This window comes from Pinus tabuliformis, chromosome 1_2 (assembly GCF_031772625.1).
Source record: "Pinus tabuliformis cultivar Carrire ecotype Pingquan chromosome 1_2, CPIR1, whole genome shotgun sequence".
Lineage (NCBI taxonomy): Eukaryota > Viridiplantae > Streptophyta > Pinopsida > Pinales > Pinaceae > Pinus > Pinus tabuliformis.
The window spans coordinates 1,267,417,181-1,267,561,359 of NC_142298.1; the positions used below are offsets into that span (position 1 = coordinate 1,267,417,181).

A 144,179-nucleotide genomic window follows, 5' to 3' on the forward strand; every position below is an offset into this window, starting at 1 on the left:
TTTGTTGATGATGCTATCCAATGGTGTAATGTTTTTACACTTTCAATTTCATACTATATTTTAATTTATTTTTTTAACTTATAATTAAATCAGTAACATAAAAACTACATAACAAAAAATAAATGAAAAATATATAAGATTCTTGTGAAAGCTTCCTCTTCAAAAGGGTATTTTTTGATCTTTCAATTTATGTAAACAGTAGGAAAATAGTTGACATGAACACAAAGGTCTATAAAATGTGACTCAATGTGTGTGAATTAGGTTTAGCTCAAATAGTTGGGGGACATATTGTTATCATTGCCATCAGATTTCATTCTTTCATTTCTTCCATGTGACATATTAAACTATAATGAGTATTTTTTATAATGGCTTCCAGTCTTATTTTCTAAATAATCTCTTAAAAACCAAAACATATATAATTCCAGGAACATATATAGTCTTGTTTTCTTGTTTTCTAACTAGTAACTTGACGCCCATTATTAGGTGGGCTACCTTGCATCTACACATAATTTCCATCATCTATTACTAACCACACTTTCACCACACATGCTTCCTCTTTAAAATAGTATTGTTGGTTTTTCAATCTATGTATATTCAAGGAAAAATTTTGATACCAAAATGACGTGTATAAATGCCGTTGAAATATTAATAGTTTAGGTTCAAAAAAGTAATAAAAAAAAATCGAATGTACAATGTAGTAGGTAAATCATCATCGTACATTTTATTTTTGAAAATCGTACATTGAACACTATAAACAAACACAAGTGCAAATTTGACCCATTAAATAACACTGATAAATTATTGTTAAGAAAGTAAAAACAATTACTTATAAATTATCTTTAATTATATATCAAAACTCATAAAGTGTATTCTAAAAACTTCAAAAATATATAAAATATCAAATTTTAAAAACGTATTCCATATCTTCATAAATTAATTCCAATGCCTTAATTACTATTTATATAAATTATGTAATATTTTTTTTTATCCTTAATCTCTATCTACATGGATAATTTCAATATTAGATTTCAACCTCATCCATTTGTACCATAAACTTACTTCTCCTCAAAATGGTGATTTCAATGTTAGATTTCAACCTCATCCACTTGTACCATACTCTTACTTCTCCTCAGAATGGTGACATTATTTTATGACAGGTTCCAACTATATATAGATTTATTTTAATTACAATAATTAAAAAAAATTACACAACATAATAATGGAGAAAAGAGTAACACACTCACTGTAATAATGGAGAAAAGATTAATACTCACCAAAATAAATTTATTATTTATTGTAATTTTTTATGATTTTAATTTATTTAAATGTATTTATATACTCAAAATTCTAAATTTATCTAAAAATTTTGAAAACTTTTTATTGTTTATATATTCATTTGTACTTTCAAAAATATTCTCAAAATTCTAAATCAATTTTTCACATTTTAAATTTCTTTACCATGGATATATTTATTTGTGTATTCAAATTTCTTTATTATATAAAAAGTTTTCAAAAGTTTTTATTGTTTATATATTCATTTGTATTTCAAAAATATTCTCAAAATTCTAAATCAATTTTTCAAATTTTAAATTTTTTTACGATGGATATATTTATTTGTGTATTCAAATTTCTTTATGATTTTTTTTGGCATTAAAATATTTTATCATGGTCAACCTTAACATTTGGTGGTAGAACAACTGGTTAGAGGATATTGTCAAGCCTTTGTGTATTCCAGTTATTTGTAGTACAACATTATTTTTTCCTTTAATTATTTTATCTCTCTTTAAATTTAATATAAAATGATGTTATTTCACATGGATCTAGAAATATTTTATTTATAACTAAGAGTAATAGTAAAATAGTTTTGCCACATCCCTGCACACAAAACATGTTTATTCATTCTTTTAGCCCCATAAAATTCTTATTAAATCTATAGATAGTAATACAAAGCTAACCATGGGGCTTCCAAACTTTTTAGTCCAATTTTGGATGGTGAACTTAAGTGGAATCTAATTAACAAAATAATTGAAGAATGTGAGACATTTGTGATTATATACACGAATAGAAATATTCTTATGAATTTCATAAAATGAACATAACGTTAATAAATAATAAGGAATATGAAATATTTAGTGGATATTCTATAGAGATTAAATCAAAGATTTAATAAAATGAAAAATGAGAATGCTTTTAATTATGGAGATGTGAAATATATATAATACCAGGGTAGATCCATCTTAACTCATAATGTACCAATCTCTTAGAGGGATCAAACTCTCTTAACTCCTAATCTACCAAGATCCGAGGGATCAATCCCTTGAGGTGCAAACGTCTTTTGGAGTGAAAAGAGATTTGATCCCTTTAGGGGCTTGGTAAGATCGATTTAGGATGGTAATATATAAATTTAACATCTCTATATATAAAAGGATTCTCATTTTCATTTTATTAAAACCTTGATTTAATCTCTTTGGAATATCCACACAATATTTTTAGTGGTAGTGAGGGCAGAGGGTTTAGATATATCTCAAAAGTATAACATTTTTTTTTAGACTTAATTAAAAAAAAATGTAATTTTTTTTTGTAAACTTGGTAGAACTACATATTCATCATGTCAAAAAATGTAAATTTTTTTTTTATAAACTTGGTAGAACTACATATTCATCATGTCAAAAAATGTAAATTTTTTTTTTATAAACTTGGTAGAACTACATATTCATCATGTCTAACTTGACACCCAGATCCAAGGAGAGCACAAGATTTGAACCGTAGACTTCCTGTTAGGTGAGACTTCATTTCCATGGCCATTGCCAATTGAACTATCTAAACAAACAAGTAAAATGTTTTAAAATTAAATTAAAATAAAATATCTATAAAATATTTTGAATGTGAAATGAGTTATGGTTTTTGGGCATATGGTATTGATAAGCCATTATATTAGCTCATGGTATTGTAACAAAGCTAATTTACAAGTTAATAATATCGGTAAAGTGGGGGTGAATATCCATGGTTAAGAATCTTGTTATATTGTAAATTTATTGTAAATTTTAAGTTTTTGTGTGTTTAATTAACTTTAAATATGGTTACAAAATCATTATTAGTCCATGTGACTCTCGGAATCAATTTGCTCATTAACCATTATTAGTTTAGCATTGTCTAATGCATCTTATAATGTATAACTTAAAAAAATAAATGTTTTATTTTTCAATATTAAAAAAACTATTTTTCAAACATTTGATTGGACAAAAACTTGAAGGCCTTATTGCATTATTTTGATTTTTTAATTCAAATGTAAAATCCTTGAAAATAAGTTATATTCACGTAGATAATATATTTATCATGCATCAATTACTTCCCACCATAATTTAAGCAACTATTTATATAAAAAATAAATATAAATAACATAAAAAAATGTTAACATGTTATTTTTCTTATATTACATCTAATTCTTACACATCTCTTCTATATTTAAATGTAAAAATTCTCTACAGTTTCTTCACGACTTATTTTTATATTTTAAAAAACAATTATAATATATTTTTAAAATATTTTAACATTTTTTAATATTATGGTATTTTTATGAAATAGAAAAGTTATTGGGAAATCACATCAAAAAATTTATAAAATTTTGATTGATGTGATGAATTTGAAATAAATATATATATTTTTTAAATTTTGTATCAAAGTGTTTCAAATAAAAATTTATTAATGGTTAATTTTGCAATATTTCTTATTACAAATTAACGCATAATATAAATAATAAATATGAAAGAGAATTTTTTTCTTTTAATGGAAAAACAAATTTATATTATTAATAATATTGAAAGAAGTATAATAAACAACAATTTTCTTATTATAAAGTAACACATAATATAAATAATAAATATGAAAGAGAATATTTTTTCTTTTAATTGAGAAACAAATTTATATTATTAATAATATTGAAAGAAGTATAATAAACAAAAATTTTGACCAAGGATTAATTTCAACTCTAGATTCCATTTATAAATTACATACTTGTTATAAACACACAAATACCTTAGGAAAAATGGACATCAATCGAAGGCATACCATTCATAACAAGGTTGTGCATCTACGAAATCATAGGAAAACTTAATGTTTCAACTATCTTAATCAAACTTGTTGGAGCACATGAGAATAGAAAAATTATGGAGTCTCCAAAACCCTTGCGCATGCCGATTAGAGAGGAGAGAAGATTTGATTCTATAGTGAGAGAGAGTGTGTGTGTCAACAGTCTAAGGGATGAGTAAAATGATCTCTAAGCTCCCAAGTTAGGATGACCATAAAAATGGACACAATAGTCACAAATAAAGGATACTAGGTCACAAGTCTCCAAGGTGTCACTCAATTGGCGATCGTCCTGAAAATGAAATATTGTGGAAACAAGAGATTGAACGTTCAATTCCCTCAAACGTAACTCAATCTATGGAGAGGAGGACAAGTCGAAAGCCCCAGAGGTTACAGTGGTAGCGGCTAGTCGACCTCACGTCAAACATGAGTACAAGACTGACCCAGTTGTTGATTCCTTTGGTTACAAAAAAAAAGGATACCAAGTCACAAGTCAATGTGTCAGAGACACCACATTGAGGGCACATGTGCAAGAGACAATAAATATTTGAGTCTATGAATGGGCATGTAGGTAGGTGCATGAGAATGGTGAGAGTTTCTAGATTGAGGCCCACAAAATCTATGGCTCACAGGCAATCAAGAAGGGAAAGAATACACTTACTTTGATAGCAATAATAGAGCACATATAACTGCAAGAGAAATTTAGATAAGTGTGATTTACATTTCTTATTAATATGATACACATAAATACAATGTTCAATGACCCTTTGTTTCATCTTCCAAGAGGTCTCTCATACTCCTGATGACTCTTCATGTTCACTTATAACTTTTTACCTTCCAAACAATTGAATATGCCAAACTTATATTATCTCTAAAGACTATTTTTCCCACAAAAAGAAAACATTGAAAGAAACTAAAGTGTATTGCTAAGCGATACGATTATATGCATAATTGGCATTACTTTTCTAACTATGATACTCTTTATTCATATATGGCATAAGACTCTTCTACGAAGAAGGTGTTTATCCCTACATGACATGAGACTCTTCTACAAAGAAAAAGTGTTTAATTGTTATAATCACCTTATTTCATCTATATGAATTTCTTCAACATAACTAACCAACCTCTACTTATTAAGTATTACTTAAACCTTAACATTAACATTAGTGAAAAAAACAACCCAACATTAACATTAGTGAATAAAACAACACAATGATTAAGTTCAAACGTTTTAACTTGTTTTAACTTACTAAACATGTTGATTACCAATATAAATGGACTTCATCAGACCCAACATTATAACCTAAAATAACCTCTCAAGTAAATTATTCTAACTCATGAATCACTATTCTAACTCATGAATCACCATCCCTATGTAGTTTGTAATTATAATACCATGCCCAAGCGAATCCAAAAGTTCTTCACTTGCTTTCGAAGATACGAATCTAGAAGGGACACAATGTAAATGACAAGTGCTAAGGGTCATCCCTATCATGCTCATCGAGAAGTGTCATATTCTAAACACTATGTGCTAGGGGCATTTGGATCTTACTAATATAGAAAGGTGAGAATCTTATAGTTACATCCTTTAACTATGATGTAAGTCAAAGCATAGGTATACATGGTCCTAGTTGCCTTTAAGGAATAAGACTCAAATTTACCACCCTTTTAATATGCGTGGAAAGAAAGATAATTTGAGCTTATCCAATTCTGCTTTTTTAAAATAAAATATTCTACCCAATTGCTCTGCCCTACTCCTTACACATAATAAACTTAGAATATTCTAAGTTTGACATGCATAGAGCTTGGTGGCTTGTTCATATTATATATATGTTTATATGCCTATGTTCATAAATATTAGTGATGCTACATGTAAGCACGTAAGATTTATAATACAGGTTTGTGCTAAAAAAATATTTAAGTGTAAGACAAGACATCGTGTCTTCCATATTTCAAAGATGGGATTCCCACCTTTTATTGTACTGGCGTGATGTGCACGTTTGTGTACCTTTCAACATATTTTAAAATATTTACCCCCTTATTATACCCCATTAAAAGAATAAAAGCCTATATTACTTAAACCTTTATTACAATAAAATCAAAATCAAGATAAAGAATAAAAGCCTATATTACTTAAACCTTTATTACAATAAAATCAAAATCAAGATAAATTTGTGTACATTGTAAAGTCTCATCATTGTTACATGCTCATAGTAATGATGCTCAAGCTTACTTCCCATTTCTAGATTTGAAGCAACAATAATCATAAGCCATGATGACGCTCCTCGAAGCTTTGACATTTGCGCACATGAAGGAAGTGGCCCTACATAGATCCACTAAGGGGTCAAAATGATACATATCATAGATCCATTAAGGGTTCAAAATGATATTTATAGACATGATTAGTAAAGTTAATTAGTATAGGTTTATTTCAAATGTGTGAGGTAATGTGTGAGGTCTGTTAGGGTGCGTAGCACGCTCGACTAATAAGGACGCCATCGGTTCGATTGATAAGGAGAGAAGACGAACAACTCTCTTTTGGAGGAGGGTCCCCAAAAGAAAAGTCGTTAGGGTGCGTAGCATGCTCGACTAATAAGGTCGCCATTGGCTCGACTGATAAAGAGAGATACGTTAGTGACTCGACCAACGCCCCCACCCAATAAATAAAATATGAATTGGGAGACATTTAATTTTTGTACATATAATTTTTTTTAACGGATATTATTTAAATATTTTATATAATTATTTTTTATTTAAATTTATATAAATAAAATTTCAATTTTAATAATAAATTAATAAAATTAATTATTATACTAAATTATAAAATAAATTTCTCAACTCAATAACAATTTTTTAAAAATCAATAATTCCCATCCCCTCAGAATTAATAATATTTATGAAAATCTATAAATTATTACTTGGGATGAACATCTTTAATTAAAGTCAAAGAGTATGAAATAAGCAAAGCCTAAAAAGGAATGTGTGTTAGCAATAAATTAAAGCAATCAGATGCGTTGTGTATCCACGAATCGAGAAAGTCCCCCCCTTGAGATAAAGTTGAATAATGGTAATAAAAAGTGCCTTCAATTTTTTTAATGTAACCGGTTGAGTTGATGTGGATGGAGGTTTTTATAATATAAAATGCATTCATTTTATTCGATAGAGGGTTTCTAAGGTTTAAATTACATTATTTGTATCGCTATCGCAAATGAAGCGGGAGTGGCTTCGTTTAACGTGACTGAGTTTTTATATTTATATTGCACATTTCAAAGGGGGTGGCTGTAGCTTTTGTCCATATTATATATTTTGACATTATTTTTTTCAAGTCTCCAGTCCCGTTTGACATGATTGAATTTGTATTTATTTTGAACAGAGGCGTTGGAACCTTCGTCCCTGCACTAAATTTTATATTTTTTATTTTTTTTGGGTTGTGTGGTTGCGAAATCATTTGAATATTGAAAGTTCTTTTTATAATTTAATAATATTAGATGCATTGTATTGCTTATCATGTCTATATATCTTATAAAATATAAATGATTATATTTTTATATATAAATGAATTACGTAAATTTATTTTAATATGAGTTTTATAAGTAATTTTAAAAGATAATTTTCCTTTCCGTAAATTTTTTGTTTTTTTTTTTAAATATATTTCAATGATTTATAAATTTAAAATTAAAATAAATTTATATTAATAATTGAATATTTTTGGACTATGAAAAATATATTTTGGAGAATTGCTTGATTTCTAAGTTTAATGGGTTTTGATTGCAATTGGCCGATCTACATAAATGGATCTCTAAGACATAGAAACTCTTTTTGATGGACAAGCTGAAAATTTGCCATATGGTACGGGGTTTCTTCACTATAGTTTTTTAAAAGATTGAAGACAATAAGGCTATCTGTGAAGTTGGGCCGTGGATTTCGGGCAGCGTTGGCCTCTACATGCAGCGATGGTCTCCCACTTTTGATCCAGTAAAAGCATCAATTTCTTCAGCCCCATTTTGGGTAAGATTGTCGAATCTTCCCTTGCATTTCTGGAATCAAAGATTGCTTTCCTCCATTAGAAATGTATTAGGAAAATTCTATCGAAGTTGCTCTGAAACAATTTTTTTTCAAGACTACTTATGCTCTTATTTGTGTGGAAATGGACTTCAAGAAGGGTTTTCCCGTGGAGATTAATTTAATGGCTCCAAACTATGTTTGGGTCCAAAATCTTGACTATGAGAATATCTCATTTCGATGTAGAACATGTGATTAAACGAGACATGTAATTAAAAATTGCCCAAGCATCCTCAAAATCGAAAAGATTGGAAAAAAACCCCAAAGGCCCAAATGGTGGGAAGGTGCAGAAGGTGACTATTATACGGTATTCAAAGCAGAAGAGCTTCAGGCCAAGAAATAATCCGAAGACAAGAAGGAAGCAGATTCAGTCAAAGAAACCACAATCGTGGCAACATAAACTAATCAAAGAAATTCGCTTGCCAAAGTGGATCCTCTAGTTGCCAGTAAAGATCCCATGAATGCAGCGTTAGCAGAAAAGCAACAAACCCTCATGGAAAACGGATTATCTTCGGAAATCACAAGGACTCTCGTTGAAAAGGAAATTTCCTGGGTAGATTAGGCGGACATGGAAGATTTCAAGGAAAATATCGTGCAGTTGTCGAAGAATGATTTGCCATAATTTGCAGAAAATGCGGGTTGGATTCAAGTTGGGAAGAAAGGAAAAAAAAAATCCAAGAAAAACAAGAAGTCAAACTAAATCAAATTAAAAAAATGGAATGTAAATGTGTTTGTATTTTGAGGTTTTTTTTGGAAAATATTTAGTTGGAAATGGACTGAATTACTTGTGTCATGGGGAATTCATTTAAGTGTTTGGATTGAGCCTTTGTGCTCAATCTCAAACCCTCAAAGAAGATTAGAATAGGTAAATATTTTGGCCTTGCAATCCAGATTTTTTAATACAAATCTCTATGTATTTCGTTTAAAACAAATAAATTGAATATTTTCACATTACAATATATTTATTATTATTATTATTATTATTATTTTCCTCTGGAAAAATCGTAATTTTATTCATTATGAGTAAAATTACATGTTGTAGATGTTGAATAGCATATGTTGTAACAAAACTTGTCCTGCTAATCAGGAGCTAATAATCAATCAAATAGTCAATCTAGGCTTTCCTACTCTTCTTTTTTTCCACTTTCCGCCAACCTTCAATGTTGGGCGGAGCTGTTACAATAATCATTTTTGTTTCATTTGTGGCAGCCATGTTGTCCTTTTCAGAATCTGTGCTTGTTGGTGTGCATGCTCGTTTGCTGCCTCCTATTTCCTGCCTGGAGTTCTCATATTGCTGCTGAGGGTTATCTGCATTTGTGTCTATTGCTCCTTCAATCATATTTTCATTGTTCTGTAGGTAGCATGGATATTTTTCTTTGTTGATTTCTGGGTTATTCCTTCCTCCTTCATCTTCTTGTAGATTGTTGGTGGTTTCTGCATTCTTTTCCTCTTCTATATCCTCCGCCCATGTGGCTGAAAATTGCCATCCTTTCGGCTTTGGTGGTTGTCTCCTTTTCCTTTCTTTTTTGTTTTGTGGGCATGCATTCTGAAGATGACCTATTTGTCTACATATGCGACAGCGGAAGGCGGTGTTTTCATAATCCAGTGGTTGTGCCCATTGTTTTCCATTATGTATTAGGAGAATGTGCTCTAGTAGGCCTTGACTGAGGTCTACCTCCACGCATATCCTGGAAAATGTGTAGATATCCTTGGATAGGCGGTCATGATCTACTTTTAAAAAAGATCCCAGGGTATTGCCTATTCCTTCCAGTACTTTGTAGTGCCAGAAGTGTATAGGAAGGTTGAACAGTTTTACCCAAACTGGCATTTTGGTGACCATCATGCTATTTGGATCGAAATCCGGGAACCAAGGTTTCAAGAAAAGGCCACCGTTTCCCCAAAACCATGGTCCCTCGTTCAGAGCATATTCTTTGTCCTTTATGGTGTCAAATTTGACAATAAAGAATCCTTTTGAACAGAGGTGGATATCACAGTTTTCTGTCCATATGGAGTAGATCCATTGACGAAGGGCTTCCGGCTTGGGCCAAAATCCATTGAACTTGCATATCACTGCTTTAGTTGAGTAATCAGTTTGTATTTCATTCACCTCTGGTATGGAAATTGTTAATGCAGGGTTCTGTGTTGTCTGCTCAACAATGTATGCCCCTGGTGTTGTAGCTTGTTGTTCTGATTTCTTTTGTGGTTCCATCTTCCCTTGGACTGCATCTTTGAAGGAAACCGGTCCTTTTGAGCTTGTGCCGGGGCAACCTCCGCGCAATCTTGTGCTGAGACAGATGGTAGAGTCCTTTGCTATACCGTATTCCATTAGATTGAAACCCTCCTGAATTACCTTCCCTGCATAAAGGAGGAGTTGTTTGCATGGTGGGATTCCGGTCTTTTCATGTATCCTCTGTTTGAGGATTTCTGTTGTCTCCCATATCCCTATTTCGATGCATATTGTGTTCCCTCCCATAGATCTAATGAAGAGAGGGCTTTTTTTATCTTCCATCGTCTTTGACGGTGAGTGAATTTCTAGATCTGACTTGCATAGGGGTAGATCTGTTCTACAGAGGTCTAGATCTAAAAGCCTATGACCCGCTCTGTGTCCAAGTGTTGTAGATCGCAGAGGATATCGCTGTGGATCCAGCGCCAGGTTCTCGCCCCATGCTCGGTCATCAATCAAATTTGTTGAGAGCTGCCAGAAAGAGTCAGATCTGGCCCGCTGCTTTCTCCTGGGCATAACCCTCGCTGAGGGAGGCGCAGCTATCCGGCACTGATTGGGGTCCAGTTGATTTGTTACAGATGGTTGAAGGATGGGACCCAGATCCGTCCTGCATGATACATCCTGTACCAAGAAACCGAGATAGAATTCCAATCTCTGTTTGTATTGTTCCAGATCTTGAGGCTGCTTTCTGGTGGTAGATCCGGACCAAGCCCGAATGGAGAGGCCATACTCTGCGCATCCATTTGCCGGGCCCCCATCCATTTTTGCTCCGTGTTTTTTTATGAGGTTAACGGCGGCACAAACCAGATCTGCTACAACCCTGAGAAACGCCATCGCCGTCGCCTCCATTCGATATTGGTTGGGGTCCAGTTTATTTGATGCAAGCAACCGAGAACAGTGATAAAAAGCACCCAGATCCGTCATGTATGAAACAACCTAAGCCAAGAAGGGGTGGTTAAACTCCAGTTTTTGCTTGCTATGTTCTAGTCATTATTATTATTGTAATGCTAAGTCACTATCTGTATTGCTTTGTAACAAAAATACAACAAGCTCTTCTTATGGTTGTTGGTTTGTTACTAGGAAAACCATACCAATAGCATTACAGTGTTTCTTTTGGATATTTAAATAGTGTATAGGATATCACATAGTCAAATAAACTAAAAGGTAAATTAAAACTTAAAAAATTAGTATGCATTTGATTTATATCAGTGCCTTAGATAAAAAAAAAACTTGTTGCTTTTAATGAAGAACAAAATTTTAAAAAGTAACGATTTAACTAGATGGGGAAACTCGATGAATGGTGTCAAGTGCCCCTATGTCCTTCGAGTTAAAGAATTCCAAATATTCTCTCTTCTTTCATTGCTTGGATACTTTTGAATTCAGTTTCTTCAGTTGCAACTACACATCATCTATGTTAACCAAGATTTATTATTGAGCTTTTGACCGCTCCACAAACACATTTCTAGTGATAGTCTTATTTTTCCAATACATATCTACAATTTTCATATATCTGGTTTTCCTTGTGTGAGGGATCCACATGCCTACATTTTCTTGAACTTCCGCATCTAAAAGAAATGGTCTTTCTTCTTCCTATTCAACATTATTGATTTCTAGGTGGAGTGAACACAAATTCTTCTCGATGTTCCACTATGTTTTTTGATATGCTCGACATTTCGAACTTAGTAATGAGGCCCATCATCAGGAACTGGGGGGAGATATGGTGAAGATAAAGTGGATCAAAGGAAAATATAGGTTATGGGAGAGGAGGTAGGGAGTGAAAGGACACAAGAAGAGCTGACAATAGGAAAAAACCCTTAAGAAAATGAAGCGTTAGGGAGGAGTACATATGAGTTGAAGGGAAGGGGCCCAATTTTTGCTAATTTTCCAACCATCGCTAAGCTTGAGGTTGTTAGGGTACTTTTCTATTTCAATAGCCTCCATAATCTTTCTCTTAGAACACTAATTGGTGCAAGCTAAAAATTTCGTATCTTGCAAGTAAACTTAGTGTTTAGTCTCATCGACATGATTGACCAAAGATGAGGAGTGCGTTGTGTTATGTTTTAAGTATGCAATGTGTTCCTTAACCCTTGTATTTATAGAGCTTCCAATTTCACCCATATAGGCCTTTCCACATGAGCATGAGACTTTGTATACACCTTCTGTTTGCTTGGGACTAACAGGATCCTTAACAAACTTTAATGAATTCTTGATAGTTGTCAAGGGTTTGAAGGTGGTTTTAATATTTCTCTTCTAAACATCATAGCAATCTTGTTAGTAGTCCCATGAACATAAGGAAGGAAAGCCTCAGGTACCTCTTGGGACTCTTCCTTAATACGATGTTATTTGGAGGCTTTTCAAAATGCCTGAAGAATTTGTTGTTCTTTATAACCATTGTTTTTTTTAAACCTCAAGAAGACAGAGTTTTTCTTCCTCTAAGTGCTCATCATCTGAAATCCTAAGGGCCCTAATAATTAAGGTATTCATAACACCTAATTTTTGAGTTGGGTGATGATGAAAGCTAATATGCAAATATGGTTCAGTGTGAGTTAGTTTCCTGACAAATTTGTGTCCAAAGGAACCATCGGTCTTCTTCATTGTTAAGACATCAAGGAAGAGGAAATTGTCATCTTCTTCAATTTCTATGGTAAACTTAACATGTTTGCATTGGTTTTTAAGGTACTACAATAATTTTTATAGGTTTTCACTTCCATGAGGCTAGATGACAAAATTATCTTCTACAAATCTAACCCAACATTTAGGTCTAAGAGGAAACAAGATGATGGCTTTATTTTTAAATTGCTCCATGAATAGGTTTGTCTCTATAGGAGATCATGGAGAACCCATGGCCAACACACATGTATGCTCATAAATATAATCATGAAAATTGAAGAAGGTGCATTTAAGACAATCTCAACAAGCATTGTTGTGTTTCTAGTCTGTTAAATATCTGGTAAATTGCACTGCTTCATAAAAAGGACTTTTGGTATAAAGAGACACCTCATCAAAGCTAACCAAAAGTTCATCAAGTTTAATATTCATATCATCAATATGATTAACAAAGAAGGTAGAATCTTTGACGAAGGAGTCAATATTCCCAACATAAAGTTTGAGGTAGCTCGCTAAGCACTTGGCAAGTTTATACGTTGGTCATCCAATTTTGCTTATGATAGGGCTTACAAAAACATCTTTCTTATAGATTTTTGGAAGCCCATAAATCCTATGGGTTAAGGGTGACTTGCTGATTAACCTGTTCTTGAAACCATCATCCAAGTTAGACTTGTTAATGGCCCTGGAAACCTCCTTGGAAATATTGTTAAGAGGATTTTTATTAAGTATTTTATAGTTTCCATTGTTTTTTTTTTCTTCGTAAATACTAATTCTATAGAAAAAAGGTGAAAAAAGATATACAATGAGGTCAAGACCTCAGAGGAGGCCGAGGCCATTCCTCAACCAGAAACTCAGAGACATTACAGTTCAGGCCTTCTGCCAAATTTACAGTACAGACTTCAAAATTTTGACTTTGGGCTCTGACATACTGAAATATTTTACCAGGACTGAAATCGTCATGCCCTTCATTGACCAAAAAAGCAGAAAAGCAACTAGCATAGCCATATTTATAACAAAAAGTAGAACCTATATTGGCAGTTGCCACTACCTGTAGCAGGAGTATGAACCAGACACAGACATCTAACCTCAGAATCAAAGACACAAAACCAAAATTGCATAGCATATAGGCTAGAAGGCCACCCGGCAGAGAGGAGACATGTTTAATCTGCATGCTTTGGTGAAGCCGGCGTATCCTGGTCCACCTGGCTGGAAGAAGCTACCCAGGTCACGAAACCGTCTTCATCATATGCCGCTGCGCCACCATCAGGAGTAGTTACTAGATTTAAAATACCAACTGCCCTTTGAGACGGCCCGCAGGCCAGAATATCACTCTGAGTCGGATCCACTGGCTGCTGAGGCGCTTCCGAGACAGGGGCATCCTCTTGCATGTGATCCGCGTGGAACACCATCCCTGTCAAGTCCCCTTGAAGAACACTATCTTCCTGAGAGTGGGTGGAGATAGTTGGAGTCGAGCTGACCTGGTTGCTCTCCTCCTCCGTGACAATTATGGTAATACTTGCTGTCAAAACAGGCCTGTTGAGCCGACTTTGAAAAGTAAACCTGGAGGTCTGGAATGAATTGTTCGGGATAGGCCTAGCTTGATCCAGAGGCAGAGAAGAAGGGGAAGCTGAGGCGATAGGGACAACATTCTGTGGAACAGGGCGAGAAGGGCGGCCTCTATTCCCTGTATGGCTACCTCGACGTGGGATTCCTCGGCTGCGAGGCATAGTCAGAGAGGCAAATGTGCCGGGAGAGCGACTGAGGCAAAGCAGGCCAGAAACAGTAGGAGCGCGGAATGTTTCAGGGAGCTTCCAAATCCAGGCTAACAGCCAGATTCGAAAGACCAAGCAGGGGTGCTGAAGCGGCTCTGCTCCACAATAAAAAGAACCAGTAGCTGAGACAGGGGCATTGAGCAGATCCATGCCAATAAGCCGACTTGTTTGCAGATCAACCATGCTCGCATTAATGCCAGACATCATTCGAGACTGCTCGATATTAATTTCATCTGCCCTTAACTTAATTTGCCATCCTACGACGCGTATCCTACGGACCATCCGCCTGCCATCCGCCAGGCCAGATGTCTGAATTGTGCGGTTTGTCATTGATAACTGTTAATGCCACCCGCATCCGGGTTTATAGTTTCCATTGTTATTAAGGTGATCAAACATTAATTTCTCCATGTAATCCCTAGAGTTCATAATAACTATGGCTCCAACTTTATCTGCCTTAAGAATGACAATATTCTTATCATCCATTAGTTCTTTTAGAGTTTTACATTCCTTCTTGGGGTTTTTGCACATTTGAGAATTATGGAGAAGTCTTGCCTAATTTCTTCCTTTATGCCATCAAAAAATCCTTTAATTCCATCTTCAATCCCACAAATTATGCCTTCAATTGGTATTCTTCTGGGAGCAATGGAGAAATTTTGACCTTTCTCCAAAATTCAAATGGTGTCAGGGTTAATAGGGTAATATGAGAGGATCCTTTAAGGCATTAGATCCATTTTGCAAGAGGTTGGGATGAATGTGAACACAAAAGAAATTAAAGTAGTGATAGACTTATTAAAATAAGAACAAACTACAAATCAACTTTTGAGGTTAGTTAATAAAGATAACCCAAAACAATAAAAATTTAGGACTAGAGTTTCAATGAGAAGTTCATATGAGATGCATGCTTGAGAAAATCATTGCAAGGAAGGTGGAAAGTATTATTTTTATTGAGAAATAGGTATAGGGCAACGAAGGCTTGGGACTTGCAAATGTGTGCTTTCTCTTTTTAACAATCATAACCCAATGCCCATTTTTGGAAGTGAAGTATGGTGACTAAGTGCATTCAGAAGTAATTTGTACTAGATTGAGTGAGTAAAGAAACCCTAGATAAGAAGTTTCTAAACAATAAAAAGAATCATTCCTTACCATATGTGTTTAGGTGAAATATGAACTATATTTAAAAGACGTCAAGGCACCTAGAACACTAATTTTGTATAAATATAAAATCATTGCTCATGGATAACAACAAGAGTTTGATTAAAAACACTAATTTTGCATAAATATAAAATCATTGCTCACGGATAACAACAAGGGTTTGGTTAAAATCAACTAAGATGAGTTAAAAAGAAGGAAGAACACATGAAACCAATGATGTTGAAAAAAAAATTGATGAGACATATTGAAGAGAAAAGATGTTCAATTGGAAAAAATGGCTTAAGAAGTTATGTATAAAAATGCTACAAAAAGATAAAATGGAGAAAAGAAACCAAAGAAAATGATTCTACTCGATATAGAAAACTTCAACAAATAAGAGAAGATCAAAGTGAAAAAATACATGTTTAACATCCCATGACATGAAAAACATCTAATAATGCCACTAATTACTTGCTTGTAGAGGTTGAGATGTGAAGCATGTTGGAAAATGTAATTCCACTTGTCTCAGTTGTGATTTTCCATGTAAAGAGTCTGTTCCTATTCTATAGGAGTTGTTTCCCTAGTTTGGTGTGTGGTTGAGATATTATCTCAACCAACTGACTGCGTGACCAAGATAGTTTCCCTATCTTGGGACAACACTTCTTGTATATATGTAATATCATATTTGATTAATGTATGGAAAGATAGTTTTCACTATCAGTTTTTAATATGGTATCAGAGCCCCTGAGGGCCTAGCCCCTCCTGGGCTTGGCCATCCTGAGCCGAGGAAAATAAGAAAGTATATTTTTTTTAGCTTTTCCATCGAGAATTCTGAGAGTCGAGGGAGTGTAGTGATCATTTTTAAATTGGTGATTGTGGCATGTGGTGTACTACTTGTGCGTTGAGCTACTGGAGTGAGAGATTTAGCTTGTTGAGAAGGCCTCTACGTAGCACATAGTTGCATATAGAAGAGAATCAGAGGTTGTGGCGATCAACCCCTGAGATCTGTGATTAGATATTTGGCTATTCGGTGGATAGGTGGATTAGATTTGTGGCTCTATCGTTGTGTAAGTCGATCTTTAGGTGGATCATACTCTGTAGATGATCAACATGGGTTGTGTGAGCAGATTAGAGTGCGAGCAGCGGTGGTATCGATTCCTTCACAACAAACGAGTAAGGAATCCGTCGGTCGTTGTTTGCCTAAGCGTGGTATCTGTTGTCTTGAGCGATAGATTCTACAAAAAATCTTGAGGTCACAGTCGAGAGTCAACTAAGGAGTTTGCCTTGTGGTGTGACCTGCCTGGTGGTAAGCATTGGTGGCATTGAACCATCTAGCTGAGGAGATGGCATTATGCAATAGTTTCTGTGGATGATTGAGCGCTATGTGGTTGATTTATGGTAGAGCGAGTTCTCAGAGACAGTCTCCAGGTGGTGTTCCACACCTGTGAGTTGTCCAGGTTTATTTCAATAAAGTTGATTCTTTTGTTTTTAACATGGTATCAAAGCTCTGATACCATGTTAGTGGATCTCGGGCTGTTGTTAAAAGTTTGAATTTTTTTTATTTTAAAACAATATTGGATGTTGTCACAGCCTAACAATTACAATCGACCCAATCGGCCGAAGTATGATGGATCATTGTCAACAAAGTGTATTTTTGCATGTTGTTCATGCAAGCAATATGGATTTAGCTCCAACGCTTTGGAGAGAGACATTCCAACAGAAATATTTCAATGACGTTGGGGTTGTGTCAGGCCTTGGGAGAATCACAAATTTGACCCACGACTAGTTATTGCCAAGGTATGAATGATTTGTTACCTCCATTCATTGTTATTTTTTAGGATGCTGCAGATGCATTATGGTGCTTTTAGCGTCTTCTCCGAAGAATGCAACCACATTTCCAGATGGAACTCTGTTGGTGTGATGAAACAATTAGAAGCCATGAGAAGAATATTGTAGCTGACTGACATCCAATTATTCAAGCACTTGGTTTAGATTGGCGTAGAGAGTCCTCTCTTTGCATTTTGGATGTTGTTTGTCCTCTTTCGTCGAGAGTTGTCATTATATGTGCACTTTGTATGTGGGAGATGATGTGGAGCGGCCAAAAGTCTTCCAGCTTCCAGTGTTTGGGATGGGCCTAGTGGAAGGTTGATTGCGCAGCTATTCATTTTAGGTTTTAGGTTATTGAGCACACCCAAGAGTTCGTTGATGTGGTGCGTTTTTTTAAGATCGAGATCATCTTTGTTAGTGGGTGTGGTTCCATTATAGAGGGATTAGTTTTCATTGTGAACGGTCAAGAGATACAAGTTCTGTTAAAAGAGCCAGTGGATCGTCGATTGGTGTGGGGACCAGTGCTGAGATGGAGTTCTACAAAGCTGTGAACGGATCTGTGTGATTGTTTGTAGTATTGCTGAAGCAAAAGCGAAGATGTTAGAATGTGGGACCCCTTCCTTAGGTGGTAGTGGAGTACTTTTCTTTACTGCGAAAAACATTCCATTCTGCTAGAAGATTGCTTCAACTCGGCCATGATGGCAGCAAATTATACCTGCCTTTGGATAGTGAAGTAATTTCCTGTAGATTCCATGCTTTGACTGAAGAACTAGATCATATTCTAGATGGCATGCCATATGATTTATTAGAGATTTAAGATGAAATCAGAGACCAATCACATGGTGCCTTGACTCCAACCTCTATTTTGTCAAGATGCATGTATTTCACGTAAAAATGTCATTCATGTAAATCTAGTTAAAAGAATTGGATGTTGTATTGTTGTGACATTTAGTCTAGCCAACTATTGTCATGAGTTTGTGTCTTTGTTGGAATTGGCCATTCCAACAATAGACAAATTTAACTGCAGGAATGATTAACCATGAGATATAATGAAGACATGACAGTGAAGATGGCATTAGAGGAGCTACATCAGAAATTGGAGGATGATGGACAATCGAGTTTGTGTGAATTAGTGTGAGTTTGTGGAACAGATTCATGGTGTAGTATGAGTCACATATTGTAATTAGAAAAAATCTACATGTCATATACTCTTTTGTAATGGTTAGTTGTGGTCTTGAAATGTTTTATGTACCTGTTGTAAGACCCAGAGAGGCATGCATACCCTTTGTTATGTGTTCCCTCTGTAAGAGAGTTTTAACACCTTGGAAGAGTGTGTCATGTGGGATGGATACACTTGGGTGGGCCATATTGGTTTTAGACTCCATGAGGTGAAATTTTATAGCTAGGGGGAGTTCATCGAGAGGTTGGATGAACCATGTATGTGAAGGACTTCCTAGTAGACTGGTGGTTGCAGCGGTTGGGAACCCATGCATTCCGATAGATGGTTGTTCCTTTATATGGACATCGACAATTGCATGAACAAGGTACAAGGTGTAATTACGAGACTGGACCAGATGTAGATCTTGCAGATTGATATAGAGACAAGTAGTCATTAAGGGGGAGTGTTGGAAAATGTAATTCCACTTGTCTCAGTTGTGACAATTCCTATTTTATAGGAGTGGTTTCCGTAGTTTGGTGTGTGGTTGAAATATTCTCTCAACCCACTGATTATGTATCCAAGATAGTTTCTCTATCTTGAGACAACACTTTGTGTATATATGTAATATCATATTTGATTAATGTATGGAAAGATAGTTTGCACTATCAATTTTTAACAAAGCAACCCAAGAAGCCATGAGAAGGTAAAAGGTTATACCAAATATACACAAATATTTGTTGTTAAGTGCTCCTACATTATGCAACATGTTCACAAATTAGAGAAAGGTCAAATTTCATATAAAAATTTGTGAAACAGAAAAACAAAATTACATGAAAAAATTATATGAACCAGAAATAAGTGATTACAAGTCAATAACAATAACAATAAAACTAGCAACTTATACAAAGAAAAAAAAGAAAAAAAAAGAAGAGAGAGACTAATCCAATTCAATAAACCAAGTCCATAATTAAATCCTAGTCCATATTAAATTCTTTTATTAAATTACGACCTCTAAATTTATAATTTCTTTTAAAAAAAAATAACGCAAATAATATAATCTTTTAATTCCTTATAACGATTTATTTCATCTATATTACTAAAGTATAAGGTAAGATAAAGTTGACAACATACTTCTTTTCCAATTTGCGCCTATTAGAATTGCGGAGTCCTTACTGAAATTCATTAATAAATAACTTCAATTTCATCCCATATTTATATTTTTTAACTAAATTTCATAATTTTTAACCAATTTATGTCTAATTTTCGTAATTTTAACTAAATATAAGTTTTAACTACTTTGGCTATATATCCTTTTCAATTATATGCCAAAACAAGAGTGATAAGACATCAAGATTGGCAAGAAAATTAAGAGTCCCTGCCAACAAATCAGTTTTTTAACTTTACTGAGAATTCCAAGAAATGCCTGTTTTGAGATTTTTAACTTTTCCAGAAGGGGAAAGAGCTAAAGTCCCAGGTTGCCTGCGAAAGTTTGAGTTCCAGGCTGCCGCCTGCAGGCCGGTGGGAGCAGCGACTCGGTCATTCTACTGCCGCGGGCCCCAAACCTGGACGGTCAAGCAACTGCCGGTGAGGTTTCGAGGAAAATGTTAAAATATTAAATAATTTATTTTCCTTTGCAATTCTTTTTCTTTTTCTTTACAGGGGCGCAACTGAGGTTTACTCTTTCCCATGATCAATGTCTGGCACACTTTGAATTTTCTTCATTCTTTTATTTCTGTCTTAATATGACCGGACATACCTTGCAAGGCTCTGTTGCTTGTGGACGATTCTTCTGAGCTTCTCGCGAAGCATGGCAGCAACAGAACCAGCAGAAGCGGGATTTTGTCGCTTCGGGATGTTAAAATGAAGGTATTCCCGTTGCAAAATATGAAATCAAGCTGCATTCGAGGGAACCTGTGAGAAATTTAACGGCTTTGCCATTTTCTGCAGTCCAAATCACTTGCAAACAAGAAATAAATGTTTCTTTTATGAATTTGGCAGCTGGAGCATCTGAGTTTTCACCTTCACATCGAAGTTTGGATGGCGATTTTCTGCTCAAAGTTTTGGACTGGAGGTAAGCTTTAATCGTCGTTTGACATTTTGATGATAAGTTTTGGCCGTAGCTTTGGAAATTGTAGCCTTTATTTTGGAAATGATATACTGTACCATTTAGAATTTCGTAAATGTAGCGTTGGAGTTTGTAATTTTGCTTTAAACCGTAATTCGGAGTTCTTAGCTGAAATTTTGAAAATGGAGTTTGTGTCGTTGAAATCTTGCAAAGAGGATATTTGAAGTCGCAATCTTGAAAGTAAAATATTGTCATATGTTGAATTCTTGTCAATAGAAATAAAAACGGAGATTTGGCTAAAATTTGCAGAGGAAGCATTTGATGTTTTGCCGCGGAGATTTATCTGTTAAAATGTTTAGAATAAAGTGCATTTAAGGAAAACCCTAAACGTAGCGCTAGAGACAACTCAGGCGAAAGTCCTGAATCGATTGCCAGGAGTCTCCAGAATTACCGGCACCAGATGTCTCTGGACACTGGATCCTTTGGCCTTGCCGGGGGACGGGAGTCGCATATTTGAGAATATTTTCTCAAATTTCTGGGAAAAATTATTTCCTCAGACTTGTCTGCAGAGCTAACAACCGCTAAAATTTCTCAAAATATTGAGCGTTCAAATTTCTGAAAAATAATGTTTTAGCTGATAAATTTTACTTCACGCGTTAGAGCATTATTCTTGTCTTGATTGAAATCGACAAAATGAACTGGCCATTAATTCCGCCAGGAAAAAAGGCGACTAGGTTGGAATGTCCAATCCTTTGATCATTTCAACTCTTCGGAGACAAAGGCCTTTTTTTCTCAAAGAACCAATAAAAAGGCTTTTTAAATATTATCCTTCCTGTTTGCCCTATTTGTCAATATTATTAGTAACTCGTAGTCACAAATTTCGTGATTGGGTATGGTTTATGTATCACTTAGATGTAAATGGATAGTTTTTTAATTTTACACCTCACGTAGATGTAAATAAGCGCAAATAAGCGCTTTCTAAATTTTATACGAGAAAAAATTATTTATGATAGATAGATTTTAAAATCTATAAATGAATTTCAAACTTTCACATGTAGTTGTATTATCACGTGTAAACATAACTTCATCATGTGTATAGAGAATTTAATCACTTAAAATAATATGTTGTGGTTTTTAAAGGTACACAATTTATTTAGTCACTAATTTGTTCTTGGTTTTCGAGGAAAATGATCTCTTCCCGAACCAAAACAATTTTAGTTCATACTCTAAAACCAAAATATGGTTTCTACTCATCATTAATATCCAATACATATTCAATATTATATGTAGAACTATGTGTATTCGGAAAACACCCTGTCTTTAGCCTTATATATAAAGCCTCTTTACTAGAACCTTATTACACTGTATCCTTATTATACCTAAAACAAAATATGATAAAGTTATGACATATTTATACGCACAGTAAATTGTTTTAAATGATCGTTTACATCAACATAGTCATCTATAAAGATATCCACATGAGTTTGAAATGAATTTTACTATTGTGTAAAACAATGTGTACACTTTTCTGGGTAAGAAGTTTAATGTGCAACCATTAGTACTATATTGTCTTAATTAAAGTTAGATGTTGCTTTAAAACACATTACCTAAAAAAACACAAGTGAAAAAAAAAAAAAAAAAAAAAAAACATGAATGAAAGTCTATCCTTTACATAATACTGATAAATTTTTGTATAAAGATATCCACATGAGTTTGAAATGAATTTTACTATTGTGTAAAACAATATGTACACTTTTCTTGACAAGAAACTTAATGTGTGACTAATGGTATTATATTACCTTAATTAAAATTAGATGCTATTTTAAAACACATTACCTTAAAAAAAAACTAAAAAACATGAATAAAAATCTATCCTTTACATAATACTAATAAATTCTGATACATAATCAAAATATATTTACATATAATAAATATATCATAAACACAAAAATTTATTACTTTCATCACCAATAAATTATTATAAATAATCAAATTATATTCATATATAATAATAATATTATAAAATAAAATTTTAAAAACTATAATTACATGAGCAAATTATATTTACATATAATAATAATATTACAAACCAATTTTTTAAAAATTAATAATAATTATTATTATTAAAAATTAAATAAAATTATATTAACAAAAATTAAATTAATACTGTTAATTTTTATAAACTCTTTTTACTCTTAAAAAAATTACATGCATTCAAAAATTCATAATTACTTCTTTATACTCTTTAAACTCAACCACAAACTTAAGCTAAAAGTAACCACATTATAGGGCTCCCTCATATGTTATGAAGCATTACAATGTCTTGGTATAAGGTTTCTTTAATGCGATGTTGTCAACAACATTTCATTAAGTAAAATGAATCATGGGTTTAAGGAAATATTCTATGCTATTCGACTTATGTTATCAATAAAGGCAATTGTATTTAAAAAATAAATTATAATAATTATAAATTAGAATATTTATGATTTAATAATCAAGAAAAAGTTATATATATTTATTAAATGGAAAATATATGGTAATTTGTTAAGTTATTTGGTGATGCGAAAGTGATGCAAAGATGACTAGTTCAAAATTTTATGGACAAAAATTATTAAAATTAGGATTGCCAAATTTTTAAATAATTTTAACAATTTAAATATCTCTAAATTACAGTTTTTCAAATAAAAAAATTACATCAATTATCATCTCTACAAAAACACAAACTACTTGACAATTTAAAAATACATTAAAAATTTATATACATTATTTATTAAAATAATTAAGATAAATTTATATATATTATAGAGTTTAAAGATAAATTTATGTATATTATAGACTTTATTTATCTATATTATAGAGTTTCATTATCGTTACATGCTCATAGTAATGATGAGCATGCTTAGGTCACTCCAGGCTTTGACGTTTATGGATGTGGAGGGAGTGGCCCTACATAAATCGAATGAGTCAAAATCATATCTAAGAATGGAATATAGATCTAAAAAAGATTCTAATAAAGCCAATCCTAAAGTTCCACTCCCAAATATTATTATATATTATATGCCTATTAATAATGTTTTAATAGCATTATACTAGATCTAATGATTATTTCTACACACTTAAGTGATGCACATGTGACCGAAAGAGTTTGAGTTAAGTGACGCTATAGAATAAATAGCATAGCAATAAGCTAGAGCCTGACGTGCCGTTTGTGTATTTATTTTATGTCTATAATCAATGTAGCGCAATAGCCCCACTCGAGATAGAGCTGAGTCCTCATTTTGAATATTTTATGCCTTCAGTTTTAGGCCTTTGTGTTTTCCTTTCGTGAGGTTTCGATAATGTTAAATTGCGATAGCCCCACTTTTGATAAAGCTGAGTCGCAATATTGAACAATGTTACGATAATTGTATGACTCTGTTCTTTTTCTTTTAAAGGTATTTCTTTAAATCCAAGCCTCCGAAATGATGTGAATGGAGGTTGCAATAATGTCAAATGGCTTGTTTCTTTGAATTCCGTCAAAATATTAAGGTCTTCAAGTTTGAATTATAAGTTATTGACATCTCTATAACATAGGATTTTAGAGAATGATCTAGATAGTAGGAGTGGCTTCTTAACATTGATTGAATTTATATTCATATTGCATATTCTAGAGGGAAAAGTTAGAAGTGGGTTGAAATTTCATTTTTCAATAAATTTTTAAAAATTATTTTATTAGAAAACAATTTTATTTAAATTTATGGAAACATATATTTTGAAAATTTTTAGAACATATTTTTTTATGGATTAAAAATTTGATTTTGGAATTTCTTATTTATAATTCATATTATTATTTTAATTTATTTATTAAAATTTAAATAATAATATTATTATTATTTTGGTGAGGTTAAATTTTTTTAATGCATTATTTAAAGTGATATATTATAATTTTGATCTGTTTTGGTTTGTTATTACAGAAACTAGACCAATGGCAGAACATAAACTCTTAATTACTGAATTTTGATGTTTAAAATGAAAACCAAAATATACATGAGTTTTGGTCAAGAGACTCATATTATTTGATCATGTAACTAAAATGGACCAATAAGCAAAAAAAATTAGGAAAAACCCCAAGAAAAATAGTTGTAGCTCATTGGGACAAGGATGAGTTGGAAGGCTCCCCCTTAGTTAGCTTTTTGCCCTGCCACCAATAGCTTCTTACGTTTGGTAGAAGGTCCAAATGTTCTTCAATCCTCTACATGCAGTGATTTAGGGTCTTCATGTGGGCTAGAGTTAATCAAGCATTAACAAAATCTCCTCCTTCACCTTATTTCAATATAGTAAAACTTTGTCAAACAAGGTATTGATATGCCAATATAAATTTACTTTATGCATGTATTGATTGTGATGTCTCCTCATATGACTTGTGTTAGGTATCTAGGCGGAAACCTTCACTACAATACCAATGTTTAATAAAGAATTTCTTTCATTAGCTATGCCTCGCTTCACGTTGGTCAACTTGCCTTTAAATATCAATGTTGTTTGGTCACACTATTGCTTGGCTAAGGATTTATCGCATTGGTGAGCCTGCGCCCTCCCTTGGCCTCATGGTACATAATGTCATGCCTACAATGGGAACGCTGGTAAGGCATCCTCGTCACCTTAGATAGGAAAAAAAAAACTAAAATCTAGATAACTCTACAACAAAGGGAATAACAACACTAAATAATCAAGTCGAAGTGCAATAGCTGCAACAAGATTCTAGAGGATGAATGAAAAATTTCCAGGGATGAAAAGGAGTAGTGACTAGTCAAAGAAGGTTGACAAAATTAGATAATCATTGATCCATTGAGCATAATGAAGGTGAGAAGGGAAACAATTAGGAAAATCAATGAATTCTCTGGAGAACACCAACATATGCGCAAAGGAATCAAACCATGACAAATGTAGAAAAATTGGGAGCCAAGGATCCTAAAAGCCATGAAATTCATGATCATCATGACCTCGAGAGTGAACTAATTTCCATGACCTCCCAACACACGAAAATTGTTGGACAGTTGACTTTGTTTGTTTAGATGGCTGGTGTGGTATCAAGTGTGTTGGCATTGATGTCAACCTGATTAACATTGATGTTGGTGGCAGTAGGAGTACTAGAATTGATGTTAATCAGGTTAGCATTGATGTCTACTGGGGCTAGCATTAGTGTGCAAGGTGTGTCAAGCTCGGGGGGAGTCCCATGGTTGTTGCAGCCTTAGGTAGAGAACCGTCATAGTAGCAAGACATGAAAAAAGGCTATAAAGTCTTATAGCTATGATAGTTAGGGAGACTTAGGCTTTGGAGGAGATTCCTCCTTAACAGACTAGCTTAGATGCTTCTGTAATTGGCATAGCTGGATAATGCTCAAAAATAGCTTTCAAAAGGTCAATAACCAAGGCTCCACATCAACTTCATGTTTTGCAAGAAATTTCTTTGTTAGAGAAATTTAGAACTTAGTCATTTTTGGAGTAGGTTCGAGCTACGCAGCAAATTCACAAAGTCAAGACTTCGGCAAATTGGAACCAAGTCAGTGGTCGGGACACACATTAGAGTTTGACGAGAGATTAGAGCTTCGACCCCCGACCACCGACATGTCTGGGACTAGCTCTGAGTCGGACCCATGGACTAGTTGGGAGGTTGGTAAGTCGGGAGGTTGGCAAGTCAAAAGGTTTCTGCAGAATTCCAAAGGTTTGACCCCCAACCTCGATATGTGTGGGATGTGGTGTAGTTAGATGACGTCAGCTCAGGAAATATGGTAGTATGTTATTGGTCGAGGTGACATCAGCATGACATTGGTATAAGGGAACACATGGCAGACAGATTCGATATTTTTGAGTGGCCTAATGGGCCAAATCCGGTTGACACGTGTCACCACTCCAAACGCGCCATGTGGCACTGATGATGTCATCATGGCATCATCCTGCTAGCAGGGGCTCGAAAGGTTTTGGAGAGGGATGCAAAGGAACCGACAGGCTAACTCAATGTCTGGATGACAATGCAACTATTAGAGCCAACTCAGCCCGGTAGGCAGTTAATTGGTTGATGTGAGTGTTGGGTGGACCGCATCAGGACAATTCATCTCGTAAGGAAGACCCTGACAAATTACAAAGGGCACAGAGGAGAAGCGATGGGATGACTGGGCATCAAGATCTAGTGGCAATTGCATCAGAGAACTGGGCCAATGAAAAGGGCATCGAGCGATCCCATAGAACGCGCAAGCCCGTAAGGTTTACCCTGGAGGAAAATAAAGGCGTGTTGGGAATTTGGTTGAGATAACAAGTTGGGTGGGGAAGATTTCTTCGACAATTGACAGTTCCATCAAACGACGGAAGGCGTGTCTAGATCCTGGTTTTGTTGTGTTTTTATGTGTTAATGAGACCAGGTGCCTTCGGGCCAAATACAAAGATAAGGTGTTGGGACAGGAAGGTTGGGACTTAAAGTAAATCCTAGAAAGTTGTTTTTTGCATGATTGGTGACCATAGGTGCAGAAGGTTTATTGCATGGTGTTTAAGCCCTCAGGGCTATAGTTCAAAGAAGCACCCAGGTCTCAGTTTTGGAAAGGTTTCGTGTGTTTGCGACCATAGGCCTTCGGGCTAATGACAAAGAAAATGGCATTGCAAGGGATGGATGAGTCGACAACTCTTTGGAATCATGGGTCAAGCTTGATGCTTATGCCATATTTGGGGCCCGCTATAGATCGAAGGAAAAAACGTGAAACATGTCAACAACTTTGGAGATGAGTTCATCCATATTTGGCGGTTATGCGAAATTGACTATTTTCCATAGTTGGGTCAAGCAAGCATTCAAAGGATGTATGGGTCAGCAAACATCTAGCATAATGAATTATAATATGGAGTTATGCCATATCCAGATGATTGCCATAGTTGGAGAACTCTACTAAATCTAGTTGTTAGAGTCAATGGCTACTGCCAAGAAGCTCTGGACCAAGGCAACAAGGACCAAAATTTGCAGAACTTCTTAAAAATGGGTATGGTTCAAGCATAATTCTCCATACCTTATTGTCACTCACCCCAGGAAGAATTAAAATTGGAATGGGGAGTTTTTCCTCAGTATGGGTGCGCCATCCCTGATCATAATATATGTACAACATAACAAATTTGAGTTGTGGGATGCCATACCAAGGAATTTATGAACTCTGATGGCATGTTTTAATCTTCTTCTCTAGTCCTATGTGCCTTAAAGAGAAATGAAGGAGAGCCATGTTGTGTGTACATGCATAAATTAATGGAAGAGATCTTTGATTCTGCAGTTTAACTGAGATATAATTGTCAATACGGAGAAACACGCAGGTGCCCATTCTTATGTTTAATGCAGCTTTAGTGGCTAGGCAATTTTATGTAACAACAACATGTATAGTCATTGTTCAAGTATGCTTTCAAGTAGTGTGGATGACAACAATGATGACATTGTTCATTGTGTTGTAGAGGAATAAACCCCAGGATTGCAATGGAGAAAGTGGGGGAATTCAACATTGTTGAGAGAGCCGAGTGGAGAGTTTTGTGTATGAGAGTTGTTGAGGAGAGGCCAAGTGTGCCTAAGTTGCAAAGAGAGGCCTAGAGTGCCTATGTAGAGAAGAAAGGTTAAGAGTTCCTAAGGAAGTGTATAGAGTGTGTTGCAGAAATGTTGAAGATCGAGAGCTACTATGTGAGCCAAGATTTGTGATGATGAGTGTTGTTGCAGAATGCACAAAAGATAGAATGTTGCATGGGTTGAATGAATTGAAGGTTGCTAAGGAGAATAGGGTATAATATCAGGCAGAGTAAGTGCCAATTGAGAGGGCCAAGTTAATGAACACAAAGTTGAAATCAGGGCCAAGTGGGTGCCATAACAGAGTGCAGTGATTTCCTTATTGAGTGTGGGTTGGAGCCCGCAAACTCGGGAGTTGGTGCTTCCATCTAGTGGATATATGAGGAGAGATTGGAGGTCGGTGCCTCCTACAAGTGGGTGCTTGCATAATTTATAAGGTTGGTGCTTCATGGTAAGTTGTTCAGTCATCTCCAGAAGAAGGGACTTGGTGCTTCATGCTAGTGGGTGCTCACAAACAATCAAAGGGAGTTGGTGCTTCTTGTGAGTGGTGGCTCACAAACATTGATGTAATAGAGTAGGAGATCTTATCTACACCATAATACAAACAAGCTTTGGTGGGATTTCTCCCATAAAGGTTTCCATGTTAAACCTTGGTGTCCAATGTGTATGTTGCTCATGATGTGTGTTGATTGTTTACTTCATGTGTTACCATTATACTTTTTATTATTATCACATGATGGTTGCCAATTTTGGATAAAAAATATAAATTGGCACAAAAGTTTAAATTAGCCTTAACACTGATTCGCCCCCCTTCTCAGTATTAAACATTGTTTCCAACAACGATAGTCAGAATGGACTAGGGGCGACATAATTAAATAATGCTTGAGCATCGCTATAAACTGTAGAATAGGTGACTTAATTAAGATTGGGGTGGGGGGCGTAACTTGGCATGTCCCCTCACATCATTGTTGGGTGTGACAACTTGAATATCATTCCCCACTTCTCCCATCTGATATATATATATATATATATATATATATATATATATATGGGCTTGAACGTTGGACCCCTAGTCACCACAAGCCTTGTTTTCGTGTTGTTGTTTCCTATTTTTCATGGTTCATGGTACCGCCTCCAGTCATTGTGTTGATATGGCTCTCGTATGTGCATTGCCATTTGCCTTGCTTGTTGTTGCCGCTTTTGGTGTAGGTTTGTTTCGTTTCTACTATTGTTGTGTCTATCCATTGCCTTCGGTTTTGGTCGTTCGCTTTGTGGTATCTGCAGTTTTCACCCTGCGGCTTAGCCTCCTCTCCCCATGGCTTGTAATTTTTCTTAGCTTGCTCTCGATGTTTATGGTGTTGTTGTTGCTTTTGGGGCCTGGTCTATGGACCTGTTTTGAGGAGCCACCTGTCTGTTTACCACCACTGTGAGGTTTGTTGAACCATGGGTTAATGTATGTGGACCTTTGCAACTTGTATTATAATTTTTTGGATTTTTCTTGGTCCGTTATATTTAAGGGTTTTGACCTAGTTCCTTATGCTTAGCAAGGTTTTCTGCTCGGTGACCTAGGGTTTGTTTTCTTGTGTAGACCCTAGGGTTTAAATGTTAGTCTAAAATGTATAAATCCTTCCATCTAGTATGGTTTACATGCCGACCCTTTTGGGTTTCTTTATATAGTCAAAATATTTTCTCAGTTTGTATTTCTAGAATGCATTTACACATGAAAAATGTATTTTTTTCTTCTCAAATGAATAAAATTACTACAATGTTGTATATATATATATATATATATATATATATATATATATTATTATTGTTAAAATTAAAATTAATAATATAGTATAATATTGTTAAATTGATATTTTATTAAATTTGGGCAATGTATAATTTCAGTCTTTATTTGTTTATCGAAATTTGAATTTGAATAATCAATGAGCAGCGAGGAAATTTTCATAAAGATAATGTATGCAAACAACGAAGACCTTATGTGTGTTACAACATTGCTAAGAGGTCTTAAAATGCTTTTGCACGTAGGTGGGGATGAATGATGTTTTTCTTGCTAAAAAATACAAACAAATTGCGAAGGCGTAAATTATTTTTTTTGATGAAAAATAGATGTAGGACAATAAAGGTTTGGGGCTAGCATGTACTTTGATCTCTCTTTTAAATGCTTATAACCCCAATACTCATTTATGAATGCGGGGTAAGGGAACCAAGTATATCTAGAAGAAAATTAAACCATATCGAGGGAGTACAAATGCACTTTATAATAAATCGTTTAAGAATAAAAAAACAATAAGCCTTCGAAAATACTTCTAGTTGAAGCATGACTATATCCAATAAACTTAGAGGCATTAAGAACATTGATTTTATGCCTCTAAGAACACTGATTTTATACAAAAGGAAAATGATAAACATGGGCAATGACAAGACTCTAGTTGAAGCAAAACCAAAATGAATTAAAAATGAGGAAGAATATATGGACCAACAATGTAAAAAATAGTTTGAAGAGGGATATAGATGAAGTAAGATGCTCATACTTTGAAAAGTCATGTACAAGAATTTTACAACAAATAAAATTGAGAAAAATTGTGAAAGTACATCATTGAGGACAGCCTCAACAAATGTTGGTGGATCAAATTACGAAATTGTTTGTATTTAGCATCCCATTGCATGAAAAACAAGTAATGGTGCAACTAAAAACTAGTTGACTTCTGTTGAGATATAGAATATGGGCACAACCCAAGAAGCCATGGGAGGCTAAAAGGTTATATTGAGTATGTGCAAATGGGGAAGTAGACCTTAAGCAAAAATTTCTTCTATAGTGTCAATCACACATACATTTAATTACAGAAAAGTCAACTTTCATATAAGAGATTTAGAATCAACATTATAGGACAATCTAGTGAGAGGTTCAATAAAGTTAGCCAAAGAAATGAATGATCTGGGTAAAAGAAGCTTATTAAGCTATAATGAAGAGAGATCCAATACAATTCAGTACATCAAATCCATAATTTAGGTCTTACTGGCACACCACGACTCTAGTTACCAAAATTTCTTCCTTTATTTCAACCTTTAAACCATGAAGTAAGATAACACGTTAATTATTTTCCCTCAACAAAATTTGATAATTCAATTTTGTGGAAATTCACCATGAAAACTATTGAAATTGTAGATTATCGTAGGTATAAGTTGAACAACATCAAAAATAAATCGCAGATTATCACACATATATATTCAGCAATGTCTAAAACTCCTATTACATTGGTTATACAATTTTTTTTCCTTTGAAGTTGGCAAAACCTATCATAACTCAATTGTAATGAGGGCAACCATCATTAGGAGCTATCCATAAACATGGGCTAACTCATCATCCCTATTGAAGGAAAACCATGTTGCCTAAAATGACTTGCATTTTAACATTAAGCTCTTAACATATTCCTAACATTCGAATAAAATTAGATATAACTTTAAATTTTACTCTAAAAATAACATTTAACAAAAATGACATATAGAAGAAAATAACTAATTATACTTAAAGTAATAGCTATGGATCATGTAATTTTTTGTTTGTTTGTTAGGTAATGTGAGTCTTGAGATGACTAGCATGTCTAATCTATGGCTTGAGTAGCAACGACCCAAGAGCATCTAAGCCATCAAAATCACCTAGGATCGTACTCGGCCTAGGCCACACTAGCCCTTAGCATTACTAGATTACCACGAAATACCTTAACCAAACACCCTGTCATTGTATATTTTATACGCCATGAGGATAATGTAATTTTCAATAATATCTTAATTTAAATATTACACAATAGAGTATATATAATGTAATAAAATATTAATTTTAACACATTTTCTTTAAAAAGTTAACAATTTAACTTTACAATTATTTAAAATTAAAAAACCCAAACATAATAATTTAATTTTTTATTTAACCATTTATAACTTAGCAAAAGCCTAAATTCCACCAAAATGAAAAAACATACTCTTAAATCTTCCCATAAAAAATATTCCCATATAATCTAAAACCAAATTAAAAAAATAGTATCAACCACTCCATTATCCCATAAAAGAAGAATAACTTTTCACTACATTATAAAAAGAAACCTGCACTGTCCACAGCACCAATAAGGGGTGACCCACTTTCAGTGCTGGCCATGTTCGGTCGATATTATTGTTCAATTTTGTGTCGCGAAGGAGTTTAAAGCCACTGAGTAATGTTTAAGTTTTGCAATAAAGTTAAAAGAATAAATGCCACGAAATCAATTTTTTTTTAACTTTAACCAGAAATCCCCAGAAAAACATCATTTGATATTATAACCTTTTCCAGTCTGGGAAATTAAAAACAAAAGTTGTCGCAGGCTGGCCAGCAGGAACCGAATATCGGCCATTCTACCGCCGCCGCGTCGTCTCGGGTGAAATGCGGGAAAAAATGTTAAAATATTAAATGATTTTCTTTATTTTGCGATATCCTTTATCTTATTCTTTTACAGGGGCGCTTCCACGATTTTCCCATTTTCAAATTACTGTTTTCTTTTACACGGGTGCATCCACGATTTATTCTTTTCCATTTTAAATTTATGTTGCAGTTGGGTTTTTCTTATTTTCTCTATTTTTCTTTTAATATGATTGGACATACTTTGGAAGATTATACCAAACGACCGTTCCCGGTTTGTTGCTCAGCACGGCAGGAAGCGGGGTTTTGTCGCTTCCGGATGTTAAAATGCAAAGTATCCCCCTTGCAAAACAGTTTTGCAAATCAAGGTGCATTTGCTGAAATCTGTGAGAAATTTAATAATGCTTTTTCTGTGGGCGAAATCGCTTGCAAAACGAGAAAGATAAGTCTTATTTTTATTTTTAGCAACGTGAAACCCATGGTGCTTGATACAACGTGAGGTGAGTGTGAAACATGTTTATCTGATGATAACAATTTATGCGCACAATTCATGGGTATATGTTTTCCATTGAAATAAAACGTCATTTCTTTTACACGACAAACAACAATCCTTATGCTCAAAGATGACACATGTTGTATAAAGATGAGAACATGGACAACTCTTAAGATCAAGGAGGGGAGCTTGAGATCATCAGCGTACCAACAAGTGACCAAGGAGTAGGCTCCGAAATTTGCATGTGAGCCAAAATTTTAGAGGGTGATTGTAGCGGCTACAACAAAAGTGTAGTAGGAAATATAGTCTTTTTTGTACATCTCTGAGCACCAAAGATGAAAATTCAATTGCAAATGTGAAAGGTTGTAGCCTTGAATCTAGCCCCAAATTAATATAAAAATGACCATCTTGTTTTAAAAAAAAAAGAAAATCACTATGATTAATGAAATTTAAGATAATAAGTTAACAACCTAAGACTTAGAGACATTCTGAAAGTAAAAACCTGCTTTCAAGACCCACATTAATAAGATAATTCCAAATGACATAATTTTTTTAATAAAATAAATCACATTCCTAAATAACAATCAATAATAATTATTTGAAAAATAAATTATGAAAAATTTGTTATAATTAATAAAACTTAAAGTAATCAGTTAACCACCTAAAACTCTTAAAATCACAACCTAAAACTCAAGGGACATTCAGCCAGAGTAAAAGCCTACTCTTATGACATAGAGACTAATGAGATAATATTCCAAAAGACAGTTTTAGTAAATACATTTCCAGATAACAACTAATAACAATTATCTGAAAATAAATTTGTCCTAAAAGTGTTTTCTGAAATGTCGCTGTTTGATTTGAAAAATCACGTTATGCTTTGATTTGAGATTATAATAAATTTGCCACGAAAAGTAAGTGTACTTGGTAAGAATAATTATAAAGCAAAATGACTTTACTGGGGGCTTTTTTAGAGTCCAGTCCTTCAATAATTTAGGCTTTTTGAAAGAACGGCTAATTTGTTTTTAATAATTTTGGCTTTTTGAAAATAAAGCATATTTTGTTTTTAATCTTTTTCGCTAGCCCGATTTGTTCATTCCGACCATTCGGTAGGGGACCCGAATCAGTACGAGAAACGGTAGATTTTTGAAAATTTAACCACCAATTTAGACAGAAAGAAATTTAGTAGAAAAAATTAAGGTTAAATTTTGATTTGTACTATTTAAAATGGTTTTTTAACTGCATATTTGTATTCAGCACTTTGAAAAATCCCTAGGACGCTTTGATTGTGCAGAAATTACTTATCAACCTTGCGATTTCAATAAATTGCTGTCGGATTTTAGAGAAATTTGACCTGGAAAAACCTACCGAAAAAACTTCCAAAAAATCTCACTAAAAACAACTGCGAAAAAAATTCATACATACTACATTATTTTATTTTTATGGTAGATTTAATTAGGACCCACAAATGTGTATAGCTTTGAGAGATTTTAAAATATAACGTATTTTATTATACCCCGAATGTACACCACCACAAGGAAAAGAAAAAAGTATTCATAGTTCATTATTATTACCCATGGCATTATAATATCTCATTCTAAGATAGCGTAACATATTATATATTAAAGTATGATTACTAAGGGTGATGGTAGATTGATAATTACAATTCATTCAAATCAATGAGGACAAAATTCTGTAATTCCATATATCCATGAGAAAAGACAAAAAGAGAATCTAGCTAAAAGAGAAACTGCCCAACTTCTTCTAATCTAGCTAAAAGGAGAAACTCCACAACGACTTGGGAAGAAGGCATTCGTTGCAACATTTGAACAATAATGCACATGCTTACTTTTTATTTTTATTACTAAAGTTTTCCACATCGGTAGTTTTGTGGGTGCATGGTGTTACTCAAAGCTCTAACACCTCCATAGGTAGATGGAGTGGCCCCATATATATTGACAAGAAGTCAATATCATAATCAAAGTATTAATTAATGTTCCCGTATGGAATAAGGAGCTAACATGATAATTTAAAGTATTCATTAATGTACATATATTAAGGTCACCTAAGGTTTTAGTGAGTGTATGAGTGGGTGTTAAGGTCAATGTGGAATGCTTTTAATCTCTATAGTTGGACAGTACGATAGTTTAGTGGGTGCACGGTCTGCTGGAAGCTACGGAAACAGACACATGGTGTGGCCCCGTTTAGATTGAACAATGAGTCAAAAAACTTTGACGTTTATGACAACGGATAGGTGGGTTGGACTTATTTGTATGAGCAAGGAGACAAAATGATTATAAATAATAATGAGTATTAAATTTTCATAATTTATAAAATTAATGATATGAATGGTAATTATTTATTTTAAACCAAGTGTGAAAATTGTAATTATCTTACCATATTTTGTTTCAAAAAATCTAATCATAGGAGTGTTTAAATTGTATTCTGGTCATGGTAATGGATTCAAAATCATCAAAAACTCATGGGTACCCAAACCCAGATTTTCTAAAAGTTCTACTGGATTTTTGTCAAAATCTTGCCAAATTTTCCACTATTTTCTAACCAAAATTGTAGCTTAGTTAGACTATTCTTTAAAATAATGAATATCATAAAATTTATAATTTTTAAATTAATGGTATGAAAAGTAATTATCTATGTTAATCAAAGTAAAAATGATAATTAAAATAATGAATATTATATTTTTATAAATTTTAAAGTTAATTGTATTAAAGGTAATTTTTATGATTTATTATCAGAAAGATGCCTAATTTTTCATATTTAAAAATAAATAAATAAAATATTTCAATGTGTGTGTATCATATTGTTTTACAAATAAGGGGGTCTCCTATACCAATTTATGGGGGTCTTATACATCAATTTGGTGTCTAGTTTATTGGAGACCTTATACACCAATTTGTTGTCTAGTATTTATTGTACAGTTTGATTGGACCTAATGGTTATGGGGTCCAAATCTAGAAGGGGTAGAATATGTACACCTCCATAACCTCTAGCAATGGAATCCTTTTGTGGAGAGGAGTCTCTTGTCATGTAAACAAAGGTGCTTAATACACCAATTTGGTATTTGACTTGGTCATGACCTTAAAATTATATTATTATTATTAATAGTAAAAAACAAAATCTTACTTCACCTAAAGTTTCTTTCTACATCCTTGTGGCAAGGTTATATGTAATTCCTGGAGTGTAAATCAAATATATATATATATATATATATATATATATATATATATATATATATATATATATCATTCTTCTTATTTCCACTATGATATTGTTCTTATGACAAGGAGTCCCTCTGACCTTGGTAAATAACTAAGAATCCTCAAGGACTAGTATGGGTATGACTGTGAACACTAAAGAAACAAAGTTTATGATAATTAAATCCAAAATGTCCTCCCATGATATATTATTGTATAGTTTGATTGGACCTAATGGTTATGGGGTCCAAATCTAGAAGAGGTATAATATGTACACCTCCATAGACTCTAGCATTTGAATCCTTTTATGGAGAGGAGTCTCTTGTCATGTAAACAAAGGTGCCTAATACACCAATTTGGTATTTGGCTTGGTCATGACCTTAAAATTAGATTATTATTATCAATAGTAAAAAACAAAATCTTACTTCACCTAAAGTTGCTTTCTACATCCTTGTGGCAAGGATATATGTAATTCCTTGAGTGTAAATCAAATATTTCAAATATATATATATATATATATATATATATATATATATATATATATATATATATCATTCTTCTAGTTTCCACTATGATATTGTTCTTATGACAAGGAGTCCCTCTGACCTTGGTAAATAACTAAGAATCTTCAAGGACTAGTATGGGTATGACTGTGAACACTAAAGAAACAAAGTTTATGATAATTAAATCCAAAATGTCCTCCCGTGATATATTATTGTATAGTTTGATTGGACCTAATGGTTATGGGGTCCAAATCTAGAAGAGGTATAATATGTACACCTCCATAGACTCTAGCATTTGAATCCTTTTATGGAGAGGAGTCTCTTGTCATGTAAAAAAAGGTGCCTAATACACCAATTTGGTATTTGGCTTGGTCATGACCTTAAAATTAGATTATTATTATTAATAGTAAAAAACAAAATCTTACTTCACCTAAAGTTGCTTTCTACATCCTTGTGGCAAGGATATATGTAATTCCTTGAGTGTAAATCAAATATTTCTATATATATATATATATATATATATATCATTCTTCTAGTTTCCACTATGATATTGTTTTTATGACAAGGAATCCCTCTGACCTTGGTAAATAACTAAGAATCCTCAAGGACTAGTATGGGTATGACTGTGAACACTAAAGAAACAAAGGTTATGATAATTAAATCCAAAATGTCCTCCCATGATACTTTTGTTTATGGTATGATAGATAATTAAAGGATAAAATAAAATAAAGATATTATAAGGACGTGGTCAACTATAATCTAGAAGATCAAAAGTATCTCTCCGTTTTGACTAATGTAAAGAATAAAATGAACATTGCTAAAATAAGAACAAGATGTAATGAGTTGCATAGTGAAATTAGGCCTTGAACAGTTCCTAAAAGACCGTGGGATGGTGAATATGTCATCTTTGTGACACCAATAAGGTTGAAAATGAAAAACATTTTCTCTTGGATGTCTTATGCATACCCAAATTAGATCTTTTTAGATCCTCACATTTGTCATGGTGTTGTTGGTCTGCGGTATGGTGCTTTTGGTATGATGCTTGAGGCAAGGTGATTAATCAATATCAATATCAATGAGGTTAGTCATTCCCTGCATCGTAAGATAACAATTAGTGTACCAACTAGCAATGACAAGGATTAGATCATATAACTTTGCCATATCAACCACAAGTTCAACTCCAAGCAAGATAGAAAGTCTATATAAAAGTTAGTTAGTCCCTGGTCTCAATGCAAGCTTCGTATAATAAGAATTCGTGCTACAAAGATAGAGTGAAAAAGAAATTGATTGCACCATTAAATTTCATAACATTTATCACAATATTGACTTTCCTAATATTCTAACTCATAAAAACTATAGTGAACTTGGAAGGTGTCTCTTAATACTTTTTTGAATATAAAAATAAAAAAAATTCTAAGAACACAAATCTTTCGAAGAAAGATGTTGTCCATGTGAAGGACAATATTGTTTAGTGAAATCACATGATAGGTAGAGAAAGAAGGTTTCATTACACAATGAATATTAAAAGCTGACGTGATTCGAAGGGGGCTCCACTAAGATTCCATCCACCATCTTTAGTAATTGCCATTCATTCGCTCAAATGTGCAGTAAAGTTGTAGCCAACAAAGTTGAAAAACTAATAATTTTTTTTAATGGTAACATTCGTTTCGTGATTTCTATTAATAAAAGAAAAAAAAAAATGAAAAGTTATATCACCTACGTAATAGTATACAATACCATTGTCCAATTAAGGTGAATGCTAATCACAAATTTGTAACATCATTCTTTGACACTGAAATTAAGCCACCAAGTCGCATCATTCTTTCTCCAGAATTATTCTGCGTAATTTTAGATTGTCTTGAAAATCCCATGATCCAAATCTAGGTTTGTATATACCATGGATTTATTTTTTCACAAAATAAAAGAAAGAGTTGAAATGTCAATATTTGATTCACATTGTGAAAAGCAACCTTGGCGATTGTGGTCAAAGCATGGATTTGCTACATGGATCCGATGAAGCAATCACAATGATAGGAATAATGCATTGGCCCTCCTCATTTTTATTTTTATTTTATTTTCATAGCACTATGAACCTCGTATATTTTGAATAATCAAATAGATTTTTACAAATTTGTGTTCATATTCATGATATTTGAAGATTTGAAGACAAATTTAGTAGTAGAATTTAATTTCTTATTTTGAATAATCAAATAGATTTTTACAAATTTGTGTTCATATTCATGATATTTGAAGATTTGAAGACAAATTTATTAGGAGAATTTAATTTCTTGGTTTTTAGAGGTGGAAGATATTTGGGTTTATAAGTGTTTATTTATTTTTAGTGTTTACATTCCTATAACAATATTTGTTTTTGGATGTTAATCATGGAAATGTTATTAAAAAGATATTATGGGTTTAATTTTCATGTGGAAAGTAAGAATCCGATTGTAGTTAATGTACAAAATCTTATGGGAATAGTAAAGTGGATAGAGGGATAGATCCAAATGAATGGATAGATCCAAATGAATTATTATAATTGTAGAGAAAATATATAAAGCTAGAGCCAATATTGTCTATGCTCTCTCAGATTTAGAATTACATCACATAGATATGGAGAAACTTTCCAAAGAAAAATAGGGGATGCATTAAATGTATTGTTTGGAACATAGTGATAAATACAAAGTTTTCTCTAAAGCAACAACCTTTTGTTTTTAAGATGTTAGCTGAAGTCACTATGTCTAGCCACAAAAAAATGTAAGTTCTATTCTTAGACATATATAAGAAGTCATGTATGTGGTAGATGAAGAGGATGTCAATGCCATTATGTTGAATAATTTATCGTCTAAATACAACAATCCTATTTACATGATAAAATAATTACTTCTCAAACTCTGGATGATATGGTTAATGCACCCTTATCTGAAAAAATCAGAACCATTGAATGATATATAAAAAGTTATAATTAATCTAAGATGACATCAAGAAATAATTGTGACATATCAACTAAAGGCAAGAGAGAGATAGAATGTTATTGTTGCAAAAACTAGGGCATACAACAATTAATTCAAAACATGTGCCAATGGTCTCTTTAAAGGGAAGCTTAAAGAACCAACAAATATAACCCTTATTGAAGATTTATTGGAACAAAAAATGGGGAATATTCTATTGAAAAATCCACATTTAAAGAAGGTCCACACTTTGAAGATGAGTATAGATGTAGTGGAAGACATATAATTATTCAATAGACCAAGATGCTTGTGGATCGAAGAAACCATATCTCATTAGGGTTATGAGACATGCATGTGGGGATTGTTATCCAACAATTTAGGGGAGAAGTAGGACTTGTAAGGTTGATATCATACCTTCACAGAGGCTACAAGACATTTCAAGAGTTAACGATGTCCAACAATGATGAGAAACTTGGATCATAACTAGGGTGCTATACTTTTTGGTCGAATAGGGATCAACTTGAAGGAGCCTTTAGTAGTCCAAAAATTGTTTTAATATGGAAACTTTTGAAAAATATTTAACTCTAATTTTAATTGTGTTTTTTTCAAAAATAAAAGTAAAGCTTAAAAAAAAATATTAAATTATAAAATTTATATATATAATAATATTAAGTTGAAACTAGTTATTAAACATTATATTATTAATAAATATTGTTGAGTTATAATTGAAATAATCACTAACCACTTCCTCTATTGTATAAGAATTACTTAGATTTTATAAATATTTATAATATATATAAAATAAACAAACATTGTCATATAAATGAATACAAATTAATATTTGATATCTTTATTAAATTCATATAATTCTCCATAATTTTTAAAGTTTTTCATTTATATACCACAATTTATATTCTTATATAATATAATTTTTTTATTTATATAATAATAATAATAATCAATAAAGAGATCTTTTCTTTTCTTAAGAAGACTTAGATTTCCATGTTATTCCCATGAAAAGAGCTGCGACCCGTTGGAGCTGCGCACGCGCCTGATCATGCCCTAGGAGATCGACCCCAACCAGTAGCGCAGCGGCCTGGGCCTTGGCCCCTGCCATGGCCCTCCCGGATCCGCCTCAGGAGGATCACGATCCTCAAAAAGCCTTCTCAGATCTGGTAAAATCACTTCCTCCCCAGCGCCCCAGACCTGCAATTTCGAAATTTGTTAAGAAGCTAGATGTTCTTCAGGAAGTTCAGCTGCCTCCAACCCTTCCTCGCATGGCAGCGCTATCCCTTGCTGAGAAAGGACTCATAGGGCAATTTACAGGCCTTTGGCCATCGCCAAGAACAGTTCAAAGATGGGTCGAACGAAACTGGTCAGACAAGATCCCAGGAAAAATATCAATAAGATTCTGCGGAAAAGGGTATTACACATTCCACTTGAATCCAAAGCAGAAAATGATTTGAGCTTCAGGAACGGGCCGTACTTCATGGATTCCAAGGGTCTCTACCTCAATAAATGGACCCCAGATTTCGATCCGGAACTGGATATCCCCAGTGCCATTCCAGTTTGGGTCCGTCTCCCTCACCTACCTCTCCATTGCTGGGGAGATGAGTCGATTTGGGCCATAGGGAATGTTGTTGGCAAATACATTGACCGAAGCGAGCCCAAGGACAACATGCAAGCCCGCGCAAGGATTTGTGTCGAAGTGGATCTAGGTAGAGGACTACCTGAAGCAATAAAGCTAAAAGTGGACGACTGGAGCCATATACAGCAACTGGACTATGAGCAGATACCATTCAAATGTAAGGTATGTCACGAATATGGGCATTTTGCTAAAAGATGCACTAAAATTGTTAATGCAGAGAATGATGAGCAAGACGGTCACTGGGAACCTGTAAAAAAAAAGAAATCAGCCCCCCCCCCCCCAAGCCTTCCATGGATTCTGACAACCCTGGACCCTCTATCCAGCGCCCTTCCTCTTCCTCTCCCTTTCCATCTGGCCCCCTCCTTCCCGATCCGCCCCTCCCTTCCTCCTCCAACCCCTTTCTTATCCTTTCCACTGACGATTCCGTCCCTGAAAATCCCTCCATAGAGCCCCCAGACTCCCATCAACCTCAGATCATCTCTTCTCAACCCCCTCTCGAGCCCCTTTCATTAAAGATCATTAGAAGCTCTTCAAAAGAACATGAGCAACCAACGATACATACAAAAAATCGGGACCTGGCAGAAAATCCGCTAAGCAACATAGGGACGAGAACGCCCAGAAGGACATAGCAATGGGCACACAAACTCCAATAGAGTCCTTCATCCTTGGACACCAAGAGAAAGAGACAAGTGGTAAAGACCAGGAGAGGCGAGCACCTCTCCGCACGCCCAATGCATCATGATGAAAATCCTTTCATGGAACAGCAGGGGTTTAGGGCACCCCTCTAAAACAGTTGCCCTCGGAGATCTAATTCACAATGAGAAGCCATAAATTATGCTGATACAGGAGACAAAAAAAGATCAGCAAGAAATGAAAAAAATTATAGATTAGCAGAAACAATACTTAGGAAGTATTAGCGAATCTAGAGGAGCCTCGGGAGGCATTGTCACCAGTTGGGACAACATCAAATGGATCTGCACTGCAGCAAACCCCCACCAGAACTGGATCAGAACTACTCTTGACAGCAGAACAGGCAATCAAACAGTAATAATATATAATGTTTATGTACCCAACCATCACAGAGAAAAGGAAATTTGCTGGGATGATTTGAAGACAAGCATTGATGGGGAACGAAATACAAATATTATAGTCGCAGGTGACTTCAACCTGATCTTGCATGCCAATGAAAAAAGGGGAGGAACCTTCGCTTTAAATCCCTTCAGAGGCCACCTAGAGACCATCATTCAGGACCATGAATTAGTTGATATTATTCCTAAAAACCGGAGATACACCTAGAGCAATCGTAGGATTGGTAGTGGCAATACAATGGAAAGACTAGACAAATTTCTAGTCAATATCTCGTTCCTCTCATCCTTTTCTGTAGGATACACCAACATCCTCAATACCTCTGCCTCTGATCACTATCCCATCACACTAACTTTGGAAACCCACTGTCCTCTTGGCCCTATTCCATTTATATACAACCCTCTTTGGAATCGGATTCCTGCAGCCAGAGAAATTGTTAAGGAAACTTGGAGCTAGCATGTGGAAGGCTCACCATGTTTTATTTGGGAAACCAAATTAAAAAGAACCAAGAAGGCACTAAAATATTGGGCCAAAGAAAGTTATCAGGAGCTAGAGGAGACCAAAAATAAAGTCAAAAATGAATTAAAAGATGTGCAGGCAAGGATTGAAGAGCATGGACTATCGCAGCAAAGCAAAGAGCAAGAGAACGCATTATATGTACAGTTGAGCTACATTAATAGGGAGGAAGAAACCGAATGGCGCATAAAATCCATACAATTATGGCTCCAAGGGGGAGACAAAAATACAGCCTACTTCCACAAACAGGCCACTGCTCGAAAGCTCAGAAACGATGTAAATACAATCTTGGACAGCGAAGGAAATCGGCACAACACTCAAGAATCCATAAGGAATGTTGCTTCTAAGCACTACAGGGACCTCCTAATTGAAATCAAAGGGGCAGAAGACTACTCTGACTTGCTCCAGCATCTACCCAAAGGAGTCACTAAGGAGATGAATGACAATCTAAGCAAAGAAATTGAAGAAGAAGAAATTAAAAGAGCAATCTGGAGCCTGCATCCTGATAAGGCACCAGGGCCTGACGGATTCCCCATCTGCTACTACAGGGAGTTCTAGACTTTGATAAAAAAAGACCTGACAAAGATGATTCGGTGGGTGCAAATGAAAGGGAAACTTGGAGGATTCACCAACTCCACCTTTTTAGCCCTCATACCCAAGGAAAACCAGCTTTCCTCCTTCTCCAGATTCCGTCCCATTTCCCTTTGCAACTCTTCATACAAAATTCTAACCAAAATCTTAGCCACCAGACTCAAACCCCTCCTCCCCTCCTTGATATCTGAAAATCAAGGAGGTTTTTTGCCCAACAGACATATCATTGACTCCATTCTTCTTGTTCAAGAAGCCATCCATTCAAGTCTATCCAGGAATGAGAAAGGATTTGTCTTAAAGCTTGATCAGGCGAATGCCTTCGACAGAGTAAGGCACTCCTTCCTAATTGTTGTTCTAAATAAGATGGGCTTCAAAACTCCCTTCATTAATTTTATTGTTGCCTGTATATACAGGCCCTGGATCTCCCCCCTGATCAAAGGTAGACCAGGTGAAGCATTCCAATCATCCCGGGGTCTCAGACAGGGCTGCCCCCTTTCCCCCTATCTCTTCATACTCATGGCAGAATCCTTCAGTCAAGCTTTGGACCACAATAGAAGAGTGGGTCTTATAACTGGTATCAAATTTGGGAATGGAGTAAAAAATATTAATCACTCACAGTTTGCTGATGATACCTTATTAATTGGGGGAGCCTCCACTACAATTGCAAGACGATTCAAGAAACTGCTAGATCAATTTATGGGGTACTCTGGAGGCTTGGTAAATCAGCTCAAAAGCTGTATATACGGATGGAACACTTCAAACCATGTTACCCACAGCATTGCAAACATATTTGGTGTCACATGCAATCTGGAATGGACCCACTTTTCCTACTTGGGCATGCCAGTGAGTTTGGGCCCTCTGAAGGCTGAAACTTGGAACAGGATCATTGACAAAGTAAAGAGGAAAGTGCAGCAATGGGGAACACTGTGGCTCAACCCTGCAAACAGACTCATCCTCCTTAAATCAGGTATCACTTCCCTTCCCCTTTATCGCTTTTCTCTATATCAGGCTCCTGCCATTTTTCACCATAAATTGGAAGTTTCTCTTCGCCATTTCCCTTGGCAAGGGGGAAAGAATGACAAAAGCAAGTTTAATTTAGTCGGCTGGAAGCATGTTATCCAAACCCAAGATAGAGGAAGTCTTGGTATCAAATCACCAAAATTCTTAAATCTGGCCTTTGGTGCGAAAATTGTATGGAGGTTAATAACAGGACCCTCAACGTGGTGGAAAAAGGTGCTGGAGATCAAATATCTAAATTTCCCCAGGCAACATCTTCTTGACTCCAATATCCCCAACAGAGACTCCACTAAAATTTGGAGGTTATGCAAGAAATCACTTCCTATTATGATTCAAAATATTTCGAAAGTCCCAGGGGGGGAGCCAGCATCAACTTTGGAACTAACAAAATCCTGGGACAACAACCCTTGATTATGCATAAAGAGGCCACTCCAGTCATCAAATACCTCAACAATAGAGGTATCCATAATCTAGCTCAAATTTCCAGCTGGGACCCTCATTCCCATGTTTGGACTGGTTGGTCCTTCCCAGAAATTCCCAACGCTTTAGAACCTAGTCTCAGCGGCCTGAAGACGCTTCTCCACAGTAAGGCTCCTATCAAAGAAGATGAAACTGATGGCTTTCGTTGGGATTCAACAGGAACAAATTATACAGTCAGAGCAGGCCACCAACATCTATGCAACAACACCTTTTAGATGAGTTTGTGGAATCATTGGAAAATTGCTTGGTGAACAGAATCTCTCCCAAAAATTAATTTTTTTATATGGCTTTTGCTGAAAGGCAAAATCCTAACAGCAGAGAACCTAAAAAGAAGAGGCATCAATGGCCCACCCAGATGCCCCAACTGTTGCAAGGCTGAAGAGACAATGTATCATTTATTCATAGAATGCCCATTTGTTGTAGAATGCTGGAAAAATATGTCTTCCATTGGCAATCTAAACTGGGAACCTCAGCACACCATAACTGAGACAATCTACAAATGGAGAAAATGTTGTCCCTGGAAAGAAAAAAGAAGTAACTTGGTGAAGAGAGTATGGAACACTCTCCCTCACACCTTGCTGTGGCGAATCTGGCTAGCTAGAAATATTTTTTTTTTTCAAGATAAGAGCTCAAATACACGAACAACCTGCAGCAAAGCCAAAATCCTTGCTTTGGAAATTATTTCAATCAACACCACTGGAAAAATCAATGCAACACAATATAGTGTCGAGGAACGAGACTTAATAAGTTACATTTTGGACAGACAACATAAAGTACAGGAAGGTAACAGGAGTGAAGCACAGAACAAAGCAGAACCTAGATCATGGAAAGTCAGACTAAAAGAACAAGAATTTGCCAATTGGATAAAAAGAGCAACTGCTTTTCTTTGTTCTTCGATGGAGCATCCAAATCAAATCCTGGTATAGTTGGAGAAGGGGGGCTGATTATTAATGCCAATGGGGAGTGTATCCTTCAATATGAGTGGAGTCTAGGGAAGGTTTCGAATAACAGAGCTGAAGCTCTAGCTTTGTTTCAGGGCCTAACTCAGTTAGGTAAATTGGGAATAAAGAAAGCAATGGTATTTGGGGACTCCTCTGTTGTAATCCGCTTAATGGTCCATCAGCAGAACTCTCCCAACACTCTGCTTCAACAAATTAATAGACGTAATCAAATCCTCCACCAGGCAATGAAAGACATTCAATATTACCATATTCTTCGAAACCTTAATAAGAAGGCTGATGACAGCGCCAATAGTGCGTGTGGAAGACCAGTTGACACCTTAAGATGCACCTCCAGGGAAACGTTTCAACCTTTGCCATGACTCCAAACAAAATCATCAGCGCCAAGCTAAAAAACACTCACAGGATCGAAATGAATCATATTCCTTGGGTTGTCAATGGGATTGTTTTCTGCAACAAGATATTCCAAGGATACGAAATCCACAATACATACATCAAGTGTGACAAACTCATCATTCTCGCCGGCAGATCTCCCAACAGATCTGATTCAAGGACCCTTCAGGATTCTTTTCAGGTTCGCGAGCAGGATACCCCCCTTCATCCCGTGACTGAACGGCCCCTCTCTCGCCTCATCTCCCTTCAGCTCCCTCCTATATTACTCCCCCTTCCTTCATTCTCTAGCGCTAATTATTTCTCCCTTCGACGCTTGGCTCCCAAGCGCTCTTGTTCTCAAGTAGTTTCCTGCGGACAGTATTGTTTAGTGACGCATTGCCTCTGTTCCAGAGACAGTCTTTGCCCTCTAAGTATAGATTCGAACCTCTGGCCACGTCTCCCTTTATCTTCCCATCTGACTGTCTTTTGCGCCTACAGGCGGTTTCAGACCTTCATAAATTCCCCTGAGTGTTATGTTACCTCCACCCTCTCTGTCCCCTGCGTTGTGAGCTTTATCCTTACCTTTGTTTGCATCTGCTACTCATCCCAATCACCCTCAACAACAACTATGGCTCGCAACGAAGACTGTCTGCATTGTGCGGACTTGCAAGCCAAATTAGAGGAAGTCAGGGCCCAGTAGCACATCCTGGAGAATCACCAGAGGATCTGGGAGACGAGGCTTGAAGACCAGAACCCCATCCTGAACGAGAAATACCGAGTTGAAATAGATCTTTTCCTGCATAGGGTTGCCTCTCTTCATGATCAGTTTAGTCACTTATCAAATCGATGCAGCCATGCGGAAGAATCGATTTCAATCCTGCAATATATGATGGACAAGCGAAATAAAGCAGCCCCCAGTTCCTCAAGTGCCAAACAGGATGAAGTGGATCCAAAACCGGAGGAATCCACCGCAAGGCAAATTAGTCATATTGAAATAGATTAAAATGTTCTGCAAATGTCAATTTTGGTTGTCTCAATATGTAAGAACTTATAGTAGCTCAAGTAATTTTAGAAGTAGAACACACAGAAAAAGGATCAAGGAGAGATCTCTATTTTGTAACTCCCCTGATCCAAGCTGGCATCGATATCTAATGTATTTCAGGAGCTCTGACTCCTCTCCCTTTTTCAGCCACTAATATAGCAACCGACTTGGTTAAAAAAAAATAATAATAATAATCAATAAAGAAGACAGCGTAAGAAAGCCCAAAAAGGTAAATAGAGTGATGAATACCTTTAACATAGATTATAGTGCCTAATCCTTTTACCATTGTAATGCGAATATGGATTTAGTACATTCTCTTTGTTTTCATGAATCAACCTTTTAGATTTGAAAATTTAAATTTAAAAGAATGTTAATGTTTTCATTGTATTTAAAAAATAAAGAGGATTTTAATTAATAAGATGAATTTAAATTTATGAGAGGTAAATTGTTTGGTTATAGGTTCAAATTTTATTGGGAGAAGTTGAGGATGGAAGTTTTTTTTGGGAAATTAAATTTCTTAATGGGATCTAAACCTCTTATACTTATCATGATAACCATCCCATTATGGATGTATTAATCTTCTTCCATCCAATAAAAAGATTAACCACAACCTAAACTCAACCTATATATATATATATATATATATATATATAGTTATATTTTTATATTGTTATTTTTATGATTATAATTAAAATGACATATATATAATTATATAAAAAATCTAATAAATTATTTATTTGAAAATGTGAGAATATCCAATCAAAATTCTTACTTTAAGTAAATTGTAAAATTAACCAAAGTAGATTTATTGAAATACGGATCTATCAAACGCGAAAAGAGATCAAATCTCTCCATATGCAAACTTATTTTTTGTAAAAAAATAAATTGAGGAAAAACTCGCACCTAGAGAGATTTAATCATTGGTTGGGAGTTAAAATGAATTTATTTTGGTTTATTTACTATTTATTGTAATTATTATGATTTTAATTAATTTGTAGTAATTATTATGATTTTAATTGATTTGTACCTTCCAAAATATTTTGAGAATTCTAAATCTATTTCTATATTCAAAATCTAAAAATTGTTTACGAATATTAAAAATATTTTCAGATTTTTAAATTGGTTCATTGTTTAAATCTTGTATCTATTTAAATTTGTGTACTTTATAAAAAATACTTGAAATTATAAATTAATTTTTCAAATTTTAAATGTCTTTATGATTTATACATTTATTTGTATATTCAAATTTGTTTATGATTTTTTTAGGTATTGAAATATCTTATTATGGTTCACATTAACATTTTGCAAGATTTTCATTTTTTGTTGTTTAAAATATATTTTTCTACATATTAAACAACTTAAATTCAAGTTTTTAAAAATTTTGTCAGATTTGAATTAAAATTAACTAGAAAAATACTCTGAATTTTTTTATTAAAACTACACCTATAAATATTAGCACAGACACCTAGAATATAAAATAACTGGGTACTCTATTAAAACACTCATAAAAAAATTTAATAGTTCCAAATTTCTTTGGCAAAAAATAAATCATGTTAAAAATTAATATAACCTAAATCAAACTCTATATTAAAAGTGACTATCTGAGAAATCAGATCACCTAATAAACAATATTTATATAATTATTTTATCATTGAGTACATTTATTTATGTAAATAAGGGAATTTCATAATAAAATTCCCTCCCTCTTTCATAAATATTTATTTTAAAAAAAAGTATGTACTGAATGACAAAATATTATATCGTAAAGTTCAAACTATGTTGCAAAAACGAGCTTTCATTGGTCAATTTGAATATCGGCATGTATCTTGTATACGGCTAGTAATCTAAGCGGCCAAAAGATGGAATTTTAGCTCTCTAGCAAATATTTTATGGAGTTGTTTATAATGTGATTTTTTGGAAATTCGGCGGAAGAAATTGATGTTAAATCTTGATTTGTTGCAGTTAAAATGGTTTTTAACTGCAACAAATCAAGATATTCAGCACGCTGGAAAACCCTTGGGACGCTTTGATTGTGCAGAAACTAGCTATCAAACTTGCGATTCCAATAAATTGCTACTGGATTTTGACGAGAAAAACCCACCGGAAAAGCTTCCAAAAAGTCGCATTATAGACAACTACATATTTTATTATGAACCTCGTCCCTAAGGTACAAAATATTCCAACTGGGTGTGTTGCACTCACACGCCCCCACCATTCCTTGCCGCAAAGCTCTTAGCTCATACTTCGATGTCATAAGAAATTATTATTTTAACGTCTACGAGGTTAAAGATATCTTATGAAATTTTATGAAGTGATTCGGTTCTGTTTTTTTCTCCCAGGTTAAAAATATCTTATGAAGTGATTCAATTTTGTCTTTTTCTCTGACAACACATTGTGATTTAATTCATTTCAAAATAATATTTTATATATATTTTTAATGGAGTTGTTTACTGATATTATAAATTTGTCTAGACCGTAGATTTTTTTTATTATAAGAATTTGATAATTTTTTTTCCAAAAAATCAAAACGCTGCACCATCAAGAACCCCGAGAGCACCCAAAACCCTAAAGTTTGACAGGGGTAACCCAAAATCTCCCATATTTTTTTTACACAATTGGGAAAACCTATGATAACTCAAGAACCCCAAGAGCACCCAAAACCCTGAAGTTTGACAGGGGTAACCCAAAAACTCCCATATTTTTTTTTACACATTTGGGAAAACCTACGATAACTTAGTGGTCAAACGAGCAGTGAGGACATCCATCTCTAGCTGCTAACTGTGAATGCAAACTGACTCATCACAGTAAGTGAGGACATCCATCTCTAGCTGCTAACTACCAATGCAAATTGACTCATCACTGTCACCCAAAACCCTGCAGTTTGACAAGGGTAACCCAAAATCTCCCATATTTTTTTTTACACAATTGGGAAAACCTAAGATAACATCTCCCATATTTTTTTTTACACAATTGGGAAAACCTAAGATAACTCAGTGGTGAAACCAGCAGGACATCCATCTCTAGGTGCTAACAGGAATGCACATTGATTCATCACCGTTGTTCAAAGAAAACCATGCTAGTTGGAATAACTTACTGGTGGTCCATAAGGGGCAGGGTTCACTAAAGGTCTTGCAATGTTACCCTGTTTCCTTAGGTGCTAGGAAAAAGAGCTTTTAACCAAGCCAAAACCAGATTTTATCATAATCTTACTAGATTTCTTTCAAATCCGTTACCTAAATCTACCAGATTTTATCATAATCTTACTAAAATTTCTATTATTTTTCAAGCTCCTATATGAACACGAGTGAGATAGGCTAATATTCTATCAATAAAACAAATTCGAAAATAATATATATTTCAGGTCTATAATTAAGGCTAACTTTCTTCATTGTGATTTTTAATATGAATTTTCACTTGCAAAAATCATGATCTATTTTCGTTTACATTAAATGTTGTTAGTATCAAATGCCTGATTTGGTTGATTGTGATTTTTACATTATCACGTACGAAAATCATGAGATAATTTTATTATACGTAAAATGCTGTTAATATTATATGTTTCTCTTTTAAAGTAATTTAATTTTATATTATTATTCTTTTATGAATAAATGTTTTCAACTCCAAATAAATTTTTATAGCTATTTAAGATTTATAGATGAAAATTTAATACTTTTATATTTATAATAACAAATAAAAATAATATTTAATTTTTTGAATTTTATATTTGTTCATGATGATGATGATGATGGTGGTTAACGTCCACTGAGATCAAATAATGGTCTAAAATTATCTATTTTGATTTAAGATTTTATTCCTATGCTCAAAAAGCTTGGAGAGAAGCCTCCCGAGCTCACTATAATTTTGACATTGTAAAAGGCTAGGAAGGTCAGTATTGTAACAAAGATTGTGAAACTGAGATCTAATGTGGTTATAAGTGGGGCACTCTAAGAGGAAGTGGTTTTCATATATTGAAGTTTATATTGAAGTTCCTATATTGAAGTTTATCTTTTATATTTATATTAAAAAAAATAAAATTATTTTTTATTTAAATTATACATTTTATTAAGATTAAATGATATTATTTTTTCTTAAAAAATCATATATATATATATATATATATATATATATATAAATATAAAAGTATAGTTTAACTAAAATGATTTTTTTTGGTATTTTTATATATATATAAATATAAAAGTATAGTTTAACTAAAATATAAAATGATTTTTTTTTGGTATTTTTCATGTCAATTTTGTCATAAATTTAAGTTGTTTATTTGTATTTTTCATTAAAGTTTTTCAAAGCGTTGAAAATATTTATGTGTTTAAAAATTAATTTTAAAAAATAATAAATCACAACCTCGGCAAAATTATATAGTTTGATTAAAGAGAAAAAAATTAATTTTATATAGAAGTCAAACTACACCTATATCTTATATATAATTTTTATTTGTTTTTAATTAAATTATTTAAATTAAAATTTGGATAAACCACCCATATCTCTAGTTACTTCTTTGAATATTCTATTATACAGGTTAAATTTATTGGAGTGATTTTTACAATCTCCTCATTCTTTTAAATACATAATTCATATATAAATATATAATTTAAATCTATTTAAGATTGTAATGAGTTAACTTCTTTTTAATTAGAAATTTAATGGAGATTTTCCTCCTTCGAGCTGTGGAAAACGAAGTCACATCTCCTCACATTAAAGAGGGGAGAATGATGTGTCTATCCCACCCCATGCAGTTGCACATGCCAATAGACTTAACACTCCTGTGAAATAAGATAACAACCTTCACTTCCACCAAGGGCTCTTGCATCCCCTGTCACTACTCCCTATTTTTCTGCTAAATACGAAGTAATTCCCAGTCATAGGTTAGATATTTCCACCACGGGGCTACCTTTTCTGGCTTGTCGGTTTATTGAGGCCCATGCCCCCTGGCTTGGAACCCCACCATACCCATCTTGTGACAGAATTTTGAGTCTGGAGCCAGTGCAAGGTCAAAGGGATAGCTAACTTGGGAATTTGCAACATCTAGAGGAGCATGGTGTATGGTTTGCAACACTCCAAAGAATAGTGGGCTGTCAAAATAGGGGTAACTCCTCCTTTGTATGGTCTTAGCAAATTCTTCAGCTTGATTTTATTTGCATGGTGGAATTTCATTTATGATTTACAGGGTATCTCGGTGGCATTAACTAATTGGACTATTTTGGGTAATTTGGTTTGTTGCCCCCGCCTGGAGCTACCCTCTAAACTTGCCCCCTTCATCATTATTGCCTCACCTCGTCCCCTCATTAACTTGGACGTAGAGCATAAAATTCCTTACAACTTTGTCTTGGTTTAATTTGGTAGTTTGGTTCTCTGGTCTACGCCTCCTTTGGGGTTTCTCCGTCCTTATGCCCTTTTTTCTTCTGAACAATATGCGCCACCAGTGCATCATGCACTCTCACTAGGAGTATGGAGGTTGTGGCCCTTTAGGCAGACCTCGGGCTCATACTCAAGCCCAAGCAACCACCACTATCTTTCACTCTTCTACTCCACCTGAAATCTAGGTAGGAATCTAACATTTCGAAGCTTTAACCACTAATGATCGCAATGCATATTATGATTTTGAGATTCAAACTGAAGTGACTAGCTGGGTTTTGAACCTTGGCCACACTAGGTTACAATGCAACCAATACCTTATTCATCCATCACCCTCCATTGGCAAATGAAGGCACTCTTGGGTAGGGTGTTTAAAGAAAAGTATGAGGACCACAATGAAATCATTGCATGCCTCAATGAAATCTGAAGAGTCCAGTGCTCCTGTTTGGTCAACCTCGACGCTCACCGAACACATATAGAAGGTCAACTCATAGCCTCAAACCTCCAAAAGGCACAAGTGCTTAGGACCCGACCCTAGTAACATCTTTTGACGAATGATTCCCATCCAGTCTTCTTGGCTCATGTTTTGGTTTCAACAAATTACTTCCGGATGACATGACAAATGACATGTAGTAATTTCCATATTATTGTTAAATTGTTGCTTAGAAGTTAGATTAGTTAGATAGTTTTGATAGTTTCGAGTGCAACCCAATTGCCCTCATCGTCATTGGTTTGATTTCACTTGTGGTGAACCCCAATGGTAAATAAGCGAAATGGTGAACAATCAATTTTGTATGACAATAATTTTTGAGGCAACATAAGAACTTAATTAACAAAAAATTAAAAAAAAGACAAAAATTTAATAGGGATTTATTGTTATTATTTAAATATTTTTAGAGTTTTATCATATATATATATATGGTGGAGCAATATTCTTATAAATTTTATTTATTTTGAATCAACATAACTAATAAAAATTTCAATAACAAAATCAACTAAAATTTATCATCCCTTAAATTTAGATTAAAAAATTATTATTATTATTTTGATTTTTTTTATTATTATTAAATATTATTATTTTAAATTTAAATATAAATTTTTATTTCACATAAATGTGGCAAAATATACAAAATTACATGTTACAAAGCCCCCATTAAACCAAACCCCTCTTAGCTTTCAAAACAACTTTCCTTTATGGGAAATCAAGCTTTGCAATAAACAAGTATATATATATATATATATATATATTATAAATATATTTTTAACATCTAAAAAAAAATATTTTAAATTTTACTAGAGCTCAACTCTATCTCCTAAAACTTTGAGCTATAACATAAAAGAGGAAGGGTAATGCTTTAAGGAGTGCCTGAGGTTACCTCCTCTTTAACAAAACCTAGAATTCATGAATTGGGAATGCTTAGCAAATTAGATGAAGGTGTAAGAGAGTCTTATGTGATTAGAATGTGATTTTTCTAAGATATTTTAGAACCTTGTGATCCATCTCTATCTTATACATGTTCTCCACTTCCTCTTGGACATAGGATTAATATGTTGAGTCCAAAAACTCCTTTGACAAAAGCCTCAAACTTCCCTTCAAAAATTGAAAGTTTTTTCTTAAATTTTGCAATTTCAACCCTTTTCGAAGCTATGACTTGTGTGACCATGGCCTTTGTGGTCCAATACATTTATGTGAGTTTGAAGAATCTCGTTTCTTGGGTTCGAGTGTTATGAGGGTCATGCACCCAACTTTGTGTCTCTACTAAAAGCTACTCCAAGTCCATGTTTTCCTATAACCTTTGCATTGCCACATCAACCTCATCAATGACCACTTTACCTTCCATGGGACACTTGTAAAGACATTGGCTATGAGCTTGTTCCATAACCTGCTTTGCTTGCATTACATGCCTTGGCCTCGTTTCTTTATTTCATGTCACGCCCCTAGATTTAGCCACCAACTTCTTTCCCTTATTGTGCCTATGACGAGCCAGATTCATGGTTTCAAAGTGCTCTTCCCTTAGAAGTTGCTTAAACTAGTCTTTTTCCATCTGCAGGCTCCCTTTATGTTATTCACAACTTTTGTGAAAGTTGAGGCGGAGATGAATGAAGTTGAGTTCGTAAAACCCAATTACTAATGAATCTCTAATAGCCTCCCTCTAATGGAAATACCTTATCATTTAATGAAATGGGCAAAGTACCACCAAATCATTATGCTAGATTGTCATCGCCTTCCTCTGATATGATATTGCATTCATGGCAATTGTTCTTGGCATGATCCAAATTCAAGCTTCAATCTTGTGGGAGGTCCTATCAACATGCATTTGCCTAAGGTAACCACTCGATGAGCTACCACTTTGACTTGGCCGGTTAAAGGTCATCATCACCAATGGGAAGGAAGAGAAGAGTAAAGGAGCTTCTATATGGTATGCCCTCTTGTGTTATAACTAGTTTCCACTACACCCATCCACTTTGTCGTGAGTGGCTCAATCTTTGCCACTTCTCTCACCTTCCATGGCCATTTATTTAACTTAAAACTTTAAATGACTAAAATGCTTTGCCATCTATTCAACTTGAAACTTTAATGCAAAATAATAACATTTAAATTTTTAATGCAAAAATAATAACAGTAATTTTTTTAATATAAATAAATTATACAATATTAATATTTAATAATTTCTTAAAACAATTTAATTAACCATTACTGTATACCATGACATTCCAGATTCCAGGTTTAAATCCCCAAATTTACTCATGACAATATGGTGGTGGTAGCATGGCTTCGTTGTGACCGATTGGGCTAATCACCATCCAACAAAAAAAATAGTAAACCAATAAATCAAATTTTAATTTTTACCCGAAGTGATAAACTTAATTTAGTTTTCAACCTTTTTCAGTACGGAAAAGTTAAAAATGTTTGCCGGCCGGTGCGGCAGACGCACGGCGATTATATCGCTGGCAGTAGCGGACATCGGGGTTCCAATTACGGCCGGTCAGTTTTAAAAGGAGAATAAAATATTAATTATTAAAAAATAAAAAACCCATATCTTTCCTTCCGATATCTTTTTGGGTTTTATAGACGCGCAACTACCCTTTATTTTTCTTCTATTTTCCTCTGGTTCTTGGATTTTCTTCTGCATGCATCCTGAACCCCTCATAGTTTATTTTATTTAATTTTCCATTTCCCAACATTACCTTCGAAGCTGCACTACTTCCAGAGGATAATAAGGCTTTGTTCTCAAACTGTCCTTGGTACGGCAGAAACAGAAGCGGGAATCTTTCGTTCCCGTTCGCGTTGCAAAATATGAAATACAGCAGAAACCTGTGAGAAATATAACGGCCATACCTATTTTCGATGTTGAAATTGCCCGCAAAACGAGAACGAAATGTTTTCCTTCATAAATGTAGCGGCTCGAGCATCTGAGTTTTCGCCTTTTCCTTGATGTTTGGATGGCGATTTTCGGCTCAAAGTTTCGAAATGGAGGTAAAGTTTGCTGAATCCTTCCAAGTTTCAAGCTGTGGAAATGCTGCTCTGTTCATGTTAAACCTGGAAATGATATGTCGTACTCCTCGAAATTCGTAAAATGCATCATTACAAACTGTACAGCTTTGTTTGAAATCTTTACATTAAGGTTCTTTCTCGGTTGAAATCCTAATAATGGCGTCTGTCTCATTTTAAGTTTGCGTCTGTCTCATTTCAAGCTGTGGAAATGGTGCTCTGTTTCATGTTAAACCTGTAAATGATATGTCGTACCCCTAGAAATTCGTAAACGCATCATTACAAATTGTACAGTTTTGTTTGAAATCTTTCCATTAAAGTTCTTTCTGGTTTGAAATCCTAATAATGGCGTCTGTCTCATTGAAATCTTGGAAACAAAGGTTTTCGTAACCGTCAAAAGAGAAATATTTTCTGCTGAAATCTTGTCGGCAGATGCTTATTTTGTAATTTTGAAACCGACGGCAGATATTTCGCAAAAAAATGTGGTGAAGCGTCGCATCATGCATGTTTCGCTCCTGAGATTTATTTCTTAAAATGTTTAGAGAGGAACACATTTAAGAATATTCCTAAATGTAGCACGATAAACAGATTTTAATGTGAATATCGTCATTCTGGTATCTGGACAATGAAGTCCTCAGATTGGAATTTATATCAAACTTTTAAGCAACACGGGATTACTCGCCTTTACAAAACCAGATGCCCTAAACATTCATTCTGAAGAAAATTACGTGGTCCGGATACTTTGTAGGAGTTTGCTGGTTATAGTATAAATATTTTGAAAACAAAGGTTTGTCTTCTTTAAATCTTCCCAGAGGAGGAGCCCCATCTCTCAATATCTGCGGTATTTATTTGGTCAAAACTCCTCTTATGAACTTCCAAAGAAAATTATATTTGTCGATTTTTTTCAGAGAATAAACCCGTTTCAGTAATTATGGTGCTAGGTGCTTTAAGACATTTATTATGAAGAATGATCTTTGGTTTTACTTTTTTTTCTACACCATTTCTTTCAAGTTTTTCAAATTTTAAAATGCAATTCTTTGACCCCTTCTTTCTTTCGACCTTCAGAATGCAATTCTCTGATGTCATATTGGTATACGAAGCTTTTCACTGAATTCGACTAGTGAAAAAGTCACATTCTTTTAGACGCCATTTACCCTTCACATTTTCACTGAATTCGAATTGTGAAGAAGTCACATTCTTTTAGACGCCATTTAACCTTCACCCTTTCCATCTGTTTTTTTTCTTCCTGTGAAGAACCCTTACCTTCCTGTGAAGAACCCTTACCATAGCCCATAGGGCAAAATTAGCCGCAACATTATTCTATTGATTTCATTGCAGCACACCCCTTTAATAGCCAGAGCTTTTTATTTTGCAATTTCTTTCAATGTTATCTTTCAAGTAAGCTCTCATGGGCAATCTGTGTCTGATTTCATTTCTTATTGTGAACTTCAACTAATTGAGGGAGTGCTGCCTTCTGAAACAAGTGGAGAGATTCACACAAACCTTACTTAGAGGTGTTGTTACTCAAACATTTTCACTCACGCAACCAAAATCCTATCAACATCCAGAAAGACTTTCAAATTCATCATTTGACAGTAAAAATCACGCCTGTTTCAGGCAGAGGGTTACTTTTGTCTTTTGGGGCACCATATTGGATATTCTGCTCAGGATCATTGATGATGTTCAGGCTGGCGCACTAGGGTTCTCAGTCTCATAAATGACCAAGGTCAATCCTGGAAACTAATCCCACCACTATAGCTCCGCACCTTTTCTAGCAGGGAGCTCGGTGCTCATGGTGCCACGTGCACCAATAAAAATTGCCGACAACCAGCCATATTAATTTTTTATTTTTCTAAATTTATAGGGTAATTGCGATGTTAATAATCTAGGTTACATACATTGAACTCAACGAGTGAGACATATCTATTTTTTTTGAGCAGTTGTCTATAATGTGATTTTTTGGAAGCCTTTTGGGTGGGTTTTTCCGGTCAAAATCCGGCAGCAATTTATTAGAATCGCAAGTTTGATAGCTAGTTTCTGCACAATCAAAGCGTCCCAGGGGTTTTTCAGGGTGCTGAATCCAAATATGTAGTTAAAAAATCATTTTAACTGCAACAAATCAAGATTTAACCTCAATTTCTTCTGCCGGATTCCGTCACCGGAATCTCCAAAAAGTCGCATTATAAACAACTCCTTTTTCTGATGGATTTTAAAAGTTTAAAATATTATTATTACTTTGATTCCACAAATCTATCGAATTAAGCACATGCTTTTTGTCTCTTCATTCCATATTTCAGTTAGGGCACTTTCTTGAAGTCTTACTCCTTCCCTGAAGGCATAAGCTTCAAATATTTTTATACTTATAAACTCATTGCTTTCTCCCTAGAAAAACAACTGCATATTGCTTTCTCCCTAGAAAAACAACTGCATATTTACTTCACATATCATTCACACTAGTGATGATATATGTGAGCACATTAAACTCATGGCATAATGGAATCTTAAAATCTGTTAAATATTCTAATGTTTTGCACAGATTTGATTATTCACCTTCCTTTGCGTAGAGTAAGACAATTAGACAGGATGCAGGACATGCCTTCCCTATTACATCATATTTCCAAGATGAGACCTCCAGCTTTTTCTTTCATATGGCTTGCTGGCATATTTGTCTATAGCTTTTAAGAGATTAAAACAAGATTTTATATTATGCCCGAATGTTACCAAACACATGAAAAGCCTACACGCCATTAGAACGTCTTAAAAAAGGCATTCATAGTTCATGATATACATGCCTTTATAACGTCATGTTGGAAGGTTTTGTCGGCTTCTCATATTTTAAAGCATGATGACTAAGGGTGATGCTATCATGATAATTTCCAAAACCAAAACTTCAAAACCACTGCTTTGGATCAGCGCGTTTATTGGACAAATTTAGGTGCAGTACAAACTTACTTTCATAATTACCCCACGCTCACACGACTGATGATCACGCTTACTTGGCAAATTGTAATAAGAAGAACTTTATCCACGAGGTGATAGTTTTATGGGTGGATGGGGATAGGTACCAAAGGTGGCATTTTATGGAAGGCAGGCGTGACCGGGCCTACATGCCACCGCATAAGGAATCTAAATAGAGAGGAACACAAATCTAATGAAGATGGAAGGACAATCACATGCGCCGCATGTAATGAAAGTTCCACTCATAAAAGTTCCACTCATAAATGGTAATATGTTATTTATTTATTTTTTAATTTGTGAATTTTTTTCCTCCACATAATTCTGAATGTTCTTTTAATTTGTATATATATATTTTATATATACCATGTCAAATTTGAATAAAGGTTAATTTAAATAGATGCAATGTGATACGGTGAACTTTATAGTAAAATTAATTATTTAAATTAGTTTAATTAATTATAAAATTATATTTAATTTTTAATAGTTTAAGTGATGATATTATGTAAATAAAGTATTATGTGCGAGGAAGTTTGATGTTTAAATATTTTGATTCACTTTTGTATGTGGAAGAGGTATATATATATCTAGAGTTTATAGTGATAGCAGTTGGAATCAACCTCAGTTGCCAATTTCTCTAACCAACAAAAATTGTAAAATTATATTTCTTTTAGTTTTCAATATGACAATTTTATAAGATAAAATATTTATATTAATTTGGAAAAAATAATTAAATAGTAATAATATTGTTGAATACCAATAACAAAAATACAACCATTTTGTGCACTAAATTTGGTGGAAATTATAAATTTAAAAGTTTTTCGAGAAAGTATTAAGCTTAACAAGATGCCTTTTCAAAAACGAACTAAACTTAATAAGATGCCTAGAGAAAACTTAGTACTATATTAGATAATGGTAGCAATATTGCTACCTAGATTAAAAAAAAAAGTCAAAAGTTTTTGCATGTTAAATGCAAAAAGAGTTGGTAACTTCTTCACTATTGGAACTCAGAACGACAAAATTTAGCTTGTTTTTCTAGCTAATATGGATATCTTGTGATCAACTTGCTTGATTTGTAGTTGTCATACATCCATTGGAAGCAAAAGTTCCTAGTGAGCCTCATTTCTTTCAGCTAGAACTTTTCCCATGATAGTTTTTATTTTCCAATACAGTTCAGTATTTGCAGGTACTTGGTGTTCTTGCTTTGAGTGTTTCCAATGTTTGGAACCCAATTCTCGATATCATCCTTAATATTATCACCATGAATGCAACTATTTTCCACCCTACCCTCAACATCTGTCGTATTATTTTTTCTTCAAATGGTTGGGGGGGGTCTGTCCCTAGTACATTGTTGTAGAAGATTCAACACCCTGCTGAGCTCATGTAACTAAATGATAGTGTCGGTCCTTGTAGCCTTTGCATCTAAAACTAGGGCTTTCTATGCTTGAGGACCTCCAAAGGGAGAAAGCTAAAAAGCATAGGATTAAAGGAAGCACAAATTGCTCCCCAAACTTCAAAGGATGAAGAGGGTGCACATCGATGGGTTTAGAGTGGGAGACTACAAAGCAAGGGGGATAGAAATAAGGGACAAAGAACAAAGGTGTCAGCTCTTTGCAAAGAGGGATCCCACTCCTCTCAGGGACACACAAAACTAGTAACAACAGAATAAGCAAATGGAAAAATAGAAAAAGAAACTTGTAGTGAGGTCTTATTCAGTGAAACATCTCAAACTTGTTCTGCAAACAAAAAGCCACCATTCAATGAAAGCCCATTATGGCAATAAAGAGCCAATATGAACTTTTTGTTTCATAAATTTTACATGTTACGGATAAACTCATACACTACCATCTATTTCATTATTTTACATGTAGTTGAGGACCTATAACAATTTATTCACAATATCAGAAATAAAGTATTTCCTTTATCACTCAATTAAAAAATACAATATAAATTATTACTAAGTAAAATATCTACAAATTTTAATAATTAAAAAAAATCTTCAGATAACCAGACAAAATAAGAGATTATACCTTCTTGTGTACTAGCACAACCACATTAATATATTAATGTGGTTGATATAGCCGAAGGCCTCATTTATATCATTTATATCTACCATTGATAAATATATAACAATAAAAATAATAATACAAAAAAACTATTGCAATAAAAATATTATTATTATCATTATAATTAATAGAAATAATCATAATTATTTAATATTTAATATTATTTAATTTTAAATTGTGTAATATAAATTAATTATGTATGAGACTCCCTTGTTTATGGGACAAGGGACCCACCTTGGCACAACGATTTGACTACTATGTCTACGAAGGCATACATACTCTATCCCCTCTGGTTTTGAACCTATGACCTCTTAGGAGACACACACTCTTAATTGTTAGGCCCACTCAAGCTGTATAAACCCAAAGTATATTAAACCTAAGGGTTTAATAAGCCTAAGGGTTTAATATTATTCCTTAGGGTTTAATATTATTCCCCGGGGTTTATAATATAATAGGGTTTAATATTATTCCCTTGAGTTTATTAAATGAGATTATTACGTAAGATAAGTGTAACTTTTTGATCTTCAAGAAAAGCATTTTGGTTAAAAATCCTTTATATCACTTATAATAACTGTAACTTGCTCATTGTGAAGAAAAAAATTTCCATTAAAAATGTTAAAAAATATGATATAAATTATTTTAAAAATATCTTATTAAAATAAAGTATCACTGTTGCTTGATGATTTATATGTGGTTGCTTGTGGGTTAATAATATCGATTCCTTGGGTTTTTTCGTCTAAGGGTTTAATAATATTCCCTATGTTTTATAATTCCTTTGGTTTTTACTATTAAACCTAAGGGATTATAAACCGAAAGGAATAATATTAAACCCAAGGAATTAATATTATAAACCCAAGGTATATAAAGATGGTTGACCATGCTCAACCATTGTCGAACTTTGCATTGTGAATGAGATTGTCTCAAAATAAAAATAAACTATTATCAACCATGGTCATGCATGTTTATTTTAGGGATTTTAATATTTATGTTATGGTTTATATACCTTGGGTTAATCTGTTGGGTTTATATACCTTGGGTTAATCCCTTGGGTTTATAATTCCTTGGGTATTTAGTATTAATCCCTTGGGTTAATATTATTGCCTTGGGGTTTTATTATTAAACCCAAGGAATTGATATTATAAATGATAAGGCTCATCAATGGTTAAAATATATGGACCTTAATGCACCTCCAGCTTACTAAAATCAACACTTCTCATAATCCTTTACATGTTTTAATTATATTTTGCTTAATGAGATGAATAAAAGTAAGATGTCATGTCTAGTGGTCTAATGTGCATTGATTGTAGGTTTTAGAGAAAATTGTGACTAATTAGGGTGCAGGAACTTGAATGAGACAAGTAGGAGATATTATAGTAGATGAGATCTCCCTCCTTAACTCCTCACTGACTCAAAGATCCCTCAATCAAATCACACTAGCTCGGAGTTGCAAGCAACCGATTCATGAGGATCATTGATAGCCAAGCCAGTGACAGTTAAGAACCAATTGATCTCAAGATTGGGAGCCAAGCCTCCCTAGATTTAAGGAAGTTGTTGGCAACTTCAGTTATATGAATAAATAGGCCTAGAGCCTCATTAGGATTCAGATTTTTTGTTCAAGATAGTTAAACAGTTTTCGAGTTAGAGGATTGTAACCAAGCACTCTTATGTATTTCTGATTTCTTTAATGAAAATGAGCAGCATTCCCTTGATCCAGCATTGAGTTGACTCACAAGGTTGAAGCTCTTGGGTTAGGGTCCAAACCTAGCAGCAAAAGTTCCTCTTGTTGTATATGCATGTTTAGGCTTGTACTCATAGTTAGTTGCCACACTGATTTATGTGTTGTTAATTTGCAAGTATTGATATGTTATATTAGTTTGCTTCCATTTGTGGATAGTTCTAACAATAGCATTATAGAGATAAGAAAATATTCGAAAAAGGCTGACAATAAGTGGATCTTACCTCATTTCTCCCTTCCAGGGATCATGGCTTGAGGAACATTTCCCATTCAGCCCAAAAAGGTCAAAATTTTGGTTTCTTATGAAATTTAAGGTTTTTCTGCTAACTAGGTTATCATCTTTCAGTTTTAGAAGATAGGTTGCAATTGACATTTCTGATATCTTAGGTCTTGCATTGATTTCATGTTGCTTTCATAATGGTTTCAAGCATTCCCATGCATGAACTTAGCAAATAAATGATGAAAATTTTGTTTTCTTTTATTTAAGTAAATCCTTCTTGTTTGAGATGAATTTATGGATAAATGCCAACAATGATGTATATGTTGCAAGAGTTTCTACATTGTAGGAAGATCATATCATCAACCTCAGCCAAACCATATCCGCCCATGATCACCAAAAGCCACTAAGTTCTCAATTCGAATTATTGTTTTACAAGGAAAACTTGCCATGCTTATTGAGCAAATCCAACCATCGTAAAGCTTTGGTTTGAGTTCTGAGTGAGTGCCTACCACTCCCTTGCCTTATTCCCTCCTTACTCACCTTTTCCAAGCTCCATCCCACCTTTCAAACCACTCCCTATGTTTTCAGCCTGTTCCTATAGGAAAACAGGGGATCTTATAGGTGAACTAGGACATCTTGTAGACATCCTATAGGAAAATCTGTAGTGGCATGTTTTGAGGCTGAATTGTAAAAAAAAACCACTAAAGCTAGGAGTAGATCCCTCCTTTCCTTCCAAGCCATCTAGACCATTTCACTCATGTCCCTCCACACCTATCTCACCTGCCATGCAACCAAGAAGGATTAGCATTTACATTTTTCAAACAAAAAGATAAATAGAAAAAGTCTTTATATTTATTCATGCACACATCAGCTAAGTGCTTGTTTAGATCAGACTTCATGCTCAAACTAATTCATACCTCACATGTGTTAAATTAGAGTTCTTTTGCCAGCATGGTATGTTAACAAATAGCTAGATGAGTTATGTTGTTTTGTAGGCATTTCTTTCAGTCTTTCCTTACTGTAGTAAGTAACATTTCGATTCTCTTAATTAGGGTAAAATTCTCCTCTCTAAATTGGTAATAAGACTTCTTCTAATCAATAGAAGGCTAGTTTGAGAAACCCTAGTGGCCTATCGCCCCAGCTCAACAGTGACAAAGAGTGGACCCATTACATCTATTTGTGTATACAACACTATCACCTCCAAGTTTGTACGAACCCTGGGTTGATGAAGTAAAGTTGGTAGCCCTAGGAGTTACAACATCCTTGCTGCAATAATGGTGATCATTAATAAACCCAAGGGAATTAATCCATTGTATCAATATTATTCCCTTGGGTTTATAATTCTTTGGGTTTTATTATTAATCCCTTGGGTTAATGTTATTACCTTGGGTTTATAATTCCTTGTGGTTTTAGTATTAAACCAAGGGATTGATATTATAAACCCAAGGGAATATAGACCCAAGGGATTAATAGTAAACCTAAGTGGATTATAAATCGAAAGGAATAATATTAAAGCTAGGGAATTAATATTATAAACCCAAGGTATATAAAGATGGTTGACCATGCTCAAACGTTGTCAAACTTCGCATTGTGAATGGGATTGTCTCAAAATGAAAAGCAACCATTGTCAAGCATGGTCAAGCATGTTTATCTTAGGGTTTTTAATATTTATGTTATGATTTGTATATCTTGGGTTAATTTGTTGGGTTTATATCCCTTTGGTTAATCCCTTGGGTTTATAATTCACTGTGTTTTTAGTATTAATCCCTTGTGTTTATTATCCCTTGGGTTATAATGCATTGAAGTTTTACTATTAAACCCAAGGAATTGATATTATAAACCCAAGGGATTAATAGTGAAAACCTAAGGGATTATAAACTTCAAGGTTTTTAGTATTAACCCCTTGTATCAATATTATTCCCTTGGGTTTATAGTTCCTTGGGTTGTTAGTATTAATCCCTTGGATTAATGTTATTACATTGGATTTATAACCCCTTATGGTTTTAGTATTAAACCCAAGGGATTGATATTATAAACCCAAGGGATTATAAACCCCAGGGTTTTTGGTATTAATCCCTTTTATTTCTATTGTTATAAATTTACCATTGGTAGATACAATTGAAGCCTTTGGCTATATCAACCACATTAACCATTGTAAAGTGGTTGTGCTATTGCATTAATGTATGTTAATATACATTACTATACATCAATGTACTTTAGTTAATATACATTAGTGTGCATAACAATAATTACACTAATGTACATTATACACTAAAGTACATTAATGTACATTTAAATACATTAATATATTAATATGCACAATAATGTACATTTGATATATATAAATGGACAATATTGTATATGGAAGTTCATATAAATGTATATAAATATTAATGTGTATTGATGTGTATTTATAAATGTGGTTGATATATGCCTATCAATGTTTATCAACCACATTTATTAATGTGGTTGTGCTAGTTTTATATGTAGTTAGCGATTGAGCACACTAGCATCATTTTGATAGGGTTGAATTATGTTACATAATATCGTATGCATGTTTTATCTATTTGGTTAATAACATAATTCTTTAATTGAGCTAACTTGAATATATTAAGGGAAGGCTATTTCAGCCCCACACATCAAATTCATATGCGATGTACGATTTAATTTCTATTTAATATTTATTTGTGAAAATTTTCCTTTTTTATTTTGATTTTGTGTGCTTTTTTTTCTTAGGTGGGAAAACCTATCATAACTCAGTTGTCAAACCAACAAACCAACCCAAAACCTGGATTAACCTGATGGTGGTCTGTAAGGGGGCATGCTTTCACTCTTCCCAGATGCCTCTAGGTCTTGGGTTGTTACCTTGTTTCTTTATGGGGGCATGCTTTCACTCTTGCCAGATGCCTCTAGGTCTTGGGTCATTAACCTGTTTCCTTACGTCCGAGGAAAACGAGCTCTTAGCCAACTAGAAGAAAATTTAAGACATACTCTAGGCCCATATTTTGATTTTGTGTTAAGTAAAATATGCATTGTTTTTCATTTATAAAAATAGTTTTAAAAACTAAATTAATTCAATTTTATATAATAAATTTATGTTTTTTTTTTTATAATTAAAAAATTGTTTTTATTTAATTAAAATTTAAATATTTATTATTTTTTAAATACAATTTAAAATTAGTTTTATTTAATTAATAATTTGTTTTTCTATATTAAAAAGTAAAATTCAAGATCAAGCAATAGGGGGTAAGAATGTTATCTTGCTCTCTTATAAATTATTAATGTAGTAATACATTTCCTCTTTAATAATAATGATAAACTAATTAAAAGATTTAATTAAATCACGTTCATAAATAATAGTGAATAATAATTATCCTAACCATTACTTAATAACAAAATTATAATAAATCTCTCCACTATTTAAATAAAAATAAAAATCAAATCTTAACTAATAAAATCATGCTTTTAAGTGAATGACAATCATAAATGTAAATTATTTTATTTAAAATATGGGATCCATGCCCTCTCAGATCTGACTGCCGAGACCTTCCTGCATCAGCGCATTGAAGCTCGGTTTTTTCTTATATGTCAATGATTCTCTCAATATTATCCAAAGGCTGTAATATTTTGTTTCTCTGGATCCCTCTTTATTTTAGGCACACTCATTATCTTGGCGCAGTTTCAATCGCACAGTTGCTCTCTTTTTTGATATCCATGTCAACTCATGCGCACATATTCTATTTTTATGCTCCACATGCTGCTGTCTCCTTCTACGCAATCATATGCGCTCATCCGGATCCAATTATATATGTATTTTCTTCCCTCGTCTTTGTGACCGAGGACTTGATGCATTATATTCAGAACATTACACCAAGACTGCGGTCTTCAAATTGTATCCACGATCCATATATTACTCTCAATATATAACATGATGATTTTTTCTTACTGAAAAAAAATGTAAATTATTTTATTTGGTTAAACCTATTTTTCACTAAACCACTCTCTCATAAATGTATATTATTCTACTTTGCTTCCATTTCAATTTTTTTTAATAAGATAATTGTTCATATTAGAGATGAAGACATTGGTGTCTAATTCAATGTTATTGGAACGGGTGGAGTCGTCTGGTCTTGGTCTGAGGTTAAATGGTTTGGTTTGAGGTCTAGAATCGAAAATGGTTGGTTCGATATTGAAATGGCCTTTTTTTTCATTGAACCCGTTGATTTTTTTATTTTGTATTGAACGGGTCGATTTCGTATAATTTGACCAAAGATATTACAAATGCATAAAAAAAATAAATGGAGTGAGATAACCTAGTATTTAAGTTTATCACCATAGTATTGCTATATAATTTATGATGATGTTAAATTTTTAAAGTAAAATGATGAAATGAAAAATAACATTTTTTTACTTAAATTTTTAACATTATTATAAAATGACTAGGGATATTTGAGAGTGGTTTTGACATCATTGGATTTCATCTTAAGAAAGTAGAATTTTAGATCTCACTCAAAATCCGCTTCATTAGATTTCATATGAAGAAAATAGAATTTTAGATCTCATATAAAATTCAGCAGATATAACAATTTTTTACGATTTCTGGATTGGGGGAATTGCAATGTTTCCATTGGATTTTGGCATGTATGACAATAAGGAACTAGTATTTAATCGAGAGTATCAAGCTTTCTATGTACCTTGATGTTAGTGTCATTGGTTATCAAACTCCTCTATCACAACCTTACTAAAAATATACCCATCAATCAAACAAAATTTGACTTTACATACTAAACTTTTTCTATCTTATTTTAATATTTAAAAGTGATATTAATGACAAAAATCCTAAAATAAACCATGATTTTGATAATGTAACGTGATTTTTTTTAATGAATATTAGAAATTATTTATAAACTACTTGTTAATACTGATTATCTATAAGCTACTTGTTAATACTTGCATACTATACCAATGCGAATTTTTGCTTATTTGAATTTTTTCATGTTACATTGTATTCTTTTTCTGATACATATACGTGTCTTTATATCAAAGAGAAAAGGCCAGCTTTTTTTTCTTCTAAAAAAATAGTTCAGATTCATATTATAGACATATATTTAAAATTTAAATATTTTATTTTTTTGATTGACCAATTTTTTTACATACCATATTTTTTAATACGATTACAGTAACATTGATTTAGTTAAAAAAAATTATTAAATCTTTTGAACGACACGGTCTTTGAGGGGAGTACTTCAATTATGCTGTTATTTAGGGTGAGTCTTGTGTGAATCTCGTGTCCGAAGTAACAGTCAATATTCAAGGTAGAATGTTCAATATCCTTGTCATCTTCCTCTTGGTGGAGGGTGCACTCTGAAGTTTATTTCAGTTATTTTATAGTTTTGAATTTTTATTTTTAAATTATATTAATAATTATTTGAAAAAATAACTCTCTTTTTTCTTTGAATAGTTTTTTAATTAGATTTATTTGATTAGATAATAGAAAATGGTTAATAATTTTATGTTTTTTTTATTATAATAATATATAAATTTTATTAACATTTTTGTTACAATTTTAGTTTAAATTTTATTAACATTTTTGTTACAATTTTAGTTTTTTAATTATATTAATTAAAAGTTAAAAATAATATTTTTATTTTTATTATTTGTAATTTTTATTTTTAAAGTGTGTGGCTTTTTAATTAAAATGATAAAGAATATTAATAATTTTAAGTTTTAGATTATGGAAATATAAAAAATTTATTAACATACAATTTAGTTTCAAAATAAAATGATTTTAAAGAGTAATTATTAATAGAAAATATTTTTTTCAAGATTGTTTTATTAAAACAAAAGGTAAAATTAAGATACTCAATTTTGTAAATTAAGATAAATTAAGATTTGCAACTTTGTAAGTTATTATATATAGAACTAGTGTCTTTTTCCGGTGGGTGGTGATTGTTGAAAATTTTCTCGAGTGGCATGGAGAGACACTATAAATTGAAACATTTAGAGTTAAAAAGAGAATAAGTTTATGTATTAAATCTAGACGATACAACATGTCTAAAAGCAATTTGAGGAATATTACAAGCTATTTACATATAAATGAAAGAAAAAAAGAAAAATTAGGATTTTACATTTTTCAAATTCTACAACTAGTTAATTTATCTTTAGTATTACAGAATATGAAAGTTTCATTTCTAACATGTTTATTTATAAAAATGTTATTTTGAAAAATATGTAGTCAATCATCACTTTTAATGTTGTTGTATTGTTATATCTTTATAATGTGTCTTACCTTTAATATTATGGAATGTAAGGGTTCCTTTCTACCATGTTTGATTATGAATTTCATTATGAAAATGACAGTTTGAAAAATATGTAGTCAATCAATGCCTTTAGCGTTGTTGCATTCTTACAATTTTATAATGTACTTTACTTTTAAAATTACGAAATGTTTTAATTATGAAAATAACATTTTGAAAAATTGCAGTTTTAGTTTTGTTACGCTTATTTATATCTTTATAATATGCTTTATCTTTAACATTATGGGATGTAAGAGTTACATTTCCTTTGTGTTTGATTATGAAATGACATTTTGAGAAATTCATAGTAAATTTCCTCTTTTTGATTACTTAACTTTCAATGTTGATCATAAGGGGTCACCATTAATATTACCATCATATACAAAAAAGGGAATGGGGTTCTATCCATCGATCTATGCATATATGTCAATTGAGTCTACTTTAGTTTAAAAAAGGGAATGTTATCCTCCCACACGGTTCTTGCTTGTGACATGATTACCACTTTTGCATTGAGGATGGGATGGGATGGTTTCCATACACATAAGTTCCAAGGTTAACTCAATTAGTTCGACCATCTAAGCAAAGCACATTGTTGACGAGGAGGCCATATATTATGGGTCCAAATCCATTTGAGTGCCTTGTGGTTACTAGTTACTATTGTGGTTAGTAAAAAGTCGAATTTGTTCTTAACTCTTACTATAATGTATCAAAATCTTCTACACTCTTAAATCATCATTTGATATTTTCTTTTGTTGAAGAAAAACTTTGAAATAAATAATGAAATTTATAACTATATTTAATTTCACGTCACCTCTTTATTTTGAAAACTAATATAAAACAAGATAACTCCTTTGATATTCGAGAGAGGTTTAAGCATCATTTGATATTTTCTTTTGTTGAGTAAAATTTTTGTACAACTAAATAATAAAATTTACAACTATTCCCCGAGTGGGGTGTTAGTTAGAGATAACTATCATATGGTGAATGATAATAACCTCCATTCATCATGGACTACCATGTGTAATTTTGTTGATGTCTCAATATGTGATCTCATGTTGGAGGAGGTTATTGAGCAGCCAAAGCCTTCAAGGATAACACATCAACATTCAAAGGAGCTACTATGTAATGATTTTGGGAAAGTCAATGGCAATAATGACTAAGAGTAACGAAAATTACCACTAGGATGAGGTTTTTTTTTCCTTCACTTTCATCTTTCCATGTCAAGTGATTCAACATGTCATCTAGCTCATGAGAAGCATGCATGCTCCTCTTCACTCCAACCTTTGATTTTGTTTCATTTGGATTTCCTATCCTTGTTCTAGTCATGGCTCGACAAGCTTCTTAGAGGGGAAAGTCCCCACTCCATCGCACCAGGTAAGAAGCCTGCAACAACCTCATCCTTCCATTGGACCATGCCATCCAACATCTCACACTTTATTAAATTCATTAAGGAGGACGCCAATGTTTAGTAGATTTATTAAGAAGAAGTATACATGAACCAAGATTTCCTCTATGACTTTGACTCTAGTCGCACTCATGAAAATAAATTCTATGAACAATAAAACTCTAGTGGCACATGAAGGCTTTCGAGGCTCATGTTATGATGTTCAGGGAAATAAATTGGAAAGAAATTTGGCAACAATTGGAAGTGTTGCACAAGCATAACAAGCTCTTCATTACTCTTTATTCCTCTTTGGTGTGAAAGAATGGTGGTGTGCTCCTAGTCGAATTGTTGGGTCTTCAAAGGACACCCCAATTATGTCCATTTTACCTCTAATGTTCTTAATGGGCGCAGTCACAACTAACCACAAGTTTTCTTGCTATGGTTTTCTATTTTGATACTTGTTTTAGTTATCATTCCTATTTGGACTTAATATTAGACTCCTTAGTTATGGCATGCCTAGTTTCCTTATTGGTTATGTCCATTTTACATCTTCAAAGGACACCCCAATTATGTCCATTTTACCTCTAATGTTCTTAATGGCCGCAATCACAACTAACCACAAGTTTTCTTGCTATGGTTTTCTATTTTGATACTTGTTTTAGTTATCATTCCTATTTGGAGTTAATCTTAGACTCCTTAGTTATCGCATGCCTAGTTTCCTTATTGGTTATGTCCATTTTACCTCTTCAAAGGACACCCCAATTATGTTTATTTTACCTCTAATGTTCTTAATGGGCGCAATCACAACTAATGGTTTTCTATTTTGATACTTGTTTTAGTTATCATTCCGATTTGGACTTAATTTTAGACTCCTTAGTTATGGCATGCCCAGTTTCCTTATTGGTTATGTCCATTTTACCTCTAATGTTCTTAATGAGTGCAATCACAACTAACCACAAGTTTTCTTGCTGTGGTTTTCTATTTTGATAATTGTTTTAGTTATCATTCCTATTTAGACTTAATCTTAGACTCCTTAGTTATGGCATGTCTAGTTTTCTTTTTGGTGGGATCTATCAATATTGTTTTTGATATTAATTCTCTTAAAAGATTAGAATAACTTAGTTTCCTTCTAAACATGTCTGGGTGATATTTTGTCTTTTGTTAATCTATACTTTCTCAATACAAAAAATAATCTAAATTTATTACCTTAATTACTCATAAACGAACACAATAATCTTTATAAATTCATTGTATCTATATATATTCTATTTAACATTTTAATACTAATATATGACCAAATTATATATATAATATTTGTCACCTCTTCTGCGTGTATCATAACAATAATTAATAACCTAATAATATTCACAAATGAGTTGGGATCTAAATCATTTAGAACCTTGTCTTTTATTGCCATATTTTATTGTTCTAATCATTTTTATGCAATAATGCTTTAATTTTTCTTTATTAATAAAATATTTAATTTAAAAAGACCCAATTACCTAATTTATCCTCTCTCTAGTCTAAAACCACCATAATCTTTATGTTCACGTACTCTTCTGCCAATTATAAATTCTTGGAGGGCTTTGTTGACCATAAATTAGGTCGATCAACGTTGCAATTTCTGATGCTGATAGTTTTTTAAACTAAAATTTTTCTAAAGTTCGATCATTAAAAAGGTCACATCTTATCTCCCATGCATATGATTTCAATCGGATTTAATATTATTTTTAAAGGTTTTCCTAATGTTTTAATATTAATTATTAATGAATTATAATTTTGTTGATTAAATAATGTTTTAATTTTAATGATTAATAGAATTATATTTTATTTTAATTATTAATTAAAATTTAATAAATAAAATTTAAAATATTATAATAAATAAATTTAATGATTATATATATATATATATATTGAAACTCAAAAGAAATAAGGTATATGAAGAATTGTTTTCTTATAAACCAAAGATACTAAATTATAATTTTAAATTAAATTGAGTGATAAAATTAAATTGAGTGATTAGTATTAATATTATCTTCTTATTAATTATTTAATCATAATTAAATAAATAAAATTTGATTTTTAATTATTAATAAATTTTAAAATTAATTATTAATATGCCATATTTTATTTTAATGGCATTTTATAAATTATATTTGAAACTTGAATATTTATTAAGAAATTTAATCATCAAATCATATAAATACATATTTTTTTGAAAATTTACAAATAAGAATTGACTTATCACTACTTCACATTTTATAAATTATAATTGAAAATAAACTCAATCATTAAACCATAATTTATTTATTTTAAATGGGCAAAACTTACACATAAAAATGGACTCATTATTATTATTGAAAAAAAACTATTCACCTGCAATAATCTGTTAATAAAACCATTCACCTAAAATATTAATAGATTTTCATTTAAACCATATATTTTTGAATTGGGAAAATTAAACATTAACCATGCCTAGAAAATAATATAAAGACTTCTTAACCCATTAAAATAATTCTAAATTTTAGTGAAACAAAATTTCAATTCATCCCTTGTAATATTTTATTTTTAATGTAATCTTTTAAATTCAATCTAAAATAATTTATTCATTAAAATGTGACTATATATATCACTTTCATTTTTTCATAGAAATTTGAATATATCACATTTTATTATGTTACTTAAAAGTTGAATAGGCCACTTTTATAATCATTACGTTATATGGATTTTATTAAATTCAAAATTTGAATATATCTCGTTAAGATGGCAACACGATCGAATTGAGTGGAGTTATAAACTTTTGCAGAAACATTATGAAAAGAAACATGCGACGCCTGAAACCCAACCGTAGTGACCCACTTTATATCCCGACTGGTGTGCAACCATGTTACCTCATTCGTTGTTCGATTTGACGCTCCAACAACAGGTTTAACAGATACCAAGGTGATGTTTAAATATTGGAAGTAAAAAACAATGAATCGATGCCAAGAAATCAAGGTTTTTACTGGTGTGAAAACCCCCCAAAAAAGTGGTTTTCGCGTTTTTGAATGGCCTTTTTGAATTGTTTTAACCTTTTTCAGTACGGTAATGTTAAAAACAATGGTGGTTGCCCAGTGCCCGGCAGCGGAAGAAACTCGGCGATCATGACAACCCCGGGTCCCAAATTTCGAGAGTCAAAGTACGGTGGGCGTGTTTTGAATCAGGCTAAATTATCAATTATTAAAATATTAAATCATTTCTTTTCTTTGCAATATGTTTTTCTTTTACAGGCGCGCAACCACTGTTCAATCTTTTCCCCTATTTTTTTTTTCTCTGGCTTTTGAATTTTCTTCTGTATACAGAAGACCTCACGGTTTAGATTATTTTATTTCACCGTGACCGGACCTACCTCTGAATGCTGTGCTCCTTCCAGAGGATAATAAAGGTTTGTTCTCCAACAGTCGCTGTGCATGGCGGCGGCAGCAGGAGCGGAATAAAGGCTTTACCGTCGCAAGATGTGATTTCAAGGTGCATTGGCTGGGCGCTACAACCTGTGCAAAATTTAACCGATATTGTATTTTTGAGGTGGAAATTGAACGCAACACGAGAAAGGGATGTCTTCTTTAATGAATGTAGCGGTGAGTTTCCAGCTTCTCATTGAAGTTTGGATTGTGATTTTTGGCTTAAGACTATGAAATAGAGGTAAAGTTTGTTGAATCATTTGAACATCCTGGTATTGTATTTGTGGCCAGAAACGGTGGTCTTTTTCACGCAAGACCAGATGATGATACCGTCTACTTTTAGAATTTCGTAAATGCAGCATTGGAATTCGGAAGCTTTGTTTGAAACCTTACTCTTGAGTTCTTTCCCGTTTCAAATCATGGAGCTTTTGCGGTTGGAATCTTTCAAACTAAGGTTTTGAAGTCGCAAACGCGAAAGTGAAATATAACTGTTCAAATTTTGTCATAGAATGCTTATGTCGTAATTCCGAAAACGAAGGCAGATTTTCTGCAGAGAATTATGGATGAAGCATCTGATGTTTTGGAGCGGAGATTTATTTGCTAAAATGTTTAGAAAATGAGTGTATCTAGGTAAATACCTAAACACAAATGTCCTCAATGTAGTATTTGGAGTCGCACGAATGGCCTTAATCTAGTCTATGGGGACTGGAGTCTTCGGCTTGGCCTCAATATAGTATTCGGAGTCTTCAGAATGGAAATTATTTTTTCGAACGTTCAAAAATAAAGCTGCATTCCCCAAGGAACAAAGATTTCTTGATTGAAATTATGAAAAAAGAAAATTTGCTTCACAAAGACGCAATACTCTAAGCATTTATTCTGGATGAAAATGAAGGCTGGTTGGTCGGAATACTTTAAAGCGTTACTTGTCATGGTCCCGTCTTTGAAGCATTTCGGCTTTTGAAAATGAAAGCTCTTTGCTTCAAATCTTCTTCCAGAGTAGCCCTATTTCTCAATATCTGTGGTATTTAGTTAGTTCTAAGTGTTCCTTCCAAATTTCCAAAGAAAACTATTCTGCTCAAATTTCTTCAGTGAAGAAAGTACTCTGAATAGCCCTCTGGCATCCTATTTTGAAAGTCGATGGCGGTGTTGGGAGGTCGCTTAATGAAGTTATACGGTACAAGGTCGGTCAAAACAAATTCCTTACGAAGGATCTTTGGTTTTGCATTTTTCTTTTTCAAGAGTACCCTTTCTTTTAGGATTTTCAACCTTCAGATTGCAGTTTTGCTAATGTAAAATCATTACGAGAAGCTTTCCATTGTATGCAAACAGTGAAAGGAAATCGTATTCTTTTTGAAGCTATTCAACTGGGGGCGTATTTTGTATTTTCGCTAGCGGAGACCTGCTTGAATCCCTCAACCTTCGGTTTTTTCGCATTTCGTCCTACTTGTAAATTTACGTTTTTCCTTTTCAGCAATGGACTGACTTAGCCTGATTAATTTGACGGAACTCAGTTTTGGCCGAGTCTTTAGCGAGATTGTTCTTCGTAAAGTCAGATTTGGCTCCGTTGTTACCTTGCCATGCCCACCATTTATTTGTGCTTGTCGTTTCGAATATGCAATCTGGTTATGTATCAAAACCATAGTTTTTCGTCCAGACTTAATTGTGTGTGTTTTAAAGGACTTTGACATTCTTCTGGGCTTAAATACAAATTTCAGGGGATTGTGTTTTGACTTCTTTTGACAGGACTCTAGCTAATTTCTGAGCCATGTGTATGACCCGACAATATTATCTGTTTGTCTTTACAGGCTATTAACTGTTTTGGGTTCCTTCCGGCGAAGTAGAGCGGGCGTTGCATTGTCTCGTTAATGAAGACTCAAGTCAGGCGCTTTTTCTGTAATAGCTGTGCTATTGAATCCCCAAATACGAAATCTGTCTGAAATTGAAAAAATATCACTGCATCATGAAGATTTGAAAGGAAATACCTATCTGGAATATTATTCGACTGACTCTGGAATTGACTGCTTGTGGAGTCCAAAATGGATCACTATGAGGCGATGGAGCAGATTGGCAAAGGGGCCTTTGGGACTGCGATTCTTGTACATCATAAGCTTGAAAAGAAAAAGTTAGTAGAAGCACAGTTACATATGATTCTGCGCGATTTCAGTTTAATAATATATGGTTTACCAATAATGCTTTTTTAAGGACTTTTCGTTCAGGATTTTACATTGGCAACAGCATGGGCATGTACAGATTTTAAATGGTTGTCAAAATTCTGCAGGTATGTCTTGAAGAAGATTCGTCTTGCCCGTCAAACAGATAGATGTCGACGATCTGCCCACCAAGAGGTACACATTTGTCTCCCTTTGTTTGTATATACCTCTTCTTGATTGTGTTTTTTTTTGTCGAATGTGTTTCTCAAACCAGTGCTACTCCAATCGTCTGCTCATGTCGTCATGTATTTTTGCCCTTGCCTTCTGTTCGATAGCCCACTCATTTAATTTGTAGGGCATAATTTTGCAAATTATAGGGTACCTAAAAATGTTGATATTTCATATTAAATCACTGATGGTGTGAAGACAGTGGGATATATGGCTTGAATAATGTTGAATTATGAAACCCTGTTGTGCATCTCTGATTCTTCTGCGTTTTCTCGTAACACTATGCAGTTGTTTATTTATATTTGTTCTCATTCACATTCGGTTTCTTTGCTATTCTGATTTGTGTTCTGCATGGCTGGTTTTCCAGATGGCCCTTATCTCGAAAGTACATCATCCCTACATTGTGGAATACAAGGAGTCATGGGTAGAGAAGGTCTGTTATTGTTCTCCTTTTGCAATAAAAGATATTTGAAGCTACCATATTAGATCTTAATATCATTTTCCATCTGATTCCATTGTGCTTTCCGGAAGATATAATTGGTGCTTCTTAATTGGAAGTGGATTTCAATTGATGTAGTTTAGTCCAGGTTTGATGCTACAGGGCTGGTCTACCTTTAACAAGAATGAAATGGTATTTTGAAAGAATTCATCCTGTTGAACATGCATGCTTTTTCTTTTTACTGTTTTAATACCATAAACTATATGCCAGAAAAAAGTAATATCTTTCGAAAAAATATGGTGTCTTTGAATTGAGAGATATGCCCTCTCATTTAGTAATAACGGATTCCTTAATTGTGCAAGCTAAATTATCTGTATGGTTAAACATCTCTATGTTGTGACTTCCAAATGAACATATCCTATGGCACCAATCCTCCTGAATTTTTTTATTGCAGAACCATGTGCCTTATCTTTATTTGTATGGAAATCTAGTACATTTTTTGACTGTAATGTGAAGTTTATTAAGTGTCTTGAATTTTTTCTTGGCAGGGATGCTATGTGTGCATTGTTTTAGGTTACTGTGAAGGAGGGGACATGTAAGTTTCTCTTGTCAGTAAAATGAGGTTGCTTCTTATACAGATTACATTATCTTTTGTTTAAATGTCTTACTAAATTGCTATGATTAATGCAGGGCCGAAGCAATAAAAAGGGCTAATGGAGTGTATTTTCCGGAAGATGTCAGTGTTGGATGTTTTTTTTTCCCTAACTTGTTAGAGCAGCTTTGCGAATATTCTACTCAAAATGCTTGCAATTTATATTTCTAATGTCTATGATCATTTAAAAGTTTACTGGATACATTTTTCAGAAACTTTGCAAATGGTTTGTACAACTTTTGATGGCTGTGGACTACTTGCATTCGAACCATATCCTTCATCGAGATCTGAAGGTTAATTTTTTGCACAGCTTTTCATCTAAGTATTTTTGCTACTGTTTCCTAGAAAGGACAGTACTAGTTTAATCATGTAGCTTGAGAACTATTAACATGAATCAAATATGATGCTATTTTCAGTGCTCAAATATTTTCTTGACAAGGGAACAGGATATCCGTCTTGGTAAGTGTTGAACATTTTGCTCTTGTCACAAATTTCTATTTTTTTAATAAATACCCACACTGGAAATAAAGCTGTGAATTTTATTCTGTGAAAGAAGAATATCAGCAGTTTAAGTTAGTATAAGGAATCTGCAGGAGACTTTGGATTAGCGAAGAGGCTGAATGAGGACGACCTTACTTCTTCTGTGAGTTTTTTTGAAAACTTCATACTGTTATCTATATTCATAGTTTAAGTGTGCGTTATGTTCAGTTTAGACTTATAAAGGCCATATTAGATATATAGTTTGGTTGAAAAGTGTTGAGCATTGGTTTTCCTTTAAGTGTTTTTTGTGAAATTTCAGTGCATGGTATGTGCCAGAGCTGTGCTATAACACTGATTTACACATTTTTTCAATTGTTTTTACAATTTTAGTTTACAGTGTTCTAAATCACATCCTTGCATGGCCATAATCTAGGTCGAGCCTTATATTGTATGGATTGTGTCAAGCTGTTATGATATAATCCAAAGCATAGTATTTATGGTTGTGCAACTTGAACACACTGATAAGAAAAATATCAGGTTTATGTTTGTGATTTTGTGAAATTCTGTTTTTTGTTGGTATGGGTATGAAAAATTCTCCAAATTCTTTGATCAACCGGGCTTATTTCTAAATTGTGGATTTTTAAGACATTGTATTCAAGTAATTTTAGAATAGCATTACAACAAAAGTAAATCATCTAGCAGACTATTGAACTTTTCTTCTAACATAATACGATCTTATGATGTTTTGTCCATGTTTGAAAATAGTGGCTGGGAGTTGGACATCCATCGATTTTTTTTATTGAATTCCAAATATTTGAAATAGAATTTCATTTTTCTGGCTGTTCTGCCATGAATATTCTGCTGGCAGAAGAACTTTTGCATTTTCCATCTACAGTACAAGTTCATATGTTTTGGGAGGACGATGGATGATGATGTCAGCCAAATACATATTTCCTGTAATAGAATCTGAACTATTTTTCAAAACAAAAAAGCCAAAAAATTTGAATTAATGTCTGGCTGTTGTTACAAGACACTCTGATTGGAAAGTCTCCTGTCATAAACCCTTGGTGGTAATTACCACTTGTTTTTTGAATTCATTCGCTTTGCAGGTTGTGGGAACTCCAAATTATATGTGTCCTGAGCTTCTAGCAGATATCCCTTATGGATTCAAGTCTGACATTTGGTCACTAGGTAAATATTGCCTTCTCTTGTTCAGACCCTGCTGTTGATCATAATTGCATTTTTTATTATTTAATGTTCATCCCTTTGCCTTTTTAAAAAGTCTTTAAAGTCGGAGCTCAATATTTTGCAGGATGTTGCATGCATGAAATGACTGCACACAGGCCAGCATTTAAAGCATTTGTAAGTTTCTACTGTACATTTGTAAGTTTCTACTATACAAATGTTGGCTTTCCTGGTTTAACCATTAACAAATGGTACACTGAATTCATATTTGACTGTAAAATACAAAGTGTTGTAAGGGCCTTTTTCACCCAGGTGTTGAACTAGGGTTTGATTGATTAATTCAGTGTTGTGAACATCTTGATAACACCCCAATTTTATCTCGAAATCACGATTTTTTGGCCTAGCTGATGTTTGCTGGTTTTTACCGATATTTTGATGGTATCTTGATTTTGCCGATGTTTGCTGATTTTTACTGATTTTCCTGATTTTTATGATTTTTTGGTTTTCTGGACCCTTGCCGATTTTATCCTGATGCCGATGAACGTTGAACACTTGTCAAAGGTGCAGTGGACATTTTTCATGGGAAGTGGATCAGGGATCATGGACATTTATTGTAGCAGACGTCTACCGGTCTAAGAGTTAGGGTTTTGAGTCATGCTTGAGAAGTATTTAAGGATATAATATAGGGCTGAAGAAGGTCAATTTTCAAAAGGGTTTATATGAAGGTCAACCTGCTGTCTGAACTTTGAAGTCTCCATCTGAGTGAGTTGGATCAGATGGACAGGCTCTGGTTATGTATTGGATTATGCTATGACAAGGATCTGTTTCAGAGGGGCTTTTCCTCCCTGTTTTAGGGTTTCCCATGATAGACCTTGTGTGCTGTGATTCTGGTATGTTTATTAGTGTTATGTCTCTTTTCAGGTTATTGTTTTCTTATAGTTGGGACCCTATACCATGCTGCTGATAATGGACATATCATGTTAATGTTAGACTCTATAGTACACTTGTCATTCTTTGGTTTCAAATCTGTTTACATTAGCATTAGGTGTTGTCTTTAATGTTTATGAGCATGTCCAACATGCTCCAGTATAGGTGCAAAGCAGAAAGAAAAAGGGAACATTAATGGGGTATAAAGCAATGGAGATTCTCATGAAAGCGTAAGTCTAACTAAAATTCTGAAGAACGAATTAATACTTGAATGGGAGAAAATTAGGTTTCATACAGATAAAAGCTATGAAAATTGTACTTTTATTAGGTGTTGCATATGGGGTCTATGAGAGAGTAAGAGCATTAATACCATTGGCTATGCCTGCTGACTTTTATGATAGCTTAGTCTCTAAAACTAGATAAATTTTGTTTTGTATTGGCACTCACAAGGTGCTACTGCTTATGTTTGTGTTGGAAACAAGTGCTCTAAATTTATAATCGTGTAACCCCAAGAGTTAAAGAATATACATCTTATCTTTGCAGTATATAAGTTATAACATATAAATATAACTCAGGTATTTATTTTAGAAGCATTTCCTCAGAAACTATCTCACACAACTTACTAGTAACTATCACATTGAATTGTTATTGATTTTGGTTATCACCTCAAGTAAGCAGAAGAGAGATATATTCGGTTTACCTCTCTTATAACTTATAAGTTCTTAACTCTTGGTGGCTGTTGAAAGTGAAGCTGTCTTCTCAATTAATGGAGTGCCTTCAAAAGTTTCACACATTGCCATCATGAAAAGCACCAGAATTGAATTTAATGCAGTCCTTCTTCATAAAACAAGGTGTATTTATCTGATAGAACATACTCAGTACTGGCAAAAGTAACATAAATCTTCTGAGTTATGGAGAATCCTAAGTGGTTTAAACTTTATATTCCAACAAATAATTCACCCGTCATTCTTGAATTGCCAGCTATAATTATCTTACTTTCACCAGGAACTTTTGAGGTGGCTTGCTTTTTTTGAAGCTGACCTTTAAGCAGAACTTCAATAATTACCCCAGAATGTTTTCAACTTGAACTAGTAACTCAATTTCAAGCATACTTCTGGTGCTTTTGTTACTATTTTTAGTCACTTGTTGGCCACACCTTTAAGTTTTCTTCCTTTATTCCATCATTTAATATATTTTGGTAATATTTATTTGACATTTCTTCACTCCTTAAATTTTCAAACATGCATCGGCATTCTTCCCAGCCCTGCCTTCATTCTTGTTGCAACCATTGCCAAATATGTATCCATATTAACATTTGTTGAAATTTGAAACTATTTCATGGGCACTTGAGTTTCCTTTTTTCAGTTTATACAAAGAAAATTATAGTTCTTTCTTGAGAGAAAAAATTATGACACCCAATCCACTGCTGATTTGGTTGTATATGGCATCTTACAGTAGGCTGCTGTGTTTGAACAACAGATTGGTCTCTTGTTTCCTTCCACAAGATTTTTAGTTTGTTCACATGCAGGATATGCAGGATTTTGTTAGCAAAATAAATAGACCATGATAGGGTCATTTCTAAAGCATGTATTTGAATCTTTTCTTGATAGATAAATACTATTATAAATAGTCCCCGTTTGATTTGGATGCGCGGTTGCGTGTGGCATCTTACCATATACTTGTATTTTCACAATAGATCAGTGTTTCTTTTGCTTCCACAAGATTTTTAGTTTTCTGTTGATGTGCAGGATATGCAGGGTTTGATTAGCAAGATTAGTAAGTCTACATTAGCTCCCCTGCCAAGCTTGTATTCCAGTGCCTTGTAAGTTGATCTCTCTGAAAATAAATGACTATCTATGCTTATTCTTAGCTTCATTTGGAAATCCGTTTGAACAACTGTAAAATTAATGTTGAATTTGTAATGCAGATTCCTTGTCCTATTGGCTGAATTTATTTATTATTCTTGTAAAGAATGCTTCACAAAAATATACAGTGGTTTCTTGAATCCTTCCACTGTAAAATGCTTTAACTTTTATTCCTATTTGAAATTGGTGCATCTCTGCATGCATGTATATACAGATATATATCATATGAAATGCTGCTTATATCAAAAGAGAGTTTGATAGTTTATTAATTTTCTAATTCAGGCTGGATAATATAGTCATGCCTAATATGTCATGCTGGTAGCAGTTGAATCTTTCCATATGGCATTGGTATATGTGCACTTTGGTTTGGCGAGGTTTTGTCTATGTTCCTCTTCAGTTTTCTGGGTTTGACCTATTTTCTATCATTAAGGAGACAAACTATCTGAAGATGCTATAAATGGTTTATGTTTGACCTTAATTATGTGCATTCTCCAACTAGATACTATGTCAGGCTGGTTCTCATTTCTAACAAGATCAAGAGAAATTCCATATGAAAAAGGTCATGTGTACGGTTTCCATGCAGAGGCACCTAGATTCTTTGGGTTTCATCTGCACACATTGAGAAACCTCTCTTATGGTTTGCTACTGGACATGTGCTAGGCCAACTGAATCCTAATCCTCTGAAGAGAACAATTTAAATGTAGGGGCATTGAAGTTTAGAAATAGTTTGGAATCTTGGATGGGTTGAAGACAGGCATTATTTTACATTGAAACTTTGTAGAAAAACTGATCGGCCCTCAATACAATATTTGCTGGTCTGTACTCCTTTGATGTAACTACATTTCTAGTTGTCCTTGGCATGGCCTTTCAAGTTTTATGATTTTACCCCACTTTTATTCTGCTGTGTTCCGTCAGTTTTTTCCCTCATTGAATTTCTTTATGAAAATCTTCTTTCAGCCATTGTTATTATTAGCATATTAATTTTCCATTGTTTTAGTGGATTGGCAATAATCAGTGTTAGAAGTTTAGAACACCTGCAGAAGTAATACGCTGATTTGCATTTTCTTTAGAGAACTGTTATGCTTCAATCCTTCATGAATCAAGTACGCTGTAAACATGACTGAGATGTTATTTGGTTGTGTATGACAATGCTACATCTCTAGTGTGGTACAACCATAACCCCAGTTTAGAGATTTCTTCAAGAATAATTCTTTTGTAAAAGGCTTCCGTTCTCTTCATCAACGGCATTTTAACACATGTTTATAACTACCATGCTGCAGTAAAGGAATTATTAAAAGCATGCTAAGAAAGCATCCGGAACATAGACCAAGTGTAAGTTACACATTCTTTAGTACCACATAGAAGCTCATATAGTGTTTCTATGGATAACTATATTTTTACCACATCCAACTTTTGTTTAATTCTTTACTTGCTGACAGGCCCGTGACTTGCTAAGGCATCCTCACCTTCAGCCTTATGTTGCAAAATGCCGGCCGCAATGTAGTTTTAATCGTTCTCCAACCCCAGATCGGTTCCTGGGTGATGGATATTGTATTGAAAAGGATAATAGAGATGGAAACCACAACATTAGAGATACAGAAGGTTCCAGTAATAGTGATAAAAAAAGTACAGTGGGACCCCCTTGTGACTATGTTAATACTAGAGGTTGTACATTGGAGGATAAATTTTCTCATAACATTGGAATTGAAAGTAATTGGTCTTACACAGGAATGGAAGTGCCAAAATCACCAAGACGGAGATTTTCAAATAGTCATGCAGTTGTCCAGGATTCAGATAACTTGAATTATGAGTGGTCTGAGGATGTTCCATTGGACAAGCAATCTGCTCTTCGCTTTTATGCCCAAAATCTGGAGACAATAGAAGATAATAATAAAAAGGAAAAACATTCTAGAGTTTACATTAAAAATTCCCCTGCAACAACAGCAACACGTCTTACAAAAGGTGTTCCTGGAGTTGGAAGTCCTCAAACTCCTGATAGAGCAGGTTCAACCTCTAGACTGAAAGCAGAGTCCACAAAGAAGACACATCCTATTCAAATCAGGCAATCTGTAAGTCTATACTTATTTCCACAATTCTGTCATTTTTTTTAGCTTATATTGACTTGTATTGGAACTATGGCAGCTGCCCAACAGAGAGCCTTCACCAAATATTGGGTCGACACCAAACTTGGATAATAGAGCAAAACAGTCTCAGCAACCATCTGGTGCACCAAGTTCAACTCCAACTGCCTCCACTCGCAGGGCTTCCCTTCCCTTGCCTTCAAAACCACCAGCTCTGCGGCCTACTTTAGCAGCCAGCACTCCCCGCAATGGAACACCTAAAGTAGCAGCAACCAATGAAGATTTGACAACACCCCAGCCACGGAAATCTTTTGCAAGCCCACGAGCATCAGCCCCTTCCTTTGCCAGAGCTCGATCATTTCATGAGACAGCTCAAACTACTTCTGAAGATGCAACTGTTGAATCTCCTTATTTGGCAAAAAATATCTTGACTTCCCATCATTCAGAAAAGCACAGTTCTAGAAGGCATCAAGGCAGTCAGTCTCCTGATGTATCAGTCAATGCACCCAGACTTGACCGAATTGCTGAGTTCTCACTAGCCCTCAATGATAAGTTGCTTCCCATTCGAAACCAGAGACATAAGGATGTTCCTTTAGACACCCCAAAGAAAAGTCGTCACTCTGGACCAGCAACAACAAGTAGGCGACTGGAAAGGTCTATCTCATCGATCTCAGGCACGGATAGAGATGATTCCAATGGTGATAGGACGCAGGAAAAGTGCACCATCCAGATTAATACAAAGGCTCCTCCTCCTGCTCCTCAGGTGAAACCAGCTTTTAATGATGTTATCCATGTGATCAGACACAGTACTTTTAGGATTGGTACTGATCAGTCGGATCCAGAGACATGCGACTTAATGCAAGGAAGAACAGACATGGGTTCCTTAGTTGATCTAGGCCATAGCAATCTAGATGTTCTGTCGGTTCCTACTGGAACTACAGTCACCAGTCAACATATCTTAGATCAGCAGCATCAAGTAACTTCAGTCTCTAGCAGAGAATCTGATCCTCAACAGCGAAGCAGAGGAATTGATGTTAAATCATATGAACAAAGATCTGAAGCTTTGGAAGGTTTACTAGAACTCAGTGCACGGTTGCTTCAACAACAGAGAATAGAAGAACTTGGCGTAGTACTGAGACCATTTGGACGAGGAAAAGTCTCCCCAAGAGAGACCGCCATTTGGTTAAGCAAAAGTATGAAGGAAGCAATGAGTAACGACCAGTACACTGACAAAGAGGGACAATTCTAATACAGCTCCACTTAGCTTATGTCCGTTGAGTCTTTCTTTGTGTAAATATGTTCTATTTGGTTTGGCTCTAAATGTGCCCATGATTGCTACAGTTACCCTCAATTCTTAACCCCTGCGGTCCTAGTGCCTTTCTTAATCACAGGAATCTGAATTTAGATTTCGGACTTTTGGGCATCACGTCTTTTCTTAGACAAAAGAGTTAGTTGTCTGTAGAGGCTCTGGATTGTGGGCAGGATTGACTGATTAGTTTCAGTGCAAGTTTGCCTCTGGGGTACCTAACTGTCAAGTAAACTGTGGGTGTGGCGTTGTTGCCATATAGTTTCTTAGTGTTCAAGGTTGGTGTTTGCTTTTGTTCAACACGAGAAACATTGCTAGGAAGATGAAGGCTCTCAGTTAAAACAACATTGTCTCCATACCATGGGAGGACGTATCATCATCTTGTGGTTGATTCCCGTGGTTGAGATTGTGATGTTAGAAAGAATGGCGGATGTTATGCAAATAGTAGCTTACAATTTTGGCAGCAGTAAAATTCCTGCCCAGATCTTATTGCGTGCTTACCTCTTTGTTCGCTGTTGTATCTTTCATGTTACTGCTACACTAAGTAATCGCCACATCAATCAACATTCATATAATGTGTTGTTGCCATAATCATCCAATGTAAATATATAGCAGATTATGTCCAATATAAAATAGTTTAGTTTGGTACATAATTGTGATTAATAATAATAATAATAATAATAATAATTTAATTTTAAAATTAAGATCACAGTTAAACCAGACACTAAATTAGGAAATATAGAGACAAAAAAAAACCCACCTCCACAGTATTGAATATGATCATTGCCTTGTGTACTGAATTGCAATGGTCATTGGACCTTTTCATGTTCTTTGTCATCTGTTGCAGACGTAGCTTTCATTGTTGACTTGGGGGTGATTTTGCTCGCGCATTATCACTACCGCTTTTTCCTACTCACGGGTTTCTTTCCTTTCAATTGGATTCATAGTTCACACTTTGGTTGTGGAATCATTGTCATGTCAGTCAAAGTGTGTTGGATTGTGTTTTTCGATCTTTACCTGATTGGTGATCACAATTGGATTGTGTTTATCAATCTCTACCTCTGATTGGTGGTCACAATTGGATAGTGTTTTTCAACATTTACTGGCTGGTGATCACAATTGGATTGTGTTTTTCAACATTTACCAGTTGGTGATCGCAATGGTTGTTCCCATAAAGTGCTCTTTTGCGCTGGATACAACCATGATTGTATTTGGGTTCCTTGTAATGTTTTATTATACTTGAGCAAAAGGCTTACCGTAAAAGTTGCTTTCTGAGGCCGTTCCTTCCTTTCAATTCACTTTTAATTGAACCTTGATGTCTACCTCATTCAATCCTTATAATTCACCTTACAATAAGTCCTTTTTTTGAGGCTGCTCCTTCCTTTCGATTCACTTTTGATTTAACCTTGATCTCCACCTCATTCCATCCTTATAATTCACCGACATGTGGGATGACCCTAAGTGAAGATAGTGATATTGGCATCTTCCAGCTAAGAAGTTAGGGTATTGGAATATTGAAGGCAAATCTTTAAATAGTGAATTGACTAGAAGTTTGCAAATGAGCTAGCAGATGTTTCATTGATGTTTTAACTAGCGTGTGTGTTTAGGTATTGGGTGAGCACAATGAAGTGAATGGTTGACTGTTTTGCACCTCTATTGGATGCCCTAAATGAAGGTGTACTCCTTGATCTTTACTACCAGCTTAACATTGAATAGATGGCATCGAAAGAAAGCAACAAATTGTGTGCCATGCAAGACAAACCTTGAAAGACCTTTGGTTAAGTAATTAGTAAGAGAGTGATGTTTTGTCTCAACAACAATGCATGAAAATAGGAATGATACTATCAAAGTGCAACAAGAGATTATCTTTTAGTTTGAGGAATAATTTCTTCATAAAAGGGGCTAATATATGAGATAAAAAGAAAACAAGGTGCATGAATTAAAAAATGAGCAATGTTTAGATTGATATTAAATAGATCTATGCAAAGAGGAAACGAGTGAGAGAAAGTAAATAGAAATATAAAATGTGAGCTTAATTTAAGAAAAAGTAATTTAGTATTCTAAAGTATAAGATAAACAAGCATATTCAATAGAACAAAACCACCAATGCTAATCAGTTATTGTACAATTATTATTAAGCTATGCATGATAAGCAACTTAATGGATTTTACCTTTTTTTCGGAAATTACTTAATGATATTTCTTTTACTAGTTTACTTTGAAAGAAATGGATGCATCTCTCTAGGTTGAATTTTGTGAGGATGAGATTCACCTTTTTTCTTTATTTTGAATAAAACAAGTACATATCTCCAAAGTCTTGGTAAGAACACAATTTGTTGGTGAATAGGTAGCCATAATTTTTAGAAGTCAAAAGTTACTAAACAAAAGTTTTGTAGGTTAACAAAAGATTGTAGACCCAAATTATGGTGATAGCAAAGAACCATAATACCATGCGTATTGCATGACTTAATATATAATATATATAATAATGGTTTAGTAAAGGCATTATAACTACACAAGGTAGAATAGCGATAGATATATTGCAAAATTTATGTGGATCACATATTCACAACTTCTACAATGAAACAATTTAATTGGCCCAATTTAATGGTTGCATGTCACAATATAATTACAAAAACCCTTCGAGGAATCTCAAAGGTATTATGAACAACCTTGGTCCAATTACAAAGTCATATTATCAAAAGATCTAATGAGATAACTTGATGAATGAAGCAAAATGTTAAAAAAGATGATCGTCTTGTGTTTTTAAACACAATTTTCTACTATGAAAATAGAATTGCATATATCAACCTCAATTGTTTTGCTTACAAGCTCATAATTGTATAAGATCCTATAGCTCAAAGATATTCTATTACATAATTGTATAAGACCATTTATTTCAAATAATGCCCAATAATACTAATTAATGTTAATAATGACCCTAATTACATTATAGAGGTAGCTTGTGGGATAAGTTAGGGATTTACTTTCTCTGTGTATAAATAAGGATTCTCTAAAACTTGTATGTTTACATTGTTCATATTGTTAAGAGTAACATGTGAGCTTTTTCCGTGGTGTTAAGACTAGGGAACTTTAGATGTAAATATCATGTACATGCAAAAGTGTGGTCACGTAAATTTTTAGCATGGGAAAAGACAAAGACATTGTTAATGTATCTGTACAGAACATTTGGGCTATGTGTAATGTATTTTCAACTTATTGTTTTATGGATTTACTCAAACTTCAAGTATAACAAGTATGAGTACTGGTCGGAGGTGGAATTAAATTAAGCATTAAATGAATATTCACTCTACATAATTTTGATAAACTCATAGTGAGGTAAAATGGAAATACATGAAAAAATGTGTTTCTTTTTAAAATCTATATATTTTGAATGTATTTCTAGTTTATCTTACTATAAGTCTATCAAAAGTATAAAATGTGGGTATTTATTGGATGTATAATTTAATTCCACATTCAACAAGTGCTTACACTTGAAATTTGAATGCTTTTTAAAGCAAATAAATAAAAATTATGATAAAAATAGCTATCTTTTTCCTCTCCAAAACTATTTACTTTTATGGTTGATATCATTATTTTGGATTTTATTAGTTCTTTTCAAGTTTGTTGATAACACATTTTATACCTAGAAAATTCTCTCATGTGATATAAAGAAAATGAGAAATATGGAATGTCCAAACCAAACATGAGGAGGGCCCATGAATGGTCATATGATAGATATGAATGTGGAGCACAATTTTCACTATGATAATAGAGATGAGTTACAAATTGAATTCTTATAAAACAAGTGCTACATAGAAGTTAGTCCCTATTGCTTAGTTTATATATTGTTAAATTGAAGTAGAAAAGAACTAAAATTGTTTATATCCCATTTCGCAATAACATAACAATTATATTTATGCAAGAAAATATATTAGCTTTTGATGCATTTATTATTTATTATCTTTGTTAATGCTACCATTAAATGTAATCATAATAATTTTTGATATAGTTGCATTGGTAACTTGAGAAACTTGTTTTGTTTCTCAAGTTACCAATTTTCATATTCCTTATGTTAAATACATCATGCACTAATGGTTGGTTGTTATTTTTCAAGTGTTATATATCCACTTTATGTTAGATATAAAATGAATCATCAACCTTCCTTCTATTAAAATATTGTATATTATGACATAGAAGATGCCTCTTCATAAATTGTGGTCATTATTTTTATAGTTAAATGTTTTAACTATTTTCATATTATAATTATGGATAATAATCTTATGATTATTATATTTTAATTAACTATTTTATGGTTGTTATATTTTACTAATTTATGTTGAATTTTTTTAGTGTTTTTAATTTATCTAATAATAGAAACTTATTAATGTTAACTTGAGTAAGATAGTAGAACTCTCATTAAATATTTATATTTATTATTTTATATATAAATGTAAATTTAGTTCATTTAAAACCTTTGCAAAAGAATATGTTCTTTTTAAGCAATATGAAATCACAGTTTATTTCAATTACTTTGGCCACTAACATTATACAGTGATTGAGTTGAAGCCAAGTTCATGTGACTTTAGATTAGTTTGAGTTCAAAAAAGAATTTGAAAGTTATGTTTTGGTGGTTGGGAGAAAAACATTGTTTTTTAAATGATCAAAGAAGTGTTGAAAATAGCAACAAGAAATGATAGAAATAGAATCAATAAATTCCAGTTAAATTTGTCCTTAAATTAAACTTAGAATTAAAATCGAATTCTTTTCTCATAGAAACTTGTAATAGTTAACTAAGTTAAGTTGACTTAGTTAACTTAGGAATTTCGAGTTGAGAGTCCTTCTGAAGTCATGTATATGTTCTCCCTATATTATAGGGGTCCAATATGAGTTATTTGTGAGTTGTAATTAGACAACCCGATTTACTGAGTTAAGCTTAGTTAAATTAGTTCCAAATTGTTTGAGGAACCAATAGTGAGTTAACAGTCAATTGCTGCACTAATGCACTCAACTAGTACTACTCAAGTTAACTGTAGATTCCCTCATAAAAAACTCATGCATGTTAGTTCAGAGAAAGACCCAGTTGAGACTAGTGTGCGGGGACATTATAATCTAAGTTGTATAATTTTCTGAGTTGTACAAATGGTGCACGCAATCTGGAATTGAACCTTGAAGGGATTGCATAGTTTTGGATGCACTAGTTTGCCATTTATATGGGCTAATCAACCATATGAATTGCGCAAGGAAATAGGGGTTTGGAGAGCTGGAGAATTGGCTAAGTGTTGGCCAAGATGTTGCTTGTGAGTTGGAGATTGATTTTACTAAGTGTTGGGATTGTTCTTGTGAGAACAAACATTGTATTATCATTTTGGATTTATGATATATGCTATACAGATAGTAGGGGTTTTGAGTTGTGGCTTTCCCCGGATACTTATTGCATTATGTGCCATTGATGTTCTTCCTCTTGTCGATTATTTCTTTCATCGATATTTATGTGCTTTCGCTATAAAGAGTAGAAGTATATTTTTGTCTTGTGCTTTAGTAAATTGCATGAGCTTATGAATCTACAATATTTTCTACATGGTATTGGAGCTGAGAACAATATACTAGAGGAGATTTTGAAGTTTTGAGTTTTTGGGTTATAGGTGAAATTTGAATTTGCAATACATACTTTAGGATCGACAGATGATGTTCTATGGTTTGCGGCTCAGTATGCCTTGGATGGTAGTTCAAATTATATAGCCTGGAAGGATAGAATGGAGGCTGTGTTGGAAGACAATGGATTGTGTTATTCTCTACAATGTCCCAGGCTGAGGAGGAAATCAAAAGAGGTAACTTCAAACCACTTGTAGTTCAGTAGCTATCCCTACTGAACTAGAGAGGGATCTCTCTAAGGATTTCTCAATGAATAACTGGAAAAGAAATGGATTTTAGGCTAGATGTATAAGTCTTGTTTGAGTATTTGAAAATTTAGGGTTTTTTAGGTTGCTGGACCATGGATGAGAGCAAGCAATTAGGTCAAAGTATCAAGTTTGCAGTAGCAAGCATGAAGAGGAGCTAGATAATAATGTGTTGTGGTGAACTTAAGATTTAGTCAATGTAGTATAGGTTTGAAAGTTTAAGAAATCATAATGAGCTTGTATTAGCATGAATTCATTAATCTAGAAGGAGAGTACATAAACATGATTTTCCACATAAACAAAGTTTTGAATTCAAGAATTTTGCCTATATGACTGTAAGGAAAACCATAAGAAGAAAGCAAAGCATGTTAAGCGAGATGAACTCATCAATTAGAAATTGATATGAAAGGAACACAACACCACAGACTCACTGAACCAATATTCCTGAAAAATAGCTGCAGCTGCTCCTTGATTAACTGTATGAAAACATAAGGTACAAGTTTATCCACAGAAGTCCAACCCTTCTCTCTGAATGATAAATGATACATATAGACTCAATCAAACAACTTCCCCACCTTCAGGAGTCGAATTCCTAAGTGGTGGAACTGTTTCCAAGATTCTCTCAACCAACAAGTAAGAATAAGAAGGTAAAAAACAAACTCTTCTTTTAGACTTTGATTTGAGTTTCACTTCCTTTATGAGGTCTAATTAACCATAAAAAAACCTATCATGCTTATTTATTAATGATTACATCATTTAAACCTCGAACGGTTGAACTTACATCATGAGTTTGACTTTGACCAAGTCAAACTAAAAACCTATGAAATTACACAGTGAAATTTTTAAATAAAAATTTAGAAATTTGCAGAAGCGCAACGCCAACTTTGAGGCAAATTTTAGGTGCCTTCCTCAGGGAAAATTTGAGATCTAAGAGAGCGGTCAACTAGCCTTACCTGTCTACTTTCCAGAACATCTTGAATTTTTGAAAATGACGTATGAGAAGGTTTTCAAAAGTTGATTCTTCCAAGGTGTCTCCAAAGCGCAACGTCTATCAAAAATAGTGGCAGAATTATGATTTTTGACCATTTTTTCTCATTTTTCTCAAAATATGAGCCTTGTCTGAGAAATCTGATGAAATGGATTTTGAGAGGAGGTCATCAGCTTTCAAAAAATATAAGCCATTTTTCACTTGGAACCCTGAGGAAAAAGTGTAGTGCCAAGGCGCTGCGCTTCTGTGACTAGCCCAATTTCCGAATTTTGCACGAAAATTCTCAAAAAACAAAAAATGCTCAGAAAACCCATAAAATTGGTCATAAAGTGAAAAATGAGGCATGTCATGCTCTCATGGATGCTTCAGCAAGCATCTCCAAGTTATCCCTCTCATTTTTGTCCTTTAAGGTTTCCTTTAGCTTGTTTTTCAATTGTTTGAGCTTGATGTTGCAAATCATGTTTTTGGTTTAATAATGGTGGGCCATGTGCCTCAATTGCTGGTTGTCCCTGTTGGCTTTGTCAAGAAGCTTTTCTCAGTGGCCATTTACCTTAATTAGCCAATACTCTCTATCTTCATTGATCTCCAAGGAAATTTTGTCTTTAATGTCTAAGTCTTCATCTAGCAGATTATGTTCTTTCTCTTCCTTCAATGCCCTTTTGAGTCTGTTGGTCCTTGGCTTCCTTTTTCCAACTTGTTTTTCATGTTCATCATGTTCACCAGGTTCCAACACTGCTTTATCTTTGCCTCCTTGTTGCAACATTTTAGATTGCTTTTTCTCCATGATTAGCTGTTTGGCCTTAGGCTGACTATTTTCTTGCTCGGGGAAGGAAATGATGAAATGAGGAAGTTAGGGAAGGGAGATGATGATAGGGGATTTTTGGGAGATGCATAGGGGTTATAGAAATATTAAGAAGTTTGAATGGAGTTAAATGAGAGAGGGAGATGAGTAAGAGAAATTAAAAAACAGTCCTACTAGGAAAATTGTTTAAATTGATAGGTATGAGCTAGGGTTTGTGAAAAGGTGAGGTAAACTAAAAGTAAATGAGTTGCTTGGTGGATGATATGATGATTTATATATACAAAGAGGTATGAAATGGAAATTCTTAAAGTTTGAAATGTCCTATCTGACAAAACCCACCATTTGCACTAGCTTTGAAGCATGAAATTGATATAAACCCTAGATGAACAAAATTCACCATTTGCATTTGCTTTGCCCAAAGAAAAGAGAGAGTAAGATGATGGTAATTGTTGAATAGCTTAGAAGAGAAAAAAATCAGATTGAAAGCTTAGTTTTGGAATTTGGGTGAGTTTTGGCAAGTTTTGGGCCACTCTATCCTAAACGCAGCGCCGTTGACAAAAGCGTAGTGCAGTTCATAGAAGCGCAACAAAGTTCACAGAAGTGCAATGCCAACTTGAAACCCACGTTTAAGGGCCTTAAACTACTCCAAATTGTGAACTTGATAGCTCGTTTGAAAGATCTTGAAGTCCTCTACAACATGGATTCCTAAAGAATATAACTTGGACACTCCAGCAGGGAGAAAAATGCAATTTCCCAAGGTCTCTCCAAAAACACAACGTGCTTCTAACAAAAGTGCAACGCCAACTTGCAGAACAATTTTGACTGCCTTCCTGAAGGATTTTTGAGCTGAAAGTGGTATGGTTGGAAATATTATGATGTCTTCTACACAATAGAGTCCTTAAGCATTGCCAACACCTGCTCCAAATCCCTGAAAAACTGTCTTGAAGTCAAGCTTTCTAGAAGTGTAACAACTCTCCCATTGCAAGTGTAGTTTGCGAATTTCTCTCAAATAATAATACCTGTGCATAAACTGGAGGATGTTTTTGTTCCTTGAACTATCATTGACAAAAACCTCTTTCATTTTTGTAAACTTCTTCTCCATTTGGTCAGAAACATATTTTGAAACAAAAATGTCCCTATGAGAAATGATGAGATGAGGTAGTGTACTGCAACATTGTCTTATTTGAAATAAAACATTACCTTTACCTTTATTTTTCTTTCCCTAAGCTGCTAACTTTCTTTACCCACTTAATTACATGATGGACATGTTTTTGTTTTGACATATGGTATCATGATGACACATGGAGTGAAAACCCTAGACGATGACCTAAAATGAGGAATTTAACCATTTCATGACCCAAGACATTTAAATGAAGATATGATACCTTAAAGAAGACAATGACCATGATGAGTGATGTAGAACACGAGTAAGTGAAGGGAGTAGCAATGACATAGACACAACAACTAGTGACCAAATGTTTATTTGAAGACTCATTGAAATGACAAAAATTTGACCGAACACCCTAACAACACCTTGTAAGAACATATTTGATCATCGGTGACAGGTTGAACTGACTGACACTAACATTGGCTCCAGCTGGGGATGACAGCTCCTTGGAGGTGTCAAGAACACCGTAGACCTAGTAGCCTTATCCATTGGGCATGGAGTCAAATTGCAAAGACTAAATTCAAACTAAAAATTTACTGACTAATTGACCTTGACAAAAGTCTAAAATTGACTAAACTTATGGCAGAAGACCATCGAGATCTTATGGCCTTCACCTCGGGCTTCAAATCCTGATGGTAACTGCCCACCTATTGAAGATATATATACAATCATGTGTAATGATCCATCCAGTGTAACCAATCCAACAAATGGCCAATTATTTGAAATCTGCTCGTATTTTCCTTGAGCATGTAGAAAAAACAAAAGCTAGGCCACTCCAAGTGTCCGTTGAACATGTGCTCATGATCCATAAATACAAGAAAATTCATCTTCCCAGATGGCTGCAACAAATCAGTGTAAGGATCCTTAAAAATCTGAAATGTTACCTTGTTTTGAAATCCAACAAAAAGACAAATACTCCTTTCATTTCGATCTGAAAGAATACTTGTTTGTTGATCCATAGGAAGGCATAGGGAAGTATGACTTTCTACCACTTGAGTGTTGGTTCTAAATTCGTCAAGCATGAGAAACTCTGATTCTATCTTTGGCATACTGTCTATCTTGGACTCATACTCTTCCAGTTCATAATCTAAATCATCCTTGAAAAGAAAACATTCTTCAAGATTATTAAACATGTTAGCCCTATCCTCTTCATGAAAGAAAACAATCCTTGTTCGTTGATCTCCTTGCAGGAAATATACATCACAAATTGGCTTTCTCACAATCATTTTCTGTATTTCATCAGTCTCATGACTGTCATCATTTAAACCCAGATTTCCATTTTCAATAATGGAAGAAATTTCATTTACACATTTTTGACTGTGTGAGCACTGCAAACTTGCCTTAACTTGGGCTGTAACATGGTTTTTAAGAGCTGATCTATTTCATCTTTAGACATAGGAGAACACTCATGGCTCGGTGATTTTCATTTTCAATACCGGGAATAGGCCTTTCTCTATTTTGATCCCAGTGTGTTTCATCGAAGGAGGAAACTGCTAATTCTTGTTGGGAGGAAAAATCATAAAGGGATTCTAATATATCTTCTTCTTCACATTATTCACCCCCATATGAATTTTCAAGAAAATGAATGAAATTTTTAGAAATCTCACAACATCTATCCATCATTGATAAGGAAAAATTACAGTTTTGATAATGTTGAAAGGAAATTGAATGAAAATCCTTTAGAGAACATAAACTAGCATATGGTAGACTCTCATACCATTTCCTCGTTATTTCCTCAAAGGTATCCATGAAGATCTTCATCAGACAATCTTCAGGAAACTTAGTCTTTAATCTGTGAATATGAAAATGAAATTTGACCAAATGCAAACTAGCATCTTCTCCATCCTGACCTTTAACTTTGGCAGCCTTGTTTTCCAATCTATATAAGGAACATGATTCGGAAAAACAAGAATATGAGCTCAATTCATAGGAGCATATTTTCGAGCAGTTGAATCCATTTTGAAAACAATTAAGTCACAAAAAATGTTATTCAAACTACCGGTTTTTGAAAAGTGGAGCCGCCATGAGAATTCTAAACCTTTGGATTCTTCGACACTGGAGTCACCAGGTGAAAGATCAACAAACTTTCTTATGTTTGAAGTGGTTCACCATTAACAATCAGATTTGATCCTTGTCGTTCTTTCCCAGGGAAGATATGATCTTTTGTTCCCCGGCAATGACACCAAAATGTTATCCTCTACAATGTTCCAGGCCGGGAAGGAATTCGAAAGAGGTAACTTCAAACCACTTATAACTCAGTTGCTAGCCCTACTGAACCAGAGAGGAAAATCTCTAGGGATTTCTCAATGAATAACTGGAAAAGAAATGGATTTTAGGCTAGACGTATAAGTTTTGTTGAGTATTTGAAAATTTAGGGTTTTTTAGGTTGCTGGAGCAGGGATGAGAGCAAGCAATTAGGTCAAAGTATCAAGTTTGCAGTAGCAGGCATGAAGAGGAACTAGATAACAATGTGTTGTGGTGAACTTAAGATTTATTCATTGTAGTATAGGTCTAAAAGTTTAAGAAATCATAATGAGCATATATTAGCATGAATTCATTAATCTAGAAGAAGAGATACATAAGCATGATTTTCCACATAAAAAGAGCTTTGAATCTAAGAATTCTACCTATATGACTGTAAGGAAAAACATAAGAATAAATCAAAGCATGTTAAGGGAGATGAATTCATCAATAAGAAATTGATATGAAAGGAAAACAACACCACAGTCTCACTGAACAAGTATTCCTGAAAAATTGCTGCAACTGCTCCTTGATTAACTGTATGAAAACATAAGGTACAAGTCTCTCCACAGAAGTCCAACCCTTCTCTCTAAATGATAAATGATACATATAGACTCAATCAAACAACTTATTCACCTTTAGGAGTCGAATTCCTAAGTGGTGGAACTGTTTCCAAGATTCTCTCAACCAACAAGTGAGAGTGAGAAGGTAAAAAACAAACTCTTGTTTTAGACTTTTATTTGAGTTTCGCTTCCTTTATGAGGCCTAATTAACCATAAAAACAACCTATCATGCTTATTTATTAATGATTACATCATCTAAACCTCGAACTACTGAAGTTACATCATGAGTTTAACTTTGACCAAGTCAAACTAAAAACCTAAGAAATTACACAGTGAAATTTTTAAATAAAAACTCAGAAATTTTCAGAAGTGTGGCGCCAAATTTGAGGCCACTTTTATGTTCCTTCCTTAGGTCAAATTTGAGATCTGAGAGAACGGTGAAATAGCCTTGCATGTCTAGTTTCCAGAACATTTTGAATTTTTGAAACTTACCCATGAGAAGGCCTTCAAAAGTCGATTCTCCTAAGGTGTCTCCAAAAGCGCAGCGCCTATAAAAAAAATAGTGGCAGAATGATGATTTTTGACCCCTTTTTCTCAAAATCTGAGCCTTGTATGAGGAATATGATGAAATGGGCTTTGAGAGGAGGTCATAGGATTTCAAAAAATGTAATCCATTTGTCATTTGGAGCCCTAATGAAAAAGCGCAGCGCCCTAGCCCAATTTTTGAATTTTGCACCAAAATGCTCAAAAAACCAAAAATGCTCAGAAAACCTCCAAAATTGGTCATGAAGTGAAAAATGAGGTGTGTCATGCTCTCAGGGATGCTTTAGAAAGCATCTCCAAGTTATCCCTCTTATTTTTTTCCTTTAGCTTGTTTTTCAATTGATTGAGCTTGATGTTGCAAATCATGTTTCTGGTCTGGTAATGGTGGGCCATGTGCCTCAATAGCTGGTTGTCCCTGTTGGCTTTTTAAAGAATCTGTTCTAAGTGGCCATTTACCTTACTTAGCCAATACTTTCTATCTTCAATTTCTAAGTCTTTATGTAGCAGATTATGTTTTTTCTCTTCCTTCAATGCCCTTTTGAGTCCCTTGGTCCTTGGCTTATTTTTTCCAACTTGTTTTCATGTTCATCATGTTCACCAGGTTCCAACACTAATTTACTTTTTCCTCCTTGCTGCAACATATTAGATTGCTCTTTCTCCATGATTAGCTGTTTGGCCTTAAGCTGACTTTTTTCTTGCTCAGGGAAGGAAATGATGAAATGAGGAAGTTAGGGAAGGTAGATGATAATAGGGAATTTTGGGAGATGGATAAGTGTTTTAGAAATCTTATGAAGTTTGAATGGAGTGAAATGAGAGAGGGAGATGAGTAAGAGAAATTAAAAACAATCCTGTTAGGAAAATTGTTTAAATTGATATGTATGAGCTAGGGTTTGTAAAATGTGGGTAAATTGAAAGTAAATGAGTTGCTTAGTGGATGATATGATGATTTATATATACAAAGAGGTATGAAATGGAAATTATTAAAGTTTGAAATGTCATATCTAACAAAACCCACCATTTGCACTAGCTTTGAAGCATTGTAATTCATATAAACACTAGATGAACAAAACTCACCATTTGAATTTGCTTTGCCCAAAGAAAAGAGGGAGTAAGATGATGGTACTTACTTGTTGAATAGCTTAGAAGATAAAAAAATTGGAATGCAAGCTTAGATTTGGAATTTGGGTGAGTTTTAGAAAAATTTGGGCCACTTTGTCTTAAGCAAAGCACCGTTGACAGAAGCGCAACGCTACCTCCAAAAGCGCATTGCCAACTTGCAACCCACTTGTGGAGGCCTTAAACTAATCCAAATTGCAAACTTGATAGCTCGTTGGAAACATCTTGAAGTCTTCTACAAGATTAAATCCTCAAGGATGTAATTTGGACATTCCAAAATGGAGAAAATTTGATTTTTGCAAGGTCACTCCAAAAGCACAATGTGATTCTAACAAAAGTGCAAAGACAACTTGTAAACACTTTTTACTGCCTTCCTGAAGGATTTTTGAGCTGAAAGTGGTATGGTTGGAAATATTATGATGTATTTTACAAGATAGAGTCCTTAAGCACTACCAACACCTGCTCCAAATCCTTGAAAAACTATCTTTAAGTCTAGCTGTCTAGAAGTGTAACAACTCTCCCGTTGCAAGTGTGGTTTGGAAATTTCTCTCAAATCGTAATACATGTGCATAAACGGAAGGAGGTTTTTGTTCCTTGACCTATCATTGACAAAAAACTTTTCATTTTTGTAGAATTCTTCTCCTTTTGGTCAGGAACATACTTTAAAGAAAAAATGTCCCTATGAGAAATGATGAAATGATGTAGGGTATTGCGACATTGTCTTATTTGAAATAAAACATTACCTTTACCTTTATTTTTATTTCCCTAAGTTGATAACTCCTTTTACCCACTGAATTACATGATGGACATGTTTTTTCTTTGACATATGGTATTATGATGACATACAGAGTGAAAACCATAGACCATGACCTAAAATGAGGAATTTAAAAATTTCATGACCCAAGACATTTAAATGAAGATATGATACCTCGAAGAAGACAATGACCATGATGAGTGATGAAGACCATGAGTAAGTGAAGGGAGCAGCAGTGACCTAGACACAACAACCAGTGACCAAATTTTTATTTGAAGACTCACTGAAATGACAAAAAAATGACTTGACAATCTAACAACACCTTGTAAGAGCATATTTGATCACTGGTGACAGGCTGAACTAACTCACACTAAAAAATTGAAGGAATTCATTGATTAGGACATTCCTAAGCCACCAACATCAGATGCTCATAATCTAACTGAATGGAAGAAGTGTGTGGCAAGGGCAAGGCAGATAATCCTTGAGGGAGTTCGAAACCACATTGTCTCGAGTCTCAATGGGAAGGAAACTCCTTATGCTATGTGGAAAGCATTGAAGGACCTTTTCCAGAATAACAGTGGCTAAAGGAAGTTGGCATTGAAAGATAAATTTCAAAAAATCAAGATGGAGGCGGGTGACTCAATTCAAAATTACTTGACCAAGTTCACTCAATGTCGTGATGAACTTGGAAGTGTTGGAATCAATGTTTTCTGAGGATGATATGGTGAGTATTTCTCTTATAGGACTCCCAAATAGTTGGCATAGTTATCAGGTCTCTGTCAATGGTCGGGAGAAGCTGCTAGATTGGGAATGATTATGGTCTGATTTGATGTAGGAGGAGATTAGGAAGAACACCAGAGACGGGACCTCTTCCAAGGAAGTGGAAGAGGATTTTACCTTAGCGAGTAAGGCAAAGAAGGCCAAGGTAAAGAAGTACAAAGGCAAGGAGGGCAGAATGAAGATGGACTTGACGAAAGTCAAGTGCTTTCACTATCACAAGCATGAGCACTATGCCAAGAACTTCCTACAGAAGAAAGCAAGAAAGGAGCCGATAGTAGCAGCAGTAGGTGAAGCTCTAGCTTCACAATTTGAGCTTGATTTCACTCTCGTTGCATGCATGGCCGATACTGCCATGGGAGGCGTGTGGTATCTTGACAGAGGTGCCTCATTCCATATGATGAGGAATAAATATTTCTTTAGTGATTTTGAGGAGAAAGACCTCAAGAAGAGCATAGATTTTGGAGATGATGAGAGGTATAGAGCTACCAGGATCAATACGGTTACCTTTCAGAGGGAGTCAGGCTCCCGTCTCAGGATCACAAATGTGATGTATGCTCTAGGACTAAAGAAGAATCTTGTTTCAGTCGCGGTATTGGAAGACCATGGCTATGATGTGGTTTTTAGTAAGGGAAAGGTTTTACTTAGACACATCACCATGGGACATGTGAAACAGATCGATTCACGGGTCAAGAATCTGTATTCTCTTGAGGTTCAAGATGCATCCAAAGCCTTGAGGAGAAAGGAAAATATTAGAGACTGTGGTTGAGAGGGAGAGTAAATTACCTCCCAACATGCTGCCTCAGAAGAAGCCTCAGAAGTACCTTCAAGAAACTATGGAGCAACCAAAACTAGAGAAGATGAGAGGAGATCGAGTGGAGAGATCCACTCAAGTAGAGAAGAAGTAGTGTTAGACAGTTGTGGAGCAGCCACAATTGGAGACGATGAGAGGAGACTGAGTGGAGGCATCCAGTAATGCATAGGCCTCTAGTAGGGGGACATTTTGAGTCAAGTGGGCAGACGAATCACATGCAGCCATATATCCAGGTGTGAGGTGGGGCAATGTGAATTGATAGTCCCAAGAGGGCTGAAATTGGGCAGGGTCCACTGAGTGGATTTATCTCATGGATCATACCTTGGTACGGGAGCCCAAAGTACATAGTAGTGGGAGGAATCAGTGGGATTGATGTAGTCAGACATCAAAGTGACAGAGGCTAGAGCAGTCAGATATTGAAGAAGCGTAGAGAAGGGTTGATAACAGTGCAAAAAGGCAGAGTCAACAGAAGCAAAAAGTTTTCAGTCAACAGAGGCAATAACAATGAGAGACTTTGATGACAGAGGCGTCATTCTGATTCAGGTTGGATGTTTTTTTGTTTCTAGAGTTGTTGGAGCAACAAAACTAGACATAAGTGTTGCACGCAAAACATTCCAAAGGTTCAGGATTGGGATCAAGTTGAATTCCTTTCTTGTTGGGAGGGAGTGCTGAAAATAGAAACAAGAAATGATAAAAATATAATCCAAAAATTCCAGTTTAATTTGTCCTTGAATTAAACTGAGAATTAAAATCGAATTATTTTCTCATAGAAACTTGTACTAGTTAACTAAGTTAAGTTGACTTAGTTAACTTAGGAATTTCAAGTTGAAAGTCTTTTTGAAGTCATGTATATGTTCTCCCTATATTATATGGGTCCAGTATGAGTTAGTTGTGAGTTGTAATTAGACAACTCAATTTACTGAGTTAAGTTTAGTTAAATTAGTTCCAAACTGTTTGAGGAACTAAAAGTGAGTTAACAGTCAGTTGGTGCACTAATGCACTCAACTAGTGATACTCCAGTTAAAAGAAGATTCCCTCATCATAAACTCATGCATGTCAGTTTAGAGAAACACCTAGTTGAGACTAGAGTGTAGGGACAATGTACTATCAATTGTATAATTTTATGAGTTGTACAGATGGTGTATGCAATCTGGAACTGAACCTTGAAGGGTTTGCATGATTTTGGATGTGTTGGCATTATGATACAAGTGTTTTCCTTGATGGAAACTCACTCACATGTCAGTTCAGTTTTGATAAAAGGAAACTCAAAGTGTAACAAATCATTTCAGAGGTAACAGGGCATTGGTACATAAGAATAGGAAGATGGAACTAAGGTCTACTGATCAGAATAAAGAAGTTGAAGGAAAAGGATGGTGTAAAGCAGTTTAAGATGTATACGCAGGTCCACTTAGTCAAAACAATTTATACACACTGGTTCACAGAACAAAAAGAGCGTATATGTATACATGCAATTTCACAAGAAGAAAAGCACATAGATGTTAGAAAATCAAGTAAATTCAAGAGGAAACAATATGAGGGATCAATACCATGGTATTAGCCCATATTATTGAGTGGAGTAATGACTATTTGATCTCGTCCAAGAATACCACGGGTCCTAAGTGGTTTTGGTATGAGGTATTGAGAAAGGCCTAAAACTATATAAGGAGGAGAAGATCAAAAGGCTAGGGTGTGCAAGTGAAAAGGGTTTCTTAGGAATACTTCTATCTGAAGTATATTTTATGTTGCAGGGGCTATGTTGTGATTTGATCTAAAATATTTTGTGCACCTTGAATTCAATGTTGGATCAGGATCAACAGACCTGAAATGAATTATCATTGAATGATCTGATATTAGTTGGGCTAGATCTGATTACGTACACCTGTTTTATTCTTTAAATGTCATGATCTGGGTTTGTCTGAAGTCTGAAATAGCAACGAAGTTGTGAGTTAATATTTGTAGATCTATACGCTGGTTCGCCTCAGTAAAGGCACGTATACTTGCAGGTTAGACTCTTACAAGTAGCATATACAAAGGAAAAGCCTATTATTCAGAAATGATTAATCTATCTGATCAGTTTTGCTTTCTGTAAATGAAGTCTTCTTAGATCTAAATGTAAAATTGAATGCATAAGGAGTTTTGTGTCTGATTGATTGATTGTTTAAGTGAGAAGAGTTATGTCTTCTATTGCCTGTCTAAATCTTTGTAAATTGATAGTAGATGTTCAATATATTGCTGGTTAGTACAGACTTGATTCAGAGGTTTTATGTTTCAGTAGTTTTGAAGGTATACGCAGGTTTCGTTAAAGGAAGTAGCATATACACGCAAGTTTGGTTCAGTAAAGTAGCGTATACATTTTGATGCATGATTTTTTAGGTTGCAGCTGGTTCTGAATAATGATGCAGGTTTTTGGGTGCAACACAGTGTTCTAGTGACAATGGTCTGACTGTTCAGATTAACTGATTATTAGTTGGTGCAATTTGAAAGTTCTGATGGGTCCAGTATGAAAATTTGATGAAACGAGGCCTTCATTTGTATTGTTGTGTACCAAGAGCATCCAGTCTGAAAATTTATGAAATGTGGTCCCTGGAGGAAGAGAGAAGGTCGTAGCCTTTCGTAGGAAAATGCCTACGTACTAGTAAACACATTGGTTAGTACAAGAGCTAGGGGGTTGTAGCTCCCTTCCAGTAGAAGCTGGAAAATGAGAGAAGGTTGTACCCTTTTGTAGGTGGGTGCCTACGTACTAGTATGAGTCTGCACCAGTACAAGATTGTAAACAAATTTTCTTAATATTAAAAGAAGACATAGACGACAACAACAGGTAGATTTTTCCTGCATTGGGTTTCCACCTTAAATCTTGGTGTTCATGTGTGTTTCTTATGTGTGATGGTTTATTATGTTTTTATTGCACTATTTAATAAGTTACTGATGCACTGATTAAAGATAAACACATGATAAATTGACTAAATCATAAGTTCTTTGGGTATACGTTGGTTTCTCTAATCACAGTAGCATGTACATGCAAGTTCACTTCACAGAAGTAGCATATATAAATCTGTTTGGGAAATGAAAAATTATTGAACTGTAAATACTGATTCACCCCCCCTCTCAGTATTATTTCCAACAATTGGTATCAGAGCAGGTCCTTCAGAAGAAGCTTGATTGCTTGAAGGAAGATCTTTCATGATGAACAATCATGAAGGCATGGGATCTATCAGACCACCAATCTTCAATGGGAACAACTTGGTATATTGGAAAATAAGAACCAGGGCCTATCTTCAGTCACTTGGAGCCGATGTTTGGGAAATTGTGGAAGGAGGATATCAATTTCTAGCAGCAATACCTACAGATTCAGCAGGTAATAAGTTATATGAAACCAATGCTAAAGAAGTAAATATGTTATTGTGGAGTCTATCAGAATCAAAATTCCTCAAAGTCATGCAACTCAAGACAACCAAATAGATATGGGACAAAATAATTCATAGATACGAAGGAGACTCCCAGGTAAAACATGCTAAGTCCAAACTCTCAGAATTCAGTATGAAACTCTTAAGATGCATAGTGATGAGAGTATTGCTAGTTACTTTTTACATGTAGGTGAGAGTATTGCTAGTTACTTTTTACGTGTAGATGAGAGAGTTAATTGTATGAAGAATCTGGGTGAAGAGATAAAGGAATCTACTTTAGTTGAGAAAATTTTGAGATCTTTGTCTTCTAAATTTGAGTCAAAAGTATCTGCCATAGAAGAAAAACAGGATCTTCAAACTATTACAATGGTTCAACTCCATGGAATCCTAACTACCTTTGAAATGAGGAAAGGAGGTACATCAGATATGAGAGAAGCTGCTTTTAAAGCTTCAATAAAGAGAAAAGAAAAGGAAGAACACAATGGATCATGATACATTTCAGAAGAAGAAGATGAGGTAAATTTTGTCAATAAGCTTCAACGGGGTTCCGGAAGATTCAGAGGTAAGCTACCATTCAAGTGCTTTGCATGTGGTAGAGTCAACCATTATGCTGCCAAATGTCCTTATAAAGATAAATATGAAAAGGGAAAAGAATATGCAAAAGGAAATAGAGAACAAGTTGTCAATAAAATGAGTTACTATACTCATGAAGGTAGTGATGGTTTATCTAATAGTGATGAAGATGAAATCGAACAAGATTATAGACTACTCATGGCTTATGAAAATGATGACTATTTGGATGCCTTAGAAGAGGGAGACTTTCATGAATAAATCACAAAACTCAAAATCCGTTTAGAAGAAAAGAATATGATCATAGATACGTTGACACATCAACTCACTGAAAGAGAAAAACACAATGAAAATCTAGAATGTGAAATTGTGGGTCTAAGAAAAGAACCGAAGAAGACAAAATCTCTTAATCTTAGATTTTCTAAGGGATCAGAAACTTTAAATGAAATCATCAAGGTTCATCGTTCTCCTCTTATAAATATAGGTCTTGGATATACTGAAGAATCATCTCAATCACAGAAGGTGTTAACCTCCACCAGAAGCTATATTAATGCAACAAAGACCAGTGAACAGTATGGCAATCGTGAGCAGAGGCCTAAAATTACTCATCAGGTAAATCATGCTCAATTTACTCCAAGGATGAATATCAGTAGAAGCTTCAACCAACAGGTAAACAATGCCAAAAGATTCCATGTTTGCAGAAACTTCTTTATGGAAAATGTTTTTCATGCCATAAATTTGGGCATAAGGTTGCTCAATGTGTTGATTACAAAACCATCATGACTAGAGAAGCACGAAATCAAAGGCGTGTAACAGGAATCAAGAAAGTTTCCTATAATAACTTTTCTCCTTTTGAAGATGAAATAGAATGTTCGATTTGTAACTTTGGTCATGAAGAATCTAAATGCAGGAGCAAATTTTGGCCAACACTTTAAAAGGAGCAAACATCATCAAATTCCAAGATATGGAGAAGAAGGAATCTCAATTAGAAAGATGTGGAATAGCTCTGTATGAAAAGGGACAAGAGAATTAGTGGTACATCGACAATGGATGGTCCAAACACATGACAGGCGACAAAGAGAAACTTAATTCATATAATGCTTTAGAAAAGGAAAAGAATGTCTCATTTGGAAATGACACACCAATGGTCATTAAAGGTAAAGGTTCTATTTTCTTGAAAGAAAAGGTTAATGCTGGAAATGTCATGTATGTAGATGGTTTAAAGCATAACTTGTTGAGTGTCAGTCAAATGTGTGATCAAGGAAATGAAGTTTTGTTTCGATCAAACAGATGTGTGGTTCGTGAGCTTGATACAAGAAAGACCGTAACCAAAGGTACAAGAACTCCAAATAATTTATACATACTCAAAGGATGACAACAACAATGCTATCTAAGCAAAACAGATGAAAATTGGCTATGACACAAAAGATTGGGGAACCTAAGTTTTTCTCAAATAAGAAAAGCATGCATGCTCAAGGCGGTCCGTGATCTTCCAGATATCAGCATCCCATAAAATACCATATGCAAACCATGTCAAGTCGGTAAGCAAATGAGAGTTCATTTAAGTGAAAAAGAAGGATCAACAAGTAAGGCTCTTGAACTCATCCATACTGATTTATGTGGACCAACACGGAAAAAGTCACCTCGTGGAGAAGAATACTTTATTTTATTTATTGATGATTTTTCCATGATGCGTTGGATAGGTCTACTAAAGCATAAAGATGAAGCATTTGAAAAGTTTAAAACCTTCAAAGCTTTAGTTGAAAATGAATCAGATCGAAAAATCAAATGTCTCAGATATGATCGAGGGGGAGAATTCATATCAAATGAATTCTTTGACTTTTGTGAACAACATGGAATAAAAAGGCAATTATCCATTGCCATAACTCCTCAACAAAAATGGCGTGGTGGAAAGAATGAACAGAACAGTTCAACAAATGGATCGATTGATGGTTGATGAATATGGAACTCGTGCAACCTTCTGGGGTGAAGCTACATTTGTTTCCGTGACTATTCTCAACAAAGCAAATTTTCAGGTACATAGCGATCAAACTCCATATGAAATTTGGTATGGTAAGCCTCCTACTGTAAAACACTTTGGAGTTTTTGGAAGCAAATGTTTCATCAAAAGGACTCATGAAAAACTTGGTAAGTTTGAACCCAGAGTAGACGAAGGAATTATGCTTTGTTATTCATCAAGAAGTAAAGGATACAAATGTTATAATAAAAGATTTCAGAAAATTGTTGAATGCATTGATGTTGTAATTGATGAAGCATGCAGAAATCCGAAAAAAATGAAATCAACAGAGGAATATGAAAATGAGGAAGATGGGGAATGCTTTCCTGTATCAAATCAAAATGATATAGAGGAAGAAACCAATGAAGCACCAGAAGAAGATACAACAGACAAGGAAAATACTCCATCCAGGTATGTTCAGAAGAATCATCCAAAATCTCAAATTCTAGGAGAAAAAGGGTTTGGAGTACAGACAAGAAGAACTCTTACAGGGACCTCAAGTTATCTAGCATTACTATCCTCCACAGAACCACAGAATGTAAATGAAGCTAGAAAATATGAATGTTGGGTTAAGGCCATGGATGAAGAACTTGACCAAATTGAAAAGAATGATACTTTGGAATTAGTTCCTAGACCTCATGATAAAAATGTTATAGGAGCAAAATGGATATTTAAGAATAAGTTGAAAGAAAATGGAGAAGTAATTAGAAGCAAGGCAAGAATTGTTTGTAAAGGGTATGCTCAACAAGAAGGTATAGATTTTGAAGAAACATTTGCACCTGTTGCCAGACTTGAAACCATAGAATGTTTCTGTTATCAACCCAAGAAACTCTCCTAGGTTGTAGCTCGGAGATGCTCGGGAACATTACAAACTCAACTTAATGTTGGAAATGGATGAATGGAAGGAATGATGCTTGTTCAAGCCAGATAACCACTCCTACTTTGCTTGACTCCAGACATGCGTGAACACCCCTAAACTACAAGGCTTTAGACCACCAATTACTCATAGTTTAAGGATTGGGTGAATATGGAGAATACTGACCACACCAGCAGATGCACAGGACCCTATGATGGCCGGCTGCAACTAGTAAAAAGGTATGCAAATCTAATTCCCTAGTGTACAGACAGGGTGACAACTCTCTGTCACTAATTGAAAAGAAACCTGATTAACACATTCAATGATACATGCAAGATTTAAACACAGAGGTAGGATGACAGCTCCTTTAATGCTAAACATCAAGAGTTTAGGAAGAATTCATATCAAGCACAACCTAGAACAGAAAACAGATGGAAAGTGAGAAATTAACAAGCAAAAGAAGCTTGTATTAGCTGAAAATGAAGACGATACGCTACAAGTATCAAAGCAGTTACAGGCTCCAGAAGTTGAACCTTACATCAAAACAACAACCATCAACCTTGATTACATCTGTTTTTTGGGTATATATAGAGTTTCATTACAAAGGAACTTAGCCATTCTAAGTATGGAGGGGCCATAATTGACCACCAACCACTTTAACTATCTGAGGGAGTCTCTCGTGCAATTTTCCTGCTTCAGTGAAAGATTTGATCTTCTCTGGCGCTCTGCTGGCCTTCTTGGGCAGGTGGAGTGTTATATGGGATGAAGTCCCATAACTGATGAATGCATTTTCCGGCTCTACTTTGTCCTTTTCCTTCTCGGCCATGTTGTTCGTGGAATGAAGTTGTTGAGGAGGAAATGCATTTGGTACCGAAAATTTAATACCTTCGTCCTTTCAGGAGCATAGAATGGTTACAGTATGTGGATTGCACAGTGGTCGGAGTAGTCAGATGACAGAGCAATATCAGTCGTTGGTCAGGCGGATAAACGACAAAGATGAGCCAACCGGGAGATCGGAGGAGGCGGAAGCGGGGTGATCACAGGCCGTTGGATCTTGGGCGGGCAGATCCAACTGTCACCAGGCACGGAAGATGCACGGAGTTTATCGGGCGGGGAGAGCGGGCTTGAGCAGTAAGTGGTATTGCTCACACCGCTATCAGGGGTCAGGCGGTAATCGTACACGGCCGAGCGATCCCAGTTATCGTGCGATGCGTGGCAGCGGGACACAGGAAACCGATTTTCATCGCGAGTTAACGCGTGGCTATGTTATGGCAGCGGGGGAAGCGGATGCCATTGGATCGTGGCGGATGAGATCGAATGGTGGGCATTTAATTGCGTGGGTTTTTCATTGAATGCAATGGGGACTGTTGGATCGGGGTACAATGATCGACGGCTCTGATTAAAAGGCGACAAAGGGTTATGGAGGCGTAGGGTCACGTGGTTATGGTGCTATGGGATTTTAAACTTAGCGCTTGGGGCTTTAAGAAACAGGGGTTTATGCTGGGTATGAAGGGAAAAACGGAGGCAGCGGGGGTGAAAGAGAGTAAGCAGAGTGAGGGAGAAGGAGGAAGATGACCGATGTGAGTCCTCTTTGAGCATGAACAACACGGCCAGGCCTGTATTTTACCCTCAAAATGTCAAAGTACGTAGTAGAGCTAACACTGGCTCCTTCTGGGGATGAGATCCTCCCTGTGAGGTCTCAAGAACTGTAGATCATTGCCTTTCCTGTGAAAAACAAATTAGCAAAATTTCCTAGTGTTCCATTGGGCATGGAGTCTAGCTGAGCTTGTGCTAAAGCTGATAAAACAACATATTTACAACTTTAAGGCCCAAAGACTTTAAATAACACAAATTTTCAGAAAACGCCCATTAACCGGGCCATCAAAAACTGCTTCTCCTCCTATACTTTTCGGCATGAAGGTATTGTTCCCTTGGATTTGAGAAATAATAAAAGGCCCTGTCCAGAAGGCATCAAACTTCCCATGGTTGCCTTTCTTCTCTTTCAGTGCATCCCACTTCAGAACCAAATCTTCAACCTGAAAATTATCTGTTTTGGCCCTTCTGTCAAAAGTCTCCTTGATCATCTTCTGATGTGTTGCAGACTTTTCAACCAGATGTTCTCTGATTTGATGTACCTATGCTAAATTAGTGATCCTTTTTGCCATATCTTCTTCCTCATTCTGCTCTTCTTGTAGGAACTTTTCCACAGGGAGGGTTAACTGAATTGGAAATACAACCTCAGTGCCATATACCAGCTTAAAATGAGAATTCCCTGTGGATTTTTTAGTGGTCACTCTTTCAGCCCACAATGCATACTTGAGCTTAGAATCCTAGTTTTTCTTATTGTCTTCCAACATCTTTGTAATTATCCTTATCAGGCTTTTGTTGGAAGATTTTGCTAGACCATTGCCTTGAGGGTTATAGGAGGTGGAATGAACCAACTTAATTCCCATTGAGTCACACATGTCCACCAATTATTTTGCCCTGAAGGCTGTTGCGTTGTCTGTGACCAATTTATGTGGACAACCAAATCTGGCGAAGATATTCTCTGTTAAAAACCTCATAACCACATGATGATCAACCTTTCTGGATGGGATTGCTTCAATCCACTTAGTGAAGTAATCAGTGGCAACTAAGATCCATCTGTGCTGGCCACTGGAATGTGGATTGATTTCTCCAATGAAATCCAAGCCCCATTGTTGAAAAGGGCCATTTGCATGTATTGGTTTTAGGGGCAGGGACTTCAATTGCTGTTTTCCTTCAAATCTTTGGCACCTGTCACATGATTTAACAAATGAGAAGACATCAACAAACAAGGTGGGCCAATAATACCCAACTCTAAGGATTTTTTGGGCTGTAGTTTTCCAATAATGATGTCCTCCACATATGCCACAATGGAACTGCTGCATGGCTTCAATGGATTGTTCTTTGTCTAGAAACCTTAGCAGAATTCTAGAGGGGTCCCTCCAATAGAGCAGATTTTCATGAATGCAATATTTTGCTGCCCTAAGCTTAACAGTTCTAGCTTGTTTTGAACTAAGGCCTGGAGGAATTTCTAGCTTCAACAAAAATCGAGCTATTGCATGGTACCAATCACAAGAAACTAGATTTTCTGCCAATGACTGATTTTTTCCTGGTTCAGCTATTTCTTCTGCTGTTTGACCATTTTCTGCATCTGTGCTTATGAGATTTATGTCCAATGTTCTGCAATTTTCTTCAGCCAATAGTCTGGCAAGGCCCTGACCTCTGACAAGCTTGGTGGGCTTCAATTCTATATTAAATTCAATTAACTTTGCAATCCATTTAGCCCTTCTTCCATCAGCATCAAGCTGTGTCAAGACATATTTTATTGAAGCAGAGGGTACATATGCAATTATCTTGGAATGCAAAATGTAAATTCTGAAAGTCTTCAAAGATTTGATAAGAGCATATGCCTTTTTTTCAATGATATCATACTTTAGCTCAAAATCCCTTAATATTTTGCTGAAGAATGCCACTGGATGATCTGAGCCTTCTTCATCTGCTTGTAATAAAACTGCTGCAAGGGTGTCTTCAGAGGCAAATGAAAATATGTGGAACTCTTGGCTGCAATATAGACTTCTTAAAGTGGGAGCCTCCATAATAGCCTTCTTAATGGACTCAAAGGATCTTCTTGTTGCACCAATCCATTTCATCTCCGACCCTTTTCTCAACATGGAGGTAATGTGCTTTACAAGTTCTACAAAATTTGGGACAAACCTCCTCACAAAATTTATTTTGCCTAGAAAGGACTGGATGTCTTTCTTTGATCTCGGGACAGACAAGGTCTGTATTGCTCTTACTCTTTCTGGGTCAATTTTGACACCTGCAGCAGAAACAACATGTCCTAACAATTTGCCTTCTTCTAAAGCAAACTGTGACTTTTTAGGATTGACTGAAATCCCAAACCTTCTGCACTTCAGGAACACTTTCTTCAAATGCTGCAAATGGTCATGATGGCTGTTGGAGTATACTGTTATATCATCAAGGTAAATAAGGACAAACTTGTCCTTCTCCCCCACAAATGCTATATCCATAGCTCTCTGAAAGGTGGCTCCAACATTCATCAACCCAAAAGGCATCTTGGAATACATAAAAGTGCCCCAAGGAGTGGTGAATGCAGTCTTCTCTTGGTCATCTGGATGTACAACAACCTGGTTATAGCCTGAAAATCCATCCAGGAAAGACATCACTTTGGCCCCTGAGACCTTCTACAGCAAATGCTCCATCTTGGGCAGGGGCTAGTTGTCTTTCTTGGAGCATTTGTTTAAATTTCTGAAATCAACGCAGAGTCTAATTTCTCCACTCTTCTTCCTCACCACGACCAAATTGGCTACCCACTTTGAATATCTGAGAGGGACTATGATTTTGGCAGCCAGTAACTTTTTTATTTCCTTTTCAATCAAAGGAGGAGCAGAGGATTAATTGGTATCAGCTTCTGCTTAAAAGGGATGGTGTCTTTTTCTAAAGGGATTTTATGCTGAATGACCTTTTTGTCATATGTTTTCAGATCACTATACTCCCAGGAAAAGACATCAACAAATTACTTCATTAAATTTTAGTATTCAGCACTATGGGCAGCAGACAGATGAGTGGATAGATTTATGTATCTGGGCTGATGTGGACTCCCTATATCATGCTTATAGACTGCAGATTTGTCTTCTTTTTGGGCAGCCTTATAAGGCACATCATTTTGGTCAAACAACTTTTATAATGGAACTAGACCCTTAGGAATATGATTTCTGGGCAGTTGGACAATGCTATCTTTACCAATTCTGTTTCGAAGCTGGGATTGGGGGTTTTCTTCCAAGGCTTCATTCTCTTGGTCAATTTGTATTTCGAAAAATTCATCAATGACTTGCAGAAACCTATTCACTTCATCATCATCTTCAAAAACTTTCCAATGCTAGACATTATCAGGTAAGGATGGTCTATATTTCATTTGGACTTCATAAACTAGTCTGGGAGGCATGTGAGGAATAAACATGCTAGCAGACACAGCAAGGGAATCAGGCAGCTAATTTTTTACTCTAGGGATATATGAGATACGAAAGTTATCCAAAGAATCTTTAAGTCTCCATACCTCATCTCTGTATGCTTTCAGACTTGGGTGCTTTGCTTGAAATGTTCTGTTTACTTGCTGAATGATAAGATCAACATCTCCAAACACCCTTATGTTTTTGGTCCCTCTGTCTTTAGCTACATTAAGGCCCAATAGTAGAGCCTCATACTCTGCTATATTGCTTGTGACTTGAAAATCCAACTTAAAAGACAGATGTGCGATTTCTTGTTCTAGAGATATCAACACCACCCCTGCTCCTGCAGTTTCCCTGGAACATGCTCCATCAAAGAACATCTCCCAAACCTAACTTCCTTGCTCTCCCTCGGCCTGATTGACTGGTTTCTTGATATGTATTTAGGCCTTCTGAGATTCCTCAATTTGGAGAGTACAAGCTCCAAAGTTAGTGTCCATGGCATATATGGGATGATTAGAAGGATTCTTCTAATCATTGATGATGTATTCCAGCTATGCTTCTCTATACAATCTCCTGCTTTCTCCTCCAAAAACTAGGACAGTGGCATAAGATAAGTCATTTTGTATTGTCCCACCTAGTCTCTTAATCCACCCTCTGGACAGCAGCATGCCAAACTTAGGAGGGACATCTGCTACCACAATATCTATCATCATACTCATCATGGCCAGCTGAGTTAGGGTAATGGCTAGGTCTTTGATTAATCCTAGTCATTTTACCTTTCTTGAATCAAATGAGAATAAGTCATGATATGGTCTAGTGATATCAAGGCCTAACTCTTCCATGACAGCTTTAGGCACCAAATTGTGGCTGGCCCCTGTGTATAGCAGGCAATTGTGGAGGATTTTGTCATGAATGGTCAAGGAGACATAAAATGATGGAGAATTATTATCAACAGGTTCGATCATAAGGCTAAGCACAACTGCAGGCTTATCATCTTGCAAATTGACATAGTCAGTGGAGTTTTGTGAGGCTTTCAACTCAAGAGCCTCAAGGATAGGCTTTCTAAAAACTTCACTCTTTGCTAGTTCTATTAGAGGCACAAATATTTTTAGTTTATGGAATTCTGACTCAAAAATGAAAGGGGAAGGGGACTTATTAAGACCTCTTACCTCTTGAGCTGGCGCTTTGAGGATGACTGAATCAACTGCTGGGTTCTTCTGTTTGATATTCTGTGACTCTGTTGGGACAATAGCTCTTTTGGTAGGATTCTCCTTGACATTGTTTGCCTTTGACCTCAGATTATATCTTTGCTGTTCATCGGTCTGCAGAATAGCCTCTCTGTCCCACTCTTGACTGGTTTGGTCCTGTAGTAATGATTCCTCATATGTAGTCAATGTCAAAAAGGCAACACTGCCTTTTTCTTCCATGCAATGGATATCATCCTCCTCTTTAAACTGTTCCTCCTCCATGACTACATTTTGGAAAGGAGCCTTAACTCTTTGTTCTTCATTTGTTTCTTTACCCATTTGAATGATTTACAACTGTTCATTTGCTCTTCTAAATGGATTTGGATTTCTTGGAGCAAATGTGTTTGAAACCTTGTTTTCCCAAAACCCTGCTCAACTTTAAGCTTAGATATCTTAGCAACCAATGACTCTATCATCTTAGTCATTTTATCTAGTTTAGGTTCTAAAGATGAAGCGGAGGAAGAAGAAGCCTCACTTCTCTGCCTTCTTCTATCAACATGAGTTTTAAGCTTTTCTGCAGCCATAATATTTTATTCCACCTCCAGTGCTGCATCTTGCATATCAACTAGAGTGGGACATCTTCTTTCTCTCAAAAGAAGGCAGAAATCAGAGTCAAAAGCATTAGCAGAAGTGATTTTGGCAGAGGTGGGGGTAGGCTTCACTTTAGTTGGTATCTTACTATACATACGGTTAAACCTTTTATTAAAATCAGGCAATGATTCCCCATTCTTCCTCTTTAGGTTTCCAGACTCTGTATGGTAATAGAGCAGATCTTTTCTATCCCCCCATTGCTTCAGAAAAGCATCATCCAATGCTTCAATGTCAGTAATAGACCTAGGGGCCAATTCTCTGAACCACTTTCTAGCCTCTCCATCGAGGCTCTAGAAAAATACTCTCATCCACACATCATCCTCACTAATATCCAGGTTATCAGCATAACTATAAAAAGACTCAAGGTGTTCTTCAGCTGTTACCCCCTCTGTACCAGTGAATTTGGGCATATATTTATGATATTCTCCTACAGGCATGGCATTCAAAGGAACAGGCAAGGCCAGGGGTCCATACCTAGCCGTTATAATTCTTTCCATCTTCGTGGGAGCTTTCCAACCTGCCATGACTAGGCTAGGTGGAAGGATACTGGCAGATTGAACAGTAGGAAGTAATGAAATAATGACAGAACTGAAGGAAAATGATGGAATGCATGGGAGGCTTTCTTTGGACTGAGATCCAAAGGGGAACTAACTGAACAAGGAGCTTTATGAATCTCTGAAGGTAGTTCTTCACTAACAATGCTAGGCTCAAAATCTTCAAACTGTATATCCTTAGCTGCAATATTTTCTTTCAGAGATGCATAAGATTTCTTAAGCTTACCTGATCCTGATGCTCCTTTTTGTGAAGTTTTCTTCTGCTTAGCAATCTTCTCAGGGTCAGGCACTGGGTCAGTTGGTGATTTCTGAGGATTTCTTAGAGTATGCCTCACAAACTGAGCCAAAACTGAAATGTGGAGTCGCCACCAGGTAGGTTCTCCAGTAGAGTTGTCAGATAGATGATTACAACCAGAAATGTGTCTAGACTTTGTCTATCATCAAAGCTGGAGCTGTGTCGTTCTCACAGGGAAGCTGAGCTTCAATCTCCTCTCCCCGGCAACAACGCCAATCAATGTTATCACCCCAAGAAACTCTCCTAGGTTGTAGCTCGAAGATGCTCGGAAACATTACAAACTCAACTTAATGTTGGAAATGGATGAATGGAAGGAATGATGCTTGTTCAAGCCAGATAACCACTCCTACTTTTCTTGACTCTAGACATGCGTGAACACCCCTAGACTACAAGGCTTTAGACCACCAATTACTCACAGTTTAAGGATTGGGTGAACATGGAGAATAATGACCACACCAACAGATGCACAGGACCCTGTGATGGCCGACTGCAACCAGTAAAAAGGTCTGCAAATCTAATTCCCTAGTGTACAGACAGGATGATAGCTCTCTGTCACTAAGTGAAAATAAAACTGATTAACACATTCACTGATACATGCAGGATTTAAACACAGAGGTAGGATGACAGCTCCTCTAATGCTAAACATCAAGAGTTTAGGAAGAATGCATATCAAGCACAGCCTAGAACATAAAAGAGATGGAAAGTGAGCAATTAACAACAAAAGAAGCTTGTATTAGCTGAAAATGAAGACGAGACGCTGCAAGTATCAAAGCAGTTACAGTCTCCAGAAGTTGAACCTTACATAAAAACAACAACCATCAACCCTGATTACATCTGTTTTTTGGGTATATATAGAGTTTCATTACAAAGGAACTCGGCCATTCTAAGTATGGAGGGGCCATAATTGACCACCAACCTCTTTAACTATCTGAGGGAGTCTCTGGTCCAATTTTCCTACTTTAGTGAAAGATTTGATCTTCTCTGGCGCTCTGCTGGCCTTCTCGGGTAGGTGGAGTGTTATATGGGATGAAGTCCCATAACTGATGAATGCATTTGCCGGCTCTGCTCTGTCCTTTTCATTCTCGACCATGTTGTCCATGGAATGAAGTTGTTGAGGAGGAAATGCATTTGGTACTGAAAATTTACTACCTTCATCCTTTCGGGAGAATAGAATGGTTATAGTACATGGATTGCACAATGGACGGAGTAGTCGGATGACGAAGCAATATCGGTCGTTGGGTCGGGCGGATAAATGGAGGAGATGAGCCAACCGGGAGATCGGAGGAGGCAGGAGCAGGGTGATCACAGGCCATTGGATCTCGTGCGGGTAGATCCAACGGTTGCCGGGCGCGGAAGATGCACAGAGTTTATCGGGCAGGGAGAGTGGTAAGCGGTATTGCTCGCACCGCTATCGGGGGTCGGGCGGTAATCGTACACGGCCAAACGATCCCAGTTATCGTGCGACAGATGGCAGCAGGACACACGGAAACCGATTTTCATCGTGAGTTAACGTGCGGCTATGTTATGGCAACCGGGGAAGCGGATGTTGTCGGATCGCGGCATATGCGATTGAACGGTGGGAATTTAATTGCGTGGGTTTTTCATTAAATGCAGCGGGGACCGTTGGATCGGGGTACAACGATCGATAGCTCTGATTGAAAGGTGACGAAGGGTTATGGAGGCGCAGGGTCACGTGGTTATGGTGCTATGGGATTTTAAACTTAGCGCTTGGGGATTTAAGAAACAGGGGTTTATGTCGGGTATGAAGGGAAAAACGGGTGCAGCGAGGGTGAAAGAGAGTAAACGGAATGAGGGAGGAGGAGGAAGATGATCGATGTGAGTCCTCCTTGAGCATGGACAACACGGGGAGGCCTGTAGTTTACCCTCAAAATGTCAAAGTACGTAGCAGAGCTAACACTTTCTTGCTCTTTCTAGTTTTCGAAAATTAAAAGTATATCAAATGGATGTAAAATCAACTTTTCTTAATGGAGATTTAGAAGAATAAGACTATATTGAGCAATTTGAAGGATTCATTCTAGGAAATGATGCAAGACTCGTATGCAAGCTCAAAAAGGATCTTTATCGTCTGAAATAGGCTCTAAGGGCTTGGTATTACCGTCTTAAAAAATATATACAACAACAAGGTTTCACAAAAGGTTATGCAGATAACAACTTATACACAAAGATTGAAAATGATAAACTGCTAATTATTGTTCTCTATGTTGATGATATCATCTTTAGTAGCAATGAAGAATCTATGAGTCAAAATTTTGCTTCGGTAATGCAACAAGAATTTGAAATGTCCTTACTTGGTGAACCTACTTATTTTCTTGGTCTACAAGTACAACAAACAAAAGATGGTATTTTTCTTTCACAAACCAAATATCTCAAGAAGATCTTGAAGAAGTATGGAATGGAAGATTCTAAACCAATATGTACTCCAATGGTAACAAGATGCAATCTCAGTTCTAACGATGAATCACCAGCAGTAAACCAACCAACTTATAGATCTATGATTGGAAGTCTGCTTTATCTAATAGGTACCAGACCTAATATCATACATGCAATAAGAATTGTTGGAAGGTTCCAAGAAAATCCAAAGGAATCACATCTTTAGGCAGTTAAAATAATTTTCAAATATCTTTAAGGAACTCAAGACTTTGGACTATGGTATGCTAAAGATACAAATCGTACTCTTCATGCATACAAAAATGCAAATTGGGTAGGGAATGTTGATGATCGAAAGAGCACTAGTGGAGGAGCATTCTATATGGGTGCATGGTTGGTGTCTTGGTTCAGCAAGAAACAAAGTTCGATTTCCTTATCTACAACTGAAGTAGAATGTGTGGTTGATGCATATTGCTGCACACAACTAATTTGGATGATGAAAACATTGGAAGACATTCAAATCACATGTACTCCACCCATCTCCATTCTATGTGATAATACAAGTGCCATCAGTATTTCTAAAAATCCAGTCATGTAATCCAATACCAAGCACATACCCATTAAGTACCATTTTCTACGAGAAAAATTGCTTGAAAAAAAGGTTAAATTGGATTATGTTCCCTCCAAAGAATAGGTTTCTGATATATTCACCAAACCGCTTCCTAGAGAAACATTTGAATATCTCAGACAAAATATGGGTGTAGTTGTTACATCATCCTGTTGTTAAATCCAGTTTTTCAGAGGAAGGTTCATATACGCAAGTTTCATGAAGTATAGTCGCGTATATACACGGGTTTCTATGGCTTCAGAAGCTTATATGTTTTTCTTACAGAAAAACAGTGGGTCAGACTTTGATATGGGTGCTCAATCTGATATTGATGACTACAACTTGACGCTATGCTTTGTTCATTGATTTTATCTCACTGACAAATATGCCTTGATGAACAACTTGTTGACAATTCGTAGGTAGCACAGGTTTAGGGGGAACATTAGCCTTCACTCACATTCTGCATTGTTGGCATTATGGTTGCTGAGTTCAGCTATGGTTTAAGATATTTATATCATTTGTTGCATAAGTCATGTAAAGATCTAGGGTGTGATATGTATCCTTCTATCATAGTGTATGTTTGAATGAGTCCTATTGGACATATGATGTAATCTGTATCCCCACTATGCATGGGATGGATGATGTAATAATTGTTGTATTTCAGTCATGTATAAACAATTGGTATATCCCCACTTGGTTGGGTGATTGATGTATCTATGAGTCATTGGTCTTAGGGAGGTCATACTCACTTAGTTGAGTTGTAGAGTCATGTTATTCTTTTGAAACATGTACTCAGGTGGAGCATGGACAACATAATGTATATCAAAATGGGAGAGTATCTTGGTCAGCCCTTTGCCCTTGATGTCAAAGGGGGAGAGTATTTTGGTGTTGCTTGTCATCTTTCACAGTTTCTACAACTTGCAGTAATCAACACCAGCATGGTTGCCATCAAGTCCAAAGGGGTAGATTGTTGGCATTATGATACAAGTGTTGTCCTTGATGGAAACTCACTCACAGGTTAGTTCAATTTTGATAAAAGGCAACTCATAGTGTAACAGATCATTTCAGAGGTAATAGGGCATTGGTACAGAAGAACAAGAAGATGGAACTAACGTATATTGACTAGAATAAATAAGTTGAAGGAAAATGATGGTGTAAAGTAGTTTAGGATGTATACACAGGTCCACTTAGTCAAAACAACGTATACACGCTGGTTCACAGAACAAAAAGAGCGTATACTATACATGAACTTTCATAAGAAGAAAAGCGCGTATATGTTGGAAAATCAAGGAAATTCAAGAGGAACAATACCAGGGGTCAATACCATGGTATTAGCCCACAATATTGAGTGAAATAACAACTATTTGATCCCATCCAAGAATACCATGGGTCCTAAGTTGTTTTGGTCCAAGGTATTGAGAAAGGACTAAAACTATATAAGGAGGAGAAGATCATAAGGCCAGGGTGTGCAAGTGAAAAGGGTTTCTCAAGAATACTTCTATCTGAAGTATATTTTATGTTGCAGGGGCTATGTTGTGATTTGATCTGAAATATTTTGTGCACCTTGAATTCAATGTTGGATTAGGATCATGAGACCTGGAATGACTTATCATTGAATGATATGATATTAGTTGGGCTAGATCTGATTACGTACACCTGTTTTATTCTTTGAATGCCATGTTCTGGGTTTGTCTGAAGTTTGAAATAGCAACGATGGTGTGAGTTAATATTTACATATCTATACACTGGTTGACCTCGTTAAAGGCGCATATACTCGCAAGTTCAACTCTTCCAAGTAGCGTATACAAAGGAAAAGCCTATTCTTCAAAAATGAATGATCTATCTGATCAGTTCTGCTGTCTGTCAATGAAGTCTTCTTAGATCTTAATGTAAAACTGAATGCATAAGGAGTTTTGTGTCTGACTGATTGATTGTTTAAGTGAGAAGGGTTATCTCTGCTACTGCCTATCTAAAGCTTTGTAAATTGATAGTATATGTTCAATATATTGCTGGTTAGTACACACTTGATTTAGAAGTTTTATGTTTCAGTAGTTTTGAAGGTATACATAGGTTTGGTTAGAGGAAGTAGCGTATACATGTAGGTTTGGTTTAGTAAAGTAGCATATACATTATGATGCATGATTCTTGAGGTTGCAGCTAGTTTTGAATAATAATGCAGGTTTCTGGGTTCAACAAAGTGTTCTGGTGACATTGATATGATTTTTCAGATTAAATGATTATTGGTTGATGCAGTTTGAAAGTTCTGATGGGCCCAATATGAAAATTTGATGAAACAAGGCCTTCATTTGTATTGTTGTGTACCAGGAGCACCCATTTTGAAAATTTATGAAACGTGGTCCCTAGAGGAAGAGAGAAGGTCGTAGCCTTCTGTATGCTAGCGCCTACGTATTAGTAAACACATTGGCTAGTACAAGAGCTAGGGGTTTGTAGCTTGCTTCCAGTAGAAGCTGGAAAACGAGAGAAGGTTGTACCCTTTTGCAAGTGGGTGCCTAAGTACTGGTATGAGTCTACACCAGTACAAGATTGTAAATAGATTTTCTTAATATTAAAAGAAGACAGAGACAACAACAGCAAGTGGTTTTTTTGCCGCTTTGGGTTTCCACCTTAAATCTTGGTGTTCACGTGTGTTGCTTATGTGTGATGGTTTATTATGTTTTTACTGCACTCTTTAACAAGTTATTGATGCACTGATTAAAGATAAACACATGATAAATTGACTAAATCATAAGTTCTTTGGGTATACGCTGGTTTCTCTAATCACAGTAGCATGTACACACAAGTTCACTTCACAGAAGTAGCGTATATAAATCTGTTTGGGAAATGAAAAATTATTGAACTGTAAATACTGATTCACCCCCCCTCTCATTATTATTTCCAATAGGATGCATTAGTTCCCCATGAACTATAGTAATTGCGCAAGGAAATAGTGGCTTGGAGAGCTGGAGAATTGGCTAAGTGTTTGCCAAGAGGTTGCTTGTGAGTTGCAAATTGATTTTACTTAGTGTTGGGATTTTTCTTGTGAGAGCAAGCATTGTATTATCATCTTGGATTTCTGATATATGAGATACAAATAGTAGGGGTTTTGAGTTGTGGCTTTCCCCAGATACTTATTGTGTTATGTGCCATTGATGTTCTTCCTCTTATCGATTATTGTTTTCATCGATATTTATGTGCTTCCGTTGTAAAGAGTAGAAGTAGATTCTTGTCCGGTGCTTTAGTAAATTGCATGAGATTGTGAATCTATTGGATTTTGTACAAGACGAATTGGTAGTTGAAAAAAAATATTAATTTTAAATGATCAAAGAAGAGTTGGCAGTTGGGAAAAATATTTTTTTAAATGATCAAATATTAATTTATTTGAATTCTTATTGGATGGTATAGTTTGATGTTATATTTTAATTTAGTGAAATTTCTTTAGCCCCGATGATAATGAAAGAATATCGCATGTTTTTTTCTTAATTTAATGTTTTGTAAAATATTGAACACTATCATGGATCTTGTGTATTGAAGCATTTTCACAACATTAAAGCTTAAGATTGTAAAATTCATGACTTGACAGAGAAAACAATGGAGTGGCTTCATATGGCTAATTAGATGTCGTCATGGTACCATCCATTCAATACGATCCCAAACGACTAAATAATCAATAGATCTAGAATATTTTAGTGTTCTAATTGAAATACTAACAAGCCAAACACATAACACAAGGGATCTAAAAGAAATGCAACCATTAATTATATTATTAACAAAAGAAAACAGTACATGCCCCTACAATAATATTGGAGCCCCTGCAATGGCATGCACCACTGCTCGTCAAAAGAGAAAACAAAGAAATTGAAGCAAAATTATGGACCATGGATGGATCCACTAGACAAATTAAACCCACGGGGTTTTCGCCCTTAGGATTAAACTATAATTGGACTTGCCAAGTTCTCAACAAAGGAAAAATAGATAGACACCTCAAGATAATCCAAATGCCTAGTTACTATGCCCTTTTATAGGGTTAATGGGGTCTCTAAAAACCTTATTTTAATGTTTTCCCTCGAAAAACAAAGGCAAATATCATGGGAAGATTCTATTCATTTTGACCATATCAAGAAAAGGAAATATTACAAATTCTTCCACCCCAAGATTGCTTTCCCTCAAGCAATCCACATTTATTCATAGTAGACTGATATGAAGATCCCATACAAACCATTTTTATACCATATGCTTCCCTGCTAAACAAACATGAATGAATCCTTTGATACCTATATCCCAAAAAATCCTTTGACCAATCCTCCCATCAAGATCCACCTGGATCCCAATGTCACCCAAGTCCTGGGACCTGTGGGTTATGATACTACCTCAGCGCTCCATCATTGTCTCTGCCTAAGGGCCCATGATGTGATATGCCCTTGGCTAAGAGTATCCTCCTAAGAGTCATCCCATCAATAGAGTACCAACTCATAATCTCTTGCTAATCCATTCCGTGGAAAGGATGAATACTTGCACATGGAACAAATATACTTTGTTGATGTTTCTCGATGCCAAACTCATGTTTCTCCACCCAAGAACTCAACATGATACATTTGGAAAACTCTACCTTGCTCTCCCCAGTGTATAAAGGTGGGTTGGTAGTGTTGCAAGCCCTATCTATGTACTCCTGTACAGGGTTTCTCTGGAATTTCCAACTGTACTGCTCTTGCTGCCTTGTGACGGAATTGAGTCGTTCCTCAACACTAGACAACTTGAATGTTGACTCGGCACATACTCTTATGAGCTCCTCAATCTTCCTATTCTCCTGTAAAATAGTGCCTCAGACTATCTGAATCATCTGCTTCAACATTCTAAGATCTATTTTGAAATTCTTAATCTTTTCCTGATAGTCCTCTCTTGGAAACTTTAGTTCCTTGCTGAATGTCTTTGCATGTCTGCACCCCATGCCCAACTATCACAACTTCATATTGAGCCTTTGATTAGATCTCTGGAAATGGCTAATCCTGCATACGATATTTTTCACGCCATCTCTCATGACCATCCTCATCATGCTCGTTTATTACTACTGGCTCCTCACTTAAGTTTCCTTGAATTTCTACTCCTTATCCTTCTCCACCTGTAGGGACAATCTGTTGTTCATCCTCTCTGTCAAACATGGATGCACTAGTAGACTTATTTCTACACTTGATTGCTTATATTCTTCATGGATGTCCTCCTAGATATCTATGGACTCAGTTGTACAAAATTCTACCACATCCTCAGGAAGAATTCCCTCCTTCATTTCCCCATGCACTTCTAAATGCTTGTCAAGCTAGTTGATTATCATTGGCTTGTCCTATAAGTCTCTATGAATAGCACTATGTTGTTTCTCACCATCTATACTTGATTTCTCAGATCCTTCATGGGTACTCTCTTGAAAACTAATAAAACCAAATATAGACGAATCCCCATGATATGAAGGAATCTCCAACTGTTCTGCCCTTGTTGCCTCCTTCCTATCACCTGGGAATGAATGCTTAAGTGCCGAAGATCCCTTGTAGATAAAGCACAGTCCTCTCCTTCTTAGTCATTCTTGTTGCAGGTTTTGATTCCTTTTTTTTTGCTACTCCATCAATCCTCTTCAATTCCTTCTTGGTTAATAGTCTTCTAAGCAATTTTATGTTTTGCCTGACCAACTTCTCAACTAGATCATAGGTGGCTAGTGATACCATTGGTTCCTTTCTCCAAATGATCAACAATTTGGATCTTAATATCTTGCAAATGTCAACATATCCTTCTAAGAACATGGACACAATCTTTTGCATGCATGTCTTGTGCATGGTCTGGATGAAATAATGTAATGCTGGTGTAAAAGGTCTGGAGGAACTGAAAGATTAAGTCGTCAAATTCCAAATTCAGCATAAAGGTGCGAAAGCTAAACTTTGCCATGAGTTCTAATATTTTGCACCACTTCTGAAAGGTAGGAAGCACCATGTTGTTCAACCCTTGAAGGATTTCCACTATCAACTGCAATATCTCCCTCATGAGATCATTATTGTAAGGTGGTAGAGGCGATGTTAAAGTTATGATCTTGATGAGACAAGAGGCAATTGTGAGCCCTAATTATTCATAAGGATGCTCCCAGAATTTGGGTTGTATCAACACAAGCATGAATGGCTTCAGAGCCCAATTGAGTTCCTTCCATTCTAACTACCCCACCCCAGACAGAGACGTGTCTAGTTCCTCCAACTTTCGAAGGTCTACGACTGACTTTGTTCGTTGCAATTTAGATCCAAGTGTGAAGATCTTAGCCCCTCTTCCATGTCATTCCTTCACTTTGCATGGGTGCTTTTGTTGCAAAATGATATGGAATCTTTTCGAGAATGGTCTGTTGCTTTAACTATTATTTTGGTCTAAAGAAGTGTGGGTGCGTAAAAGACCATATATTTTCTCTAATTCATCAATACATTTCTGAGTGTTTTCTAGGGTCTCTTCAAGACCCATCTTCCCACATACCAAAGCAGAGAAGTATGAATTCTTCAATTGAAAAGACTCTTTAACATCTAATCATCATATATTCCCCCAAAAAAATTAAATGTCCCTTCTTTCTCTCTTCTTCACCTTTTTTATTTATTTATATATATATCAAACCCCTAACTCCTCTCTTTTATTTATTTATTATTATTATTATTCTTACTTATTTATTTTTAATTTTATTTTTCAATCAGGTAATTTCGTTTATTATTATGGAGACAATAGTTTATGATTTTCCTGAGCAAGTGCCCATGGCCCTTGTTGATGACTCGGTCCTCATATGCCATGGCTCACAGAGGATGGCCAACCCTTATGGTTTGCCTAGCCAATATGTTTCAGTCCAAGACTCCTGATCCACAGTCAAAGGTCACAACTCCTATCTAGAGAATTCACACCTTAACCCTTTGACAAAGATGGTTTGATGCACACTGTCCAACAGTGATTCCCAGTTCCCTTGCAATTGTAAAATGGCCATTGACTACTGACTAGATCCCTTGTAATCACCCTCGACCTTACAGTCCAGTGAAATAGGCTTCTGACTCCACGTTCCTATGCGATAAACTCTAATGGATTGATGGCCCATGACCAACATATATGGTGTCTCGACCCTCCAATATTGGTGCGTTAGTTGTATGACACTATAGCCTTAAAACTCCTGCCCCATGTATTCACCTACTACACAGTGCAGTCTCTCCTTCGATCATGGTTCACCAATAATTACAACTTAGATTTATGATCCCGTATCATTGATGTAAATGGCACTGTAACAATGATGCGATGGCCAACCCCTAGAGAGGAGCTTGAATCCTTAGTTCAATGATTATGGCCACTAAAATGAGATCCTAAAATGATTAGCCAATGCCGAAATGAACCTCAGATCTGATAAGGGATCAATCTTGGCCCTGGGTGGTCAGAACTTGTATAATTACAGTTTCCAAACACCATTGAATTCTTCAGATAACATAATAGTTTTATACCATATAAATAGCGAGCCAAATAGCGATAATTCTTTATTTAAATGAATGAGGGATTACAATAAATATGAAGTGCGCACATTATACAAAATAATCAACAGACACTATCTGAGGAATTACTCAGCTGCATATAGCATATGAATAAAACCTCTCAACTTGAATCTCTGCTGCAAGTGACTCAACACTCTTCGTTGTTCCTATATGGAGGCACACAAGGCCCATGGCCTTACAAACTCCTCCACTTTTCTCACGAGGTCTCTCAGCCTTGGTAACTGCTACAATACCAACATGGGCACGACTGAGATAAGCTTATGGTGGCTATTCAACCAAACGATGTGGCCATTAATTAAATAACCACAATTCAATATACCTGGTATAAAGGGAATATTATACTTGCAAGATATTTTGGTAGTTACAAAGGAGGGTGTAAAATACAAATTAATGGAGTACATCTGTCATCATTACAAAATAAAAGGTGAAAGATTTGAACAAATAGTGTTTTAGATAAATGAATTTAAATATTTTTTTAAAATAATAAATTTCAATTGATTATGTTAAAATTTGAATAAGTGTCTAAATTTTTGGTGAAAGGGAAACTAATACATGGTTAATGCAAAATCAAATGCAATAAATTCTCCCTGTGGCAGGTATAATAAGATAACCTTCTCGGAAAAACCTCAATTCATTCCAATATCTAAATACTATATTCTCTCTCCCATAGTGACTCCATTGACCTCTTCATATACTTATATCCTGTCATTACATGTGATCCATTTATGAATTTGGCCCCTATTAAATATACATTTAACATATTACATATACATTAAAACGATCTAAATGCTATATTTTCTCTCTCATAGTGACTCCATTGACCTCTACATATACTTATATCCTGTCATTACATGTGATCCATTTATGAATTTGGCCCCTATTAAATATGCATTTAACATATTACATATACATTAAACCATATATACCCTACTTGTTATTGTATCATGCTTATGATCCATTTATGAATTAGGCCCCTACTAAATATACATTTAACATATTACATATAAATTAAAACCATATATACCTTACTTGTTATTGTATCATGCAATTGTCTTTCAAAAAGCTTTGTCCTCAAATCTTTGAAGTTAAGGGTTTTATATGTGACAAAATTAATTACATGATTTTGTTATATTTTTGCGTTCTTGTTGCCACTAATAATGATCCATCTATCCAAATGCAATTCTTTTTGGTCTTAATCCTTGATAATTGGTAGTTGCAACTTTTATTTTCTTTGAATCCATGGATGGATGTTGTAACTTTAATTTGTTGTAGTTGGTCGTTATTACTATCTTGTCAAAAATAATTTTATGATACTTTATTCCATTAATATTGTTGATTATTTCATCATCTTTTTGGTAATGCGAATGTTGATATTCTTATCTTTCTTGGCAACTTTCTTATAATGAGGGTATTGAGCATGTTTCAACTTTGATGCTTTTCATTTATTCGCAAACCCACAATATTGGCCCTTTTAAGAGACACTGGTACCCTCTATTGATTATGTTTAGTTTGGATTACTATATCCTCGACCTAGTGCTCAACTTCTTCAAGTATTTTTGGTGACCATCTTGTATCCAATCTTCTTTTTACTTTTGAAACTCTGATGTGATGCCATTTGTCAAATTCTTACATCCTTCTTTCATTCTAAATTGCATTTCTAATGTTACCTTATTGATATTTAAGAATTATTTACCCTACTTGCAAATTTTATATATAATATTATCTTCAATTATTCTAGTAATATATTCATCCTTGTTATTTGGTTTGAACATTATAATTTTTTTTTCATACTTTTAACAGTTTTAAAGTAAGTCTCTATTATGCTTACATAGCCTATTGATTTCTTCATATTCCTTTTCAACGTTTTCCTTGATCCATTGTTTCCCCACTTTCCTTTGCTATTATCCCTTGTTTTGATTTTTGAAGCTCCTTCATTAATGCTTCATTAATAGGATTTCCTTTTGATGAAATCATCATAAGTTTTTAAAGACTATCTTTTATTTTTTCATTATCCCAATGCAAATTGGAAAGTTTTTCTTTAGTTTCATTTGATTCAACGTTCATTTTTATGGTTTTTTTTTTATCCTTTAAAAATTTATTAATGAAGGTTTTTTCAAACTTCCCCCACTTAGGGTATTTGGTGTTCCTATCTAGAATATATCATTGGTATTCTCTAGATTTCTTGTCAAAATGTTTTTCTTTTGCAAACAAGAGATAATAATTTTTCGCTTTACAATATCAAATTGTGGGATAGGATCAAGTTTTAATTTCATATTCATCTTCTATACACGTTAGTGTTGTTATTAGTTCTTATTTTGGGTATAAATAAAAACACCAAGTTAAAACTCAACAAAACATTAAATATTTATCCCAATTAATCATACAATTCTTACTAATATATTCTCTTTTATTTCATATTTCCAATGATTTTTAAATTGCATCAATCAAACTTTCTAAGGATAGGTTAATTTTAAATCAACATATGTTTTAAACTTGAATATAGAGATCATTTAATTGGCCAACCTTACACCCAATGTGACTTAAAATTTCTATGCCTTTGATTATGGCATTTTGGCTTATAATAGTTTGGTATGCTTCTCTTTTAGGAGAGGAAAATTGTATAGCATGCCATAGGTCCAAATTTGTCGATTTAAAATTGAATTTTTGATTTGAGGTACTCTGGTCCATATCCTTTTCAATGCCACTTGTGGAACTTGATTGGGATCTCACAATCTTCATATATGATTTTTTTACTCAAAATTCATGTCTAAGGTCAATTTTAGAACTAGACAACAACCCTAACTTGTATATCTTATATATTTGAAAATATAACAATGTAGATTCTAAAAGTTTACCTAATGTAATTTTCTATGTGCTCTTCATTGTATTTTTTGTAATGTCACTTGTAGCACCTCAATTAAATTTATATAGATAAACATATGACCATTTCACTAAAAAATTTGTTTGCAACTAGTTTTAGGACTGGATAAAAACCTTGATTCCCACAACTTGTCACTCCCAAAGTATAGCGAAACAAAATTTGAATGTTTTACACAATGTGCTTCATTATTATTTCTATTCACCCTAAATTTTACTCATTGAAAATGAACCCCAAAATACTTAGAGCGAAAATGGTAAGTTGACTCATTTAAAGGAGCCAAACCAAGGGCCATCTACTTTATACCAAATGTTATTTATCAAATATTTAAAATAACATAATAAATCATTTGGGTTTTGCATGGCTAGTTGGATGGAATAGTTATTATCTTCCATACCTATCTTAGGATCTAATCTCTTAAAAGTGACATGTCAAGCTCTTAAAATGAGTAATCTCCATGGTGCTCTTAAATGAGTATATAATTTGGCATTCACATGGTAACAATTGTTAGGGTCCAACCCTAACCCCCTTATTTATGTAACAGGGTCGAGTCATAGTTATAGTTAGTTAAGAAGTCAATAAAGCCCATATTAATAATTGTAAGTGGTTGGCCCGCATTTAAAGAAATGGACCACAATTAGTTGCAAACGGGCCATAGTATTAGATAGATGGTATTAAGAGAACCATGGTACCAACCCATGGTATTGCATGTATGAATCCTATATAAAGGATAGTGACTCCTCATTGAGGAGCGTCATGTCTTATTTTGTAATCGAGCTCTACTCTACTAGAGGTTTCCCCCTCGAAGAGGCAAGTGAACATTTCTTTCATCTCTGAATAATAAAATACTTGCTGTTATTTCTCGTTTTGTTATGTGTTCTGGGTTGTATTTCTTCGTATATTTGGTATTCTGGCATCTTCTCGCAGGTCAAGAGCATAACACCAACAACCTCATTCTTTCCTTTGGACCAAGAGGGAGGTTGATTTCTTTCCTTGGGTGGTCCCCAAAGCCCAAGATTTTACCTCAGGAAAAACATAATCAATGAAAGCACACACAATGTACACAATATGTTAATGTGTGAAACAACTCACAAAGAGAGAATTGAAATGAGCTACACAATAATTCCTTATAAAATAGGAGAACCTCCTCTAATAACCTAAGTAAAATGAATTAACAAAATAATATATTTCTCTATTCACTTAGAAAATTTCATTAAAAACAAACCAAAAGAGTTTTAGAACAAAAATGGTAATATGATTTGTTTGAAGGGACCAAACCAATGATCATCCTTTCTAGTACCAAATGGGTGAAAATTTGAAGTTGAGTTATACTTTTGTGAGAATTTCTCGCGAAATTTTTGTGACTGTATGTTTTTGGCCGAACTAGTTTTTTTCTTCAGTCAAACGTTTAAGTCTAACTTTTGGCCGAACTTTGGATGTTTGAGTTAACTGCAACCTCAAATACCGTGCGAGGGATTTTTGGCCTGGGTGGGGGGAGAATCCGTGCATTAGTGTTTTCAGACGAAAATGTTTTTGGGTTGAACAACTATTTTCAGTCAAAAACTTTTTTTTGGTTGAAAACGTTTTTCGTTGAAAAAGTCATTAGATATATGTGGGCCATGAGGCTCTTGCAAATTTTCTGCACTATATACAATTTTTATTTTGTATTGTCTTTTGGCACTGATTGTTGGACAATTGGCATTGTCTGGATGGATAGTGGATGTGAGTGTGTTGGCATTGATGTCAACATGATAAGCATGGTGATTGGGAGTCTAGGAGGAATCCTATGTTAGCTACAGGCTTCTGGTAGAGAATCATCATAGTAGTAGGCTTATTGGAAAATCCATAAAATAATGATTATGGTGATTTGCAGTCCAGGAGGAATCCCGTGGTTGCTGTAGTTCTGTGTAGAGAATCATCATAGTAGCAGGCTTATTGGAGAATCCGTAAAATGATGACTATGTGTTTTCTAGGTAAATCCTCTTTGTGGACAAAGACGATCCCTCTAGCCCAATGAGTGGGACTAGAAAACTATGTGACAATGTACCAAACACTTTCCTAAGTTACAATTGAAAATAGAGATGAAGAAGATGGCTTACCTCATTCTGATGCTATCACATCGTCCTTTATTTAATACCTTGAATCACTTGCGTCACGGGTTCGTTCCTTCTACCCACAACATTTATACACCTGCACAAGAGATCGAAACATAACAAGGCATGCAAATACAAATAGCATATTCAAAAGTAACCTATTTAACATATCAAGGAGCATTAAGACAAATGATACATAAACATACACATTTGTGGAAAATGAACCAACAACTGTGTATTAATAGAATAAATGAGGAAGCATACAACCAAGCCTTGATGTCGATAGGATCTCCTTGATCGAATGTCCAAGTCCAAGCTAAACTCTCCAAGCACTCCTTCTCCAAGCCAAATGAGTGGCATATAGTCACAACCTTAGCATAAGGGTGCAAATAGACAAAGACCAACCATTTGGGAATGGGAGAGGATGAATATATAGGCAAGGAAAGGGAGTTGGGATCTCTCCAAAGATAGGAGTAGGCCCTCATCTCAAGGAGGTAGCTCATAGAGATAAGACCAAGAGGCCAATTTGGGAGAACTTGACCTCATCTATGCCGAACAACCTCCAACTCACTGCTCTGGAAGCTTCTCATCCTCTTTGGGAAAATTACCTTTTTGGGATCATCACAGGTATACAAAAAAATGGAGTGATGCCATCGTGGGTTTGGTATAGTGCAACAGGCACCCATTGTGGTATTTAGTCTCATAAGAGCGATGATTCTCAAATTACGGTTTTAGATCTATTTCCTTCAGGGGAATCTCAAGGAATTTTCCAATCAATGTTTTAGGGAGGATCTGAGCTGCATATATGAATGAGTACACTGCATGATGGTCATGGTTTAAGAGCTTCAGGGTATGTCATTGGGAAGTGCAGGAGGTGTGACAAAATACTGTGTAACAGATGCCCCGTAAAGCATGGAGGCAGAACGAGGAGTGATGGCTGAGATGCTTTACGAGATTTTGCAAGGACAAGAACAAACACTATCAAGAGACCTGCAAATCAAGGACGCATATACAGATACATCTATGATATCGAAACATGAATCCACAGTATGGAAGCAACCATCCAATAATAAGGAATAAATAAAAGGATCCATGGTATGGGCGTAGCCATCCAAATGAGAAGGATCATCTGTAAATCTAAGATTCAAGGTATGGACGCAACCATTCAATATAAAAGGATAATCATAAATGTAAAGCCCCACGGTATGGTCACAATCATCAATATAGTAGAAACATGTGTACAAATGAATAACACATAACTCCATGCACCTTGAGTTATATCAAATAGAACTCAGGGTCTTGCACTCCATCCCAACCCGAGAAAAGTAAAAATTATAACATGCGAATGAATGTGTTGAAGTCGAACATGCTAGAAAACCACCTGATTACTGGCCAATGGTGTAGACCGTTAATAGGCATGAAGAAACCACCAATAATGAAAATGGATCTCAAGGTACGACGGTACAATCCGTGAATGTGATAATGAAGTTGAATTCGAACACTCATGGAATCATCCAATCGAATGCCACTGATGAAAACCAGTCGTCGGATGCGAAGAAATTGCCATTAAGGCATGCAAGCTCTAAGGTACTGAAAGGGAGTTTCTAATTCATATTCCTGGATAATGAGCAAAAGTCAACAGGAAGTGACCCATCGAAGGAGAGCCATGATGAGTCCCCCATCATTGACATGAAACAAGGAATAAAGTGGAATGAAGTGAATAAGATCCAAGATTGTAACAATGGGTCAGACAATGTATAGGTAAATAACTGCAGATAGGACTTCTCTTGAACATTGGCGACATGACTCTGGAGTGTGGAAGCATTTGAATCAACATAGGACTAAAGGTCATGATGATGAAATGGAATAGTCAGATGAGAGGCAAAAATGGATCACCCAAACCTGGGAGGATAAGTGACTGAGTGAGGATATCCCAAACTCGACACGAGAAGTAGAAGAGTGTCATGTTCAAGAGTGACATGCTACCTATACAAAGGATGTTTCATTTTCATTTTTCCCTGCTATTTCTAGTGAGTACCCCAATTATTTTTATCACAAGCTTGAAGGGGATAGCATATGCTTGTCATGTAAGTTCATTCTTCGAATGAATCCATCCTAGTAAGTTTTATGAGCCCTAGGAAGGAGAAACTCGGTCTCATCATGGTGACGAGTCTTTCGTCATAAAATTTTAACGAGTCCGATGTAAGAATAACTCAGTATCTTTTTCATATTTAGAGAGTTTGAAAAAGAGATGAAAAAGAAAACTCCATCATGTCCCTTTTCGTAATTTGTCCCTCGAACCCGAAAAGGTAGAAAACAATATTTGAGAGAACCTCTTGACCATATCAACCAAGGTGTACCTTTTTCATAAATAGTCAATCTCAGCCCGAAAAAGGGGTAAACGTATATTGAGACGATGTCAATTCATTTAATTTAACGAGTTCGAAAATACAAGTACTCAATGATATTTTCATGTTTCGAGAGTCAGAAAAGAGCTTAAAGATGACTCCAAGGGGGTTCCTTTTTTGTTTATTTTTAATGAGTCCGAAAAAGAGATAAAACAAAAACTCGTTTGAATCAGTCACATGTTCACCAGAAAGTACCTGTAACTACACAAAGATAACCACCGATCACTGATATCGAGAAAAATAATAAAATATTAATAAAATAATGGAAAAAATGAAATTAAAACTTATAAATAGACCACAAGTTAAAATATTTTTACCATTTCACTGTAGTAAATTTTGAGAGTGAATTTTACCCTTTTTCCTTCGATTTTCAGGTGAACGATGCAGGAGATCCAGGGCATCATTTCTCGAGCCGTCAGTAGCAGGTAAGAGCTCTGTCTTTGCTCTTGCATTTTATTACATTTTGATGCATTTTTAATGGATTTTTGCTTTCCAGTAGGAGGATTTTCATTTTTTAACCATGTGGACGATCATTGCGGGTTTTCTCATTGGACCTGCGATGATCGTCCCTGAGCCAAAAGGCCCTCGCGATGGCATCGCTCTATTAATAAAAACATGCATGATGGTTCCGGGGTGGAATTTTTCCAAGGAAAAACCCTCTTTAAAGCAAAGCGTTTGGACGTAACTCCATGAAAAGGCATCTAAATATTGTGTTGCAGGAGATTGTAGCTAATCATGGTTTTAGAATGGAAGGAAAAAGGCCATGAGGCGGAATACCACCAGGAAACCTAAGATTCGAAATGTATCAATGCTTTGAGGAACTGTGGGTTGCTAAAGTTCTTTAGGACTACAGGACTAAGAGCTAAAAATGGACTGCTGCACTACTTGATCAGCATATGGGACACTGGTCGAGAAATATTCATCATTAGAGACCAGGAGTTGGAGCTGGAGGAAACTAATATTTATTTCATCACCGGATTGTCGAGAAGAAGAGAGAGAGCTCAAACCTTCAGGTCTTGTCCTAGAGGTGAGAGCACCTATACTCTAGTTGCGAGACATTTCCTGGGTGTCGAGATGACAATGGGCAGGAAGGTGAAGATAGCTACAGTCAGAAATCTTCCCCTGAGGACCATCTTATTCACCATAGCTCGTGTATATGGGACACAAGCTTTGCATGAGACTTCGAAATCCCAATTCTAGTATGCAGTAGAATCCCTCACTCCAACAGTATTCAACTCGTGTTCAAGGTTACTTGCCAATATGAAGAGGCAACTGACCAATGGTAAGCGTGGAAACTTGAAACAATTTTTCTTTGGTTCAATTTTGGTGACTTTATTTCTGGAGCGTGTGCCCTTGTTTTGGTATAAGTGAATAGAGGTACCAAATCCTAATCCACAAGATCCGAGACTAGTCAGATGGAGTGAACTCATGCCTCGAGGAGGAGGGGGTCAGCAGATGCATTTCCCGCTACAGTTTTTCATTTGGCTGTGCCGCCAATTGATTGTTGTGGACAAATACACCTATGCAGGCACATATTTCAGATGAAACTCGGATCTACCTTTGCCACCGGGTGAACTGTGGACTGATACAGGTAAAAACTTGTTTTTGAATTTTTCAAGTTTTATGATTTATTTATTATTATTATTTTTTTATGAAAGTGTAACTGAGACTGAACTTGTGATAAATGTGCAGATGTTGGACCAGAAAGGCTACTTGGCATGTTGCCAATAGCACGACGAGTAGCCCAACAGGTAGTAGATGCTCCCTATGAGGAAGGAGTAGACCCCATAAGAGAGATGGAACGTAATCTAGATGTGATCACTCGAGGGATTCCAGAGTACGCTACTATAGATGATGTGCCCTTGCGATACTAGAGGCACATAGTAGGGGTATCTGTAAGACTTCGTCGACTGTTAGGCCAAGTGATTAGGGTAGTCTCGTGTTATCGTGAGCACCATGCAGGCGCATAGCTTTTCTAGTTGTTTTTGCACATGATGTAGGCTTTGAAAGCCAAGTGTCTCAGAACACTTTATTTTTTGATATTTTGATGTTTAAACACTCTAAAAGACGCCATATATATATATATATATATATATATATATATATATATATATGTATATACACATATGCATGTTTTATTTTCTACTTATGTGTTTGTGTATCATGATGATGTGATTGGGTTGATAAATTAGAGAAATGTCTATCAAGACATAATTTTCTAATGCATCTGTTAATGTATTCAAATTACGTGGAATATGTTAACATTTTATAAAATCAAAATTTCTTTCCAATAATCGAACACATAGATACATACGCAATATCTTTGGATTTCTTACTGAGTAATGGTTATTCAATTGTAACACAACGATTTGTGAATCTAACTTAAAAACTAAATCTCTAATTCCAAGAGAAACTACTTCTAACAATAGTTCAATGACTGCACTATATTCAACAATATTGTTAGCTATTCTTCCTAGGAAAATACCTTGTAAATCAACCAACTCGCCATCAGGGGCGAAGAGTGCCCAAGCTGCGGAAGACAAATTCCATGTGCTACGATAAGCACCATCAACAAAACTAACATAATGATTTGATGAAATCTGTGAATCGAGTGGAACACAAGGTAAGCAGAAAAACACATGTCTGCAAAGCAAATACACACACACAAAAAAAGCGCACACCAATGAATTCACACACTAATGTACAAAAAGTAATTACACGAATTTCACACATAATACTTTTTCAAATACAACCCATTGTGGGGTGTGACAATGCATTTCCTTCATAATCAACTAGCTCATAGGCACCTTTTTGCAAGACATGTTTGATGATGTATGGCCCATTCCGCATAGGTTCGAACTTTCCAATGCCCAACAGAGAAACAATTTGATCAAAATGAGCTTTGACACGTTTCTTTTGGGCTATGATCACCATCGCAGCAATGCGATGGGTCTCATCAAGCCTCTCAAGGTAGAGTAATGATCCTATTTCGGCGAGGTATTAGGAAGAAGTTCAATAGCTAATTTTAGCGAAGGGATTTTGCATTTAATCAGAAGTGTTTCCTCTAAACCATAAACTAGCTAGAATGGAGTAAATCCAATGGTCGTATTAGCCGAAGTCCAGTAAGCCCAGAGAGCTAAGAATAACATCAGATGCCAATCCATTTTGTGCTTCCCAATAGTTCGTTGAAGCATAGTAATTAGAACATTATTAATTTCTTCGACATGGCCATTGGCCTATGGATAGTAAGGAGTTGAGCTATCATGACGAAGGCCCAACTGAGCAGTGAGCTCTACCATCATGTACTAATGAAAATGTGATCCATGGTTAGTTACAATGACTTGAGGAACGCCAAAATGAGCTATGATGTGGTTGAAGAGGAACTAAGTGGGAGTGATACCATCAACATTATATGTGGGCATCGCCTTAGCCCATTTTGTGAAGTAGTCGACGACAACGATAATATAGCCATGCTCTACGGTGTAAGGGTGTTGGAGGGGCGCGTTGCTTGCAATTAAAAATATGACATTCATGGCATTTTTGAACAACAAAAATACAATATTTAAATATGGAAGGCCAGAAATAAACAACACGAAGGATTTTCTGAGCAATGGTGTAGTCTGACATATGACCACCACATCCTAGAGTGGTAGTCATTCAAGACCTGTTCAACCTCTTCAAGCATTAGACATATGCGAATAAAAGAGTCAACACCAACTTGGTATAATGTATCACCAAGAATCTGATAGGGTCCCCATACCATGGGTCAAGAGTATTGATGAGAAACAAAGTTTCATTAGGAATTTTCTTAGTAAAATCAGTAGAAGTGCTTACAAAAGGAAGGGCACATATCATCTCGACAAAAACAAGTGATTTCTTTGATTTGGCAGAAGTAAACTCCAAATCAAACTCCTGTAGGATAACAATCCATTTAGATTATTTTTGCCCAAGTAATTGACGAGTAAAAATATAGGTCATGTGGTTGCAATTAGAAATCACTGTGGTTTTCCATAGAAGGATTAAATAAAGAAATATTTGAACAACATGGACTGTAGCCAAGGCAGGATTCTCAACATGGACATATTGAGTTTAAGTGTCAAGGAGATTTTGGCTTAAATAATAAACCACATGTTCGTTGCCATCGTCGTCATCCTGAACCAACACCATAGCAATGGTACTATCAGTTGCAGCCAAGTATAGGAAATAATCACGTCAATAATCAGGGGGATGTAGTAAAGGAGCACTGATAAGTGTGTCTTTCAAGGCATCGAAGGATTTTTGGGAAATTTCATCCCAAATGAATGGGATCCCCTTTTTAAGCAAACGAGTAAAACCCTTGGTGAGTTCAGCGTAGTTAGGAACAAAACGATGAAGAAAGTTAGCCTTTCCTTGCAAAATTTTCAATTGAAGCAATGAGGTAGGAGGGGGTAAGTTTACAATAGCCTCAAATTTTAGAGGATCTATTCAGATACCTTCGCGGGACACAAAAAAACCCAAGAGTCGACCAGATTCTACGCAAAAAACACACTTATGCAGATTAAGACGGATGTTATAGTGTCGACATCGTAGAAAAATGGATCTTAGGTGGTTCGGATGGTCATGACGCTGAGAAAAATGGGCTGGTAATTCACCGATATAAGGTTAAACAATGTGTTGAATATCATGAAATGCATATGACATTGCTCTCTGAAAGGTAGCACCAACATTTTTTAAATCGAAAGAAAGATTCTTATAGGAAAAAGTTCCCCATGGACAAATAAAGGTCGTCTTGTGTTGATCAGCAAGTGAGATTTTGATCTGGTTGTAACCAGAAAAACCATCCATAAAAGAGAAAATCTCACTCCCAGCATACTCGTCGATGATTTGATCGATAAACGGAGTGGGATAGTTGTCTTTCAGGCATGCACGATTGATGTCACGATAATCAACACAGACTCAGATTATGCCTTGCATTTTAGCAACAAGGACAATGTTAGACACCCAATATGTCAATGAGATCGGATAAATGAAGCCATATTTTAAAAGCTTTTCGACTTATGCCTTAATAGCAACATCTTTTCAAGGATGCATGAGACAAATCCCTTGATGAATAGGCTTCGCACCAGGATATGTGGGAATTTCATGCACCATAATTGTTAGATCAATAACAGGAATTTCCTCATATGACCATGTGAAGACATCACAAAATTATTTGAAAAGTTCAGTGTAAACCCTGATCTCATAAGGAGAACAAGAAACCCCAATATGAACATTCTCAACAATTCCAGGTTTAATGGAAATGTTGAGAGGCATGGTTGTAGAAATGTTTCCCATATTACCGTCAAACAGGACTTTGTGCATCACAATAGGTGTTTGAAGTGGATGCGTTGGGTTATGAGAAATGAAAGCTTCAAGACATGAAGGCATCTCACTCAAGCTGGGAAGAAACGAACAATGATGATGAAGACCATTCCAAGGAGTTTCGTCAAGAGACATAACCTCAACAATACTCTCGTCGGTGGGGAATGTCTTGTTCAAAGGATCCAGAAAATCCCAAGAACCAAGCCAAGGATATGGTGCATAAGTATCCAGGTTCATACTGAAAATAACATGACTTTATGAAGAAACCGTTGAAGTTAAGAAAATTTCTTGATAAGATTGTTCTAATGGACTTAATGACATAGAATCACCAAACGAATCAATATGATCCGAAGTAGGAATAATCCAATGATCTGTAGAAACAAATATCATATTGACTTAAGTGATATTCGCAGGTGGGAGAGAAAAAGTACCCATTAAAGAAGAATCTTTAAAAAGACCTGCTCCCACACTCTCATAAGGAATTTCAGTATCTCCCACATTTGGGAATTGCCGTTTGATGTAACAGAAGAGAAAAAAGACAATTGGTCGATAGTGAAAATTTTTCCCTCGTGAGGAAAATGAAGCACCCTGAACAAGGAATAAACCACAAAAAACATAGCATGTGTCCAACTTTGCCCGATAAGAAGGTGGTAATTGAGATTTGCATCTACAACTTCTACTTCTAACTCAACTATCTTTCCCTCCAATGTGATAGGAAAATTTGTAAGAATACCATACAGACGAAATCCTCTGCCATCAAAGGCCTCCAAACTGTTCAGGAACTGGTTAAGGGGAGGAGAGCCAATGGATTTCCAACACAAAACAAACATGATGCAGGAGGAAGAACCTTCATCAATAACAGTCCAATGGAACATCTTTCCTTTAATAATAACTTGAATAAAAAAAGCGATCCGATGAGGAAGACGAGGAACACAATTTTCAAGATTGAAAGTAATTAAAATCGAATCGACAGGATCAATGACTCCAATAGTAGACAACAATGATTTCCACTGCGTTGGACATCTTTGGAGAACTTCCAAAGAAGACATCACCAAAGGTGCTTGAGCTAGGTCTTCGACTATATTATAGTACTGTGCAGCTCTAGCATTCAAATTATAGGATGATTTCTGAAGCACACCTTTGGGAGGTGGTTGGATCACGGATTCATTGTTATGTCGCTCAATATGGAGCAGATCAGAATTGAATGGAGTGGGAGAAGAAGGTATATCACTGACTTCTTTCTCCACCATCTGCTTTTGAGGGGTTTGATAGTCTTTCGATCGAGTAGCGATAGAAATATGCGATGAAATTTGCATCATGAAGACTTTAGAACCAGAGGAGGCAGAGAACTGTGGTTGGTATACCAACTAAGTCTGCTGAGATGGAAATGGTTCTTTCAAAATAGTCGGAGTCCATTTCAATAAATGACTAACTTCACCACGTTGGGGACACTCCTTGGTATAATGAACTTCCTCACAAATGAGGCAAGGATATTTCGGCCTTCGTTTGGAAGCATCATCAATAGATGATTTGGGAGGATCTTGTTTCAATGTATCAGATTTGGCTTTACCTTTACCCTTTTTCTTACCTTTTGAGGCTTTACCTGCCATAGTAGAGTGAATAACATGGACCTTAGAGGTTTTACCAGGATTTTATGAATTTTTCGAAGGATGATTGGAAACAGTATCTGAAACAAATTTTTTCTTCGAAGAAGTCTTAGTAGAAGTTTGAGACATTGATCCAATTACACCATCAACAGGTGGTACATCAGGAGACTTTGAAGCTTCCAGATATGAAGATGGTCTTGGAGGATCAGGCAACATCTCATATAACATGCCAGATTGAGAATAGACTAAGTCTAGATACTGAACACAGGAAATAGTTTTTTCCTCAGTAACACATCCACCCATTGCTATATCTGCGACAATTTTGTTTACAAATGATTTGGTGAATGATTCAGTTAACAACTCATCAAGAATCTCAAATTTAATGAGGTGACGCCGATGTCTCCATTCATGGATATGATCGGAAATGTGGGTTACAATATCTTTCTTCAGGGATGTGAGAAAATGAGTGCCAGTTTCATATCGACCGGAAATTGGAAGTGGGTGAGGAAGGCCATAGACAAAGAGTTAAAGTCGGCATAGGTAGCTCGAGGCAACTCGATATACCATTTTGCGAAAGCACCTGTTAAGGTTCTCTGAAAGAGGCAGAGACGGATAGAATCATCAACGTAAGAATTTGAAGAACACCATAAGTGATATGTCATCACATGGGCTTGAGGGTGCTCTTTAGACTTTCTTTTGAACTTAGGGCAATTGCTCAAGATTTTAGTAGGAATTGGAGGCCATTAAGGTGAATGAAAAATGGGATCATTAGTGAGCCTCGAGACATTAGGCAGTTCCAGTGTGACTAAAAATGACAATTTTGGATTGAACGACATGTAGGGCTTTTGAGGAGGCCAAAATTGTGGGTTCCAACCTTGCTGGTAAGGATTCTGTCCCCACAGTGGAGGATTTTGGCCATACAGGTTTTTATTTTGCCCCCACTGAGGGGTACCTTGGCCATAAGGTGGATTTTATCTAGGGTAGGTTTGATATTGACCTACCATAGTCTGCTGATAAGCATTATATGCAACATAAATATTTTGAGGTTGTTGCACTTGTTGACCTAGGACATGAAGAGATTGGCTCGGCTTCTGCAGGGGTTACCTTGTGTCTGCAAGGCTTGACCTTGTTGATATACAAGTTGAGCTTGCTACTGCAGAGGTTGACCTTGCTAATGCAAAGGTTGACCTTGGTGCTACGATGGTTGACCTTTCTATTGCAAAGGTTGGCCTTGCAGATACATAGGTGAGTAGGCTGTTGAACAAACTGCGTTTACTGTTGCAAAGGCTATTGATACTGCTGCAAAGGTTGCACCTGCTACTCCAGAGGTTGCCCTTGCTGCTATAATGGTTTCCCTTGCTACTATAAGGGTTTTTTGGACAGTTCCCTGAGGTCTACCCTGTGGGTAATGGTAATTTCCGAATTGGATTTGACCATATCCACCAGGAATAGTGGATTTACTAGGTTGAACATAGGGTCCTATTTGTGGAATGTAAGAGGGATTTCGAAAAGATTGTGAGCCATATGGGACATAATCTTGCTGGAGTGGTATCTAAGCCATGTAAGGCTATTGATACTGGATATTACCTATCCCAGATGGACCAAAAGGGTTGGGAATACCACCAGGATAAGGTTGATTGATTCTAACCATGTGAGGTTGTGATCCACTCACATGGGTTCCACCTGACACAAGATGAATATTTGAATTTTCCCTCCTAGGCGGTGGTACATTCTGTCCACTTGATGGAGGGGTGGAGGAAATTATAGAAGCCTGACCTAAAACAATCGGTTGTACTAGAATGGAAGGTTGAAACGATGGCACAGGTTGTGATGGAATCGTTGGTTGGATCGAAACTGACGTAACAAAAGTTTGAATAGGAATTTGAGAGGTCACGTTTGGGACAAACAGACCAGTAGTGGGCATAGCATTTGACGACCAAATAGGATTTTGATACAAATATGAAGCACTAGGAGTTCTTGAAAGTAACTAAGTTAAGGTTGTATAACCAGGTGGAAACATAGGCCCACTGGTTTCAGGAAGTGTGTGACATGGGACGCTTCTCATAAAAGAAAACTTTCTGGAGGAAATTCATACCCTTGTTCAACATCAACATGAGGAGTATGTGTAGCGGAACCTTCTGAATGACCAGGAGGAGATGTTGGGATCTCACCTTCTGAATCCATGGATGGAAACAATTGGTGAGGAGAAATATGATATGTATGAGGAGATAACTACAAGGGAACACCAAGTTTATCGTAAGGACTATAAGGACGCTGAGGAGATATCAAAACATGATCAAATAATGGATTCGACGGATATAAGACAAACCTCTTGTTGGAAATAATACTGAGAGGGGGGGGGGTGAATCAGTATTATCACATCAATAAAACTTTTTCATTTCCATATTCAGATTCATATATGCTACTTCCACAACTTCTTACGATTCAGTTAGTTGATCCTTAATGAGTGCATTAGAACATTATCAACCATATTAACAGTAAACAGGTGCAGTAAAATAGAACAGATCATCTCACATAAGTCACACACATGAACACCATGATATAAGGTGGAAACCCAATGTGGGAGAAAACCACCTGCTGCAAGTCATCTCAATCTTCTTTAATAAGAAATATCTTTTACAATAGTTTTGTACTGGTGCAATCTTATACCAGTACGCAGGCTTCTACCTGCAGAGAGCTACAACTCTCTCTCGTTCTCTAGTCTCTCCTGGAAGGGAGCTACAACCCCCATAGTTCTTGTACTCGCCGATCCATTTACTAGTACGCAGGCTGCTACCTGCTACAATGCTCCAAAGTTTTCAACTGCTACTGGAAGGGAGCTACCACCCCCTTAGCTCTTGTACTAGCTAAGATACTAGTACGTAGATGCCGACCTACAATCTTCTCTCCTTCAGGTACCACGTTTCATGCATTTTCAGACTGGATACTCCTGAAGCACAACACATAATCTGAAAGGCCACGTTTCATCCAATTTTCATACTGGTCCCATTAATATCATTGAAGCACATAATCAATCAATCTTCTGAATCACCCAAACACCAGATCAATACATATACAAGGATAATATATGTGTTA

The 144,179-nt window shown here is 35.2% G+C and overlaps 1 protein-coding gene across 4 annotated transcripts; it reads left to right on the forward strand.

The window, feature by feature from the left end:
- The first annotated feature begins 20,547 nt into the window (after nt 1–20,547).
- Nucleotides 20,548–86,520, forward strand: LOC149210837 (serine/threonine-protein kinase Nek2-like). 4 transcript variants are annotated; one of them, XM_089396806.1, is made up of 16 exons: nt 20,548–20,734; nt 20,867–20,939; nt 76,524–76,840; nt 76,997–77,063; nt 77,464–77,529; nt 78,084–78,130; nt 78,226–78,271; nt 78,400–78,480; nt 78,604–78,646; nt 78,781–78,830; nt 79,777–79,858; nt 79,980–80,029; nt 82,528–82,601; nt 83,925–83,976; nt 84,084–84,713; nt 84,787–86,520. In XM_089396806.1, exons 3-16 carry the CDS (start codon nt 76,755–76,757, stop codon nt 85,972–85,974), a joined length of 2,562 nt encoding a protein of 853 aa, XP_089252932.1. In that variant the 5' UTR covers nt 20,548–20,734; nt 20,867–20,939; nt 76,524–76,754; the 3' UTR covers nt 85,975–86,520. The 4 variants fall into 4 exon arrangements, with proteins under 4 accessions (XP_089252932.1, XP_089252935.1, XP_089252933.1 ...); XM_089396809.1 differs by lacking the exons at nt 20,548–20,734; nt 20,867–20,939 and adding an exon at nt 56,224–56,607; XM_089396807.1 differs by lacking the exons at nt 20,548–20,734; nt 20,867–20,939 and adding an exon at nt 74,581–74,895.
- The last annotated feature ends 57,659 nt before the right edge of the window (nt 86,521–144,179 follow it).

What these genes read in the sequence shown, in the direction of transcription:
- LOC149210837 (XM_089396806.1), top strand. Translation starts at nt 76,755, where the DNA reads ATGGATCACTATGAGGCGATGGAGCAGATTGGCAAAGGGGCCTTTGGG. An exon ending in GGAACAGGATATCCGTCTTG is followed by an intron (nt 78,647 to 78,780) that starts GTAAGTGTTGAA and finishes AGGAATCTGCAG; the next exon opens with GAGACTTTGGATTAGCGAAG. An exon ending in CTATTCAAATCAGGCAATCT is followed by an intron (nt 84,714 to 84,786) that starts GTAAGTCTATAC and finishes GAACTATGGCAG; the next exon opens with CTGCCCAACAGAGAGCCTTC.